This window comes from Lygodium microphyllum, chromosome 17 (assembly GCF_053477565.2).
Source record: "Lygodium microphyllum isolate KBCC chromosome 17, Lygodium_microphyllum_v1.1.10, whole genome shotgun sequence".
NCBI classification, from domain to species: domain Eukaryota; kingdom Viridiplantae; phylum Streptophyta; class Polypodiopsida; order Schizaeales; family Lygodiaceae; genus Lygodium; species Lygodium microphyllum.
The window spans coordinates 127,766,854-127,911,032 of NC_141151.1; the positions used below are offsets into that span (position 1 = coordinate 127,766,854).

Consider the following 144,179-nt stretch of genomic DNA (forward strand, 5'->3'; position numbering starts at 1 on the left):
TAAACATTGGAGGGATTTCGGAGCACTAAATATTGGAGGGATTTTGGAGCACTAATTAATGGTGCCAGGATACCATCATCGATCTAGACAAGGTGGCTCAAAAAGATCATTCGCTGTGGAGGTTGGGGCATAAACATGAGTCAACACTTGGTCACTCGGTTCTCACCAATTATTGAACTCCATTGCTAGCCCCTTTTCCTCTATACATGCTTCTTCAGCAATACATCTATAATATTTTTACTTGACAAATGTCATAGAGCATATCAGGCTCTAATACCATGAAGAAACTGTAAGCAAGAAGGGAATAGAGATGGCTCTAATACCTCACTTGACTATAGAATAGAGGGGTTTACATCCACCACTCTAAAGGTATTCTTGTTATTCAAAAATTCATGCCATCTTAGTCTTTCATCTCTTGCACTCAAGCTCTAACATACTCGTTCAAGCAATTGTTGCTTGCTAACTACAATTACTTTATCCACATCTACCACCACAATCTATTCAAAAGGAAAACCATTTGTTGGCATGAATGATAATGACAATTCACAGATAAGGCAAACATAAGCTCATGATTTACAACTTCAACAATTATGCAATCGCTCTTTTCCATTGAGTTCTTTTCATCATAATTGACCCCAATGCAAGTAATGAAAATAGTTCTCGTGTTAGAAGTAGCTCAAAGGGGTAAACAAATCCATATGAAATCCAAAAGGAGAGTAAGGGAGGGAGTACATATATGACAACCAAAAAAGCCAATTCAAGGTACATTAGTAGGCTGTGTACTCACCATCATGCTAGATGACACTTCATAGATTATCTTAAGGGACTGAGAATTAGCAAGATTAGTTGAAGAAGTTGATCTATCACTTGTGCACAAGTAACTAGCTTATTGACGAGTGGAGTGTTGTTCCCGTTGCATCGAGTAGCATTTTTCTTGCTTGGCTATAGGTTGAGGTGTACATGGCATCTCCCCTATATCATAAGTACCTACATGAGTCTCTTATCAAAGAGGGCTCTTATAAGTGGATGGGATTGGGATGTGGGTTGGTTTGAGGATAAGCTAGGTCTAGGATGGCAAGCTAGAAAATGGCCATCCCATGTCATTATGGCTCATAGCATTTTACTAAAAGAACACCTTTTCCACTCGATTACTTAGACATATTGAAGCAGATGATTACCTTATGCACTTAGGTAATATATAAGGCCAAATTTGCACGATTCTTGGACAAGAGTGCAAATACTTTCACACATTGTAGATACAAGCTTTTGTGTAAATGGCTTTTGTGAATGTACTATACTTTGAGGTCTCTTGCTAGTAATTCCTCTAAGTTTGAATGCAGCCTACATATTTTCATTGTTATATAGGACAATCAAAAATGGTAAAGATCATCCTCTTCTTGACTTTCCTCTCACAAAACCCTATTGTGCATTATAGGTAGTTGAAGCTTGTGAAATCAAATGGGACAAATATGAGGACTTTTATCTGATTTACATAGCAACCAATAGGCCCAGTTTTCAAAATTGCATGTCCACACTCTAGGTAGAGGTTGTGCATCCGTCATTTGGTTTGTAACCAACCTTATAATCCATCTCTCTCTCTCTCTCTACCCACCCGGGCCTTGTCACCCTCATGAATATGATGGGATCTAAGTAACTCTACAAAGTTCACTTCTACCACATGGGTTAAACTTTTTGATATATGGATTGCCATAAAATTTTAGCCATTAGTACCAATTGCATATCACAACAATAGCTAAAAAAGAGTACATCTAGTAGAAAAACTTAAAACATAAAATATTATTAACAAATTGCGATTTTGATTGGGGTGTTGCTTGCTATGGGAAGAAAACTCTTACTTTGACCCCTAATGTATTACAACCTCTTTGTGTAGCTCAAATGACATTGAGGCCTTCTTTGTTATTGTCTTAGCTCTTTCTCTCAATATTCTTCTTTCACTTTGTCTCCTCTTGGAGATTTTAAATTTCCAAGGCAAAAGGCTTTTGCTACCAAGAAGTCTAGTCTTCTTCTTTATAGCTTGGACAATGAAAAAAAACAAATAAAAAAATTATAAAGATTGAGAGATTGAATACTATAATAAAGGAGAAAGAAGGAGAAATTAAAGAGGATCAAAGTCCATTGCCTCCACTTTTCATTATGCTCCAAAACAAAGAAATCCTCATCGGATATTCTCATTTTATTAGGGTCATAGGATCATAGGATAATGTGCATGCACAGTAAATCAAAACAAATTTGTATATAACATCTAATATAGTCATGCTTATATAGTCATGTTAAGTAATAACACATCACAATTGATAGGCTTAACCATTAGCCATGTAGTCAATCTCAAATAAGACAATGTCAATACACACTTGTAATGGATATGTTTATACACATCCAAAATGTACATGTGCTGTAAGATACATTTGTGCATTTTGATAACTTTTAATTCTTAGTCACATAGCACAAATCGTTTACACATCCACAAATAAAATATCATTTTTAACAATATAAATATTTCCTTATCACATTAAAACAAAGAAGAATCTCAATTCAACTCAATGACATAGCTCTAAATCTTGAAATTCCCCTCAAATCCCCCTTGAAGTGTGGGATATACCTAGCATCCATACAAGCACAAATGGTTATCAAAAGTTATTTGAGCCCCTTACAAACTAGATGAGTTTAGAAGGAGAAAGAAATGGAAGCCCCTCTCTTTCAACAGCTCCTTTCTAGATTTAAGGGAAGGATTCAACCTATAGCTAAAGGATGCTTGGAAACAAACCAACAATCCAATGGATAATCCAATGTAGAACTAGATGAGATCCATAGATACCATCATTGAGATTATCAATATGTATGGCAAAAATCAGGATTGACTTTAAAGAGGGTTGCATGTTAGTAGTTAGCAATGTAGGGAGCATATTATTACGACTCTTACTAAGTGTTCTAGTAATGGGATGTTTTATCAACTTCTCAAAGACGTGGAGCATTACATGGAGGATTTGCAAAAACATAAAGGTGAAGTTGCCAAAACTTAGTCTAAGGGAAATGGTATCTTATGGGGTTGGTGCTTCAACTAATTGATTTTATAAATTGATGAAATAAAAGAAGCAACAAGAGTTCATCACTATGATAGATGATCAAGGAGGAATCGTGGAATTTTTGTGGATGTTTCAATCTCTTTAGAATGTATTTGTAAATGGTCTATGCTTAGGTCCATTTGAGGTAAAGAGGTCGATGTGAAAGGGTGTCTCATTGCCCCATTACTCTTTGCCACCATAATCACCAACCATTAAGAAAACACTTGGTCTCCCAATTCTTTGCCAATAATAACTAACCAATATTGTGAAAGTAGAGAAGCAACTAGTAGATGTAGTTGATGAAAGTGTATGAAAGTTTTCTAGAGCTATCTAGGGTTGTAACTAATGTGAGCAAAATCAAGTTTATTTACCTAGGATTGAATGAGTTAGCAAAGTTGCTAAGGGAGCCAGGCTTCCAAGTAGCATAATTGAAGCTGTAGTTGCTTGATTCTAAATAATTTGGGTGAGGGCAGGTGTGCATCTAGATGACTTTACATTACTATCTTTTCTATCTGCTTGCAGCCGTGCTGGTCTTGTTGTTGAAGGGCAAGGGGATTTGAGAGGCTTTGCTCCTCTAAAAGGATGAAAGAATTAATGAGGAAGCTACTTAGGTTCATGGATAAATATATTTATCCAAATGAACCATTTTTTACTTCTCATGCTCAGGCAAAAAATGGGCTGGACAGTGCATTCGTTAGAAGAGAAACTTCAATACTTGGCCAAAGGGGAAGGCTTATGGAACTTATGGATTCCTATCAATAGTGCAGCACTAGCATCAAAAATATTTTCTGGTAGTGTCTGTTCTCATGCAGAGAACGACAGACTACTTGGAGCTGGCTTGAGTAATCTGGAGTATGCACATCTTTGTGAAATAATGGGCCGCTCTTTATTTGCGCCTCAAATTTCAACTGTAATGCTCTAGAAATTGTTATTGGTAAAAAGGGGCTTTTTGAATGCATAAAAGCTACAAAAACTGAGAATAGTAAGATAAACACAGATAGAAAACAATGGTAAAAGGCTAAGAAAAGGGGGAAGAAAAAGCAACGAATGAGAAAAACAGGGGAAGAGGTTCGAATGTTGGAGGGAGAACTGCAAATTAGATGCAACGAGCGGAAGTTGTAGAGGAGACAGAAGGAATCGAAGAGGTGATACAATGGAGGTAGGGAGGGGACGAAGAGGAAGCTGTGAAGTCGAAGAACGCGGCAGCCTTTTAAGGATCATCGAGTGCTGCTTTGAGTGACGTCCAGGTTCATGCTTCTTTGTTGCCAGACTGATCTACAATTCAGTGATGATTACCAACTTTTCTCGGCAGTGTTAAACTAGATTTTCGTGTGATCAGCTGATCATCATCGCGTTGATGACTGCGTGTGGTAGCATCTCTCTTCCTGTGGGTCGCCCACTTCGCAATCATAGTAGACTGCTGGTGCTTCTGTATCAGCATGTTGGCCTTTGCCCCTTGCGCTGTGGATCTGCACTTTTGCTTCGCGCTGCACACTGTAAGACGGGGGAAACACAGACTCAGACATGGATCCGCTGAGGAAGCACCACAAAGTTTGAAGCAGAAGTGATTGACATTCCTCCAACTCCGAGTCATGGTGAAGGAAAGTATGCTGCCTTTCCCTTCTCGAACATTGGGGTTTTGCTCCTTAACAAGTACCTGTTGAGCATCTATGACTACAAGTACCCCATATTTTTTACCATGCTTCACATGTGCGTATGTGCTGTATACAGTTATGTTGCAATAGCATGGCTAGAGATTGTGCCAATGCAGTATATCTTGTCAAAGTAGCAGCTTTTGAAGATTATTGCTCTTAGTGTCATCTTTTCATTTTCTGTAGTGTGTGGCAACACATCCCTGAGGTACTTGCCGGTATCTTTTAACGAGGTCAGGTTTACCAGGTTTGGAAAATAGGTTCAGCTTTCTGAGGGAGAGATTAGGCAGCTTTGCCAGTATTCCAGAGACATCTTTCAAAAACCAAGTTGTTGAGTCCTGTGATACAAGAAGTTTCTTTTGGAGCTGCTTTTGTAGAGCTCTTGGAAGTCTTCAAATGAACAGTTAGATTTGTTTTTCGGGAAAGTAGATATTGCATATTCAATTTGTGGAGTCCTATATTAATGATGCAATACAGTTCTGTTTGTTGGTCATGGATGGTGATGCACAATCAGATCATTATTTGGAGTCCTCTGAAAAATTCTTCAGCTAGCTGCTATTTAGAATCACTTCCAGAGTGGGCTTTCTTGCTTCTTGGAGTTTCATCCAAGCAATGCTTTTGGGTCCTACATCCAAGCAGATACGATCCAAAGCAGGAATGTGCCCCAGCTCTCTTTACAACGATTTTCACTACAGTTGCATTTATATTGGGAGCTTTGACGTCCATAGTGTCGGGATTTTTGGGCATGATGATCGCAACATATGCGAATTCTCGCACAACTTTGGAAGCCAGAAAAGGGATAGGCAAAGTATTCAAAATCGCCTTCCAATCAGGTTCGGTGATGGGTTTCTTACTTGCTGCTAATGGCCTCATAGTTTTATACATCACTATAAAACTGTTCCAGCTTTATTACAAGAATGATTGGGAGGGCCTTTTTGAGGCCATCACTGGCTATGGGCTTGGATGCTCATCCGTGGCTCTATTTGAAAGGGTTGGAGGTGGAATCTATACCAAAACTGCGGATTCTTACTTGTGGTAATACTTGGCATGAAGCCCATGATGCAGGGATTCTTACTCTGAGCTTTGGAGTTGTGGCCCTCATGGGTGCTAACATTAATGCCATTCAAATTCCCCTTTTGGAATTTGGTGGTAGAGACTGTCTTGTATATATATATGATGTTTGCAGCTATTGTGACTTGTACATTCATAGTCTGTCATTCCTTTGTCAACATGGTGGTCATTTAAATCACTTTCAAAGTCCATGTTTTGGAGGTAGATATATTTTTTTTCTTATGCTATTGAAGAGTTTGTCTTATAGAGTACTTCTTTGAGCACGCTTGATTTTTGAATTTAGGTACTTACCTATAGATCAGTGGTGTTTTGCAACATAGAGGCAACAACAATGGGATCAAGAGTACACATTATCATCAAGAAATGGCTTCTCGTGGCATAGTTTATGATATGGATATTGATCCATACAACAAGATAGCAGTAACTGTTGGACAGGTTGGAAGTTCTTTTCATGGAAGGTTACCACAAGTTTTATATTGAAACATGATTGGCTAATATGTTAAGTTATTTGTCTTGTATGGTTTCAGGATAAGAAGCTGAATATGCTCAATCTTGCTAGTGGGAAGTCCGTAAGATGCTTCAAACCAGAAGGAGAAGTTGGTGAGCCCATAAAAGTATGAACAATGAATTCCTTGTTTTCACCTGCTCAATTTACTGTCAGATGGTGTAAAGAATAGGGAAAAAAAGGTATGTGTGTTTTGATGTTTTACGAATGGTGCATAAGATCAAATTGATGTTGTTTTTACAAGGATTTCTACTCTCTTCAAATAAGAAAGCTCAATATAATAAGGATTGAACCTTGTTCTTCTTAAGGTTGACCACTTGAAGATAATTGGCAAAGCCACATCTCTTTATATCTCACTTTTTCTGTCTGTAGATTTGCTACTTTTGATCTTTAAGACATTGGGTTTGTGTACAATATTTGTCATCATAGTTTCCGATGTCTTTTGCCCCTTTCTGTGGTAGGTTCGCATTGATCCTAGTGGGTCATAAGTAGTTTGATCACATTCTTATAAGAGCATGCACATGTATGACATATCAAATTCTTTTGAATCAATATGGGAGGCCAAAGTTTGTAGTGCAACATGTTTTTGAAATACTAACATCAACATATACGTTAATAGGAATAAATATGGAAACTCCAGCTGAATTTTTATGATGCCTTTGGTGCCCAAGAAAACATCTTGCTTCAATATGATGGTTTAGTTTGCCTCTAGGATTTCCATATGATGGTTTAGTTTGCCTCTGGGATTTCAAGTCTGCAGCATTGATAGCCAAAGTCAGAGCAACAACTATATCCATGCCGAAAGTGGGATTCATGTTGCTTCAGATGGAAGTTTTTTTGTTACAGCAGGTGCTAATCACTTGAAACATTGGACTATCAGGTCAAATGCAGGACATCAATGATCTGGAATAGGCTCAGGTCTTGTCCTAGATGGGAGAAATGTTAATCTTGGTAGTCTGTGTGAAAATTCTTTTGCGGTAGTAACATCTTGAGAAGATTCATGAGATGGAGATGTCCAACCGGTTTATGCCTTGACCTGCACAGGCATGCCCAAGTAGGCTTTAACGAACTTTTTCTATTTGGCACTGTTCTCAATTCTGCTACTAATTTAGTATAATTAGTGAATTGAGGATTGTGGTTGACACATATGATGTTCAACAAGAATAGTATGCCTTCTACATTGTGAACTTGCATTGAAAAAATGGGTTAATCTTAAGGTATCCTCTGATATGCAAGCAAGGATCTCTCTGTGGTTGCCTATCTGCAAACATAAACAATAGTTTCAGCTACTTGTTGCAGGTTCGACAAGGCCATGGTTTAGCCATTTCAAGTTTGCACATTGCTTTTGCATGCAGTGATGGTATTGTGCAGATTTTCATGCTTGAGTCTCTTGCATTTACTGCAACTTTTCCTTGACCAGCGCCATTTGGATTCCATGACTTGACAGATACAAACACATGCTCCTGAGTCCTACCTTGCCACACATAATGTAAATGGGATCTCATATCCTGATGCTGTTGCTTGTCAACTTGCAACATCGCACAAGCTTGGTAAGTTTTATTTTGAGATAGCATTAGTGAGTCCTTACATTGAGAAGAAACTTAAAGCTGCTAGGTGTAAAGTGCTTCATTTTTTGTAATACATTAGTCAGGTTTCTCTTCAATCACTATTTTTACATCAAATATTTTGGCTCTTCCAGTTGTTGTATATGTTGATCATAGTTTCTTTGTTTGGGATATTGAGAACTTTTCAAAGGTCAGGACCTCTATTCCGTATTGTTCAGGCCTATGCTTCTTAGAAGTTGTTAAGTTCTCTATTGAGTGGAAGATTAATGGTATCTGTAGCCTCTTTAACACTGTCTCTTTTGTGACCTTGGGAGGGTTTGTAGTGCTATTAAAGAACTTGTAAGTAACAACTTAAAAATGCTTGGGACATCAGAGGACATATTTGAATGCATTGCATGTATCCTCTTTGTCATAGGTTAGATCTGGCATGATACATAGCATGTATCACTTCTCTATTGCTGAAGTATTTTTGAAAAAGGCCATGGTAGTTATGCATCGTAGTTCAAAAGAATCATACTCTATCCTCTGATATGGTCATGTGGGGAATCTCCCCTAGCATACTCTACCCCCCTCCCTTGTTGCTTATAAGCACATATCCCACTCATGTGTTGATGAGTCACCTCCTTCCTTGAAGGAAACAGGGAGTGGAAAGGAATCACCTCATATTTAGACCTAGTCCCACCCTCCCGATTGATCAATGCCAAGTTTGGATTAGTTTTGGGTTGCATGAAAGTGTATCTTCCATGTTGGGTTGTTTTTCACCCATTTTGGGTTGTTTGGGGGCAGATCTGAAGGATAACTTAGTTGTGAGTAAGGGATAGGTGCTGAAGCTCTAGGATAGCAGGGCAACTTGATGTTGAGTAGATTCTAGGGCTGCAAATGACAGGATGCCCTAAAAACGAGGTTATTGACAAGTGTTGGTGCAGAAATTAGGGTTTCAGACAATAGAACCCTAATAACCAGCAAGTGACCTTATTTTTTATCTTTGAAACAACAGAGGTTGCTGTTACAACACTTTCTTGGTAGCATATTGAATTTCTCTCTCTCCTCTACTATGTTCTGCCTCTTCTTAGCAAATTTGAAGATATTCAACATTGTTTTGCTGAAATCAAGCCTTATTACTGCTGTAATTAGGGTTTTTTGTTGTCTCAAGAAGTGCACCATTGAATATTGGCCATTCTCAATTTTGCTCACCTGTTTGAAGGTGGACAACTCTTATATGCTCTTGGAGGTTTGGCAACAATGATGGGTTAGTGGCTTCTTTTGCTTGGCTGGCAAGCATTGGAGAAATATAATCTTCAAGTTGCACTTAGTGTATAGTGGCTCATGGTGCAAAAACAAGTTATAATAAAAGATAGTCATTGGAAGATTAAGCCTAGATAATGTTCATGTAGTAGAATAGGGACAATTTGGATTTCACATTATAGTTTGCTACTTAATTGGCAAAAATTCTATTATTCACTTTTACTTTATTAAAATCACTTTTTAAATAAAGTATTTTTCTAGTATTATTTATATAAAAAATATTAAAATGGCATTCTATGAGATTTGATTATGTCATTATATGCCTCCTATATGCTAAGTTTATATAATAAAGTTACTACATAAATGTGATATGTTATAATTTCTTATATGGTAACTTTTTCGATGAAGTTACTATATAGATAATGTCTATTTCTGAAGTTACTATATAGTAATTTTTTAAATAAAGTTACTATATAGATAGTTATGATAATAAACTTCCTATATAGTAAGTTAACCAAAAAAAGCTTTCTATATGGTAAGTTAACTAGAAAAATGTTTCTATATTGGAAACTATGTTTCTAGATTGGCAATCTAGTAAAGTTTGATTTTTCCTATATTAGACTCTTTCTAGTTATGTGGAAATCTAACTAGCAAATTCTCTTTTTTTTCCTATATAGTAAGTGGTTTAGAGTTTCTTGTGCTTCTCGTCGCCATCTCCGACTGGAGTAGCAACAGCAATAATACCAAAGGCCAGACATGCTTCGCCTTCTCAGCTCCTAGCAAAAACGCCAAGGAACCTGCCAGACTCACCATCCTTGGCAACATCCTATTGCAAGGTTTTCGATTCCTCTTTGACGGGGCCAACTCCCGGGTTGGCTTTATGACGGAACAGCAGTGCTAGGCTCCAGCCTCAACTGTCTTTAGTTTCTGTTTTGTTTTTCCTTTACGAGTCTCTTTCCTTTTGTCCGTCCTCCCTGGTTCCTACCAGATACACAAACCTTCACCTTCAATTTTTGGAGAGAATTTTGAATCAATTTACAAATACTTGTCATTTTTATGACTAAAAGTTTGGTAGAGTTTATAACTTTAATTTTTTAAAATATATTTTTAAAAGTCTATTTTTGAATTGGTTGGAGTCCATTTTACTTTTGGTTTTTTCATGAATGTTGATTCATAGATAGGGCCATAGACTTTATGGGCCATAATCATTCGCTTTTAGAAGATTACATGTTTGAAGAGTTTGTTCTATAATAAAATGATTTATTGATTAAACAAAGTTGTGCATCGCACCTTAATATTGCCATTCCGTCATTTTGGTACGGAAGATGTTGTAGAGTGGGTTTGTTATGGGATAGCAAGACGAGTGTCACTTATAAAATGAAACTGTAAAACTTGTCCATGTTTTTTAATTACATTTCTTGAAGCACAAGGGGAGTTCAAAAACCCAACTCAACATATATTCCTCGATATATTCATAACAAAACATTCTCTAAATTTAGTCTAAGCTTGCAAATGATATTCAAAGACTTCTATTTGTGATTGAAGGAGCAGTTAGAATTTGATTGGTATTAATAGTTTAGACCCATCCTACGAAATAAAGGATTGTAAGGTAAACATTATTCTTCATGATATTTCTACTAATTTTGATCTTAGGGATAAGAAATATAAATACATAGAGAAAATGCCTACTTTGTGATTCTCATGATATGCATGAAAAGCTAAATATAATCTACCTATTTCAAGTACGAAGGTTTTATATTTATGCTTCTATTTGTGCTCACGACAACATGATATGTGCATGTTGTCGTGCCGCTACACAAACACATTTTGAAAAACCTTGGAGTGCATCATCATCTAGCTTTCTTATTAATCTAGAGAGTCAATGTTCTATTAATCATTAGTATTAGTGTCCATAGTATGGATGGTTCAGAATTATGAGATTTTTTGACAATTTTAGTTTATTTTTTATATTTTGAATATTATGTCTCCTAAATGTCCTAAAAAAGTATTGTAAGCTTCTAGACAAGAATATCATACATAAAGTACGTTGCTTTTCAGTCAGTTTTGGAGATCTCGTGCAAAAAGAAGGGCTCCTAAACTCATGTCACATGCGATCGTAGTTTGAAGGCTCTAAACAACACTCCAGACGGGAAGAAAGAAGTGATGTGGGAGAGTTTTGAGCAAGTGTCTTATGGTTTTACGCCCCTTTCAGAGCCAAGGAAACCATGAGATTTACCATCTGAGTAGTAGATTAGAAGTTGATATTTGGTCCAAGTTTTTGGATATAAAAGGGTGAATCATGAAAGGTGAAGGGGAGACTCATTGTAAACAACTTTTCTTAATCAAGGATTGGTTTTGGGATACTTTGAGCCTTCAACCTCTTGCATGTATGTTGTTTCATCTCTCATTGATCTCTACTCTATATAATGTATATCATCATCTCCGCTCTTACACAAGAATCTACTTATCTCTTACTATTGTTAATCCTCACTTAAGAATCACTCTAACATCATATACATCTATCTATCCATTACTACTCTTATTCGCTCCCACAACTAGTGACTCGATGTCTTCCTAGTATATGCAAAAATTATCTTGACATCTTCTTGGTAAACCTTTTAATATGAAACAATTGGGGTGGGAGTTCAAAGCTATGACGAGTCTAGCTATTGGTGAAGGTGTTATGCGGCAAGAAGCAAATTGTAGATGTTTAGGGAGTTTGCAATGTATATGTGACAACAACAAAGCATGGAGAGGATGGAAGAATCTATAACAAAGGCACTTCAATAGGTGGTAAACAAGGTAGATCAATTTGAAGGTTGTGATGTGTCTAAGTATCTTAAGACATATGCAAAGGAGATGGAGTTGAATAGGATTTGAGAGCAACAAATCATTAGCAAGTTTTGAGTGGGTTGTTGTTATGGAGATAACAACAAGGATTGGAGAGACACAATAGGCACATGCTAACAATTGGGACAATTTCAAGAAGGTGTTTAAGGAGAAATACTTTACAAAATATCTAGAGTAGGTAACTAAGAGAACTTTCTTGGAGTCAATTACTAAACCCAATAAAGGACTACCGCCTATACTATAGAATTGCTATGAGAGTTTGAATGTAAATACTCTCAATTATCAAACAGGGAATGACAAACTCTTGAGGTTAAAAGGACTAAACTTTTCTTATAGACTATTGACCCTTCACTTCAAAGAAGTCTTCAAGTACTTTTCAAAGATAAGGATGCTGAACAGGGATCAAAAACTGATTGGAAAGAGATTGAAGATGTTGTTTCTTTGCTTAGAAAGAGACAAAAATGAAGGGATAAGATGGTTGAGACTAGTACTATTCTAGCTTCTACTTCAATGGAGCAAGTAACCAAGTCAATAATTTTAAATCCCAAAGTTGATGACTCAATTTTGGATGAGTTAGTGAAAGGTATATGATAGTTGCAATTGAAGTTTTCAAGATTTGAAGAAAAATGGTAACCCTTTGCAAAGACCTCAAACTCATGGAGGTTGTGCTTCGAGATGCATATGGTATGATAGTATTGATCACTTTCGAAAGGATTGTGATTGATTCAAAGATGCTTTACATAAAGGTGTTGTCTTATTTAAATATGGTAAAATTCATTTGTAGGTTATGGAGATAACAACAAGCATTGGAGAGACACAATAGGCACATGCTAACAATTGGGAAATTTTCAAGAAGGTGTTTAAGGAGGAATACTTTAAAAAAGATCTAGAGTAGGTAACTAAGAGAACTTTCTTGGAGTCAATTACTAAACCCAATAAAGGGCTACCGCCTATACTACATAAATGCTATAAGAGTTTGCGTGTAAATACTCTCAATTATCAAACAAGGAATGACAAACTCTTGAGGTTAAAAGAACTAAACTTTTCTTATAGACTATTAACCCTTCACTTCAAAGAAGTCTTGAAGTACTTTTTGAAGATAAGGATGCTGAATAGGGGTCAAAAATTGATTGGAAAGAGATGGAAGACGTTGTTTCTTTGCTTGCAAAGAGACAAAAATGAAGGGCAAGATGCTTGTGACTAGTACTATTCTAGCTTCTACTTCAATGGAGCAAGTAACCAAGCCAATAATTGTAAATCCCAAATTTGATGAACCAATTTTGGATGAGTTAGTGAAAGGTATACGATAGTTGCAATTGAAGTTTTCAAGATTTGAAGAAAATTGGTAACCCTTTGACCAAAGACCTCAAACTCATGGAGGTTCTACTTCGAGATGCATATGGTATGATAGTATTGATCACTTTCGAAAGGATTGTGATTCATTCAAAGTTGCTTTACATAAAGGTGTTGCCTTCTTTAAATATGGTAAAATTCATTTGTAGGAGACAGGTTTACCTCTTAGTACCAACTTTAGAAAAGGTAGTATGAGAAGACTTGGGGATGATATGTCAACTAGACATGCTTTTGCCATTATGGAAAGCTACTACATATGGTTTGCAACTGAAACGTTTATCAAAGAAAGAGGCTAAAATGAACGAGAAGTCTAAATAGGTTAATGAGCTTTGGCCTTATGCAGTAAAGACGATAGAAAGAGGGAAGGTTGTTAGGGATGCTTTACATCAAGTTAGTGATTGTATTCAACAAACAACATGTGGGATGATCATGTAGACTCTTTGTTAGTGTATGCATATATTGCTAGGAGCCAAGAAAACAAAGCTATTGTTGAAGAAAAGTGTAAATGAGAAGAAGGCAATGAAGGTACACCAAAGAGGACAACAAGGGGAAGTTGAAGAAAGGAGACAGAGTTACCTTGTGATGTAACTCCACATTATGTTCCTCCACTCAAAGTACCTATGGACAATGCACCAAGGGAGAAAAAGCATGAACAAAACAAAGGTAAATTTTAAACTTCAGCTCACAAATTGCAATGTGACATTGAATTGGATATAAATGTGAAGAAAGTGTTTAAATAAATAATTCTCAATAGTAAGGTGGATTTTACTTTGGGAGAGATACTTGGAGTTACTATTTAACGTGAGTTTCATGAGGAGATAATTGATAGCATCAAGAAGAAGTGACAAGTTTTGGGAGATCCTACCAATCCTCGCTCACAAATAGATGGAGAGATCTTAAAGTCCCAAGGAATATAAGGTATACAGAAGGTACACGAGGCACATACACCTGAAGATGAAGATGCAAGAAGCATGGTGGATTGTAATCATTTTTTGAGATAGATAAAGCAAGTTGGATTTGAGTATGATTAGGAATCTACAATCTTTCACAAAAGCCATTATTCAAGGAATCATTAGGCCAAGGCTATGATAATGACTCTAGTTAAGGTTGATGATCTTGATGATCCATGTGTTGCACTCATCGATCATGGATCAGAAATTAATCTTATGGCAAAGAGTCTCTCCTCCAAAGAAAGTTTATCAATTGACACAGATCATGGGTGGAGAATTTGGGCTGTGAATAACTCATCGAGGGATTTATACGGTGCTTGTCCTAATGAGAAAGTGACTATTGGAGATGTTCGAGTGAAGATCTAACAAATCAAGTGGAAGGTCAAGCGTTGAGAACAAAGGCTACAAGTGCAATATGTAAATTTCTTTGGAAGATGTTATTTGCCACTATGGTTGTGTTGGAAAGGTAACTATAGATTGAGAAGATTTGGATGCAAAAGAAGCTAGGGAATTCTTCTTGAGGTTGGTTATAAAGCTTTCTCTCACTTCAATATACAATAGTGAAGGCAATGGCAAAAGGGGACATTGACACTTGCCTACTATCATCAAAGCTTTAGCCAAGACATGCAAAGGTAAGATTGGATGTTAGTCTGTGACAATATTCTTAACACTCAACATAATACGCTCAAAAAGTCTCCTAAGAGATGGTTTCGTCCCTATATTGTGAAGCATGTACATGATAACGTGACATATTCTTTCTGTGAGGTAAATGGCACAAATTTAAAGGTTCCTATTGCAGGAAAGAGGATCAATATTTTTAAACAAATGTAAGTGAACCAATTGAAGAGAGAGTGGAGAAATGAAGCTGACTTAGAGAAGTCAATCTAGCTCTTCTTTGACTAGGTTAGCCATGTGTAGATTCATTTGATACTACTACATGAAAAGTGGAATGACATCTAGTTTGAGTGGAATATAGTGTTGATAGAACCAAGGATCCAATCCTTTCATGTCAACATAATCCCATGCAAAGACATTGAACTCTATCAGGAGAGCAATAAGTTACTCCCAAAATTTATTCTACAAGGTAGATGGTAAAGAGAGCATCCTCCATGACCCAAGTCACTTTTTGCTTAATTTCTTATTTTCCTTTGACACAATGACTATGGGAGACATCCATTCTTCCTATTGGTAAACACAATCCAATGATACCACTTCTCCTACCAAATCTAGGCTAAACAACAGAGCTGATACTATAAATCATAGCCGCTGAAAATATATAAAATATATCACCCCTTTTGGGTGCATTCAAGATTGGCACTTTTGCCAATTCCTACTTCACATCCTCGAGGGATAGTTAACACAAATCACTCCAAACAAATAGATAGTTAAGGGACAATAAATTCATCAATGGCAATGTCCTCTCAGCCAGTGCATTAATAAATTGTCGATAATATCCAATTGACAATAGGAACATGTACAAGATAAAGAAGAGGTTTATGTTGACTTGGATGATTAAGAGGACGATGAAGATGCAATGATGGATGATGAATATATTGATCCAGATGAAGATTAACCATGTGACACATACCAGAGGATGTGTAGGTTCAGAGGGGATGGATGTCAGGGGATGGATGTCGTGCCACTACATGGACAAAGTGTTAAAAACCCTCAAGTGCATCATCATCCGACTTTATTATTAATCTAGTGAGTCAATGTCATATTAGTCATTAGTGTTAGTGTCCATAGTCCGGATGGTTTAAAAGAGGTTCAAAATTATAGGATTTTTGGACAATTTTAGCCTATCTTTGATATTTTTGGACATTACTTCTTGTAAATATCCTCAAAAAGTGTAGTAAAATTCTAGAATAGGGTGTCATGCATAAAGCAAGTTGCTTTTTAGCCAATTTTGGAGATCTCATGCAAAAATAAGGGCTCTAAAATTTGTGTCATGTGCAATCGTAGTTTGAAGGCTAAAAACATCATTCCGAAGGACGAGAAGAGGGAAGGAGAGATCTCAGATCATTTTGACCACATGTCCTAGGGTTTTACCTCCCTTTCAAAGCCAACGAAACCATCATATTTTCTGTTTGAGCAGAAGAGTAGAAGCTAGTATTTGATGCGATTTTTTGGGTATAAAAGGGTGAAATAGGACATAGTGAAGGGCAAACTTATTGTAAACAAGTTTTCTTAATCAAGAATTTATTTTGGGATACTTTGAGCCTTTGATCTCTTGCATATATGTTGTTTAATCTTTGGTTGATCTCTACTCTATGCAATCTCTATCATCATCTCTACTCTCATACAAGAATGTGCCTAATCTCTTACTATTGTTAATCCTTGCTTAAGAATCTCTCTAACACCATATACATCTATCTATCCATTACGACTCTTATTCACTCTCATAACAAGAGACCCAGTGTCTTCTTGGTATACACATAGGTTATCTTGACAACGCATAGTATTGCAATCAATAGTGATGTGCATAACATCATGAGGATTAATACAGCCTATATATCATTGCTTCTGACCAAAAGAGTGCATGAACTTATTTGTTTGACTAAACATTGACATGTGCTTCCAACCAAAGAGTGCATGAACTTGTTTGTTTGACTAAACATTGTGACCAGTAGTAAACACTTATCATTGTAAACACTCCCTAGCATAAACCTACTTGATGATGTAACAATTATAGCTAGCACTTTAATAGCAAAAGTAGTGCCTATGGCCACAATATAGTTTTGCTATTTAGGAAATCTTTTGAGGAATTTTCTATAGAAAAACTAAAATACATGTGCTATTAATTGTTGTATTAACTGTGCAAGCAACTCTACTGGTACATGGGCAAGCACATCTCCAAATTAAGACTTGAAACTTGTAACAAAACCTATAAAGATGTGGATGCCTTAATCTCAATATCTTGTTAATTTTGACATATTGTTGGTTGCTATATCACTATCTCTTAGTCTCCAAGTAAATTTGGAATTTGAAATTTGATCCCCATTACTACAAATAAAATGTTATGTTCTATCACCTTGAACCATACTACATGTTCTATTATTGATCTTGTATTTGTGCTACTTAAATATTATTATCTTGAGCTAGCATTGCTAAGAAGAGTTAATCACAAGGATATCTACTAATGGGATCTAAATATCCACTTGCTAGATTACTATCTCAGGATTTCTAACATAGCACTGTAATATTCCCATTTGAAAAATATTACTAGACCGACTTTCCACACCCCGCGTGAAACTCATGCAAAGGTTATTTTCGGCATTGGAGTTACCGGCAGTGCAACCTATAAACCGTACGCGAGGAATCAAGACCTTCGCATTGGCAAACCATGACTGGGGTTCAAAACCACAGGAGAACTCCCTCTTGGGAGGAGGTTAAGAGGATAATGTTAAAATAAATTTTAAATTTTTTTTACTTATCTTCCCCAGCCGATGTGTGGCTGAGGGAAGGGGATGGGCTAGTAGGGGCTCCATGAGGAAAGGGGGGGGAGAGAGCCATGCACAGTACCATGTGGGGAGAGGTTCCCTCTCCCCCCTGGACTATAAAAACCCCCCTTTGGGGGGGGGGGGGGGGGTAAAGAAGGTGTTGAAGAAGGGAGAGGTTGCGACAGGCTGCATAAGGCTGTGAGCTGAGGACAGTCGTGAAGGAGGTAGAGGAAGCTTTTTAATGAAGCTTCTAAGAAGCTTCTGGATTGCGTGGAAGGGGGGCAGATGATAATGTCGTGAGAAGAGGGAGGGTGGTACTTCACGACTCGTGGTGGCTGTCAGCCACCACGTGTCAGCCACCACAAGCGGCAGCGTACTCCATTGGTGGCTCCCTCTGACTCGTGGAAGCCTCCCTCGCTTTGGTCAAGGCGCAGCAGACTCATGCAACCCCTCTTCCCCACGCAACCTCATCTCTTGCAGCCTAAAATTTGTCTAAAATTGCGACATGAGATTTAATCTTACAGTGCATAATCAAAGGTGTACTACAATAATTTCGACTTTGTAATGGTAGTCATTAGTTCTTCTAGATTCGTTACTTTGCAAAGCACAAAGGAAACTTGCTAAAAATTCTTAGACACCTTATGTTCTTTTTCGTTCATTCCTTTGAAAGTACAAATGACCAATCTTCAATCGTGAGTTACTTCTAGTAAATTTAAAATAGCCAATTTATTTCAATCGCATCTAACTAGTTGGATTTGACAAGCATAAGTGCATCCTAATTCCATGAAATAACAATGCATAACTACAATACTTCTATGTAAATCGAAAATAGGAAGAAAATTTGGACTTGTGGGCTTGGTGAGATATCCACATGAATATTGGGATATGATCCTCCTGCAGGTGCGGCTTGTGACTTTTTAGGGGCCATCGTGATTTTGGCTTCTGGTTTTCCTTCGTGGATCCGAACTACTTGCCTTGGTTCACAACCTTATGATCTTTGGCCATCTCCCTTGTATGCGGAGATTCCCTTGGAAGTAGGGATCTTTGACAAAAGTACAAACTTGCGAAATTCGGCTTGTGGAAGTGTTGTAGCGAGCGAAGGACCTCTAGGCCCTTAGTTGTTATAGCCTTCCTACCCTTCAATACATCCTAGAAGGAAAAACTAGTGGTAAGACCCAAATTGATTTATTACATCTTACACAGAACTCAGAAGTAAACCCTTAAGAGTACTTTTAATTTATCTTAGCACTACTTAGAGCTGTAAAATCTGTGTCAAAAAGGCGCCTCAAGCAGTCCTAGAGCAAGAGTTCTAGCTTTGTAAGAGAAGCTTCCTTGATTTTGAAATGTCTCAACAAAGTTCTTAGCTAATTGCTCTATTCTACACAAAGCTTAAATTATCCAAGTCACAAAAGTCATTCTTCTTTATTCTTAGAGTTCTATCTCTTGCATCAAAAGTCTATAAAGATAGCTTGCCACCACCAAAACCCAATCCCCACCCCAACCCAAAACAAAAAAAAATCTCTTTAAGTGCTCACTTTTGAATGAAATTCACCTTGCCTTTCAAAGCACTTGCAAAGGCATGTCATGCTCCTATTGCCAAGTTCTCCACTAATGAGTCAATCACCTTCAATCCCTACAACAAAAGAAAACTAACCATCAAGTCAACTTCGTACTGGTTAGAAGTGAAAGAAACTTACATAACACAAAATGAAATGTATACGTGGTCAAAAGGAAAATCTTGACCAGCTCCTTCAAGCTTTTCCAATGCAGCTTTTCACAACTCATCTTGGGGAGATTGTGATCATGTAATTTTTGCAGGTTCATTAGCAGTCTTGTCTTCTATGATACCATCTTTTGTATCAAGCTTGAGTGACTCCTGTCATGCTCTACTGTAATTCAGCTACTCCTTTTGCTGCATCTTTAGTAGTTATAAGTGCCTGATGTTCAAGGCAATCCCTTAAAATATTGCAACTTAATAACAATAGTAGACAATTGAGAAGACCATGTCAGACATAATGGCAATGTTCTATAGCAGCTCACAAGGCTATCATTTATCAGGAAACTTCAACAATTGTTTTTCATTTATAAAAAAAAAAGTTCAAATCACTACTTGAGTTGGACTTGGTGCTGTTAATGGACCCGCAATTGTTGCTTCTATTACATGACCATTTGACCTTGCCATTGATATACTGATTCCACAAGTTGTTCCATAAGTGTCTCCTTTATCAATCAAAAGGAAAGATCTAGAAATACCTATACTAACCTAGCTGCCATTAGCATTTAAGCAATTCCACCTCATAGAGTTGATGTAGAGAGTTGAAAGAGCTAGACTTGATATATGGATTGTCCTTCTCAAATATAGCACCAACCATTCTAGATCTAGCTTTCTTCTCTTTTCCATGATTTATGGCTGCCTTATATTCAGATATGTAGCTATGTTCTAATATCTATTGTGTTCACCAATAGTTCCTTGTCAAACTTCGTGCTAGCATGCAGTAACTATACCACTCATTCACAACAATGATGTCCTAGCATAGGTTAAATAGTTGCACTAACCCTTCATGACTGATAGTGCAACCATGTCGTGCATTCTTTCCATGAACAGCTCTTTCATCTCACTAATATTCTTCATTCTCTTGTAGCATTCCATCTACTTCATTCAATAAATTCATATCTTCAACTATAGACTAGCCTAGTGCACTTCTTTCAAAAGACCATGGCTTGATATGATTTTGATATTATTGTGTAGCTCCCACATGCAACAAATTCTACTACCTTGAAGCCTACCTTTCCTAAAAAATCCCTATCCTAGGAGAACCTTTGTCGTGAAGCCTACTTTGCTACCCTCAAGCCTACCTTTGCTGCAAAAGCCTTATCTAGGTTAAACTTTGTCCCATGCCCACCATGGCTATGGTGGATGTTGACTATGTTCCAATGATCAACAAAGATTATGAACAAGAATCTAACCACGTCTCTGCACCTGCCAATCTCTTTGCCCCATCAAAGGGAGCCAACAATGAGATAGATACCGATACAGATGAAGATGCAGTTGATCCTATAGCCAACCTTGCTGGCCCAATGCATGGCGGAGAAGAAAAGGATGCAACTGCAAATCCTATTGATGAGGATGAAGCAGTCCTTCTTGCTACTATTACCCATGGCACAAATCTATGCCTTATTGCTATTGTTCTATTACCAAATGACAGTCAAGATAATTCTATCTATCCATCTTTGTCAAAATCTGGGTAGACTTCTCAGTAATGTGTGAAGTGTGATAGTCAAGAATAGGGGCATGTCCATTACCAATCTGACCAAGATGACTAATTATTATCATTTCTTTGCAATTTTCTTCATGACACCCATGATGGTAGGATTTTAGTTTATCCCATTAAGCATCAAGTATGTTGCCTATTTTCATTCACCGAGCTTCCATAATACCAGAGTACAAGGTAAAAATGTTATAAACTCTATGACAACTATCCATAAACCTCAATTTATTTTTGCCCCCTTATCTTTTGCTAGATGAATACACACATAAGCCTAAATTCAAGTCCTTAACCCTTTTCCCAATTTGTTTCATGCCATAGCAATTATCACTAAGCCGATGTTTTACCATCCTACACAATCAATGCCCATCTATAGCAAGCACAATATTATGACACACAATCCTTATAGCAAGCACAATATTATGACATACTTGTTAGTAGAATCTCCTGCTTCCTCCATATAGTAGGCCTATAATCCAATTTTCCCAAATACTAGCCTCAATACATGCCTTTGGACCTATTGTAATCATCACTAAGCCAGTGTTTTACCATCCTACACAATAAGTGCCCATCTATTCAACCATAAAACACACGATCCTTATAAGAAGCAGAATATTATGACACATTTGTTAGTAGAATCTCCATTTTTTATGATCCATGAATATATAGATGCTCACCAAACAGTCCCAAGGAAAGCGTACAATTGACCTACAACAAAGGCTTCTTTCCACTCAACGTATAAGTCATATCCTAGGAAGACAATTGCTATGCAATCGAGGATTGATTCCATGTCATGCATCATATATATTTCATATATCCTAGTGCACAAACAATATTTATCAAATCAACATTTTGTGATATGGAAAAAATAGCCCTTTCATGATTTTCACTAAATATATGCTTCGATGTATGGAGACTAGCACCGATTTCTCATACTACTAGCCCCTTAAAATAAATTATCGCAATTCTAAATAGAGTTCACAATCAAATGCTTCAAAAATTCAAACACTCTCAGCCCTGTTTATCTCTTAACCTCACCTTTTTCCTCTAACGTTTAGGTTATACTACATTGCATAGGTGTAGGGTATTATTTTGTATATATTTTTCACATAAAACATAAAAAACATGAACTATAACACATAAAAAAGGTAAATTAAAGTCAAAATTCATGCCTCAACTTTTTATATAGCCACAACCACGAATCATAATTTTTTAGATTTTTATAATGCGAAAATTCTATTTTTTTCCATTTTTAGCTATTTTTCTCTATTTATTTGTGTATAAAAATAGATTATTTTTCAATTTATGATTAGTAACTGATCATGAAAGTTGATAGTTGTTTTGCATCAGAATTTTATCCCATGCGTATCTCTTTTTTCCACTATACGAAACTAGTAAAACCTTCATTTTTACTCTAAAAATGCACTTTTAGGGCCATGATAATTTAATTATTACGACTATTTATCATTACGGGTTTGCAATCTTTCTTTACACAGCCCCAATCATAGTGCAAACAAGATCCAAATAAATTTTTGTTCTATATGAACAAGAAGCAAATTTCCTTTGTAAAAATGAGGCATAACGCTTATTTGTGTGTTGTGGATTTTGTACACTACAAGATATAGACCTTATAGCGACGTTTAAAGCGATGAAAATACAAACAACAAAATTTTCCCCCGTCGTCGCAAAAAGCGTCGTTATTAACGATGCCATAGAATCGTCGTTATTGACGACGCCATAGAATTGTCGCTATATAGCGACGCATATAGCGACGGTTACAGAGAATTTGCGACGCTCATACCGACGCCAATAGCGGGCGAGCAGTAAATTTGCGATGCAAATAGCGACGGTAACAGAGAATTTTTTTTTTTGGCTAAATTTGCGACGCAAATAGCGACGGTAACAGAGAAAAAAAAATTGCTACATACAAAGCATTTGCAAACAAAAAGAATGTATACTGAAATCATAAAACTGATACATGAAATAAATACATGATCGCATAAAATGCGATTGGTACAATCATGAAACGATATCACTAATACATAGAAAATGTCTACATAGATCATGCGACTAAAAACTAAAGGTGTGTGAGCTCTAAGGATCCAAGGGCGAGCTACAAATCCTCGTCCCCCGAAAGCTCATCCCGCTGCAAAGGAGCATCAAACGGATTCTGCAGAAAAAGAAACAACATATCAATCCACCATACAATAATGCATTCAAATATCTCATGGTAACTATGGACAAGAAATATGAGTGACTTACAGGGCCGCTGCGTCTATACAATCGGTCGATAAATGCCCTGAGACCGTGCCTCTCTGCATATCGAGTCTCAAGGCCTTGCGGATCACGATTTGTAACGGAGTGCTGCAAAGAAAATAAAATGCTAACTGTTAGAAACATGATTGTCAGTACAAAGAATATCTCAAAAAAACAAATAAGCAAAACAAAAGAGAAACTTACAAAGTCCTCCAAATATGTCCTATGGCTGCCACTCCCAAGATGATGCACCGATCCGGCCTCGATTCGTGCCCTCGCCACCTCCTGCTCTGCTAACTCCAACGTCCTGGCGAATTTGTAGCCTCCTCCCTCAGTCGGCGCCAGTCGTCTGCATCTAACCACTCAGGCTTTGGAGCCCCACTCTTGATTGCCTTGCGTGCGTCGGATCGTCTATGTGACATGTATGCATGCATGCAATCCATCATCTAGCCCGTAGAGAATCTATCTACTGCGGCTGGCACCGGGAACTTCTCGTGCAAGGATGCTACTATGTAGTCCTTGCTCCCCTCCAGTGTGTTCCTCCAATGATCCAGGACGTTGTGCCGAAAAACTTGTTGGTACAACTCCCTCATGTGAGCCATCACCCTCCTCCCCTCATCATTCATGATGATGGCTCTTGACCTACTATCCACTAGGTATCTATAACCCCTAGGAGTCTGCCTAAGATGGGCCCTCTCCCATCTCCGTCCACGCTCCTGGGCATATCCAGGAGACCCCTATACATCTGGTGTACCGATGGGGGTACCCTCTCCCGAAGTGCCACTCAAAGGAGTGCCACCAAAGGGGGTGCCACCAAAAGGAGTGCCATTAAAAGGCGTGCCATCTGCCGACGGCTACGCAAAAGCCAGAGTAATTGGAGTGGACGTCCCCACAGGTGTGACAAATCTTGGAGGTGACGCAGCTCCAGCTGAATGACGAGATGGAGACACCACATCCGTGTCTCCACAGCAGCACCCCCCTGATCCTTCTGCAATCGCAGTTCCTCCCTCTGGCCCAAGTCGCGAGCGTCGAGATCGTCTGCTCGAAGCTGAAGCATCTGATCGCGCTAAAGCTGATCTAGCAGAGCGCCCTGACGAAGAACGAGACAGCTCCTGGTCTGCCATCTCTCTGAATCTTGCGAGCTGATCTAGAGACATGCGTGCCATCATGTCCTGAAACTCCTCATCGCTCATCCCTCGACTCATCCTGAAAATGTCGATACCTGCACATATAAAAAATGATGTTAGAATAATCAATTTAAACTATACAAAGCACATTAATATAAATCATTTTTGAAAAATCTCTCTTAAAATGCATATCTTATCTACCTTTATGGAAGATCTAAACAATGAATTGAGTAATACAATTCTCCAAGAATGAAGTATTCTATGGTCCCATGTTAATCCCCTCCCTCTCCCTCTCCCTCTCTTTCTCTTTTTCTCCCTCTCCCTCTCTATCCCTCTTTCTCTCTCATTTCCTAAACAAGCAAAAAATAAAGTGATTTAAACATCCTCCAAGCAAAAGGGAGAGGGAGAGATACAATGCACTCTCCCTCTCTTTCTCTTTCTATCCCTCTCTCATTTCCTTCCCCTCCCTCTCCCTATCGCTCTCTTTCTCTCTCATTTCCTCTCCTAAACAAGCAAAAAATAAAGTGATTTAAACATTAAACAAGCAAAAGGGAGAGGGAGAGAGAGAATGCACTCTCCCTCCTTCTCCCTCTCTTTCTCTTTCTCTCCCTCTCTCATTTCCTCCCCCTCCCTCTCCCTCTCCCTCTCTTTCTCTTTCTCTTTCTCTTTCTCTTTCTCTCCCTCTCCCTCTCCCTCTCTTTCTCTCTTACTCTCTCGTTTCCTCTCCTAAACAAGCAAAAAAGAAAGTAATTTAAACATTAAACAAGCAAAAGGGAGAGAGAGAGAGAGAGAATGCACTCTCCCTCTCTTTCTCTCCCTCTCCCTCTCCCTCTCCCTCTCTTTCTCTCCCTCTCTCTCCCTCTCCCTCTCCTTCTCTTTCATTTCCTCTCCTAAACAAGCAAAAGAGAACGATTTAAACCTTCAACAAGCAAAAGAAAGAGAGAGGGAGACTCACCAATGAGATATGGCGAGCGTGGGGCGGCTTCTCTTTGCAATGAGGCTCCTCCTCTCCTTCGCGAACAACGGCAGTGGCGGCGGTGGCGGCGGCGGAAGCAAGTCTTCTTTCTCTTCTTCTCTCACAAAGCCTTCGCTCTCTCCCTCGCTCTCGCTCTCAAAAGTCGAAGCAAAAGAAATGAAAACGACGCTCGGGTTTCGGCCGTGTTTTTTTTCCTGCGGCATCGCTATTTGCGTCGCTATTGGTGTCGCAAATGCGACGCCAATAGCGACGCAAATAGCGACACCAATAGCGACTCCGATATCCGCCGTCGCTAATCGGCGTCGCTAATTGCCCGATTCCTTGTAGTGGTAATTAATTTTTTCGGGTTGCCAATGGATTGACCAGCAGCAAATCTTCAATACTAAACATCTCCTCTCATCCTCCTCTTGATCTTGGAGCAATCCGGTTCATGCCAAGCAAGCATCCTTCAATTGGTCTTCCTTCTTCTTCATGGGCATGAACTATCCCTTAAGGGGAGAGACAAGGAGGAGAGAAAAAGACTAGTTTTCATTATCTAAGCATAGTACATAATTTTTGAATCAGATTTCTGTGATGGATGGTGAAGATTAGATGCAATGCAAGCCTAGGAGGATTCTCTCTCTCTCTCTCTGTTAGATCCAAAATGGCCAATCATTGGCAAAATGAGGGCGCCGAAAAAAACGCCCCCCACCCCCCACCCCACGTCGTTTCATTTCATGGGCTTAAGCCCAAGCTTAAGCTTTAAAACATAAATTATCTAGTTCATGGCTTGTGCTTTCACACTTTCATTAAGTGGATTTTTTAGTTTTGAGGGGGCAAATTGTCTCGAAATCAAAATCCGTTTGGACAAGCGTCTTCGTGGCATCAGAATTCATCAACTTGGCCTTCGTCACTCTCTTCTCGACTTTCAGATCCAATAGCCGCTTCACAACCCCGAACCTTGTGGGGATTAAATGGGGGGTCAAATGGGCTCGGATCAACAAACTAAGACTTGCATTGGATTCTTGACGTCAAAATGCATCTAGGAAAACTCTAGCTGGACCATCCAGCATCGTTGAATTTTCCATGCAAACTTGCTCTTTGATGCCTCCCAACCACTTTGTTGCTTTAAAAAGGGCTTCAAATACTTCAAGGAGGACACAAAGTCATCTCCTTAAATGTAGCTCTCGTTGGTGACCATGGGATAGGGCGACTTAGCCCATCGAATCCCACGAACAAATCTGCACATACATAGAACCACAAAGAGCATCAAGTTGATACAAAATAGAAACAGAAGAAAACACATCACAACTCTCATCCTACCCCTTGACAAAACCAAGGCATGAAATCCACAAAGAGTAGGCTTAGCAGAATTTGACACAAAGCCTAAAGCTAGTCACTAATCAATTGTTCCAACACAACCAAGCTAAAAAGAACAACCAAAGAGGTCATCCTAAGTGGTGGTCTGAACTACCTACCTTACTAAGGACAACTCAACTAGGAACTCCTATGAGGCGAGGGCTCCTATAGCCCGATCAATAAATGGTGTCTTGTAGCACATTTTCCTTGTATCTTCTAATTGTCCATATGTGGGCATGTAAAAAGGAGGGAGTTAAGCGTAGTGACCCAAGGAGAATAGGGCATCGGTCCTAGGTCATATCTTGGTACCCAAGAACCTACCAGGCCCTCGCAATGCTTAAAGATTTTTCTTTCTTCTCTATTTTTATAGGGGTTAGAACCCCTTTTTACACACCTCCGTATATTCATATATTTTCTTTCGGATATTTAGGGGTTTTTTTCATTTTATAATATCATTTTGATCTGGCAGGCTTTTCTAATTGCCTCACACTAACAGGACCTCCTAGACAATGCCTTTACAGGAGGCAATGACTACTTAGACCTCCCCCCAAGCATACATAACCTAAATTTGGGACTTCATGCCTTAATTGACGGTCCCCAACAAACAGAAAGAAAGCACCCTTACATACACATGTGTCATTATTTGCCTAAGGAAAAAAAACTCGGAAAGGGGATGAAACCTCCTGGAATGGCCACAAGAAGCTTCTTCGCAACAAAGGCTCCCGCCCGAACGACTTCGTCAACCTATATGATGCAATCACTAAAATAGCAAACCCTTAAACGTATCTACACAAAATAGACATGGGGCCCTCTTGGCCTAAAGAAATAGCACATTTCACTGCAAACTAACTGGCCCTCTTGGCCTAAATAAATAGCACATAAAACTACAAAATTGAATGGCTCTCTTAGCCTAATGAAATCAAACAAAACAGCACATATAGATCCCTCCTCGGAAGAAGGTAGATATAAGAAAATACACTATATTCTAGGGGAAAAAATAGGGCTCTTAGCCCTAGACTAAATGCATCAAGTTGTGACCCATCCCTCTTACATACATAGCAAGAGGCATATGCATAACATCGTCGTGTGATCAACCTATGGGTCCAAGTTAGTAGTGGTAGATGGGTCTCGGTTACTCTTCGCATTACCCGTATCAACCATTGCTTGCCATATAACGCGTGGTCTGATAAAACTCCTCACAAGTGACCATGTCCTATCTCATTATCAATAACAACATCCGGACTAGGACCATAGTTGAAGAAGAGGTTCTCCTCATAAGAAAAATTTTCTAAGGAATCCACAAACTAATTCGAATAACGTGGAACCAACTGAAGAGAGACACTCTCAAATTCATCAAGTAGGGTTATAGTAGTTTGATGATACATATGAAGGATGGGATTCTTGTTTATATATGTCTCATTGAGTTGATTTAAGATCAATTAGGAATCGCATTTTACTAATAACCTCCAAATACCACCTTTCTTGGAAATATTTAGTCCCATAATCAAGGCTTTATACTCTACCATGTTGTTAAGGAATCCTTCCCCAAGATAAATAACTAGTTTCATTGTAATTCTGCATCCGAGATATTCGATAACTACTCCAACACTCCCTTTTTTATTAGGGCCCCTAGACGTTGTTGTATTGCTGTGCATCCAAGGTGTGGAATCCACCAAAAAGTTTATGTGTGTGACATTTGTTACTTTGTACATACTTAGACGTTGTGCTTTGCTCTGCCTGAACATTTTGCCTTCAGTTGGTTCATGTTTAATTTCACAGAAGTGACAAGTGTTGTTTGGGAGTGAATCTGGTATTTGTTACAAACAATTTAGAAGGAGAATGGGCTCTGTGAGGAAGCTCTAAATTGCTGGGAAGAGATGCATTTAGGTGGACTATTATCCAATGTTGTCACGTTTATTTGCATTTAGAAAACATGCATTGTTGGAAAAACTCTTCTTGCCAAAACATTAGCAAAATTAGTGAATGTTCCTTTTGTCATTGCAGATGCTATCACTCTTACACAGGCTGGATATGTGGGTGAAGACGAGAAGTCTATTTTATACAAACTTTTAATGGCTGTTGAATTCAATGTCCCTGTAGCACAACAAGGGATTGTGTATATTGATGAAGTGGACAAAATAAGTTGCTGTGTACAATCATTAAAAATGTATCTACTGCGACTCATTGCAAAGAACAAAGTTCCAGTCTACTAAGACAGATGATTCAGCAGGTTTTCTTTTCTGATGATGATGAACAAGGAGACTTTGTGGAGCTTGAGAAGAGCAATGTTCTTCTGATTGGCCCCACAAAATCTGGAAACGAACTTCCAGCCACCTTATTTTACTCACTGGACCCAGGGACAGAGATTTATCAAGAGAAGCTATTGTGGAGGGGCCGCTTTTCTGTAGGAGAAAGTGGCGTGTTGTAGGCCGCCTAGGGGAGAAAAAGCAGGAACTACGAGAGTAGAGGGGAGTCTGCTTCAGGGGTACTCCTGGTTTCAAGCCTAAGGTCTGGATGAAATATCACAGGCTGTAGATGCCGTGCAGCAGTGTGTGATTGATCTTATACAATTTGGGAAGGTTGTGAAACTTATGGCCTTCAAACCTTTTAGCTCAGCGCTGAATGCCCTGGAATAGTGCAATGCTGTATATGAAGGAACTATCCTTTTGGAGTGGCCGCTCTGGTGTTTCTCGACGTGCAGATTACAGAGTAATTGTATCCAAATTGCCATCATCAGCTTCCTGGCAAGATCTAAGTAATAGCAATCACAACAGTTGTGTTAGATTTCATGGAAGCAAGAAGGAGAGCAACACAGAGTGAAGCAACATGCTTCCTCTCTCTATTCTTCTTATTATTCATTTAGCACACACATAGTGCATATACAACCTGAGGTCATAAAGACCATTCACACTAGAAGTAACACCGACTTATTTAATACACCTAACTGATCTAGCCAGACTAGTTGTGTCCAGCTCATGTCTGTCAAACACACATATACGAGCTTGATATTCTAACACTCCCCTCAAGCTCAAGACAGCATATGTACTCCAAGCAGCTGTCTAAAACCATAGAACTTATCTTTACCCAAGGACTTGGTAAAGATATCCGCTACCTGTTCATCAGTCTTCACATGCATAAGATCAACTCTTCCTGCAAGAACCATCTCTCTAATGAAATGGTAGTGTACCTCTATGTGTTTCGTCCTGGCATGATAGACTGGATTCATAGCCAGGAGTACACTACTCAGATTGTCACATAGTAACTTCACTGGAGCATCTACATGTATGTTGAAATCAACCATAAGCTTGAGCAGCCATGAAATCTCACATGCTGCTAATGCAGCACCCCTGTACTCTGCCTCAGTACTTGACAAAGCAATCGTAGGCTGCTTCTTGCTGCTCCAGATAATCATGCCGCTACCAAATCCAAATGCATATCCACTCGTAGATCTACGATCATATGAGCAACCTGCCCAATCTGCATCCGTGTATCCAGTCAACATCAAGGGCAGAACAGCCCATACTCTATAGTGGACTTAACATATCTCATAATGCGTCTAACTGCATCCAAGTGCGGCTTTCTAGGCTTCTGCATAAACTGGCTTATGAGCCCTACAGCATAGCTCAAGTCAGGCCTAGTGATGGTCAAGTAAATCAAGCTGCCAACCATCTGCCTGTATATAGTCACATCCTCTACTTCAGCCCCAGTGTTCATGTCTAGCTTGACATTCTAATCAAGAGGTGTATCCAGGGGTTTGCATTCAGCCATGCCATACTTCTTCAGCATCTCTATGGCATAGTGCTTCTGCATCAACCATAACCCATTGTCAGCTAGAATTACCTCAATGCCTAAGAAATACTTCAGTTCTCCCAGGTCTTTCATGTCAAATTCAGATTTCAGCATCTTCGTTGCATGCTGTATGCCCAAGTCATCATCACTAGTGATTATCAAATCATCAACATATATGACTAGCACTACTAAACCTCTGTCAGTCTTCTTTGTAAATAGGCTATGATCAGCCCTACCAACAGCAAAACCCAATCTCTACAAGAAGTTACTGATCCTAGCATGCCAAGCTCTCGGAGCCTGTTTCAGCCCGTACAATGTCTTTTTCAGCTTGCATAAATAATGCTGAAAATCAAGGTGAACATATCCTTCCGACTGAACCATATAGACATCCTCTGCTAGGTCACCATTAAGAAATGCATTCTTAACATCCATATGCTGCAATTTCTAGCCTTTAGCAGCAGCCAAGGCAATCATAGTGCGTATAGTTGCCATCTTGGCAACAGGGCTGAATGTTTCCTCATAATCAAGTCCATACTGTTGGGCATACCCCTTTGCGACCAGCCTAGCTTTGTATCTGTCCACACTGCCATCTAACTTGCATTTGATTTTGTAGACCCATTTGCAACCAATGGTCTTTTTCCCTTCAGGCAGTGGTACTAAATCTCATGTTTTATTTTCAACCAAGGCATTCATTTCTTCATCCATGGCTGCACACCAATTCTCATCTTTCACTGCTTCAGCATATGTACTTGGTTCTTTGACCTCCATCACTTTTGTCATGTACGCATAATGCTTTGCAGAGTAGCCACTGTATATCAACCTGTCAACAGGGTATCTGACCCTCTGCGAGCGTCTAAGCTGTGGTGCACTACTCGATTCCCCTCTCTCATGAGGCGGAATATACCTGCTCTGCCTTGTGCCGGGCGTATAGAGAGTCAGAAAACCAAGTTCACTATCGAAAGTATCACTAGACTGTTAGATATGATCAATGCCCCACCCTCATTAGGTGTTACCAATGATCCATGGTGCTCAAAGTTGTAAGGCCCCCATTATGAGGAGAAGCCATATGTGAGCCCAGACATTGGTTGAGTCCTGACTTGTATATCAGATGAGGTCTATGTGACCGGATGGCAAAAAGGTGACTGTTGTGGATCTAATCTTTGGGTTAGACAGAGTAGTTAAGCTGGTAGCAAATCGAGACACATTGCATCAAGTTGCGGGGTAAGAGAGTTATCAGGGGCCCTAGCCAATGGTAAAGGGAATATTCCCTAGAATATTCCCTAGCCAACTAGTGGAGGTGCACATGGAAGGTCAATAGACACATGGGCACATGGAAGGTCAACAGACACATGTGCATATGAAAGGTCAACAGACACATGTGCATATGGAAGGTCAATAGACACATGTGCACATGGAAGGTCAACAGACACATGGGCACATGGAAGGTCAACAGACACAAGTGCATATGGAAGGTCATCCATCATGACCCCCTTCACAAGATATAAAAAGCTAAACCCCTTCATAGCTATCGATCACTCATCTTTCACCCAGTCAGAGTTGTTGTTCCGGCTAGCCTTAAGCTCTTCACCTATCTTCTGTCTAGATCGCCATCTAAGCTTCACATTGTGGAAGCGCACGGGTGGACAAAGCCATCTTTGTATCAATTGTTTGGAGTTAAAGAATTTACTGATTCTCCTCTTATCTGTTGTGTACTCTCTCTTTCTCTTTCTCAGATTCTGTTCGCTGCGCCGTGTAATATTTTACATGGTATCAGAGCCCAGGGGGCTCTAGGGATCGGAGAGCATGCAAGAGGCAAAGGCTTCAATAGCAAAGAGAAACTATGTCACCTTCCGGAAGCGGTGCAAGAGGTGGTGTTGCTGTACCGGCTATTCAAACACTGAGGATTCGTTCACCAACCTTCAGCGAAGGCAAGTTAGATGGTACAAACTACACCTTGTGGAAGTTCAAAATTACAACTATCCTTGATTCTTATGAGCTTCTGGAGACTGTGCTGGGGACTGACGCAAAACCATAGCCTACCCCCGACCCATCAAATCCTAGTGTGATGATTCCTCCGAATGCAGATCTTCTACAAGCTTGGAAACGAAGGAATGTAGATGCATTGTGCGCCTTCGTTACAAGCTGTTCTGATAGTGTTTTGACTCTGATTCAGTATACAACCAAAGCGTCAGAGACTTGGAATGTACTAAGCAGTCAGTATGAAACACGAAACCAAACAAGGATTCAAAACTTGGAGAATCAACTAGCAGCGGAGAAGTTTGCTGAAGGAGAGACGGTTGAAGCATTCATCACTCGGATTAAGAATCTGCGCGACCAGATGGTTGGCGCTGGGATACAAAAGACTAGCGAAGAGCTAGCTCTGAGGTGTCTTCGGATTTGTCCACAAAAGTTTGATGGACTAGTAACTGCCCTTAATACTCAGGTGAGACCTCAAGCTTTGACTTTTGAGGAGTTTTGTGCATTATTAATGGAGGAGGAGTTGAGGCTGAAAGCCCGAGAAGGAAGCAACAATGCAGATGCTGCATTCTCTGCCAATGCAAAAGGCAAAGGTGTTTCCTCCACCAAAAATGATGGTGACAAAGAGAAGAAGGGCGACAAAAAGAAGTTTCAAGGAGAGTGCTTCTACTGTAAGAAGAAAGGACATGCAATTGCAGATTGCCGTGTCAAGAAGGCAGATGAAAAGAATGGTACCCTTAAAAGTAAAGGGAAAGAGAGCCAATACGGCTGAAGCAGAGTTGGAATTATTCATGGCAACCATTGAGGAAGTGTGCTCCTCGGCGCAAGAAGAATCTACCACTGACTCATGGGTGTTGGATAGTGGGGCCTCCCGTCACATGACCAACAAGAAAGGTCTATACAGTTCTATGCAGCCTCTACAAGAATCCATCAATGTGATGGTTGGAAATGATGCTAAATGCCCTACTGCGGGCATATGTACTATTTCTTTTGTTGCTGCAAATGGTGAAGTCAAAAAGCTTTCAAATGTGTTGTATGTTCCCGAAATCAGGGGAAATCTCTTATCAGTTGCTGCCATAACTGATCTTGGTCATGAAGTGAGGTTCAAGAAGACAGGTGCACAAATTATTGATAGTGCTAGCACAATTGTTGGCAAAGGAGAAAGAAGGAACAACCTTTATGAGCTAAGTGCTCTTACAGCCACCGCTGGAGTGGGCACAAGTAAGCTTTGGCATGAAAGATTTGGACACATCGGATTTGCAGTATTGAAGGAGATGCAAAAGCCAGGTATGGTTTCTCACCTACCTACAATAACTAAATTGAAGGAACCATGTGAAGCTTGTATGATGGGCAAGCAACACAGAAAGGCATTTCCACAAGAAAGCAAGAATAGAGCACAGGCTCCTCTAGAGTTGGTGCATGCTAACTTGTGTGGTAAGATGCCTACACAGGCCTTGGGGGGATCTTCTTATTTTATGTTGATTGTGGACGACTACAGTAGGAAGATGTGGGTGTACTTCCTTTGTGATAAGGCTCAAGCTTTTGGTAAATTTAAAGAATGGCTAATACTTGTTGAGAATGAAACATGGAAAAGTGTGAAGAAATTTAGAACAGATGGTGGTGGTGAGTTCAACTCAAAGGAATTTGAAGGCTTTTGCAAGAGCAAAGGGATCAAGCGTCAATTGACGACGCCTCACACACCTCAGCAGAACGGTGTTGTGGAATGCAGGAATCGCACCATTGTGGAGATGGCAAGATGCATGCTAAAGGGCAAGGGATTGCCTAACCATTTTTGGGCTGAAGCTATTAATACTGCAGTCTACATTCTAAATCGGAGCTATACAAAGGTTCTCAAGGGAAAAACACCTCATGTGGCTTACACTGGTAAGAAACCATCTGTCTCACATTTCAGAATTTTTGGATGTGAATGTTATGCACATGTTCCAGATGAGAAGAGAAACAAGTTACAACCAAAAAGCAGAAAATGTATCTTCTTCGGTTATAGTGATGAGCAGAAGGCTTACAAATTATATGATCAAGAGGCAAAGAAGATCATCGCGAGCCGTGATGTGGTTTTCAAGGAGGAGCTGCATACAGTGGAGGAGGAGAAGGCAAGTTCTTCCACTTTATCATCAAGCGAAGAAGTAGTCCACTATGAACCTATCCCGAGAGCTATCCCTATTCTTAAGGAGGAGGAAGCATCATCTTCAGATGATGAGGAAAAAGTTCACCAACCTGACATCACCCCACCGGAAAAGCCATTTCCGCGCTGGGTGAAGCAGCTCTATGACCACAATAATCCTATGCCTGCATTTGTTGAGAAGAAGGCAGACAGACCAAGGAGGTCTCAGAGAATAGAGGAGCAATGGAGGGCTTCTACTCACATAGTCAATATGGCCTTGATGGTTGAGATTATGAGAGAAGTAAAGGAGCCAACTGATTTAGAAGAAGCACTTGCAGATCCATCATGGAAGGCTGCTATGCAGGTGGAGTATGACTGCATAATGAAGAATGACACTTGGGAGCTAGTGGATCGACCAGCAAAGCGGAAGGTTATTGGCACCAAGTGGATCTAGAAGGTAAAGTACAAGGCTGATGGTCCCTTAGAAAAGTACAAAGATAGACTGGTTGCCCAAGGATTTTCACAAGTTGAAGGGTTTGATTTTCAAGAGTCATTTTTCCCAACTGCCAGAATGACCACTATTCGCACGGTACTTGCAGTGGCTGCCCACATAAAGTGGCCAGTGTACTAGATGGATGTTAAGTCAGCGTTCTTAAATGGTGATCTCAAGGAGGAGGTGTACGTGGCTCAGCCACCAGGGTTTGAGGCCCACCATTCTAAGATCAAAGTGTGTAAACTGAAGAAGGCATTGTATGGGCTGAAACAAGCCCCCAAAGCATGGTACGAGCGGATAGATAGGTTCTTTTTAAACCTAAACTTCAAAAGATGTGCCTCAGATACTAACTTGTATGTTTACAGGGATGGTAAAAAGTCTGTAGTGATTGTCCTATATGTGGACGACCTTCTTATTACATGTGACTATGAAGATATGATCAACCAAACTCGAAAGGCTTTGAATTCTGAGTTTGAAATGACAGACTTGGGCTTGCTGCACTATTGTTCGGGGATTGAAGTCTGGCAAGAGCCAGGAAAGATCTTCATCTCTCAGAAGAAGTATGCATGGGAGATCTTGAAGGCATTTGGCATGACCGAGTGCAAGGAGATAGCTACACCTATGGAGGTGAATGCAAAGTTATCGGTCGAGGATACATCAGCACTAGCAGACATTGGGAGGTATAGGAGGTTGGTCGGCAGCCTGATCTACTTGTGTAACACTAGACCAGATATCAGTTTTGCTGTTGGTGTTTTGAGCAAGTTCTCAAACAAACCTCATGAGAGTCATTGGAAGGCTGGGATGCGGGTGCTCAGATACTTGAAGAAAACTCTTGACTATGGTATCACATACAGTTTCAAAACTTCTCTTGTGGGGAACTGTGACTCAGATTGGGTAGGAGACATTGATTCTAGGAAGTCAGTTTCTGGTTATTGTTTCTCTTTGGGTTCAGGAATTTTCTCTTGGATTAGTAAGAAGCAACCAACAGTGGCATTGTCTTCTACCAAAGCAGAGTACAAAGTAGCTTGTTTTGCTGCATGTGAGGCCGTATGGCTGAGAAGGATTCTATGGCATATGGGAGTGCAGGATGAAGAACCAACTGTGCTGAGATGTGACAATCATAGTTGCATCGCCATTGCCAAAAATCCAGTGTTTCATGCACGCACCAAACATATAGAGATCCAGTATCACTATGTGCGTGATTTGATGGAGGATAGGATAGTGGAATTGGTCTCCTGTCCAACAGAGGAGAATGGAGCAAATATCTTCACCAAAGCACTTACGAAGGATCTGCTTCAAGTTCATCTTCAGAGACTCGGCATTGGGCCGAGGAGATAGTTCACCTATGGGTGGACATTGAGAGGGGGTGTTAGATATGATCAATGCCCCACCCTCATTAGGTGCTACCAATGATCCATGGTGCTCAAAGTTGTAAGGCCCCCATTATGAAGAGAAGCCATATGTGAGCCCAGACATTGGTTGAGTCCTGACTTGTATATCAGATGAGGTCTATGTGACCGGATGGCAAAAAGGTGACTGTTGTGGATCTAATCTTTGGGTTAGACAGAGTAGTTAAGTTGGTAGCAAATCGAGACACATTGCATCGAGTTGCGGGGTAAGAGAGTTATCAGGGGCCCTAGCCAATGGTAAAGGGAATATTCCCTAGAATATTCCCTAGCCAACTAGTGGAGGTGCACATGGAAGGTCAATAGACACATGGGCACATAGAAGGTCAACAGACACATGTGCATATGAAAGGTCAACAAACACATGTGCATATGGAAGGTCAATAGACACATGTGCACATGGAAGGTCAACAGACACATGGGCACATGGAAGGTCAACAGACACAAGTGCATATGGAAGGTCATCCATCATGACCCCCTTCACAAGCTATAAAAAGCTAAACCCCTTCATAGCTATCGATCACTCATCTTTCACCCAGTCAGAGTTGTTGTTCCAGCTAGCCTTAAGCTCTTCACCTATCTTCTGTCTAGATCGCCATCTAAGCTTCACACTGTGGAAGCGCACGGGTGGACAAAGCCATCTTTGTATCAATTGTTTGGAGTTAAAGAATTTACTGATTCTCCTCTTATCTGTTGTGTACTCTCTCTATCTCTTTCTCAGATTTTGTTCGCTGCGCTGTGTAATATTTTACATAGACTCATTGCACGAAGTCATTCTGCCAGGTGTCATCATACCAGATGCATCCTCAATAACTTTCTCTTTTCCTTTGGTGTCCAAGACATCATGTCTCCCCCTCACTAACATAGTGGTGTCAGTGGACGGCGAGCTCCTCAACCTCCCTGTCCATGGGGATACTGTCTGACTACGAGGTTGTGTCATAACAGTACTCTGCTGTAAATCAATTGTAGAGGCATGAGTGGAAAAAGTATCCGCTGGCACTGCAACTGGTGATACATACCAAGAACCCATCTCATCAAAGATAACATCCGTGCTTACCAAAGTCTCCCTGGTAGAGGGATCATAGCATTTGTCTCTTCTCCTTCCCTCCAGAATATGGTTTCTTGTTTATGAATTTTTTTGAAGTAACACTCATTACTATTTACAACACTCTCTACCCTACTACAATAAATCACATGAGTGGTTTTGATACCATTTTCTAAAATCAAACAATCTCTAGCTACAACACTCTCTACCCTGCTACAAGCAATCTCCCTCTTCAATACTGTGCTATAAGATATCTTCCTCTTCAACACTCTATACTACAAGCAATCAATTGATAATGGATGTATCTTTATTTTTTTAATCTCTGCGATGTTATTATTCTTTATAGTTGTTGTTTGATCCTTTAAAAGTGTCAATTCATAGAGAAAAGAAAGAAAGTTATATTAACGTCTTCTAAAGACCAAAACTGGCCTATGAGACAAACTGTGATACAACTGATGAGGTCCAGCTATCCAAAATAAAAGTGCTGAATGAAAAGCTAAAAACTGGAAACTGAAAATACGATGCTGTGAGTGTGATAAGTGTCGTATATGTGTATGTGCGTATGTAGCTCTGGTACTCCAGATAATGGCTACAAAAGGGGAACAAATGTCAACTGTGATAGGGGAACAACTATCGGCTGTGATAAAGTGGTGCGATGTGTATATGTAACAGATGTAGGGAGATGTACTATCCTGGGATGTAGTAGCAGTCGTCGAAGTCGCTAATAGTAGGTGATCCCTCTTGGATGCAGGATGTGGTACATCGCCGGTGGAGAAAGAGCAAACTGGAGATCTGAGATCCAATGTGTCGAGTGTCGTCAGATCTCACTCTACTCTTGATGTAGATCAAGAATCCTCCGGATCTCCTGTCGGTGTGGCTGTGGGGTTTGAAACCCCCGGATCCTCGTGCAGCGTCGGGTACGCTGGTCCTCAGCCTGCTGTAGTGTGAGCCCAGAGGTCTGGCTGGAGGTTGGTATAGTAGCTCTCACTCTGTCTGTCTGAAAGAACTGTGTAATAGTTGTCTGGGTGGGCCCCTCTCTGACTGGGACCCGCTGTGTGCTCTGCTCTCTCATGTGCCATGCCTCTCCCAGAAAACGGCCAAATGATCTCTGATCCATATCAGTCATACATCCCTGAAGTGAGCTGCTCAATGTGTATCTAGATCTCAACTCTAAGTATGCCGGGCATCTGAGAACAAAATGCTCCTCACTCTCCACCTCTGATCTACAAAGGGGGCATATCCTCTCCTCCCGTGGGATGCCACTGGCTCTGCCACTCTCAATCATAAGTTGATGTGATGATACCCTGAGCTGTCCAATAAGAACTCTCAATCGATGTGGCATATAGATCTGCATATATCTCGGAATCTCTATGAATCCCTGCTCTGATATGCTCAAGAACTGTGTATAATAATGTGCCATCTTCGATGGCAGTGGCTGTGCAGGGCTGACCCATGTCCTCTGTATATAAATATGCCATATCTTTTGTTTGATGACTCTGTTTCTCTCAGAGAGAGAGAGGGTGTAAGTGGGAGCCTGACTATCATATAGAAGAGGTGGGAGTCTATCAATGTCCAGCCCATGTCTGTCAAACCAAGCTCTAGTTTGTGCATACCATGATGTGGTATCCCCCGCTCGAGCCATCTCCTGAGATGCCATATATGCTCTATATGCAATGTGATCTCTGTCCATATCCTGAAATCTATGTAGGAAGCAGACTGTCTGAAATAATGCCTCGACTAGCATGGGCGGTGTGGCAAGCTCTGCTCGCACACTGTCATGTGGGACTAAGGCCTTGCTGCGAATCAATCTAGATATCATGATCACTTGAGGTCTCTCCATCAATGTCCATACATAATCGGCAAGGCCTGGCCCCCATATAGCTGCTCCATACATCAGTGCTGGAGTGACTAGAGTATCAAAGAGCCACCTCTTGGTGCGGGGCTCCTGGAAATGTGCCTGATAACACTGTCGCTCCATAAGAGCCAATGCTGAGTATCCTCTAGTGAGGCGGTCACGAGCTGCCTGTGTCATCGAGAAAGTCCCTGAAGCTGCTGTAAAGGTGACTCCCAAATATACATATGATCCAGTGACCTCAATACTCCCTCCTGCTGCCATGAAAATACTCTGTCTGCGTATCTGAGCTGATGTATGGAATATAAGAACCTTGGTTTTACCAAGGTTCACTGTCATGCGAGAGAGAGAGAGAGGAAGAAGGGGGGAAAAGAGAGGGGACTGTGTGAGATGAACTAAGAAAATAAGTGATAGAGTGATAGAGAGTAAATTAGGGTAGAATATAAGATTATGTTATTGTTCTCCACTAGCCAAGCTTCTGTATAAATGTGTTTAAATATCTTTGATCAATTCTCCTTGAGAGAGAGAGAGAGAGAGAGAGGGAGGGAGAAGGGGGGGAAGAGAGGGGACTGTGTGAGATGAACTAAGAAAATAAGTGATAGAGTGATAGAGAGTAAATTAGGGTAGAATATAAGATTATGTTATTGTTCTCCACTAGCCAAGCTTCTGTATAAATGTGTTTAAATATATTTGATCAATTCTCCGAGAGAGAGAGAGAGAGAGAGATAATATTTTGGATAGAATAGCAAACAAGATTGGATGCTCATTAGAGGTAGATTAAAAGCTAAGATTACATATAGATTGGGGGTTGATTAGGGTCTATTGTGATTGAAATCAAGAGAAAGAGACAAGATCCAACTGGGTAAAAAAAGAACACAGACATAGTGAATACAAGGGGTGTAATTTTGTGATTTGAATGTTAATCCAAGAAAATATTGGCATATGTTTTTCTTTATAGGATGCACGTGTAGGATGTATGAAGAGAAAAAGAGATATTCGCTTTTAATTGGAGGATGAATATGCACCAATGTTCAAAATAACTGTCGAAAGGGATGATGCAATAAAATATAGGATGCAACAAGAAAGAAATACAAGGAAAAAAAATGTGGACCTTTGGGTTGATGGGTGCATTTATCCACCTGATCTAGTCACTCAAAGGCCACCAAAATTTGAAGGGCTTACATCATTTATAAAGTTCGTTTGTGAAGGCAATGAAGGATTGTATGGATACACATGTAGACTTGACACACAAGCATTAGCAAGTGTTCATCAAGCCTTGACAAATATGCAGACAAGATTTTAAGGAAATATGCAATCTTTGATGGAAAAGGATAGATTATTGGCTAAGAAGGATAGGGAGAACCAGAGCCGACAACAAGCAATGTCTGTCATTGAAGATGCTACGCAGGCTACACGTGCAAAATATGGAGTTACAATCTAAAGTTATGGACCTAGAGAAGGAGAATCAAAACATAAAGAGGAAGCTCACATAAGCTTTGGAGATTGGGCCCACTTTAAAAACCAAAGAAGCACGTTGGGCGCATCTGATTAGTTAAACCAATTCACCAATTAATCGAAGAAAGTTGACAATATCATAGACTAATGTATGCTCAATCTGCTACAATGAGAAATATGTTCCCTCATGTAGAGAATGATACTATTGCCAAAATCCTAAGCAAGGATATGGTGAGCTTAGTTTTGGTTTATCTTTCTGGTAGACCTTCAAGTATTTGATAGCAATGATTTACAAAATGGAGCTAAATTTTGCCTAGCTCTAGTTGTACTTGGTGCGATGCACTATCTATCGTGTATTTCAGGGTCTCACAAGCTTGTAACATGCCACACCCTTGACCATGTCTTAAAATCGCGATCAAGGCTGGGTCTATAGTACATGGGCACCACATTTCTTACTTTTTCATATGAGATATATGTGTTGTATAATCATCATCCTTGATAGACTCTTCAATATAGTGAACTAGGGCATCACTAGGTGGATGAATTATGATTGGGCATAAAGGCCATGGGATGCTAGATGGATTAGTGTTAGCTAAAAAAGTTTTAGATCTTTGATCTAGGAGAGAAGGAAGAGCCATTTTCCATGGTCTTGGATATGGCAGCCCCCATGATTTGCATTAGGTGTAGTGAAAGCTTTCTAAGGTCTCTACATGTAGATGCCTTGTGACGAAACTGTCCATAAAAGTGATCAATACCACAATGTATGCACTCCACATTTTGCCAGTATGTTCGAGTCTGCTTAAAAGCATCAATATTTTCAAGAACTCTTATTGTTGTCTTATCATATCAATAATGAGATTTTGAGTTTGGGTATTTTCTATCTCAAGTTTTACTCTACGAGGCTATAATTTAGATTCTAGGCCTTTTTCTTTCTTGTCTCGATTTCTCTCCTTGTATAGGTCATCAATTCAAATTACTTCATCTAATACCACATTGAGATGTTCAATCTAGCACTAAGTTACTAGCTATTTCCTCATAAACCTTTTCATAATTGATGCTAGAGGTATATTCCACGGCGTCGTGATGTTATGAGGACATAAGTATGGAATGCATCATCATCCGACTTCTTTATTGATCTAGAGAGTCAATGTGATCTGAGCCATTAGTACTAGTGTGGGTTGCATGGATTATCTAAAAATACTAGATTTTTGGATAATTTTAGCCTATTTTTTATATTATTTATTCTAAAAATCTGAAAAAGTTAGAAAAAAACTTCTAGATTATGATGGCATGCGAAAAGCTAGTTGTTTTGTCAGCCAATTAGGAGATTTTCAGAAGAAGGACAGATTGATGAAATCATGCGTGTCACGATCGCTGTAAACAGGCAAAAAACTATAGATTGAACTGAAAGAAGAAGAAGGAGTAATCTGGGAGATCCGTGAGCAGGTGTCCTGCGGTTTTACCCCCCTTTTGGAGCCAATAGAGCCATCAAATTTGGGTTCCAAGCTGTAGAGAAGGAGCTATAATTTTTATGCACGTTTTGTTCTATGAAGAAGCTCTAGGAGATCTAATGCTTGGAGATTGCTTCTGAGTAGTGTGAAGATTCTAGTTTCTTTCAATACATATTGATTCAATTCATTGTGATTTGTCTTTGTAGTGTTTACCACATGGTTATTATCTATCTTCTCTTCCATCTCCTATCTCTACTTCCTTCTACTTCTGATCCTCGGTGGATTTGACCTTTCAACAAAAACCCTCCGACATTGGTGAACGTGATGTGAAAGGTCGTCAGAAGAAGGAAAGACAAGATTGGAGAATCTTCAAATACATTCTCTAGTGATGTTTTGCAAAAGTTGGTGTAAAATATGAATATGATTATGCAGATACAACAACAACAACAGGTGATACAAGATTTAGCTCAAACAAACAGTGTTATGATAAATGCTTTGCAAGCAGTTGAGTGTGAGGTGAAGTTATTCAATGGCAGGAATGTATCTATATATGTATATACCTATGCTCAGAAGATGGAATTCTTTGGGGTGGCTCAATCTGCATGGAGCCACTATTTTTTACATGTTACTATTCATAAACTGAAAGCATGGATTACTGAATTATACTTGTAGGATGCAGAGACTGGGTAGCCTTCAAGAAGACACTCAGTAAAGAATTTTACATTGAGGACACCGGTTTGATTATGCGCAAGACTTTTCAAGAGTGGGTTTTACAACCCAATAAGGGTCTTACGAAATTGTTATGAGAATTTGAAAGTCGATTTGAGCAGTTGGATCTTGCAGAACATCAATCTCTTGTAAGTCTAAAAATTGAATTGTTTCTATAGGCAGTTGATCCTGAGCTTCAAGATAAGCTTGATGATTTGCTGGAGGATCAGACTATAGAGACAGGTTTGAAAACAGAGTGAAGAAATGTCAAGGAAGCTATTACTGCACGTGTGAAGAAGCATAGAAGAAGAGAAAGATTGCATGTCTCTAGCTTGCCCACTGTTACGGGCAAGACAGTTGATGTATCTAGTAAGCCACCTACTTTTGTGGCTAATCCTATGGATGTACCTGCTACTGTTCCCTTTGTTAGAGAAGATGTCTTAGATGAATTGGTCAAAGGCATGCACGATCTTCAATTGAAGGTTGCAAAATTGGATGAAAAAGGAAAAGAGGAAAGGGGACAGGCAACAACCCCTAAGCCTGGAAAAATATGTACATAGTGTGACAGTTTGCAACACAAGAGAAAGGATTGTGCTGCCTATCAGGAGGCCTTGGCATGATAGCTTATATTTTGGAAAGATGGCAAGATTCATGCATAAGAAATGGGATTGCCTCTTGCTTTGAATTTTGGAAAGGGAGGTATGCTGAAGTTGTTGGAAGAGTTGGCTGTCCGAAATGCTTATGCGACGGTACATGCTTCTACTTTTAGTCTACAATTGGATAGAATGCATGGCCAAGTGATGGTTGGTCCAAAGGCTGAAATATCGACACATGCTTTACATGCAACTGAAAAGAGAAAGGTCACTAATAGTGAAATGTCTCATGCAGGGCAAGACATTTGTGGCATAACTGGTTGGGAATCACCGGTAGATGCATATTCAGTGTATGCATATTTAGCAAAGGTACAAAACACGGATGTAATTGTGGAAGAAAAACAAAAAAGAGATGAAGATATTGTAGGGACATCTAAAAGAATTACAAGAAGAAGTGTGGATCAGCCTCAAGTTGCAAATCAGCCACCTCCTAAGCATGTTATGAAAGAGGTCAGCCAGGAGCAAAAACAGAATAACAAACAAGAGGGTAAAAAGAAGGGCAAGCATCCAGGATATAAGTTGCAATCTTACATTGAGGAAGCCACAAATCTTAAGAAGGTTCTTGAAGAATGGAACTTAAATGGTCGGGTGGAATTTACCTTGGGAGTGGTGCTTGGCATTGCCAAGTGAGAATTTCATGATGAGATCATTGACATAATTAAAAGAAAGCATCAGTTTCTTGGTGATACCACTAGTTCATTGCTGCAATTTGAAGACAAAACTGGTTTGTTGGGTATTCGCACTGAATATGAGCATGAAGTAAGTACAAGATTGTCTGGGCAGAATGCTACTAATCAATGGATAGCATGTGGAAAAGAGAAGAAAGTGGCTGAAAATGCATTGTCTTGTAGCAATATGCATGGTGGAGTAAGGCAAATGCAACAATATGGAGAAGAGACTCTAGGATTTATTCCTCGAAGTCACTACACAAGAAATCATTGGGCTAGAGCTACCACTAAAATGGTAGTGAAAATAGGGGAACATGAAACTCCTTGTGTTGCTTTACTTGACCATGGGTCTGAGATAAATGTCATTGAGCGGGGATTGTATGAAAGTGGTGCATGGCCTGTAGACATTGATCATGGTTGGCAAATGAGGGCTGCAAATAATTCTTTAGGGGAGCTCTATGCTGCATATCCTAATGTAAAAGTGATGATTGGTGATGTACAGGAAGAGCAACATTTCTTTGTGCAAGATAATTCCTCATATGCAGTGATTTTGGGACTGCCCTATATTACAGGTGTGCATATGGAAACAAAGGTGCTTGATGATGGTTCTGCTTATACAAGAGTCAAAAGCAAGGATGGGAGAAAAGTAGTCCAATTTCTTACTGTTTGTGTTAATCATCCTAGAAATTGGGATATGCTTCGAGAGTCTCCTTTGGCTCCAAATGCAAGTGAATTCAAAGACCTGGATTTTCATTTAAGCACTGCTGTACTGCCGGGCTACAGTAGTGGTGTTTAGTGGGTGTACTCGCCTCTTGATGAAATGAAGCATGTATTTACTATTAGTAATTCTCAGTTTATAGCAAACAGTTCATGTTGGTTTAAGCCTATGGAAGCTATGTGTAGGGTTGAACGCATATCTATGAAATGGGCTACTAAGAAACTGAGAGCATTGGGGTTATTAGCTGAAAATGATGGCATTTCAGGCATCTTTTATAGGCTGAATATTATTGACACTATGGCTAAAATTTTAGCAACTATACATGCAGAAAATGAGACTGAAAACAGAGTATCGTCAGTATGTTCTTTGGATATGTATGATGTTATAGCATTGCTTGCTGAGAAGGAAGGATTACAATCGGCTGAAGCACTTGTGGAGACAAAGTATAAGATAGTTGAAAAAATGTGAAACCAATTTCTTTGCCACTTTCACCAAAGAGTGAGGGTATGTATGAAAAAGTGTCAAGGCAGCCAAGCTTACGGAATCCTAAAGATATAGGTCATCAGTTTACATCTAAAACATTACAAGAATTGAAAGTTGGTGCAGAAGGGTTTCTTTTGCCTGCTGAGAGAGACTGTTTTATGCAGATGTTAGCTAGACATGGGAAGGCATTTGCATTTCAACCAAGTGAAATCGGTTGTGTGGATCCAAATGTTGTCTCTCCTATGGTCATATTTACTGTGCCACATGTACCATGGAACTTGAGGCCTATTCCAGTGCCTAAAGCTTACTTGCCAAAGTTGATGGATTTGCTAAATGAAAAGATTTGCATGAAGATCTTGAAGCCTTCTTCAGCCCCGTACTCAAATTGTTGGTTTACTGTGCCCAAAAAGAATGGGGCTTTGAGATTTATTCAAGACATGCAACTAGTCAATAAAGTGACCATAAGAAATGTGGGTGTAGGTCCTGTGGTTGATGAATTTTTAGAGGCTTTTACAGGCAGAGTGATCTATTCTTTGGGTGATCTTTACTTGGGTTATGATCAGTTTCATCTTGCAATTGAAAGCAGGGATATCACAACCATGAAGACTCCTTTGGGGTTAGTACGAATGTGTACTCTCCCACACGATGCAACAAACTCAGTGGCACACATGACAAATGCTATGAATAGGGTACTTAGGGATTTTATACCACAATTCACTAGGCCCTTCTTGGATGATGTTCCAATCAAAGGGTGTGCAGTGGATGAAAAGAATGAAGAGATGGATGCTCATGGATGCAGACAGTTTGTTGCAGACCATATTATGGATTGTGAGAGGATTTTGGCACGTCTAGAAGAGATGCATTTAACTCTTTCTGGACAAAAGTCTATCTTTGGAGTTGAAGAGTTTTTGATTGTTGGGCATATGTGTGGGCCTTATAGGTGAAGGCCATCACCAGCAAAAATATATGGAATTGATAGAATGCAAGATGTATGCACGAATGTATCAGAGGTGTGTAGATTCTTGGGTGCATGTGTGTTCTATTTGATATGGATTCCTCACTTTGCACATGTAGTCGATGCTCTTTATTAGCTTCTAAGAAAAGGTCAAAAATTTCATTGGGAAAGGAAGCATTAGAAAGCAATGAAGAAATTGAAGAAACTCTTGAAATCTGCTCCTACATTGAGAAAGGTTGACTATTCACATGGAAAGCCTATCATTATTACTGTTGATACAACCCCAATCAGGATTGGATGGGAAATTGGGCAAGATGATGAGGAAGGATAAATATATGCAATTCTCTTTGGTGCTAAAGTATTGACTAAACGACATAGAAGATATCCACATGTTAAAAGAGAATTATGGGAAATTGTGACAACCCTAAAATGTGATAAGGAGTATCTTATGGGTGCTCATGTAGTCATTGAGACCGATTATTCTCTGGTATTGGGTATGATTACTAGTTGTGCTACTCCGGATATTGCTATGCTCCAGTGGATTGCATACATCGAATCTTTGAACCCTCAATTTCAACATATTGTAGGAAGAGATAACCTAGTGGTAGACATGTTATCTCGAGTACGTTATGAGAATGAAGATGGGATGATGGATGTAGAGGAAGTAGATGAATTTCTTATGGCTAAAAATGATGTTGCAAGAGTGAATTTAGCAATGCAAGGTGTTGCTACAACATTAACAAAATCTTGGACAACAAAGAGAAGACACTTTAGATGTTTTGTATCTTGTGTAGAAGTGTTTCTGGAAGACAAATATACAGGAGAGTGGCTGGGAATTGGTCAATGCCTTAGTACATTAACAAAGAGAGATGAATGGTTAGATGAGGAGTTTAAAAAAATCAACAGGAAAGTGTATGGGTTTTTTTAAAAAGATGAATACTTATGGAAACATGCTAAGAAGAAATAGGGTATGCCATTGCCAGTTTTGGGTGACAGAGCTTCACAAGTAAAAGTAATGCAAGGATTTCATGAAAGCTTGTGGGCTGGTCATATATGTGTTTGGGGTACTTTTACAAAGATAAAAGAAAGATATTGGTGGTAGGGTATGTATAAGGACGTTGCTCACTTTGTGAAAACATGTACGTCATGTTAAATGTATTCATATGTGAGATATCGGGATGGATTGCAACCCACATATCCATTGTCTCTTCATTTTAAGTGGATGGTGGATTTGATCACAATGCCTACAGGTCATTGGCAAATGAGGTATCCTGTGCTTGCTCGAAGACTTGACTAATCAAGTGGAAGGGAAAGCTTTACGTACTAGGAAAAAAAATTGTGTGTATTTTTCTCTTAGAAAAGATCTTTTGTCGGTATGGCTGTGTGGGAAAATTTACAGCAGATAGGAGTGAGTTGGATGCAGATGAAGCTCATGATTTCTTTTCATGGTTGGGGATAAAGCTTGCTTTAACTTCAGCCTATAACCATGAAGGAAATGGAAAAAGTAAAAGAGGTCACCCACCTATTGTGAAGGCATTGGCAAAAGCATAAGGAGAGAAGGTAAAAGAGTGGCCACGATTGCTTCGTCATGCTTTGTGGGCCGATATAACAACTCATAGTGCTGTTACAGGATACATGCCTACAAAATTGATGTATGGTCAAAAACCTATCATGCCGATAAAAGATATGACAGTCACATGGAGTGTGTTACTTGGGAAGAGGAGTTGAATCAAGAGGAGTTGTTGGCCTTACGCATTAGACAGTTCGAAAGAAAGTCAGAAGACATAGAGGCAGCAACTGCAAAGTTAAGGGCAACAAGGATACAAAACAATAAACGATTTGACAAAAGACATAGACTAAGACCAAGAACCGTACAAGATGGGGATTGGGTATTGGTTTATGATAGCAGTTTAGATAACCAACATAGTGCCATCGTAAAGTTTCCAAAAGATGGTTTGGACCCTATGTGGTAAGACATGTGTTTTGATAATGTTACTTATGCATTAAATGAGTTGGATGGGACAGCCATCAAACTTTTTGTAGCATGGAAAAGAATTAAATTATTCAAAAGGTGGGAACCTACTACCTATGAGTTGCCAGAATTGGAAAAAAATAGTGGTCCCGATACAGGGGCTAGCCAGGAAGATATGGAAGATGAAGAAGTAAAGGATATGGTTGCTGAGGATGAGGAGGACTTAAAATTTGGTGACAACTAGGATTTTGGCACATATTGGAGGATGTGCAGGTTCAGAGGGGGTGGATTTCGTGATGTTATGAGGACATAGTGTGAAAAATTATGGAATGCATCATCATTCAACTTCTTTATTGATCTAGAGAGTCAATGTAATCTGAGCCATTAGTACTAGTGTGAGTTGCATGGATACTAGATTTTTGGATAATTTTAGCTTATTTTTTATATTATTTATTGTAAAAATCCTAATAAGTTAGAAAAGAGCTTCTAGATTAGGATGGCATGCAAAAACCTAGTTGCTTTTTCAGTCAATTAGGGGATTTTCACAAGAAGGACAGATTGACGAAATTGCGCGCGTTGTGATCACTGTAAACAGGCTGAAAACTGCAGATTGATTTGAAAGAAGAAAAATGAGTGATCTGGGAGATCCGTGATCACATATCCTACGGTTTTACCCCCCTTTTGGAGCCAACGGAGCCATCAAATTTGGGTTTCGAACAACAGAGAAGGAGTTGTAATTTTTATGTACGTTTTGTTCTACGAAGAAGATCCAGGAGATCTAATACTTGGAGATTGCTTCTGAGTAGTGCGAAGATTCCATGTTCTTTCAATACATATTGATTTGATTCATTGTAATTTGTTTTTATAGTGTTTACAACTTGGGTATTCTCTATCTTCTCTTCCATCTCCTATCTCTACTTTCTTCTACTTCTGATCCCCGATGGATTCGACCTTTCGATAAAAACCCCTTCGGCAACGGTGGATTCCGTGAGACCATGGTGGATTTCGTGATTTTTTTATTCCACTATGGATTTTGTGAGGTTTTGCACTAGATTCTGTAAAAGCTATATTTATTTGCTAGGGCTCGTACACAAGCTGGATTCCTTGTGTGAGAAGTTGACAGGGATGCCTGTCCTTTTCGGGCGTCATGCTAATTTAATGTGCACATGGGTGACACCCTAGTAGGTGATTTCACAAAATATATATTTAAATTAATGGATGTTTATGAGTTTAGAGTGCACTCGTATTAGATTAAGGTTAGGATAGAGTTGCAACCTATTTATTTAGTTTGTAACTGAATACTACTAGGTATTCACTATTGTTTTTTTATTTTATTTAAAAACAATTGTGAATGCTTCAGTTGATGTGTAGAGCAAGCCAGCGGTGGCTTTGGGTAGCACTGGGTGTTCGTAAGTCTAAGTGTAAATTTCATTATTAAAATTATTACTTAATTTGTAAGTTATAAGTTTAAACTTCTTTAGTAATAGTTAGATCATTGTCCTTAGTACTATGAATTTATTTGTTTTTTAATATAGATTATTTTAGAATATGAGATTTAAGATATGCTTTTATTGAAATAACCTTTCTTTATGGAATCTTAATGTGGTTAAGTCTAGAAGGGTTTTCTAGCTTTCTTTATAAAAGCAACATGATCGCGTGCAAAACATGGTGAAAACTTAGTTTTTTCGTTTCTCCCTCATCTAGAATCGGAATTCAGAGCTTCAAGAGTCGTTTTGGTAGTTTTGGCATGCTTCGAATGCGATGGTGATTTCAAAATATCAAGATTCAGAGCACAAAGTTTTCTACAGCAACTGCAACATGTTATATGATACCTCTTGACTCTTAAAACTCTGTATTTCAATTGATATTTGTACTTTCTTTGTAATTATTTGTAAGATATGTATGAAAATATCCATGTAAAACTATAACATATAATTATGAATGGCAAACCATGGCTTTTGCCATGGGGGAGGTTGGGCTCAATTATGCATTTTTCTCTTGTCTTTTTGAATCTATTGAGTTATTCAAATTCTCTTATGTATTATAATGTTGTTTGTATTTAATAGTTGAGATGTTTGATTTATTAGATTTTCCACTAAATTCTTTGTTTATGATTCAGATTTGATTTGCTAGATTTGCCACGTGTTGCGGTTCACAGCAATCATATATACCCTTGATGAAAGACTTTATAACTACTTTGATAGTTGGTTTTTCTACTAGTGGGATTTTCTTATATAGTCCTCTTAGTCTAGTCACATAGTCTGATATGCTCGTTTCACCCTATTACTCTATGTTCATGAGTTGGATAATTAAATTATCCCTATAGCATATTTTTACAAGTATCCTAATTGTCCCTATAGCCCCAAATTGTATCAAATAGTCTAGATGTTGTCCATCTTGAAGGTTGAATCCTGGGATCAAAAATGCCAAGGGAAAGAGGAAGATCAGTTGAATCAATGCCCACGAGTAGTAGGGAGTGGCCAGGCAGCAGTGGAGGAGTGGCAAGAGGGCTGGGGAGGGGCAGGGTAGCCATTGCAAAATGCACCAAAAATTACAGGGCTGTCTTGCAGGCCTTCTCGGCAGCAACTCCTCCCAGTCCACTACTTGATCAGTAGCTTGGGGGATCAATGAAGGGGTCTCGGGGCTGGTGGATGTTGGGGAGCATCCTCAAGTCAGATCTTGGGGTTTCTTTGGGCTGGCAGCCATGGCAGCTTGTAGGAGAAGAGAGAGAGAGAGGGCTGGGGCAAAAAGTGACTAAGGTTTTCTCCTCTTTCAACTCCTGGGACTCTAAACTTGGCATGGAACCCTTAAAATTTGCATGAAAAGAAGTGACGACCTGCTATTTTAACCGTTTTATCTCCAGATATGTCCGAGTCTCCAGCCATAGCTCCCGCTTGCTCTAAAAAGCTGAAGTTAACTACAGTCCTTCTTGCTGTACCTGTACTTGTAAGCTGAGTAACTAGGGTTTTTGGGATTTGAAAAGGGAGAAAGGGAAAAGAGGAAAATGACCAAAGCTTGAAGCTCTTATACCACTTGTAATGAAAGAAGTTGAGAGGGGAGAGAAGAAGAGCTGAGGAGAGAGAAAGAGAGCAAGAAGAAGAAGGAAGAAGACTAGAAGAAGAGAGAGAAAGAGAGAAGGGAGGAGGAAGCCATGGAAGTTGGAGATGAAGGTGAAGAGTATGATCTTGATAACAACTGGTTGCCCTAATATGGGGCTCTTACACCTTAGATACCCCGGTCAGCGTGATGGGGTATCTAAACCCTAGTCGGTGTGTATCACGCTTGTTACAATCCATCCCCAATCGAAAGGTTTTGACCCTAAAAAATAAGGAGAAATAGAGGGGAGGGATGGGTGGGCTCAGGGAGGGTTGTTGAGTACTACTCAGAGCCCTTTGACAATGAAGATTAAGTGTGGAGAGAGTAGGGACAGCATACATGGTCTTCTGAAGTAAACTGGTCATAACTTTTGATATGCTGCTCCAAATAGGGCGCACCATATGTCAAAATGGAGCTTATGACAAGTACTTTCAGCCTATGTAGAATGCACATGCATGTGATTTGAGTAAGTACAAAACTATTCTAAAATAGTGTGCAGTCTACGGGTAGAGGGTGGGCAATTTGGGGCATGACCGGCTAGTCTTCTAGTCGTTCGGATTCATGAAGGTAGGAAAATTCATTGAGGATGGTTGCTGGGTGCCAAGAGGCTTCTTCCAAGGGTAGACCTTGCCATTTGATGAGGTATTCTTTGATGGATCGGGATCGTAAGTGCTTATCTCGCGGCCCAATGATTGCTTCAGGGATACATTGAGTGATGCCATCTTCATCTATCTATGGGTGGAAGTTCTTCCACATAGTCCATTGAGGAGGCTACAAAGGGTTTTAACTGAGGAGCCTACAAAGGGAAAGTTCTTCCACATAGTCCACTAAGGAGCCTACAAAGGGTTTCAGCTGAGTGACATGAAACACATTGTGGATTTTGGTGGTAGGGGGGAGTTCTAAGTGGTAGGCCAAGTCGCCAACTCTCTTGAGGATTTGGTATGGGCCATAGAAGCGATAGGATAGCTTGTTATTGCTGCCCTCTTTGAGATTTGAGTAGCGAGACTTCGGCACTTTCGAAAGGACCAATTCCCCCTCTTGGAATTCCAAGTGCCTTCGTTTTTCATCAGCATAGATTTTCATGTGTGTTTGGGCCTTTTGAAGATTCATCAGCATATATTTGCATTGTTGAAGACAAAGCTTGCATGCGATCTAATTCAGCTTGACTCTGAGGGTTGATCTTATTAGTAAACAAGACTATAGGAAGGGGAACCTTATACCTGTATAAGGCCTCAAAAGGGAAAACTGCAATGCTAGAGTGTGTGGAGTTATTATATGTAAACTCAGCCAAGTGAAGCCACGCATTCCAACTATGCTATACATCATGGCAAAAGTGCCTCAAATATGTCTCAAGCCATTTGTTCACTCTCTCAGTTTGGCCAATAGTCAGAGGGTGGTACATAGTGGATGGAGCAAGCTTGGTCCCCATGGAGGTGAAAAATGTCTGCGAGAAGTTGCTCATAAACTTTGCATCCCAATCATGTACTATGACTTGTGGTAAGCCATGCAACTTGAAGACATTTTTCATAAACTGAGTGGCCACGTGAGAGGTAGTATATTAGATCTTAGTCAAGATAAAGTGGGTAGCTTTGGTGAGGCGATCAACTACCACATAGATACTGTTCCACCCTTTCTTAGTCGTAGGAAGGCCAATGATAAAGTCCATTATGATGTGAGTTCATTTCCCTTCAGGGATAGGGAGAGGCTGCAAGAGGCCAACGGGCCTGAGTGTACTATCCTTGGAATGGAACACATTTGGTCACAAAGTCCTTGACATCCCTCCATAAGCCTTTCCAATGAAAGCTCTTAGCAATCTTGTCATACGTTTTGAAAACACCCAAGTGACTGGGAGTGGGGCAAGAATGCATTTCTTCCATGATCTTCTACGTGAAGGGGGAAATATGCGGGATGACAATCTTGCCATGGGACCAAATAAGGCCATGCTTGAGCTGATATTGGGAGTTTTCAGCCATAACCCCATGTTGTAATTTCTAAAATGTGTGGTTGAAATGATCATCTAACAAGTAAGCCTCTTGGAGCTCTTCAATCCAATCACTATGCAATTTTGAGATAGAGGACACTTTGCATGCCCACATTTGAGAGAGAGAATCAACCACAATATTATCCTTGCTCCGCATGTATGAAATGTCAAAGTCATAGTTCTGTAAGGTTGCCACCCATCGTCTTTGCTTCGGATTCAAAGTAGACTCAGTCAAGAAGTATTGGAGGACTCGGTGATCACTTTTCACTTGGAAGTAGCTGCAATACAAATAGTGGTGCCATTTCTTGATGGCATGGAGGATGGCCAACATTTCTTGGTCATATACATTCATTTGTATCTCCTTCTCATCAAGCTTGCGGCTTTCAAATGCAATCACACCATGCTCTTGCAACAATACTACACTAATACCCTGGCCACTTGCATCACAATGAATGGTAAATAGCTTAGAGAAGTCCATACAAATAAGGATGGGGGTTGAAGTAAGCGCGTCTTTTAACTGTTTGAGGCTATGATCCGCAATGGCATCCCAAAAGAATGACTCTTTTTTTAAGTGATCAGTCAAAGGTGCTACAATGGTGGCATAGTGCTTAATGAAGCGTTTGTAAAATGAAGAGAGACCAAGGAAACCACACAAAGAAATGGTGGTGGAAGGAGTGGGCCAATTTTTAGCACATTGCACCTTTTTCAGGTCAGCCTGTATACCATTTTCACTCACAATGTGTCCCAAGTACTCCACAGATGTCTGCATGAATATGCATTTTCTCTCCTTAGCAAAGAGTCAATGCTCTCTCAATATGTCAAACACCCTCCGAATGTGTGTCAAGTGCTCCATAGATGACTTGTTGTAAATGAGGATGTCATCAAAGAAAACAAGCATGAACTTGAACAGAAATGGCTGTAGGATTTTGTTCATGAGGCTTTGAAAGGTGGTAGGGGCATTAGTCAACCCAAAAGGCATCACAAGAAAATGGTAAAGTCCACGATCAATCCTGAAGGCCGTTTTGACCTCATCTCCTGTCCACATAAGAATCTCATGGTACCTAGAGCACAAGTTAATCTTAGTGAAAAAGCATGCCCCTTTTAACTCATCCAGCAAATCATCAATCCGTGGTATGGGGTAGCGGTTCTTTACTGTAATTTTGTTCAAATCTTTGTAGTCAATACACATGTGAAAGGAGCCATCTTTCTTTTTGACTAAGAGGACAAGGAATGCATAGGGGGAAGAAGCTGGTTCAATGAAACCCATCTCCAACAACTCCTTGATTTGCTTTGCAACCTCTTCACGCTGACACTTGGAGAGTCTATAGGGGGGTTTGTTCACTGGCTTGAAATGGGGCTCTAGGTCAAGTGGGGGGTCCACTTGTCTCTTGGGAGGGAGGGATGTAGGCATCTGAAATAAGTCATTGTATTCCTCAAGTAAGGCTTCCAAGGAAGAGTCATGAGATACTGCGGAGGGCTAATCAGAAGTGTCCTTATTTAATTGCAAAACAAAGATTTGTGACCATTTCTTAAACTCCCATTTGAGTTGCTTTGCTATAATGAGCTGAAAATCAGCATGATCTCGAACTCCCTCTAGGTGGATAGGCTTTCCATGCATCATAAACTCCATGTAAAGCTAAGAGAAGTCCATAGAAATTTTCCCCAATTGTTTCAGCCAATCACAACCCAAGACAACTTCAATGGGGCCCATATCTAGGGCAATCAGATCAACCAGTGCCACATAATTTTCAGCCAGGCATAAGGGAACTGGGGGACATACATGTGTGCTGATTTCTTCTTTTCCATTTAATACTTGGACCTTCAAGGGGTGGTGTAATGCCATAGGGATACATTTCAACCGATCAACTTCCACTATCCCCAAGGATAAAAACATGCTTTCCATTGATACTGCCTTGAATGGAAAGGGTACTAGGGCTGGGGGAACCCATCCAAGCATCCAAGGAGATGGAGAAAAGGGAAGTGGGATGTAACAACATCGTAGTAGAAATACCCATTCTGCATATGAATTCCCTATTGGAAAGGGGTCATAAGGATAATCATAGGGATACTATTTTTTTCGAATTAGATAATGGCAAAAATCATTTTTTGATTTTCCCTTATCCCCCCCAGCCAGCTGTTGTGCTGGAGGGGGAGGGGAATAGAAGGAATGACTAAAGCTCCTTAGCGGAGCTCGCATGAGACAAATGGCCATGGCCGCTGCCACGCAGGGGAGGGAGGATCCCCCCTCCCCTTACCTATATAAATTGGGGGGGGGGGGTGCAAGTGGAATGAGGACAGAGGCGCTGCCGTGAAGCCTTAAGGGTACGCCGTCATCTTTTCAGAGAGGGAGAGAGTGAGGCTCTGTGAGAGAGGGAGAGATTGAAGACACCCTCACTGTTGAGAAGCAGCTACTCACGCCGCACAGTCCCAACAACTGTCGTCAGCCTGCCATTCGACACGTCGCCGCTCCCATCACAGAGTCAAGGCCCCCCCACGTGATATCCAGAAGCTTCTAAAGCTTCTAAGGGGGGGCTTTATAAGCCCCCTTTTCACCCCTTAAGAAAGCTTTATCTTAAAAGGGCCTTGACACGACCCTTAAGCCTTCCTCCCACCCCTTTAAAAATTCTTCCTAAGGGCGCCCTTAGGCCCTTTTCCCCTCTACTTTTTCTGTGAGGGACCCTCATATGGACCCTTAAGTTTTTGCTCTACCCTAGCAATAATTCCCTCCTAAGGGCTCCCTAAGGACCCTCTTATACCCTTTTGTTTTACCCCCGTACAAAAGAAAAGAGGGTGTTAAGGGTATTTTGACACCTTCTTTCCCCATACAAAAGCCCTTGTAAGGATTTTTACACCTTTTATTCCCCTTTCTTGTGAGTCTTTAAAAGGCCATTAAGCCTTTTCCATGGCTTTAATGGGCCTTATTCGCGGAGAATTTTGATACACCCCCTTCCCGGTTTTGAACCCTTTCCGTGGTTTCTTCCCTCCTCCACAAGTATCCCTTCAAAGAGCTTTTACGAAAGGAAATAACAGAAGACTCATAAAGGACGGTGGTATTTCAAAAAGGGAGTTCGCAAAGCTGCATCCATGACGGAAAGGCTGCATTCGCGATGCCTCCTAAGAAAACCCAAGGCACAGCCGCCGCAAGAGGATTGTCTCCTAGCATCCTCATGGAAATCTCACCACAAGTCCAGGTTTTTCTTCCAAATTTTATTTTACATCGTTATAATTCAATTAGGCGTAGATGATTTTTGGAAATAGGATGCATTTTTTGTCTTAATGCTTTAATAAAATAATTCACGACAGAGGAATTCAGTCATTAGTATTTCTAATAAAATGAACAAACTAAAGTGAGCAAAAGATTGATATGCATTCCTAGCAAGTAGTTTTTGTGCATTCAATGAACTGAACTTAGATTATTGTCCATATTTACAAAATGAAATTAAGATAATGCAATCCGTTTAAGCATGGAAGTATAAAATCATGTCGCATTATTAGGCCATATCTTCTTCGCAATGAGTCATCATGGGAAGTGCTAAGAATCCATAGGAAAGTGCAAGGCATGAAATGATTCCTAAGTTGCATAAATTGATCAATTATTGTTTTTCAACTGCATAATTATTAGTAAAAAGTTACTTGTTTAGCGTGAATCTTGTTCGCAAGTTATAGGATGATTAATTGGAATTATGTTATAACCTAACCTATGCTTGATCTTAAATCGATAATTTAGGGTTGAAAATCAAATTACGCGTAGACAATGAGTCATGTGTTATGGAAATGATAGTGTAATTATCATCAAGAATTAAACTTTACACAAGAAAGGGCCGAATCGCCAGTTCTCGGTGATTCAGACACCGTCAGACTACCAAGGTAAATGTTTCAAAACCTTGATTGATTGTGGCAGTACACATTCCTTTATCTCACCAGCATGTGCAAAAAGATTAGGAATAGCTACAGTAGAAGCACCTACCCTACTTGTGGAATTGGCAAACGGTCGTGAGGTAACTTGTACCAGGCAAACTGCTAAGGAAGAATTCTTTCTGGGAGGAAAGAAAAACTCTGAAAGGGAGTTTGTCACAACTCAAGGTGAGGCAGGAGTGCCAAGAATCCAATTAGCCAAAGTATCGCGGATCATAAAAGGAGTCAGAAAAGGATTACCCGTTTACCTGATCAAACTCAACAAGTTAGATCAAAAGCAAGAGTCTCATGAAGGACCTTCTTGGCTAAAGGAATACGCTGACGTATTCCCTGAGGAATTGATTGAACTTCCGCCTCCAAAAGAAGTAGATCATGAATCTAGGCTAGTGCCTGGAGCTGCACCAATTGCGAAGAGGCCTTATAGAATGTCCATACCTGAAGCAATTGAGTTGAAGGAACAACTCAAACAACTGTTGGATCAGGGTTACATCCAGCCTAGTAACTCACCATGGGGAGCTCCAGTACTATTCCAGAAAAAGAAAGATGGGACACTTCGACTATGTATTGATTACCGAGGGTTGAATCAATCAACAGTCAAGAACAAGTATCCTATTCCTAGAATAGATGAGATTCTTGATCGTCTTCAAGGTGCAAAGATCTTCTCCAAGATTGATCTCAGGTCAGGTTACTATCAAATAAGGATCAAGGAAGAAGATATTCCAAAAACGGCCTTCAATACAAGATATGGGCACTTTGAGTTCTTGGTTATGTCATTCAAGCTTACAAATGCACCTGCCACCTTCAATAGATTAATGTAGGATATTTTTAGACCATATCTTGATGATTTCGTGCTTGTCTTCTTCGATGACACTTTAGTCTATTCTAAACAGGAAGAAGTTCATGAACCTCAACTTCGGATTGTCCTTGAGACAATGAGGTCCCATAAGCTGTATGCAAAAATGAAGAAGTGTGCATTCTTCAAGCGTCAGATTGAATATCTAAGATTCATAGTATCATCAGAAGGAATATCAGTAGACCCAGCCAAAGTCAAAGATGTGCTTGAATGGCCAATACTAGTATCCGTCAAAGAAATACGTAGCTTTCTTGGCTTGACAGGATGGTATAGGGTATTTATAAAAAACTATGCTTTGATTGCAGCACCTCTTACAGACTTACTAAAGAAGCAGACTTCTATTACATTGTCAACTCCCAAACAAAATAGCTTCGACAAATTGAAGCAAAGTTTGGTATCAGCACGTATTCTAAAACTTCCTGACCTCAATAAGGAGTTCGAGGTAGTAACTGATGCCAGCATTCTTGCCTTGGGGTGTGTACTTATGCACGAAGGTCATCCAATAGCATACTCTTCAAGGAAATTGAAGAGTCATGAAAAGAATTATGCCACGCATGATCTGGAATTTTTAGCTGTCATCCATGCTCTAAAGCTTTGGAGACACTACTTGTTGGGTAACAAGTTTACTCTAGTAACCGATCATAAGAGTCTCAAATGGATTTTTACCCAGAACGAGCTCAACATGAGGCAACGTCGGTGGATTGAAGTATTGGAGGAATATGATTTTGAAATCAAGTACCGACCAGGGAAGGAGAATGTAGTTGCTGATGCACTCAGTTGCAAGGCATTCTTAAATTCCCTAATCTTGCAAAATCCATCAACGGCCAGTTCTCTGGCTACAAAGGTATCTATGCCAAACAACCCAATACTTGAACTAGCTAGAGAGGAAGCATGCCATGATTTGGTCTGCCAAACAATGATAAAGGAAATATCTACCAAGGAGCAGAATTAGAAGTTGCAAGCTAAGTATCAAGAATTTTCCATTGATAATGGACTTGTCTACTATAGAACAAGGCTGTGTATACCAGCAAGCCAGTCACTTAAGCAGAAGATATTATGGGAAGCTCATGATTCTCCTTTCGCAGGACATCCTGGCTACACTAAGACTCTTAATGCAGTTAGGAAGAGCTACCATTGGAAGAGGCTTAAAGGTGACGTTCTTAAGTATGTCAGTGAGTGTTTGTCTTGCCAATGTATCAAGGCCGAACATGTCATTAAGCCAGGGGAACTGCAACCGCTTGACATTCCCCAAATGAAATGGGAATTCATCAGTATGGATTTTGTTGTGGGCTTACCCCAAGTCCAAGGAGGATACAATTCCATTTTGGTTGTGGTTGACATGCTTACCAAGGTTGCACACCTGATTCCAGTAAAGACAAACTATAAAGCCTCCGACATTGCAAGATTGTTTATCAAGGAGATATTCAAGCTACATGGGTTACCTAAAAGAATCATTAGTGATCGAGATTCTCTCTTCACATCACACTTCTGGAGAGCTATCTTTGAAGCCATTGGGACTCAACTCTGTTTTAGCACTGCCTACCATCCCCAAACAGATGGCCAAACAGAGCGAGTAAATCAAATCATTGAGGATATTCTTAGGGCATACTGCTATCGAGAGCCGAAGAGGTGGATTCAATACTTGCCATTAGTTGAATTTTCCTACAATGCTTCTTACCAGCAGAGCATTCAAATGACCCCTTTCCAGGCATTGTATGGTCATGATTGTCGAAGTCCCCTAAACTTTTCTAATCCAACCCTAAGAGTTAAAGCTTCAAGACAAATGTTGGAGGACATGGATGATCAAATAAGATCAATAAGACAAGACATACAAGCAGCCAAGGATAGACAAAAGGCATATGCAGATTTGAAACGTCAAGAAAGAGTCTTCGAAGAAGGAGACATGGCCTTCATTCGGGTACGCCCTAAAAAGAGTTCTCTATCCCTAGGAGAATGCAAGAAGCTAAGTCCAAGGTATTGTGGGCCGTATAAAATCCTCAAATGCCTAGGACCCAATGCTTATATATTGCAACTCCCTGAGAACCTAAAGATTCACAATGTATTCCATATCAGCCTTTTGGAAAAATATGTACCCAATCCTAATCATGTACTTGATGACCAACAAATTGTAATGCCTAGTCAAGGAGTCCTTGAATGAAGGCCAGAAAGGATCTTAGATGTTAGGGAGAGATAGTTAAGATCTAGAACCTTGAAAGAATGCCTTGTCCAGTGGAAAGATTATCCCGAAGAGGATGCCACTTGGATAGATGAAAGCTCTCACAACCATCAATATCCCGAGTTTATCTCGAGATGAGGACATTTCGATTCCTCCAAGGGGGAGAGAATATAATATCCCACGTTAATAAAAATGAATTAGTTAATGGAAATTTTTTTATTCCCCCCTTATCCCTCCAGCCGACTGACGAGCTAGAGGGGGAGGGGAATAGAAGGAGCTACTAAGCTCCTTGGTGGAGCCTTTGGAGGGAGGGAGAACATGCGTGTCTACACGCAAGGAGGGAAGATCCCCCTCCCCTCCATTATTTAATAGAGGGGGGCGTAGGCTGAAAGGAGGACGGTCTGTTGTTGTTGCGTAGGAGAGAGGCCGCCATAGAACGAGAGGAATATACAAACGCTACCGTGAGAGCTTGAAGGAGGACCAGCTGCCATGAAGGGGGGCGACGTCGCTGAGCAAGGGGAGAGGAAAGGCTCTGTGAGAGGGAAGAAAAAGCTGAGGACGAAGAGGCTGTGTGGGAGTAGAAGGATCTAAGAGGCTGCCTCTTAGCGAGTAATTGCAGCCGCGCTGCATGAAGGGCCGCCGCCTGTCGAGGAGGGAACCAAATTCTCCGCCAGCTTGCCGATGCACCTGCACCACGGCCATTTCTCCCTGCCATGTCATCAGCCATTGTTTTAAGCTCCTCCCCAATCATTTACCTTACGAAGGTTCTTAGAATCTTCTTTTAAGAAGCTTCTAAGGGGCTTCTATAAGCCCCATTCACACAAACCATCTATAAGTCCTTTCCCACTAGCCACCCCAAGTTGTTAAGGGAACCCATTTTGGTGGAAGATTTCTTGCGCATGGGGGAGGGAAAACTCCCATCTTCCTTAAGCCCTATTTCCTTGTGGCCACCCCGAGGTTTTAAAAGAAGCTCATAAAGCCTCCATTCTCGCAAGCTCCATTTGTAAGATCCCTTTCCGCAAAACACCTCGTAAGGCCTCAATTTCCGAAACTCCATTCGTAAAAGCCCCCATTCCCAAGAGCTTTTGTAGGAGCCCATTTCCACAAACCAAGCTCCAACTCCCACGTGCCTTTGTGAGGCTTCCAGAAGGCTTGGAAGCTTCCAAGGGGGTTTCCTAAGCCCCCTTTTCACACCTTGTTTCCCCCCCCTCCCGGGTTTTAATTCCCCCCTAAGCCCTTGTTCTTTTTCCCCCCCCTCTTAGCTCTTTAGACTATTCAAGTCACACCCATAGGCCTACTTTGTCCTTAGGCTACCTTGCGGACTTTCGTTCTCTTGCATTAATTCCTTCACTCACTTTTTAGATATTTTTGTGCAAGTGCTCTCTTAGTTGAGCTTTTTGTTCTTAGTTTTATCAAACAAGCCGGTGTCCACACACTCCCATGTCCTAAAAATCCAATTCATCATCATGGCCTCGTATGGTATCCCGTAAGGAAGAAATAGCCGTGAGATAAAAGATAGGGAGTGAAAAGAGGGAGTGAAGGAGGAAGAGTGGGAAAAACGTAAAAGAAAAGGAAGGAGAAGATGGTGGAATTCCAAGAAGAAAAAGGAGAAGGCTATCTCACATTTGAACTACGATGCCGCCGAAGAAAGTCCAAGATGTAGCTGCAGGAGGGTCATCTCCCGGTATCCATGTGGATATCTCACCTCAAAGCCAGGTTTTTTTTTTTCTTGGTGTTAATTTGGTTTTAAGTCGATCATGCAAAGAAAAATTGTTAAGGATAGGATATATTTGTTCGAGTTATTTTTAACGAAGGAGTTAGCTTATGAATGACAATGTATATAACTTAGCTTTCTTCAAATTGCATCAAGCATTATAAAATTACAAGCAAGATTAACCATTTACGATAGTAATATATTCCTAAAGTGTAGAAATTATATCTTGCACCATTAGTCTTATTCCTTTCGCAACGATTCATGGTAAATAGCTAAATTCAAGAAAGGTTTCTTTCGATGATCAAATTACTAGGGAGTTATCTTTGCTAGTTGCACATCTTAGCAAGGAAATTGTTGTTATTTGGCATGAGTTCATCTTTAAAGAAAACGGAAGTTAAATGTTAGGAATTAACAAGTATAAAAATTAGATATACGAATTCATTTGGAAAGAAAATGTAAAAGGGGATTGCTGGATGACACTCTACTAACACTTTTCCCTTGCTATTTGGGGACTTGGGACTAATAAAGTGTGTATACTCCAATTTCACAGCTAGGCCTTTTTGTTCCAAGAAGTATTTTCGCTCTTTGTATCACCTTGGCACTATGCTATATGCCAAATTAAACTGTATTGATTGGGAAAGTAAATTGTCACAAGGATAGTAAAACCGTGACAAGACGATTCATATTGCCCTCCAAAAGATAACCGAACCAATCTAAACATAGAAACATTCATACCCTAAACACTTGACTACTTTCCTTGTCGTAGGGACAATAAATTGATAAAGATAAGAAACTAGGGTTTGTCCCTAAGGTTCCTAAATGAAGAAATCCTAGGCCTGACATACATCACCTTAAAGAATCTAAAGAGATTATTCTATCCCAGGACTTGCGCAACATGTATGAAATCATTTTGTGATTGATTCAAAGGAGAAAAGGGAAAAACCCTCATCAAGGACAACAGATCCTTACGCAAGTTATCTTGTAAAAAGATGTATTTTTGTATATCCTTCTAAATAAAGAGAGTTGTAAACTAGAAACTAGCACATCTAAGGCACTTTAGGGATTAACCAAATTTGGTATGCCCTACACCGGAGTGTAAGAGATCTTTCCAAGTTACAATACACCTTGGGAACGAGTGCTGATACACTCAAAAAGGAAAGAACACTTCCTTAGCAGTTTGCCATACAATTGGGTTGATTAATGGAAATGCTTGTGCTTGCTAGAGATTTTAGGGCTCTATTTGAATTATGAATTACAAATTAAATAAGTACCTATACTTTAGGTTAAAGGCTTGAAGGGAGAGGCAGCTTCAGCTACCCCCGACTGCCTGCCTGACCCTAACCAAGGGGGTTGTTGACCGCGTCGGGAACGTGGACCGAACCCCCCGCGAGAGGTCTTTCCGTTAAGCTCTACTTGGAGTAGGAGGACGCTTGGGTGCCAGGGGGGCTCTGGCCATAAATCCCGTGCCTTCCGGGTTCTGCACAAGAGGCTAACGTGACTCGGGATTGGATCTCGAGGCTCGCATACTAGTTGACGGACGGAAGCTTGGAATAGTGATCCTTGGAGATTACTGGATAGCCCTCAGGCGGATTATGGACAAGCCTACAGGCGGAACTCCTTGTATTTCAAAGATAAAATGATGAAATGTTAAAAGAAATTGCTTGATGTTATTTTTCTATGTCTCGTGATAAGATTACGTGAAGGAACCAGTGCTTAACAAGGTTAATTAAAAAAGCTGATTGTTATATGTCAAATTAATGTGTTAGATAATTACATAACTAAAACAAACGGAGGAAAGTGCGGAGGATGGGCCATGGGTCCGTCCTACGGTTGGGTGGTCCCGGTTAGCCGAGAACTTTTCTCAAAAATCTCGAAGAACAGCGGAATGATCATCATCATCAAAAAGAATAACGAGAACGATGACCTAGAGTTACGTCTTACTCGATTTACGCTGTTTTACGAGAACGGAATGGGACTATGCCTTATGGCAGAGAGGTTGAGCTTTGCATCCCTCTCGTTTTCAATTCTCCTTGAACCAAGTGCAGCGTGAATCCGCTTCAGACCTGGCGTTTCTGCATAAAGTAGTTCGCTCGGGTCTGATGCTAGTTGCTGTTAGCTAATGACCCATTAGAGAAACCCTAATTCCGGTCGATCCTAAGTGGGAACGGCCAGGATACTTCCGCTACGTGGCAGACGCGGGAAGAACTAGATCGCAAAACCCGTAACATTCCATGGGAGTGCCGGGCGGAGCTTTCTAGACATCCTTTTCGATGGACTGCTAAGACGTGTCCTGGATGATACTAGGGGACACGTTACACAGAGGGTGTGATTAAGAAGGGTATACGGGTCCATTTCAGGCATTTTCTCCTGTATGTCACCATGGTAATATTGCGCTGAGCTTGGTTCCTCATTCATGGAGGTCCGGGAGTCTCTAATCTCCCTATAGAGTTCCTCTTGGGCCTTTCTTTTGCCTTTCTGGCCAACCATCTGGATGTAGTCCACAGGACCTGCTATCAGTAAAAGGGGCGTAAATCTTTGTAGGAAAATCAGATTGATGAGGTTTTGGGCTCAAGTCGGAGGGGACAACGGCATCTTTGAGATGAGCTATTAAAATTTATGACAAAATATGATCAAAATTTTCTGTAAGGGGTTTACAGTGCCTGCTGGAGTGGTCCGCATCCTGTCCATAGTGACCCTAGTGCACAAAAATGGGCATAACTTTCACACCGTAGCTCCAACTGGGGAGGTTTTTGATTCAAACAGGAGGGGACGAAGCCCTCTTTGAGGTGAGCTAGGATTCACCCCTAGATTTAGGACAAATTTTTTTGCAATGGGATCTTTGTGACAGTCCTGCAGGATTGTGACCAAAAACACTACATGCCCCTTAGTATGAATGTCTTACATGGATAGAGCATAGTTCAAGGGTCCTGATCTACCACATCAATAGCATCTTGAGCATACTGAACATGATCCCTAGCATCATTACATACCCATCAACTCTGCCATTAATGCATAAGTACATTCATTGTCATACATCTCCTTTGACTGCATGTACTTCAAGTGTCATACATGGGTGCCATTAGCATTGTGGGGTATCCAAGAAGGATCATTGGGGCAGGGGAGTGGAGCTCATGGAAGTACCTACACCTGCATACAAGTGTTGGGCTCCAGATCACTGAGAGGTGGGAAAAGTTTCCCTTGGGCTGGGTTGTGCACCCCTTTAGGGTCTTAAGTGGTAAGGGATAGCATTTGTCATTTGTGCCACTGATTTTTTTGCTCCCTTTGGGAGAGTACACATCCGTACTAACCCCAAGGGAGTCTTCATGGTTGTGATATCCCTACTTTCAATTGCAAGTTAAAACTGATCATAACTCGAGTAAAGATCACCCAAAGAATAGATCTCTCTACCTGCCAAAGCCCTTGCAAATTCATCAACGAGAGGACCTGCACCCACATTTCTTATGGTTACTTTATTGACCGGTTGCATGTCTTGAATGAATCTCAAAGCCTTATTCTTTTTGGGCACAATAAACCAATGATTTGAGTATGGGGCTGAAGAAGGCTCCAAGATCTTCATGTGAATCTTTTCATTTAGCAAATTCATCAGCTTTGGTAAGTAAGCTTTAGGCACTAGTATAGGCCTCAAGTTCCATGGTACATGTGGCACTGTAAATATGACCATAGGAGAGACAACATTTGGATCCACACAACCTATTTCACTTGGTTGAAATGCAAATTCCTTTCCATGTCTAGCCAACATTTGCATAAAACAGTCTCTTTCAATAGGCAAAAGAAACCCTTATGCACCAACTTTCAATTCTTGTAATGTTTCAAATGTAAATTGATGACCTATATCATTGGGATCCCATAAGCTTGGTTGTCTTGATACTTTTTCATACATACCCTAACTCTCTGGTGGAAGTGTCAAAGCAATTGGTTTCATCTTTTTGTCAACTATCTTATACTTTGTCTCCACAAGTGCTTCAATCCATTGTAATCCTTCATGTTGAGAAAACAATGCTATAACATCATACATGTTCAAAGAACATACTGACAACACTCTGTTTTCAGCCTCATTTTCTGCATGTATAGTTGCTGAAATTTCAGCCATAGTGTCATTAATATTCAGCCCATAAAACACGCCTCAAATGCCTTCATTTTCAGCTAACAGTCCCAGTACTCTTAGTTCCTTAGTAGCCCATTTCATAGATATGCATTCAGCCCTGCATATAGCTTCCATAGGATTAAACCATAAACTATTTGCTGTAAACTGAGAATTACCAATAGTAAATACATGCTTCGTTTCATCAAGAGGTGAGTACACCCGCTGAACATCACTACTGTAGCCCTGCATTACAATAGTGCTTAATGAAAATCCAGGTCTTTGAATTCCCTTGCATTTGGAACCAAAGGAGACTCTCAAAGCATATCTCAATTTCTAGGATGATTAACACAAACAGTAAGAGATTGGACTACTTTTCTCCCATCCTTGCTTTTGACTCTTGCATAAACAAAACCATCATCAAGCACCTTTGTTTCCATACACACACCTGTAATATAAGGCCATCCCAAAATCACTCCATATGAGGAATTATCTTGCACAAAGAAGTGTTGCTCTTCATGTACATCACCAATCATCACTTTTACATTAGGACATATAGCATAGAGCTCCCCTGAAGAATTATTTGCAGCCCTGATTCGCCAACCATGATCAGCATCTACAGGCCATGTACCATTTTCATACAATCCATGCTCAATGACATTTATCTCAGACCCATGGTCAAGTAAAGAAACACAAGGAGTTTCACGCTCCCCTATTTTCACTACCGTTGTAGTGGTAGCTCTAGCCCAATGATTTCTTGTATAGTGACTTCGAGGAATAAATCCTAGAGTCTTTTCTCCATATTGTTACATTTGCCTTACTCCAACATGCAAATTGCTACAAGATAATGCATTTTCAGCCACTTTCATATCTTTTCCACATGCTGTCCACTGATTAGTAGCATCCTGCATAGATAATCTTGTACCTACTTCATGCTCATATTCAGCCCGAATACCCAACAAACTAGTTTCCTCTTCAAATTGCAGCAATGTACTAGTGGTATCACCAAGAAACTGACACTTTCTTTTAAATATGTCAATGATCTCATCATGAAATTCTCGCTCGGCAATGCCAAGCAACTCTCCCAAGGTAAATTCCACCCGACTGTTTAAGATCCGTTCTTCAAGAACCTTCTTAAGATCTGTGGCTTTCTCAATGCCAGATTGCAACTTATATCATGGCTACTTGCCCTTCTTTTTTCCCTCTTGTTTGTTATCCTGTTTTTGCTCCTCAGACTGACCTCTTCCATAACATACTCGGGAGGTGGCTGATTTGTAGCTTTAGAGTGATCCACACTTCTTCTTGTCATTCTTTTAGATGTCCCTGCAATATCTTCATCTCTTTTTCATTTTTCTTCCACAAGTACATCCGTGTTTTGAACCTTTGCTAAATATGCATACACTGAATATGCATCTACCGGTGATTCCCAACCAGTTATGCTACGAATGTCTTGCCCTGCATGAGACATTTCACTATCAGTGACCTTTATCTTTTCAGATGCATTAAAGCATGTGTCCATATTTCAGCCTTTGGACCACCAACCATCTCTTGGCCATGCATTCTATCAAACTGTAGACCAAAAGTAGAAGCATATACCATCGCATAAGCATTTCAGACAACCAAGTCTTTCAACAACTTTTGCATACCTCCCTTTTCAAAATTCAAAGCAAGAGGCAATCCCATTTCTTATGCATGGATCTTGCCATCTTTCCAAAAGATAAGCTGTGATGCCAAGGCCTCCTGATAGGTAGCACAATCCTTTCTCTCATGTTGCAAACTATCACACCACATACATCTTTTTCCAGGCTTAGGGGCTACTGCCTGTCCCCTTTCCTCTTGTCCTTTTTTGTCCAATTTTGCAACCTTCAATTGAAGATCCCACATGCCTTTGACCAATTCATCTAAGACATATTCCCTAATAGAGGGAACAATAGTAGGTACAGCCATAGGGTTAGCCATAGAAGTAGGTGGCTTACTGGATACATCAACTGTCTTGCCCGTAACAGTGGACAAGCTAGAGACATGCAATCTTTCTTTTATTTTATGCTTCTTCATAAGTGCAGTGACAGCTTCCTTGACATGTCTCCACTCTGTTTTCAAACATGTCTTGGTAGTCTGATCCTCCAGCAAATCATCAAGCTTCTCTTGCAGCTCAGGTTCAACTGCCTATAGAAACAATTCAATTTTTTGACTTGCAAGAGCTTGCTGTTCTGCAAGATCCAACTGCTCAAATCGACTTTCAAATTCTCTTAAAATTTTTGTAGCCACAAGACCCTTATTGGGTTGTAAAACCCACTCTTGAAAAGTCTTGCGTGTAATCAGACTGGTGTCCTCAATGTAAAATTATTATGTGAGTGTCTTCTTGAAGGCTACCTAGTCTGCATCCTGCAAGTATAATTCACTAATCCATGCTTTCAGTTCAAGAACAATAACACATACAAAATACCAGCTCCATGCAAATTGAGCCACCCCAAAGAATTCCATCTTCTGAGCATAGATATGTACATATGCAAATACATTCATGCAATTGAATAACTTCACTTCATGGCCAATTGCTTGCAAACATTCATCACAACAGTTTCTTTGTTTGAGCTGAAGCTTGCATCACTTGTTGTTGTTATTGTACCTACATAAGCATATTCATAATTTGCATCAAATGTTGCAAAACATCACTGGAGAATGTATTTTAAGATTCTCCCATCTTGTCTTTCCTTCTTCTGATGACCTTTCACGTCGGGTTTACCAATGTCGGAGGGGTTTTTGTCGAAAGGTCGAATCCACCAGGGATCAGAAGTAGAAGGAAGTAGAGATAGGAGATGGAAGAGAAGATAGAGAATACACGTAGTAAACACTACAAAGACAAAGCATAATGAATTGAATCAATATGTATTGAAAGAACGTGGAATCTTCGCACTACTCATAAGCAATCTCTAGGCGTTAGATCTCCTCAAGCTTCTTCATGGAACAAAACGTGCATCAAAATTATAGCTCCTTCTCTGCTGCTTGGAACCCAAATCTGATGGCTTTGTTGGCTCCGAAAGGGGGTAAAACCACAGGACACCTAGTCACGGATCTCCCAGATCACTCCTTCTTCTTTCAGTTAAATTTTTAGTTTTCAGCCTATTTACAGCGATCGCGATGCGTGCGATTTCGTCAATCTGTCCCTCTTGTGAAAATCCCATAATTGACTAAAAAAGCAACTAGCTTTTTGCATGCCATCCTAATCTAGAAGCTTTTCTAACTTTTTCATATTTTTACAATAAATAATGTTTCTATTTTTTATAATAATACTATGTTTCCATTGGTAGCAGAGTTGACCTTCGTGTAGTTGATGCACACTCTAATGTTTCCATTTTTCTTCAATATGATCGCTATGGGTGAGACCCAGTTCGTGTGCTCAATCTCGTAAAGGAATCCTGCTCTCAATAGTTTATCGATTTCTTCTTTGATGGCATGAATGTGCTTGGGATTCATATAGGATGTGATCATACCGGCATTGCATCAGGGGTCATGGGTATATTATGAGTCACTACACTCGGATCTACCCCTTTTAGCTCATCGAGGAACTAAACAAAGACATCTACATACTCCCGTAAGAGAGGAATGAGATTCGATTTCTCCTCCTCGATCAAGTAATCGGCCATAAAGATAGGTTGAGGTGTCTCCCCTTCCTTAGCTAGATTAACCTCCTTGACTTTGGTTGGCCCTTCTATTGGTTCACTCACTTGCCCTTGTTGTTTGGCTCCTAACAAGATCGCTACCGTATCTCCTTTCTTAAACTTTGTGAATTGTTTTGATAGGTCTTGCATCTTTCTTTACTCCTCAGCTTGCGGTTCCTTCGGTTGTCCCCTTCATTCCTCCTTCAACCTTCGACGCCTTAGGTGGACTAGTAGGTGCCCCTTGGTATGTATGGTCTTAGGCAGTTAAGGTATCTAAGGATCATTGTCTCAACTTACTTATGACTCAGAATAATAAAACTCCCCATCTTTGCTAGAAGAGGAGGTCTCTCCTGGTGATCATGGCTCATAGGGTGAATCTGGTCCTAAATGATGGTGCGGCACTCATGTGGACTAGGTCTGTTGGCTTATAGTCAATTTCTCCTATATGCTCTAATCACGTGCGATCACAATCCATGCGCATAAATGATCTCTCGATTCTAAAATTATTCTTCTTTTGAGGCTTGGAGTCTACCTGCATTTTCCCAATTACATGTCCCTCAGTGTCATATTCTATCGTGTCAATTTTCCTTTCAGTTTCCTTGCTAGTAGAACAATAGTCTTTGTACTCATCATCCAAACTGTTTTCCTCAGATTGCTCATCATCTCCTAGGTTCTCATCTCTAGCCTCACTCTCCACAGTTTCTAGGGCCCAATTATACATCAATCTTAGGTCGTTGATGGGACCTAAAATGGGCCGGCATTGGCTACAGCACTAGCTGGACCTCATGCACAAAACAAACAACCCCACCACATGGCCTCACGGACCAGGAGTGTCTGTAATACACCGATGAACACTAGATATAATTAATTATGGATTTTTATGTAAAATTCCGTGTGGAAAAAAATAAATCGGACTTTTGAAAAAAAAATTATTCCCCCCCCCCCCTTATCCCTCTAGCCGACTGATGAGCTTGAGGGGGAGGGGAATAGAAGGAGCTACTAAGCTCCTTGGTGGAGCCTTAGAGGGAGGGGGGGACATGCGTGTCGACACGCAAGAAGCAAAGATCCCCCTCCCTCCACTATTTAAACGAGGGGAGGGGGCCACTATACAGAGAAGGCTGGGGGCCGTGAGAAGAACCGAATGCTGCCATAGCTCCGAGCTGAAGAAAGGGAGACGAATCGCCACTGCCACGTCGACCATCTGCCCTCCATCACGTCGCCATCGACTGCTGCAGTCCATCCAGTCCCGCCGTTTTGGCTGAATTAGCTTTTCTCCCCCCCCCCCCCCACGTGGCCCTTCCAGAAGCTCCTTAGAAGGTTCCAAGGTGGGCTTCTTATGCCCTTGTTCTTCCCCCCCCTCCCGGGGTTTTAAATCCCCCCCCTAAGCCCCTTGTTCCCTGCCCCCTCCCGGGGTTTTAAATCCCCCCCCTAAGGCCCTTGTTCTCCCCCCTCCCGAGTTCTTAAACCCCCCGTAAGGCATTGTTTCCCCCCCTCCCGGTATAATCCCCCCCCCTAAGCCTTGTTTTTCCCCTCCGGTTTTTAATCTCTCCAAAGCATTTATTACCCCCCCGAGTTTAAATTTCCCCCCCCCTAAGCCCCCTTGTTTCCCCTCCCGGTTTTAATTTTCCCCCCCTAATCCCTTGCCCTTTTCCCCTTCGGATTTTTCTTTAAACTATTCAAGTCACACCCTTAAGCCTACTTTGTCCTTAGGCTACCTTGCAGACTTCCATTTTTCTTGCATAAATTCCTTCACTGACTTTTTAAATCTTTTTGTGCAAGTGCTCTCGTAGCTGAGCTTTGTGTTCTTAGTCTTATCAAACAAGCCGATGTCCACACACTCCCATGTCCTAAAAATCCAAGTCATCATCATGACCTCATATGGTATCCCGTAAGGAAGAATATAGCCGTGAGATAAAAGATAGGGAGGGAAGCAGAGGGAGTGAAAAGAGGGAGTGAAGGAGGAAGAGTGGGAAAAAAGGTAAAAGAAAAGGAAAGAGAAGACGGTGAAATTCCAAGAAGAAAAAGGAGAAGGCTATCTCACATTCGAACTACGATGCCGCCGAAGAAAGTCCAAGGTGTAGCTGCGAGAGGGTCATCTCCTGGTATCCATGTGGATATCTCACCTCAAAGCCAGGTTTTTCTTCTTGGTGTTAATTCAGTTTTAAGTCAATCATGCAAAGGAAAATTGTTAAGAAAAGATATATTTGTTCGAGTTATTTTTAACGAAGGATTTAGCTTATGAATGACAATATATACAAATTAGCTTTCTTCAAATTGCATCAAGCATTATAAAATTATAGGCAAGATTAACCATTTACTATAGTAAAATATTCCTAAAGTGTAGAAATTATATCTTGCACCATTAGTCTTATTCCTTTCGCAACGAATCATGGTAAATAGCTAAATTCATGAACGGTTTCTTTCGATGCTCAAATTACTAGGGAGTTATCTTTGCTAATTGCACATCTTAGCTAGGCAACTGTTGTTATTTGGCAGGAGTTCATCTTTAAAGAAAACGGAAGTTAAATGTTAGGAATTAACAAGTATAAAAATTAGATATACGAATTCATTTGGAAAGAAAATGTAAAAGGGGACTGCTGGATGACACTCTATTAACACTTTTCCCCTGCTATTTGAGGACTTGGGACTAATAAAGTGTGTATACACCAATTTCTCAGCTAGGCCTTTTTGTCCCAAGGAGTATTGTCGCTCTTTGTATCACCTTGGCATTATGCTATATGCCAAATTAAACTTTATTGATTGGGAAAGTTAATTGTCACAAGGATAGTAAAACCGTGACAAGACGATTAATATTACCTGCCAAAAGATAACCGAACCAATCTAAACATAGAAACATTCATACCCTAAACACTTGACTACTTCCCTTACCATAGGGACAATAAATTCATAAAGATAAGAAACTAGGGTTTGTCCCTAAGCTTCTTAAATGAAGAAACCCTAGGCCTGACATAGATCAGCTTAAAGAATCTAAACAGATTATTCCATCGTAGGACTTGCGCAACATGTATGAAATCGTTTTGTGATTGATTCAGAAGGAGAAAAGGAAAAAAAAAACCCCTCAAGGACGGCAGATCCTTACGCAAGTTATCTTGCAAAAAGACGTATTTTTGGATATCCTTCTAAATAAGGAAAGTTGTAAAATAGAAACTAGCATATCTAAGGTACCTTAGGGTTAACCAAGTTGGGTATGCCCTACACCGGAATATAAGAGATCTTGCCAAGTTACAAGACACCTTGGGAACGAGTGCTGATACACTCAAAAAGGAAAGAACACTTCCTTAGCAGTTTTCCATACAATTGGGTTGATTAATGGAAATGTTTGTGCTTGCTAGAGATTTTAGGGCTCTGTTTGAATTATGAAATACAAATTAAATAAGTACCTATACTTCAGGTTAAAAGCCTGAAGGGAGAGGCAGCTTCAGTTGCCCCCGACTGCCTGCCTGACCCTAACCAAGGGGGTTGCTGACCGTGCTCGGAATGTGGACCGAACCCATCGCAAGAGGTCTTTCCGTTAAGCTCTACTTGGAATAGGAGGACGCTTGGGTGCCAGGGGGGGCTCTGGATGTAAACCCCTCGCCTTCCGGATCCTGCACAAGAGGCTAACGTGACTCTGGATTGGATGTCAAGGCCCGCATACTAGTTGACGGGCGGAAGCTTGGAATAGTGATCCCTGGAGATTACTGGTTAGCCTTCGGGAAGATTATGGACAAGCCTACAGGCGGAACTTCTTGTAATTCACAGATAAAATGATGAGATGTTAAAAGAACTTGCTTGATATTGTTTTTATATGTCACGTGATAAGATTACGTGAAGGAAACCGTGCTTAACAAGATTAATTAAAGAAGCTGATTGTTATAAGTCAAATTAATGTGTTAGATAATTACATAACTAAAACAAACTGAGGAAAGTGCGGAGGATGGGCCATGGGTCCGTCCTACAGTTGGGTGGTCCCGGTTAGACGGGAACTTTTCTCAAAAATCTCGAAGAACAGCGGAATGATCATCATCATCAAAAAGAATAACGAGAACAATGACCTAGAGTTACGTCTTACCCGATTTACGTTGTTTTAGGGGAACGGAATGGGACTATGCCTTATGGCAGAGAGGTTGAGCTTTGCATCCCTCTCGTTTCCCATTCTCCTTGAACCAAGTGCAGCGTGAATCCGCTTCGGACCTGGCAAATCTGCGTAAAGTAGTTCGCTCGGGTCTGACGCTAGTTGCTGTTAGCTAGTGACCCATTAGGAAAACCCTAATTCCGGTCGATCCTAAGTGGGAACGGCCAGGATACTTCCACTACGTGGCACATGCGGGAAGAGCTAGATCGCAAAACCCATAACATTCCATGGGAGTGCCGGGATTTTCAATGCCGCCTTGCAGAACTATGAAGCGTGGAACAAGTTTTTGGTGTTTTGGGTCATTTATGACTACAGTGCATTCTCTGATTTATAGACAAAGAATTGGGATGATGAACATCCTAGAGCAGATTTATAATCCATCACCTTTATACATTGAACGAAGATGGACGGGGTCTTCAGGAATCTACTACATAGCTGCCCACCGGTTCGCTTATCTACAGACCAACCTAAAGAGGATCAAGTGGTTGGAAGACTTGAAAGTCGTAAAGCTGTTCATTTTTGTGGAAGCTCACGTAAATTCGACTTTACATATTCAAGGTCGGAGGGTTGAAATGAACTCATATGTATATGAGGAAGTAACCCGTGTAATCCCAGCCGACAGGATTAAAGTATTGGGCCACCATGAGAAGTATGGATTCCAACGAAAAGGGTATCCCGAACTTCCAATGAATTATCGATTCCTAAAGATCCATGACCCAAAACCCTACTATTACACAGTCCCTGTAGACAAATGCAATACAACGTTGTTCTCCCCAAACTGAATGTAATGATTGGATTATCATCACACGAGACGTTGTATAAGGTTGCGCCCATGTAAATAAAAATAAAGATTTCTTTTATCAATATTTGGCTGTGCATCAGAGTTGTTAAAAAGTTAATTAGCTTCATTATTTACAAGATAGCTGAACTAAAGATAAGCTAACGTCAATTATCATATAATAATGTTAAGAAAACTTTTATCTAGACACAACCCCAGGTACAGGTTCCAAATTCGCCCCCTACATCAAGTACTATTGTGACCCAGGAGAAGAAGTTCCTCCTCAAGCAGATAAAGCCACCCGAGTTTGACGGGAGAGGCGGGTTCGTCCAATCTGATGCTGAAATTTGGATTGAATCTATGGAGGATTACTTTGAAGCAGCTGGTACTGCACCTACCAATCAGGCCATGCTCGCCAAGTTAAAACTCACCGGCGAAGCTAGACTATGGTGGAAACAATGGTGCAGGGGTCAAGGGACTTCAGAGGGGTCCGTTACCTGGGAGAAGTTAAAGAAAGCCGTGAAGGGGAGATATTTGCCACCTGCATATCGTACACAGAAAATGAATGAGTTCTACAAGCTAAAACAGCTAGGACTCACCCTTGACGCATACTACTCTAAATTTGTCTCACTCTTAAAGTATGCGCCACAAATGGACATGACGCAGCATGTGTCCAAATTTTGCATGGGCTTAAATCCACCCGTAAATACCCGTCTTGAATCTATGCGTCCATCAGATCTTCAGGATGCACTCATTCGAGCGGCGCCTCTAATTCAGGAGGTGCAAGCTAGACCAAGAGGTAACAAAACTTGGTCCTATAGTGACCCGAACAGAGGAGCATTCAGACCTCAAGTGAAGAGAGTTCAAGGTCACAATCAGGGACAAAGGAAGAAAGCAAGGACAAATAACGTCAACAACTTTTTTCCTACTCAAAGTAATGGCCGAAACCTCCAATGTTTCCACTGCAACGAACCCGGTGACTTCAAGAGGCAATGTCCCAAGCTTAGCGGGGAACATCGTCAAACGCCTTTCCAAGGTGCAGGCCGCGGTCAAGGAGCCACCACCCGTGGAAGAGGAAGAACTGCCTGCATTACCAATAGGCAAACATGCGAAGCAAAAGAAGAGTAAGATCCGACTATGGAAGCAGAATTCGAAAGAGTAACAGTCCATGCCGCTTTACACAAGAAAGGGCCGAATTGCCAATTCTCAGTGATTCAAACACCGTCCGACTATCAAGGTAAAGGTTTCAAAACCTTGATTGATTGTGGCAGTACACATTCCTTTATCTCACCAGCATGTGCAAAAAGATTAGGAATAGCTACAGTAGAAGCACCTACCCTACTTGTGGAATTGGCAAACGGTCGTGAGGTAACTTGTACCAGGCAAACTGCTAAGGAAGAATTCTTTCTGGGAGGAAAGAAAACCTCAGTCAAATTCAGAGTCATGAATTTAGGTATCCATGAGTGTCTACTCGGGATGGATTGGCTTAAGCCTAATGACGCCCACATCCACTGTGGAAAGGGTCAAGTTTCCTTTCGAAACTCTGAAAGGGAGTTTGTCACAACTCAAGGTGAGGCAGGAGTGCCAAGAATCCAATTAGCCAAAGTATCGCGGATCATAAAAGGAGTCAGAAAAGGATTACCCGTTTACCTGATCAAACTCAACAAGTTAGATCAAAAGCAAGAGTCTCATGAAGGACCTTCTTGGCTAAAGGAATATGCTGACGTATTCCTTGAGGAATTGATTGAACTTCCGCCTCCAAAAGAAGTAGATCATGAAATTAGGCTAGTGCCTGGAGCTGCACCAATTGCGAAGAGGCCTTATAGAATGTCCATACCTGAAGCAATTGAGTTGAAGGAACAACTCAAACAACTATTGGATCAGGGTTACATCCGGCCTAGTAACTCACCATGGGGAGCTCTAGTACTATTCCAGAAAAAGAAAGATGGGACACTTCGACTATGTATTGATTACCAAGGGTTGAATCAATCAACAGTCAAGAACAAGTATCCTATTCCTAGAATAGATGAGCTTCTTGATCGTCTTCAAGGTGCAAAGATCTTCTCCAAGATTGATCTCAGGTCAAGTTACTATCAAATAAGGATCAAAGAAGAAGATATTCCAAAAACGGCCTTCAATACAAGATATGGGCACTTTGAGTTCTTGGTTATGTCATTCGGGCTTACAAATGCACCTGCCACCTTCAATAGATTAATGCATGATATTTTTAGACCATATCTTGATGATTTTGTACTTGTCTTCTTCGATTAGACTTTAGTCTATTCTAAATAGGAAGAAGATCATGAACCTCAACTTCGGATTGTCCTTGAGACAATGAGGTTTCATAAGCTGTATGCAAAAATGAAGAAGTGTGCATTCTTCAAACGTCAGATTGAATATCTGGGATTCATAGTATCATCAGAGGGAATATCAGTAGACCCAGCCAAAGTCAGAGATGTACTTGAATGGCCAATACCAGTATCCGTCAAAGAAATACGAAGCTTTCTTGGCTTGAAAGGATGGTATAGGGTCTTTATAAAAAACTATGCTTTGATTGCAGCACCTCTTACAGACTTACTAAAGAAGCAGACTTCTATCACATGGTCAACTCCCGAACAAAATAGCTTTGACAAATTGAAGCAAAGTTTGGTATCAGCACCTATTCTAAAACTTCCTGACCTCAATAAAGAGTTCGAGGTAGTAACTGATGCCAGCATTCTTGCCTTGGGGTGTGTACTTATGCACGAAGGTCATCCAGTAGCATACTCTTCAAGGAAATTGAAGAGTCATGAAAAGAATTATGCCATGCATGATCTAGAATTATTAGCTGTCATCCATGCTCTAAAGCTTTGGAGACACTACCTGTTGGGTAACAAGTTTACTCTAGTAACCAATCATAAGAGTCTCAAATGGATTTTTACCCAGAATGAGGTCAACATGAGGCAACGTCGGTGGATAGAAGTATTGGAGGAATATGATTTTGAAATCAAGTACCGACCAGGGAAAGAGAATGTAGTTGCGGATGCACTCAGTCGCAAGGCATTCCTAAATTCCCTAATCTTGCAGAATCCATCAACGGCTAGATCTCTGGCTACAAAGGTATCTATGCCAAACAACCCTATACTTGAACTAGCTAGAGAGGAAGCATGCCATGATTTGACCTACCAAACAATGATAAAGGAAATATCTACCAAGGAGCAGAATCAGAAATTGCAAGCTAAGTATCAGGAATTTTCCATTGATAATGGACTTGTCTACTACAGAACAAGGCTGTGTATACCAGCAAGCCAGTCACTTAAGCAAAAGATATTATGGGAAGCTCATGATTCTCCCTTCGCAGGATATCCTGGCTATGCAAAAACTCTTAATGCAGTTAGGAAAAGCTACCATTGGGAGAGGCTCAAAGGTGACGTTCTCAAGTATGTCACTGAATGTTTGTCTTGCCAATGTATCAAGGTCGAACATGTCATGATGCCAGGGAAACTGCAACCGCTTGACATTCCCCAAATGAAATGGGAGTTCATCAGTATGGATTTTGTTGTGGGCTTACCCCAAGTCCAAGGAGGATACAATTCCATTATGGTTGTGGTTGACATGCTTACCAAGATTGCACACCTGATTCCAGTAAAGACAAACTATAAAGCCTCCAACATTGCAAGATTGTTTATCAAGGAGATATTCAAGCTACATGGGTTACCTAAAAGAATCATTAGTGATCAAGATTCTCTCTTCACATCACACTTCTGGAGAGCTATCTTTGAAGCTATTGGGACTCAACTCTGTTTTAGCACCGCCTACCATCCCCAAACGGATGGACAAACAGAGCGAGTGAATCAAATCATTGAGGATATGCTTAGGGCATACTGCTGTCGAGAGCCGAAGAGGTGGATTCAATACTTGCCATTAGTTGAATTTGCCTACAATGCTTCTTACCAACAAAGCATTCAAATGACCCCTTTCCAAGCATTGTATGGTCATGATTGTCGAAGTCCCCTAAACTTTTCTGATCCAACCCTCAGAGTTGAAGCTTCAAGACAAATGTTGGAGGACATGGATGATCAAATAAGGTCAATAAGACAAGACATACAAGCAGTCAAGGATAGACAAAAGGCATATGCAGATTTGAAACGTCAAGAAAGAGTCTTCAAAGAAGGAGACATGGTCTTCATTCGAGTACGCCCTAAAAAGAGTTCTCTATCCCTAGGAGAATGCAGGAAGCTAAGTCCAAGGTATTGTGGGCCGTATAAAATCCTCAAATGCCTAGCACCCAATGCTTATAGATTGCAACTCCCTGAGAACCTAAAGATTCACAATGTATTCCATATCAGCCTATTGAAAAAATATGTACCCAATCCTAATCATATACTTAATGACCAACAAATTGTAATGCCTAGTCAAGGAGTCCTTGAACTAAGGCTAGAAAGGATCTTAGATGTTAGGAAAAGACAGTTAAGATCTAGAACCTTGAAAGAATGCCTTCTCCAGTGGAAAGATTATCCCGAAGAGGATGCCACTTGGGTAGATGAAGGCACTCTCAACCATCAATATCCCCAGTTTATCTTGAGATGAGGACATCTCGATTCCTCCAAGGGGGAGAGAATGTAAAATTCCGCGTGGAAAAAAATAAATCAGACTTTTGAAAAAAAAATTATTCCCCCCCCCCTTATCCCTCCAGCCGACTGACGAGCTGGAGGGGGAGGGGAATAGAAGGAGCTACTAAGCTCCTTGGTGGAGCCTTGGAGGGAGGGGGGACATGCGTGTTGACACGCAAGAAGCAAAGATCCCCCTCCCTCCACTATTTAAATGAGGGGAGGGGGCCACTGTACAGAGAAGGCTGGGGGCCATGAGAAGAACCAAATGCCGCCATAGCTCCGAGCTGAAGAAAGGGAGACGAATCGCCACTGCCACGCCAACCATCTGCCCTCCATCACATCACCATCGACTGCTGCAGTCTGTCCAGTCCCGCCGTTTTGGCTGAATTAGCTTTTCTCCCCCCCCCCTCCCCCCCCAGGTGGCCCTTCCAGAAGCTCCTTGGAAGGTTCCAAGGTGGGCTTCTTAAGCCCTTGTTCTTCCCCCCCCTCCCAGGGTTTTAAATCCCCCCCCCTAAGCCCCTTGTTCCCCCCCCTCCCGGGGTTTTAAATCCCCCCCTAAGCCCCTTGTTCTCCCCCCCGGGTTTTTAAACCCCCCGTAAGGCATTGTTCCCCCCCCTCCCGGTATAATCCCCCCCCTAAGCCTTGTTTTTTCCCCTCCGGATTTTAATCTCTCCAAAGCCCTTATTACCCCCCCCCCCCCCCCCCCCCCCCCCCCCCGAGTTTAAATTTTCCCCCCCTAAGCCCCCTTGTTTCCCCTCCCAGTTTTATTTTCCCCCCCCCAAGCCCTTGCCCTTTTCCCCTCCGGATTTTTCTTTAAACTATTCAAGTCACACCCCTAAGCCTACTATGTCCTTAGGCTACCTTGCAGACTTCCATTTTTCTTGCATAAATTCCTTCACTCACTTTTTAAATCTTTTTGTGCAAGTGCTCTCGTAGCTGAGCTTTGTGTTCTTAGTCTTATCAAACAAGCCAGTGTCCACACACTCCCATGTCCTAAAAATCCAAGTCATCATCATGACCTCGTATGGTATCCCGTAAGGAAGAATATAGCCATGAGATAAAAGATAGGGAGGGAAGCAGAGGGAGTGAAAAGAGGGAGTGAAGGAGGAAGAGTGGGAAAAAAGGTAAAAGAAAAGGAAGGAGAAGACGGTGGAATTCCAAGAAGAAAAAGGAGAAGGCTATCTCACATTCGAACTACGATGTCGTCGAAGAAAGTCCAAGGTGTAGCTGTGGGAGGGTCATCTCCTGGTATCCATGTGGATATCTCACCTCAAAGCCAGGTTTTTCTTCTTGGTGTTAATTCGGTTTTAAGTCAATCATGCAAAGGAAAATTGTTAAGAAAAGATATATTTGTTCGAGTTATTTTTAACGAAGGATTTAGCTTATGAATGACAATGTATACAAATTAGCTTTCTTCAAATTGCATCAAGCATTATAAAATTATAGGCAAGATTAACCATTTACTATAGCAATATATTCCTAAAGTGTAGAAATTATATCTTGCACCATTAGTCTTATTCCTTTCGCAACGAATCATGGTAAAATGGCTAAATTCATGAAAGGTTTCTTTCGATGCTCAAATTACTAGGGAGTTATCTTTGCTAATTGCACATCTTAGCAAGGCAACTGTTGTTATTTGGCATGAGTTCATCTTTAAAGAAAATGGAAGTTAAATGTTAGGAATTAACAAGTATAAAAATTAGATATACGAATTCATTTGGAAAGAAAATGTAAAAGGGGACTGCTGGATGACACTCTATTAACACTTTTCCCCTACTATTTGAGGACTTGGGACTAATAAAGTGTGTATACACCAATTTCTCAGCTAGCCCTTTTTGTCCCAAGGAGTATTGTCGCTCTTTGTATCACCTTGGCATTATGCTATATGCCAAATTAAATTGTATTGATTGGGAAAGTTAATTGTCACAAGGATAGTAAAACCGTGACAAGACGATCAAGATTACCTTCCAAAAGATAACCGAACCAATCTAAACATAGAAACATTCATACCCTAAACACTTGACTACTTCCCTTACCGTAGGGACAATAAATTCATAAAGATAAGAAACTAGGGTTTGTCCCTAAGCATCTTAAATGAAGAAACCCTAGGCCTGACATAGTCAGCTTAAAGAATCTAAACAGATTATTCCATCGCAGGACTTGCGCAACATGTATGAAATTGTTTTGTGATTGATTCAGAAGGAGAAAAGGAAAAAAAAAACCCTCAAGGACGGTAGATCCTTACGCAAGTTATCTTGCAAAAAGACGTATTTTTGGATATCCTTCTAAATAAGGAAAGTTGTAAAATAGACACTAGCATATCTAAGGTACCTTAGGGTTAACCAAGTTGGGTATACCCTACACCGGAATATAAGAGATCTTGCCAAGTTACAAGACACCTTGGGAACGAGTGCTGATACACTCAAAAAGGAAAGAACACTTCCTTAGCAGTTTGCCATACAACTGGGTTGATTAATGGAAATGTTTGTGCTTGCTAGAGATTTTAGGGCTCTGTTTAAATTATGAATTACAAATTAAATAAGTACCTATACTTCAGGTTAAAAGCCTGAAGGGAGAGGCAGCTTCAGTTACCCCCGACTGCCTGCCTGACCCTAACCAAGGGGGTTGTTGACCGCGCCAGGAACGTGGACCGAACCCGCCGCGAGAGGTCTTTCCGTTAAGCTCTACTTGGAGTAGGAGGACGCTTGGGTGCCAGGGGGGGCTCTGGCCATAAACCCCTTGCCTTCCGGGTCCTGCACAAGAGGCTAACGTGACTCGGGATTGGATCTCGAGGCGTGCATACTAGTTGACGGGCGGAAGCTTGGAATAGTGATCCCTGGAGATTACTGGTTAGCCTTCGGGCAGATTATGGACAAGCCTACAGGTGGAACTTCTTGTAATTCACAGATAAAATGATGAGATGTTAAAAGAACTTGCTTGATATTGTTTTTATATGTCACGTGATAAGATTACGTGAAGAAAACCGTGCTTAACAAGATTAATTAAAGAAGTTGATTGTTATATGTCAAATTAATGTGTTAGATAATTACATAACTAAAACAAACCGAGGAAAGTGCGGAGGATGGGCCATGGGTCCGTCCTATGGTTGGGTGGTCCCGGTTAGCCGGGAACTTTTCTCAAAAATCTCGAAGAACAGCGGAATGATCATCATCATCAAAAAGAATAACAAGAACGATGACCTAGAGTTATGTCTTACCCGATTTACGTTGTTTTAGGGGAAAGGAATGGGACTATGCCTTATGGCAGAGAGGTTGAGCTTTGCATCCCTCTCGTTTCCCATTATCCTTTAACAAAGTGCAGCGTGAATCCGCTTCAGACCTGGTGTTTTTGTGTAAAGTAGTTCGCTCGGGTCTGACGCTAGTTGCTATTAGCTAGTGACCCATTAGGAAAACCCTAATTCCGGTCGATCCTAAGTGGGAACGGCCAAGATACTTCCGCTACATGGCAGACGCGGGAAGAGCTAGATCACAAAACCCGTAACATTCCATGGGAGTGCCGGGCAGAGCTTTCTAGACATCCTTTCCGATGGACTGCTAAGACGTGTCCTGGATGATACTAGGGGACACGTTACATTGTAGCTGATATGTAGTCCAATGTTTACCTTCCCTTCTCCTCAGAGGGAGATCCAATAACATGTAGGCATAGTGCCTCATCACACAAACATCAGGAAGCTCCCCTCGAGACTGATTGACGTGGCTCCACTACATCTCTCCTATACCTTGGGGATTAGCCCCAAGATGTATCGCTCCAACATATAAGACATAACGTACAAAATCCACTCTTTTCTTGGTTTTTTATGACCTAGGAATATGTAAATACTCACCAAAAAATCCCAAGGAAAGCATACAACTGACCTATAGCAAAGGCTCCTTTCCACTCAGCGTGTAAGTCATGTCCTAGGAAGACAATTCATATGAAATCCAAGACTGATACCATGTCATGTGTCATGCATAGTGCATATAATCCTAGTGCACAAATAGTATTTATCAAATCATAATTTTTTGATATGGGAATAACAGCCCTTTCATGATTTTCACTAAACGTATGCTTCGATGAATGGAGACTGCACCAATTTCTCATACTACTAGCACCTTAGACTCAATTATTGCAATTATAAATGAAATGTGCAATCAGATGTTTCAAAAATTCAAACCCTCTCAGCCCTCTTTATCCCTTAACCTCACCCTTTCCCTTTAACATTTAGGTTATACTGCGTTGCCATAGGTGTAAGGGTATTATTTTGTATGTATTTTTCGCATAAAACAAGAAAAACATGAACTATAACACATAAAAAAAGCCAAACTGAAGTCAAACTTCATGCCTCACCTTTGTTATACAACAACATTCATGAATCATAATTTTCTAGATTTTTATAACGTGAAAATATTTATTTTTCTCATTTTAAATTTTTTCTCTATTTATTTGTACATAAAAATAGGTTATTTTTTTATTTATGGTTAGTGAGTGATTATGACAGTTGAAAGATGTTTTGTCTCAAAATTTTATCCCATGCGTATCTTTTTTCCCTAATAAAACCTTCATTTTTACACTAAAAATGTACTTTTCGAGCTATAATTTAATTATTATGACTATTTATCATTATGGATTTGTAATTTTTTAATGCACAACCCTCAATCATAATGAAAAAAAAATTGAAACAAATTTTGTTCCATATGAATTCCATTTCAACCATCAAACATAAAAAAGAAGCAAATTTCGTTTGTAAAAATGAGACATATCACTTATTTACAGGTTGCGGTTTTTGTAATTAATTTTTTCAAGTTGACAATGGACCGACCAACAAAAAATCTTCAATGCTAAACATCTCCCCTTAGACTTCTCTTGATCTTGGAGCGATCCGGTTCATGCCTAGCAAGCATCCTTCAATCGGTCTTCATTCTTCTTCATGGGCATGAACTGCCCCTTAAGGGGAGAGAGAGGGAGGTGACAGAAAGAATGGTTTTGCACCTCGTCATCTGGGCAGCCATTTCAGAGGCCGAAGGCAGTGATAGGGAGCATAGAGAAGATGAAGATCATATATGTAATCTGTTGGGGAGGTGCTTTGAGGTGAAAGAAGACTTGTAGCCCCCCCAACCCCCATTTTGTGCCTGCGCAACCACCATCTCCATCTTCTTCTTTTTTTCGTGAAGAAAAATGCTCCCTCCCCCCCCTCAATCATCAAATTTGGGAGCCCAAGGGGCCTACGAAGGGTCACACCCCTTCCATTCTCAAATGGTTGGACATATTTTGGCACTCCTCCCGTGTCTAGCATTCGAATCAACTTCCAAAAATTCTTGGGCATCCGTCTCAAAGTCCCCCACTACCGGGCATCTCCCAGAGTATCATCTCACATGCCGATAAATTATGAAAATTCCCCAGCCATCGCTCGGTGGGTCTTTAAAGCACTTTTGAGGCTTTATCGCTTAAAATTATACTGATTGCAGCTGCCGCCTTCAACGAAGTCTATTTTTCCTTGGAAATTCAGATTTTTTAGCTATTTTTAAGCACTTCTCAGTGTCAAACATCATCTATCATTGGTGACCATGGGATAGGCCGACTCAACCCATCAAAGCCCACGAACAGATCTGCACATAAACACAACCACAAAGAGCATCAAGCTGACACAAAATAAATACACAATAAAACACATCACAGCTCTCACCTTACCCTCGGACAAAACCAAGGCATGAAATCCATGAGGAGTAGGCCTAGCATAATCTAACAAAAAGCCCAAAGTGAGTCACTAACCAACTGCTCCAACACGGCCAAGATAAAAATAACAATTAGAGAGGTAATCCTAAGTGATGGTCTGAACTACCTATCTAACTAAGGTCAACACAACGAGGAGCTCCAACTAGGTGAGGAATCCTATAGCCTGATCAATAAATGGTGTTTTGTAGCACATTTTCCTTTTAGCTTCTGATTGTCCATACACGAGCGTGTAAAAAGGAGATTGTTGAGCATAGTGACCCAAGGAGAACAAGGCATCGACCTCAAGTGCTGTCTTCGTACCCAAGAACCTACCAAGCCCATGCAAGGCGACACTTAATCCTTTTCTAATGCTCACTTTTATTTTTTCTCCAACCTTCTTTTATTTACTTTCTTTTTCCAGCTAGTTGGCACCCCTAGGAAGACAAGGCATCGACACTGGGCCTTGTCTCATCCCCAGGAACCTACCAGGCCGTCACAAGGCAATGAACAACTACTCAAAGATTGTTCTTTCTGCTCTATTTGTATAGGGGTTAGAACCCCTTTTTACACACCTTCATATATTCATATATTTTCCTTCAGATATTTAGGGTTTTTTCCTTTTGGTTATTTTTAGTAGGCTTCTCTAACTTCCCCACACTAACAAGACCTCCTAGAACAACTACCTAGTAAGTCAGTTGAACAGGGTCATTAGAACTCCTGTCTAAAATAGGTCTTTCAGTGCTGCGTGACAATGCCAGTATATAGGAGGCAATGACTACTCAGACCTCCCCCTAGACATACAGAACCTAAACCTAGGACTTCATGCCTTAATTGATGGTCCCCAACAAACAAAAAGAAAGCACCCTTACATATACATGTATCATTATTTGCTTAAGGGAAAAAAGACTCGGAAAGGGGATGAAACCACCTGGAATGGCCACAAGAAGCTTCTTCGCAGCAAAGGCTCCCTCCAGTGACTTCATCAACCTGTATGATGCAATAACTAAAACAATAAACCATTAAACATACCTATACCAAATAGACATAGGGCCCTCTTGGCTTGAAGAAATAACACATTCTACTATAAATTAATTGGCTTTTTTGGCCTTAAAAAATCAAACATTAAAACTTGGAAGCAACTGACCCTCTTGGCTTGAAGAAATCAAGCAAACCAGCTCATATAGATCCCTCTTTGAAAGAAGGCACATATATGAAAATACGCTCTATTCCAAGGGGAGAAATAGGGCTTTCTACCCTAGACTAAATGCATCAAGTTGTGACCCATCACTCCTGCATATATAGCAAGAGGCGTACGCATAACATGTCATTTGATCAACCTATGGGTCCAAGATAGTAGTGATAGATGGGTCTCGGCTACTCTTCGCATCATCCATAGCAACCATTGCCTGCTATATAACGCATGATCTGATAAAACTCCCCACAAGCGACCAGATCCTATCTCATTATTAATGAAAGCATTCGGACTAGGACCAAAGTTGAAGAAGAGGTTCTCCTCATAAGAAAAATTGGCTAATGAATCTGCAAACTGATTCCAATAACGTGGAATCAGTTGAAGAGAGATGCTCTCAAATTCATAAAGTAGGGTTATAGCAGCTCGATGATACATACGAAGGATGGGATTCTAGACTATATATGTCTCATTTAGCTGATTTAAGATCAACTGTGAATCCCCTTTTACTAACAACCACCTTTCTTGACAATATTTAGTCCCATAATCAAAGCCTTATACTCTATCATGTTGTTAGTGAATCCTACCCCAAGATAAACTGCTAGTTTCATTGTAACTCTGCGTCGGGATCTCAGATAACTACTCCAACACTCCCTTTTTTATGAGGGCCCCAGGATGATCCATCAAAGTATAACATGTACGTCCACAATGGGTTTACATAGTTAGCCATCAAGAACTCCCCCTATTTGTAATAATGATAATCAAAATTCAACATATTTAGAGGGTGAACTGATGGCTCCAAACTCAATAGGGATGTTTGTCAGGATTTGTAAATAGTGATGGTAAAAAACTTTAATCTCCCACACAAAGGTACTGTCCTCTTGCTCAATCATGTTGTACCCTTTGCTCTACTAGATAAGCTTCCCCTGATGATATCTCTACTCTAAATATGGGTGCTTCAAATAAGGGAATAACCACCCCATCAACTAGTTTTAGATCTCCTGCAGGTCTCAAATCAACCCTAGCATGGACCTGCAATTCATTTAGCGTGTTAGCATACTAAAAAATAATAAGGTTTAATATTATTAAGATTAACGTTATTTTTAAATTCCACTCCCTGTAGATCAGTTAATAAAGGCTTGGACTTATTTTTACCTATCCTAGCTATCTTATAAGGGCCATCCCATCTAGGTTCCAACTTTCCTGAAAATAGCTCCCTATGCGCATCGTAGTATAAAACTAATTGTCATTTCTTAAAGAATGTATATTTCTTTGCTTTTAGATCATGCAGCCACTTCATCCGATGCTAAGCCACTTCCTAGTGCAACAAACTCTCCAATTTAAGCTCATCCAAGTGGCCTATAGTCGTAAATCACTCGAATAAGGCATCTTCAACACCCAAAGAATAATTGATTGTGAATCTTATGGTCAGCAACTAAATTTCCAAGGGCAAGACACACTCCTCCCCATAAACTGATTTAAATGGGGTGTGGCTAGTGGCTTGTTTAAACATAGTGTTATATGCCCAAACTGCCACATATAATTTTGTATCCTAGTCTCGTTTCTTTTCGGAGACTATCTTGGATAGGATAACCATAAGCTGCTTATTGGTAATTTCAACTTGTGCATCGGCTTGCGGATTATAGGGAGTTTTCTTGTTATGCTTAATTTTCCAAGTTTTAGTCAAGCTTTTAATCACCTCATTCAAAAAGTGAGGTTCACGTTCTGATACTATTTCCTTTGGTGGACCAAAATGGCAGATGATCTGCTCAAGTAGGAAACTAGTAGTTTCTTTTGCATTGTCCTGCCTCGTTGCCCATGCTTCAAACCAACAAAGTTGATACCCCACTTCTCAAATGGAAGGATAGCCATAATAGGCGTAAGTGGTCACTTCGTATTCTCTCGATTGTCATGTCTTTGACATGTATTGCATCTCTTAACATACTCAAATGAATCTTGGAAGATGGATGGCCACCAATATCCAACTCTTAGAGCCTTCTATGCCATCAACCGGCCAGCAAAGTGCCCTCTAGAAGCATAGTCATGGCACTCCTCCAAGATAAATAGAACCTCGTCAGGCATCACACACCAGCGATAGATATCATCAACACCCGATATAGTGTTTCTGCAATCAAGGAAAATTTCAATGCTTGCTGTTTAATTTTCCTCTTCTTGGATTTGGATAAAGTAGCTCCAGTCTCTCCCGTAGATAAATAGTGCGTTATAGCAACATACCAAGAGGGAATAGATACTATATCAATCTTGAACAATGTTTCTATGTCACTTCCTTCAGCCACGACCTCTTTGGACTCTCCAAAATCTACAAGACATTCTACAATGCCATGTAGCCTCGGTGGCTTGCTCTTGAGCTCGTAATCAAACTCCCGCAATGTGATTAACCACATTGCTAAATGATTCGGCGACTGTAACTTATTAAAAAAAAATCGAAGCCGTTGCGCCTTCATGTAAAAAACCACCGTCATATAAAAATTGAAGCCCTTTCGCCTTCATATAAAAAACCACCTTCTCATAAAGAATCTAGTGCCTAAACTTTTTGGTCGCAAATACCATTGCAAGGCATAGCTTCTCCATGTAGGTGTAGTTATTCTTCGATATGCCAAACTTGCAACTAGCAAAAGCTATCAGATGATACCACTTGTCCTCTAAATTTTGGGATAAATAGCAGAAGTTGATACTATGCATAGTGGCTATTGAAAATATATAGAAAATTTCGCCCCTTGTAGGTGCGTTTAAAACATGTGCTTTGGCAAGCTCCTGGTTCACATCTTCAAAAGATACTTTGCGAGCATCACTCCATGTAAACTGAAAATTGAAGGACAATAGGTTTGTCAGTGGCAACAATCTTTCTACCAAGGCATTGATAAACCTCCGATAATACCCTACCGATGACAGAAAGCTATGTACCTCCTTTGAAGTACGTGGCAGACTCATGCCGATTATAACCTTGATCTTTTCAGGGTTAGTCGCAATCCCTACTGAATTGACCACATTGCCTAACAATAGCCCATAAGGCACTCCAAAGACACACTTCTGTGGATTAAGAGCAATGCAAAATTGTTTGCAATGCTCAAAATACTTCCGCAAAATAATCAACTGCCTTTCTCTTGTGGTGGCTGCCCCCAGGTCATCAATGAATACTTTCAACTCCTCTAGGGAGATGTCATCAAAGCTCAACCAAAGGTCTTGTTGGGTATTCTTTGCCACGAACCAAGTGCATTACATAAACCAAATACCATCACATGGTACGTAAAGCTACCCAAGATAGTAATAAATGTCATTTTAAGCTTGTTTTGCATAGCAATCGCCATTTGATTGTACCCTACAAAGCAATCCATGAACGAATATACTTCCCTACTCGCTAATTGATCCAAAATTTTGTAAATAAAGGGTAATGGGTAGTAGTCCTTGACTGTTTGCTTATTTAGCTCTCTAAAATCTACACAAAGCTAGATTTGATTATTCTTCTTCTTTCTAATCACAACTGGTGTACACCATTCAATATGCTAAATAGGGAAGATCAAACTTGCTTTTTGCAATTTCTATAGCTCCTCAAACAACCCCTTCCTTAGTTCAAAAGGCATGCGCCTTACTTTTTGACGTACAGCGGGTTTCTTCCTTTACAGGAATAGTATGCATAGCCGGATTGGGGGGGGATGCCCCTAAGTTTATCATAGCTCCAAGCAAAGATGTCGAAAAACTCCTGAATTAGGGACACATAGTCCTCTCTCTCTTCCAAAATAAGCATGGAACCTAATTTAATTGGCCGCGAATCATGAGGCGTACCAAGGTCCAACTCAATAACGTCCGCGTCTCGTATTCGATCTTGAGGATCTATCGGCTCATTCAATGTTATATGATAAATGTCCTCTATAGTGGACCCTTCTTTAGATCCATCGCTCAATGACATCTCACTGGGAGATGGATCTTGTACTGTTTCTAGTTTGGTAGAGGATAAAGGAGCCCTCTCACTCTGAGGCAAGTGAGGGTAAGCATCCACTATTACATGATTGGCACCTCTACCTAGAATCACTCGGCCAACAAATATATTAACTTGGCAGTCTATTCATAAGATCCATGGCCAATCTAGCAAAACTCCATAGCTAGGATGTCCTGCAAATGCAACCTTCTGGTTATCTTAGACTGTCATCCGCCATCCTAAGAGGTGTAGAGTTGTATTTTTGAATTTCGAGATCTACCCTCTCCATCAAGTCTGAACTCATGATATTGACAGAGGATCCAGTGTCCACAATAGCATGCTCTACTAATATTCCATCCATGTATGCTGGAACCCTCTAGCAATGCTTTTCAACATGATCGAACCCCACTCTAGATATGCCCAAAGGTTCTATAATATACCCAATATGCAGGATTTTCTTGAATTCCTTGCGTACTCTTAGAGAAATTTTAATCAGTTGCAAGAGGTTCACATCTGGTTTAACTTTGCAAAGAGAACTTGCTAGGTCAAAATTGTGGTAGTTAGCCAAAGTTCTCTTCTCGTGACAAACCATTCTCTCCTTTGGTCTTTAGACCAGCTTTAGTGCCTCTTTTTTAACTTTTGCCTTCTTTCTTGGCAATCCCTCATCGTTCTCAGACTAACAACAAGCCTTAAAGGTCCACCTTCCATATCAAGATTCAGAACTTGCTTTCCCCTAGCCTCTTGCTTAGGTTTTCCCTCAACATGTTTTACAGCTCCTTTGTCACTCTCTTTAATCTTTTGACCTCTTGTTACGGTTCGTAGATTAGAAGTTTCAGCGTCATTGACACATACAACCTCAATAAGGCTGACTCCACTGCCATGAGGCAACTCCCCTACAAAAGCCTTTCCTCCTTGCAGTATTTTTCTTGGTGCCTCATCTTGTTGGAGATTATTCCCTTGTGCAGGATGGTTAATTGGAGCGCGCAGTTTACTCCCTTGTTTGAGAGAACTAATATTACTCCAACAACAGGTAGCAGCTAACTTTTGGATGTCTTTCATCTGGAAACCTCTCATGCTGTTTGGGAGTATCTTATCTCAATGTTTGAGAAGAAATCGGTCACCGAAATTTTATATCTCCAAACTTGTTTGAAGAATCTTCAATATAAGGTTGGTACTTCTATGCACTCTCATATCGAGGCTTTTAAAGACATTATCAATCAGCTTGGTGCCACCAGCTCTCCTGTTGCTAAAAATCAAATTGTTACTCAACTTCTTCATACCATCAAAGATCCTTTATATGACAATATCATCAATATTTTGTCTAACAAGGATGATATCCACTTTAACAAAGCATGTATATCTCTTATTGAATATTCTCAACATCATGAGCATCATTTGGAAAAATCTGATACGATTTTGGTCACTCGCAAATAAAGGGATTTTGATGCTGCTTTTGTTGCTCGCAACCATCTCGCTTCATGTTTTCAGCAGGGTGGATACCCTAATATATTCATGTGCCCAAGGACACTTGACATAAGTTGGATCCTCCAGGTTTGAAGGTTATTTTTCTTGGTTATTCAGATCATTCCAAAGGTTACAAATTTTATGATCCTTCTACTCAAAAGGTTATCATTAGTCGTGATGCTATATTTGATGAGAAGACTATGGGTGGCACATGGTCATCAGATGTTTCAGATGATACACAATCTTTGCCTAGTGCATTTTCTTACTTGCTTTGTGAGTCTACTAATTCTGATGATCATAAACCTCCTTCACCTCCAAAAAAGATTGATGAAAATTTGGAGATATATGTCGATCTTCCTATTGAGATAGAGCATGGATTCTATTCTATTGAATATGATGTCTTTGATTATGCTATGTCTGTCCAAGAAGATCCAATATCGTATATGAAAGCTATCAATTCGTCTCAAAGGGATCAATGGCAAGAAGCGCAGATATGATGAAGAACATTCTCGAGCTTATATTGTTCAACAAACTACAATTGATGATGATCATACTCATCAGGAGCTCAATTTCGTCCATCACTTCATGTTCATGATGGTTCTCTATTCATCGTTGATTCAAGTGCCACTAGAAACATGACATATCAATGGCAATGGCTTCACAATTATCATTCTCTTCATGTCAAGAAGTTTGTTTACCTTGTGGATGATACGACTTGTCAAGTCAAAGGAGTGGGTGGTTTATATTTGGGGACTGTTTCATCCACTAGAATATTAATAGGAGTTACAATTATATATATATCATCTCTCACTTGACTTGGGTCTCACCTATATATACTAACTCTACATCAATATGAATCATTCTTTGGGAGCATGTCTTGTGTATCTCTCTTGTACTCTCTCTCTCTCTCTCAACACTAAGTGGCCAAACTTTCTGCAAATATTTGATGCTGCCGGGAGGCATATTCCACAGTGGATTCCATGAGGTTTTGCGGTGGATTTCGTAAAATTTTATTATTATCGGGGCTCATACACAAAGTGGATTCTTTGTGTGAGAAGTCGATGGGGACGCCTATCCTTTCCGGGCGTTTTGTTAATTTTATGTATACATGGGTGATTCCATAGCGGGTGATTCTGTAAAATACATATTTAAATTAATAAATGTTTTTGAGTTTAGAGTGCGCACTCGTAATAAATTAAGGTTAGGATTGATTTCTAACCAATTTGTTTATGTAGCTGAAGACTGTTAGGTATTCACTTTTGTTGGTTTAATTGTATTATTTTTCTAACAATTGTGAATGCTTCAGTTGATGTGTAGAGCAAGTAGCGGTGGGAGTGGAAAGCATTGGAGGATAGCATGTATTCAAGTTATCGTCAATATTTTTGATGGGCACGTATCTTAGGCATGGTGCCTATATTTTGTCGTGCTTATTTATCAAAGCACTTGATATTTATTTATTACTTTTGTATGCGCATGGGCGCACGATTTAAATATTTGTATTGGACATTGTATTTGGGTACCGCCTGACTTCTTGGGCGCCCATTAGCTTTAATTCTTTATTGGCACAAAAGTAAACTCAAAAGCTAAAGCGTGCTATTTTGTAATTTGGGCTATTATTTGAGCTTGAAGATAAATAATATATGAAATACATGCTTTGTGGAGCGCTCACACAAGGCATGGAAGGAGATTGCACCCAATTGGTCTCTTGTTCATGTCGTGCAAGCTTTCTTCATTGATTTGTGTGCAAAAAGTAGAGTTCTTTTGTTCTTGGGGACCTTCTAACGCTCACTACGCGCGCATATGGCGACCGATCTGTGCACCAGTGGTATCAGAGCGAAGCTAAGATCGAGAGCTTCCAATCGCTTACCATCTTGCGTGAAGGAAAAGCTCCTGGAAGGATCAAGCTCTACAGTCAGTTTCATCGTGAACGGTCGATACCAATGTATTCCTGGTGGTCAAGAACCCCCTTCTACACCCTCTAATCGTGAAAGACCAGCCTCTGTATAGGCAAAGGACCGGCGGCAAATTTCCTTCAACAAGTCATGATACACAAATAAGAAAACTTTCCCTCCATAGCCCAAAGCTGCAAAGCTTTAATACAAAGCTTAATAAGCTTAATAATAAGCTTATTAAAAATCTTATTTCATTGAATTAATTTGTCTGCGGGGCGGGAGTATCTTTTCGCTATCGCCGATTCTGTCGCCAACATCCTGACGTCCGTGAAAATCGAATTGGTTCCTTAAGCTCTTAAGTTTAAGCTTTCTTACTTCTGAAAGTCACCAAAGTCACAAGGTCACTAAAGACTTACTCAACAACTATCATAGAGATAGTTCATGTTACAACTATATATATCATCTCTCACTTGACTTGGGTCTCACCTATATATACTAACTCTACATCAATATGAATCATTTTTTGGGAGCATGTCTTATGTATCTCTCTCGTACTCTCTCTCTCTCTCAACATGGTATCAGAGCTATGGATGTGTAGCAACAACAAGGAAGATAAGTTGTTTCATTGTTTATACTTGATTGAATTCTTTGCACAAGTGATGATTTGATACATGAACTTGTTCAAATTAGAAGTATTAGTTAATTTTGTCTTTTTAAAAAAAACTAGGTCCAGGTGCGTAGGTCTCGTCGTGCTCTCGAATCCTGTCAAAACCGCTTGTCAATCGGAGTTCCGGATCAAAAGTTATGACAGTTCAGGATTCAAGATAGAAATTCTGCTCGAATCTGCGATTCTTTATTTAAAACTGTATTTCTAATTACAGTTCGTTAATCCCCAATTAGAGTTTATTAATCACTCGTCTTCATTAATGATGTTGATTACGACAAGCAAACATCTTGCTATTTTTAGCGATGTTTTATTATCGTTCACGTTCTTTGCTCGGCCGAAATAGCACTTTTCTTATATGCATCTTCTCGTCTTGCACGTTACGCCTCTCTATTTCGGGCTTTCTTTTTAGTCACTCAATACTTTTCATCGTTCTTACGTGCATATACCTATTTTGATTGTCATGCATCTCAACTACGCTCGTCTTGATCATGGTTTGCAGATTCTGCGATCTCATCTTATTTGTTTTCTCTCGACATACAGGCATGGCCAATTGCGTAATTGTTAACGGATATCCGTCTGGCCAACGTTCGGTTCCCTTCTTCCAAGGACAAGGCTTTCCTGGGTGAAAAGCAAAGATGATGCTAATTCTTGAAGGTGACGAATTATTTGATATTGTTTTGGGCGACCTGTCTTGCCCAGTTCAACCTATTGATGTGATGAATAACAATTTTGTGATTACTAATGGTCCATTATTTGAACAATGGAAAATTGATCATACTGATTGGATTCGTCGTGACAAAGCGACTCGTCATTATATATTGTCTGCACTTCTTGACTCACTTATGTTTGATGTCTTTCATCTGGAACCCTCTCATGCTATTTGGGAGTATCTTATCTCAACGTTTGAGAAGAAATCGGTCACCGAAATTTTATATCTCCAAACCTGTTTGAAGAATCTTCAATATAAGGTTGGTACCTCTATGCACTCTCATATTGAGCCTTTTAAAGACATTATCAATCAGCTTGGTGCTGTCGGCGCTCCTGTTGCTAAAAATCAGATTGTTACTCAACTTCTTCATACCATCAAAGATCCTTTATATGACAATATCATCACTATTTTGTCTAACAAGGATGATATCCACTTTGACAAAGCATGTATATCTCTTATTGAATATTCTCAACGTCATGAGCATCATTTGGAAAAATCTGATGCTGTTTTGGTCACTCGGGAACAAAGGGATTTTGATGCTGCTTTTGTTGCTCGCAAGCGTCCTGCTTCACGTTTTCAGCAGGGTGGACGCCCTAATTCAGGTAGTAAATCTTCTCGTCTTGCTTATCCTAACAAACATTGTTCTTATTGTGATAAGAAAGGTCATGTGGCTTCTGATTGCTGGGCACGTCAATATGATGAGGAGCATGGAGTTACTACAAAGCAACCTCGCTCGTCCAAAAGTTTTTCTCCTTGTGATTATTGTGCACATACAGATCATCCATCTCGTCGTTGTTATAAACGCAGATATGATGAAGAACGTTCTCGAGCTTATATTGTTCAACAAACTACAACTGATGATGATAATACTCATCAGGAGCTCAATTTCGTCCATTATGATATCTCTCCAGAAAAGGTACTTCATGTTCATGATGGTTCTCTATTCATCGTTGATTCAGGTGCCACTGGAAACATGACATACCAATCGTAGTGGCTTCACAATTATCATTCTCTTCCTATCAAGAAGTTTGTTTACCTTGCGGATGATACGACTTGTCAAGTCAAAGGAGTGGGTGATTTATATCTGGGGATTGTTTCATCCACTAGAATATTAAGAGGAGTTCTTCATGTTCCAGATTTGCAAAGAAATCTTCTTTCTGTTGCTCGTCTATTTGATCTTGGTTTGTTTGTTGGCTTTGATCATAATCAATGTCATATAGAGAAAGACGGGCATACTATAGCAGTGGCTCCTGGACATGGTAATCTATTTGAGCTATCATTGAATGATACAGTTGCAAATGTTGTTACTGCCCTTGGAGATGCAGATTGCAAATTATGGCATCAACGATTTGCACACTCCGATTTTGCCAAAATTCTTGATCTTCATCGTCATGGTCTTGTGCAAGGTATGGATCTTAGATCTCATCCACGTATGGGAGAGTACTCTGCACTTGGAAAACACCATCGTTCGCCTTTCCACACTTCCACTTCATCACATTCGTGTGCTCTCTTGGATTTGGTTCATACCGATATTCGTGGTCCTTTTCCTGCCTCAAAGTCTCAATATCGATATTTTATAACTTTCATTGATGATTTCTCACGGTACACACATGTCTATCTTCTTCGACATAAGTCTGAGGCTTTATCTATATTTAAACAATACAAGATAAGTGTGGAGCTTCAAACTGGATTCTCTATAAAGACGCTTTGCAGTGACAACGGTGGTGAATATGTATCCAATCTATTTGATGACTTCTGTAAGGATCAAGGTATTCATCATGAGTTTACAGTTCCTTATTCTCCTCAACAAAATGGTGTTGCTAAGCGCAAAAAATCGCACGATTCTTAATGCTATACGTTGCATGCTTATACACTATGGTTTGTCTCGAAAGTTTTGGACTGAAGCACTTCTAACAAGTGTTTTTATTCAAAATCATCTTTCAACTATTGCACTTGCTGGTAAAATTCCTATAACAATTTGGACAGGGAAGACACCTTCAATCTCTCACTTTCGCACATTTGGCTGCATTGCTTATATTCATGTGCCCAAGGACACTCAATGGATCCTCCAGGTTTGAAGGTTATTTTTCTTGGTTATTCAGATCATTACAAAGGTTACAAATTTTATGATCCTTCTTCTCAAAAGGTTATCATTAGTCGTGATGCTATATTTGATGAGAAGACTATGGGTGGCACATGGTCGTCAGATGTTTCAGATGATACACAATCTTTGCTTAGTGCATTTCCCTACTTGCTTTGTGATTCTACTAATTCTGATGATCATAAACCTCCTTCACCTCCAAATAAGATTGATGAAAATTTGGAGATCTATGTTGATCTTCCTATTGAGATAGAGCATGGATTCTATTCTATTGAATATGATGTCTTTGATGATGCTATGTTTGTCCAAGAGGATCCAATATCGTATATGGAAGCTATCAATTCGTCTCAAAGGGATCAATGGCAAGAAGCTATGCAAGCTGAGTACGATTCTTTAATCTCCAAAGGTACATGGATTCTTACTGAACTCCCCCCAAATCGTGTTCCTATCAAATGTAAATGGGTTTATAAAACCAAGACCAAAGCTGATGGATCGTTTGATAAGTTCAAAGCACGACTTGTTGCAAAAGGTTACTCACAGATTGCAAGAGTAGATTATCAAGAAACATTTTCTCCCGTTGTGCGCTCCACAGCTATTCGTATGATTTTGGCTTTTGCAACACTATTTGATCTAGAAATTCACCAAATGGATGTTAAAACGGCTTTTCTCAATGGAGATCTTGAAGAAGAAATCTATATGGAGCAACCTGAAGGTTTTATGATTGCAGGAAAGGAGCATCTTGTATGTCAGCTTCATCGTGCATTATATGGATTGAAGCAAGCCTCTCGTGCTTGGTATATTAAGATTGATCAGTTCCTCACATCTAAAGGTTTTGTTGCATGTTTTGCTGACCCAAATCTTTACATCAAAAGGGAGGAAAAATATTTTATTATTCTTGCTCTATATGTTGATGATACTATTCTTGTGTCAAATAATATTGCTTTCTTGGATGCTATGAAGAAGCTTTTATTGACTGCATTTGAAATGGTGGATCTTGGTGAGATACATTCTTGTTTGGGTATTCAAGTTCAATGACACTGACAACAAGGCATTCTTCTTCTTTGCCAAACAAAGTTTATTAATGATATTGTTAAGAAGTTTGGGTTGACAAATGTGCACTTTGCTAACACTCCCATTCTTTCAAGCTCTACCAAGGGTACATCTACAACACGCAATGAAGAATCAGCCATTCATCAACCTTTTGCTAATCTTGTTGGTTGTCTTCAATTTATTGGTTTAAACACAAGACCAGATATTTTATTTGCAGCTAACTTTTTGGGACAGTATCTTTCTTCTCCTTCCACTATTCATTGGAGTGCTGCAAAACGTATTCTTAAGTACCTCAAGGGTACTAAGGAATTTGGTCTTATTTATCGTGGTCGAGAGGATTCTTCTTTATCTTCTTTAACTTCTCTTGACCTTATTGGATATACAGAGACTGATTGGGAAAGTTCACACTTATCCATGCGATCTACAAGTGGGAATTGTTTCTTTGTAAATGGATGTTTGGTTTCTTGGTCCAGCAAGAAACAACGATGTGTTGCGGTTTCTACAACTGAAGCCGAATATGTTGCTGCATCATTAGCAACTCGCGAGCTAGTTTGGCTTCGACAACTACTTGCAGATTTGGGACATCCTTCATCATCTAGTACACCTCTTCGATGCGATAACCAAAGTGCTATTAGTCTTACCAAAGACTATATACAACATAGTAAATCAAAGCATATTGCTATTCATTATCATTATGTTTGACATGAAGTCAAGAAAGGTTCCATTATGGTGGAGCATTGTCCCAGTGATCAAATGGTTGCAGACATCTTTACAAAAGCTCTTAGTGAAGCTCGCTTTAGCTCATTAAGACATGAACTTGGTATTGTTCCAAGTTCTTGTCTCACTGATTGAGGCATGTATCATTGTATTCAAGAAAACTTTATAGTAAATCATTTTTGTATCGTAGGTATGTGTAGGGGCTCGGGTTTTTCCCTTGTTCTCCCCAAGGGTTTTTTCACTCGCAGCCAGAGACCTTTGTTTGAGTGGGGATGTTACAACTATATATATCATCTCTCACTTGACTTGGGTCTCACCTATATATACTAACTCTACATCAATATGAATCATTATTTGGGAGCATGTCTTGTGTATCTCTCTCATACTCTCTCTCTCTCTCAACAGTTCACACGTAGAAGCACACAAACTAGTCTATTACTCTCTGGTAGACCCTGTTCACACTTGCATACTTGCTGAATCAGTTTCAGCAAGAATAGAAGTTCATACGCAGTTTCTACGCAACACTATTCTTTTGGAAGACGGTTGTGACAATGAATACCGCAAACGCAAAGGAGAAAGACTACAAAAGCCAAACAAAATATGCAAGCCTTGTAAACCTACCTTTGAGCTACACTCATCCCGCTAATAATATTTTGAGATCTTATGGCTGAAGGTGATTTACCCGAACCAACGATGGAGCAAAAGTTGGATTTGATTATGATGCAGCTCGAAGAAGAACAAAGAGCCTGACAAGCTTTGCAAGCTCAATTGGCCAAATTGCAACGATCTACCACCGACCAAGATGGATCGCAACGTGAAGATCTTATTTGACGTACCATCGATGCGACACTTGAAGCCCAATCTATTTGCAAAGAAACAAAGATAAGTAAAAGAAACTTCAAATTTCGTACTTTCAATGAATCACGCGATGGAAAGACTGTACTTGCTTTTATCAGTCAATTTGATGATTACTTCCATGAAAAAACATATGCTAAGAAAGACAAAATTAAATCTGTCACTAACCATTTAGTTGACCGAGCATCCTTATGGTGGACTGTGGTCCGCAAGAGCGTTGATTGCCCCACTACCTGGGAGACTTTCCAAAAGAAATTTTTGCAGAATTTCCTTCCTCCTCAATTCCATGAAAAATCCATCAAGCAATGGGATCTTCTACAACAAAGAGATCGCGAACCTATTTCCCAATACACTGAACATTTTTGGAATGCTCTACTGCAACTACGTATGCTTGAAGATGTACCTGAACCAACTCATAAACGCAAGTTTATGTCTGGCCTACTTGGACATTACTATGCGGAAGTCAATATGTTCAAGCCAACAACCCTTGAAGATGCAATTTCCTTGGCCCATGACACTGAAGACAAGATTCGCGGAAGAGACAAGCGACCACAACAATTTCCAACTAATGGTCACTTTGGTTCCAAACAATTCAATTCAAATTTTTGAAGATTCAATCAAAGTCATTTTCTTCCATCTTCATTCCATAAATCTTGGACACGACCACTTGCCTTGCCATCAAACACCAATCCAAACCCTAAGCCATCCTCATAGTCAAATCCCAACATTCCTAAACTTCCTGCCATTACCAATAATGTATCTAAAGCAAAACCCATAGTTTGTTACAAATGCCATCAACTTGGACATTTAGCAGCCAATTGCCAAACCAAAAAGCCACCTGTCCATATCAATTATCTGGGCACAATAGAATAAGAATAATGTGAGGAAATGCCAGACTTTACGGAAGATGATGACGACATTGGTACTACTTCGGATACTTTGCCAGGTATGCCAACTCCCCATTCTTTGTTAACAATGAAATGTTTTGTGCATGGTAAAGAAAATACTATTTTATATGATGATGGGAGCACACATGACTTTATTTCTGCAAAGTTAGTCAAAGAATTAAATTTACAAACTGTTTCTGCACATTATCGCATTAAGGCTGCATTCCTAGGAACAAGATATAATGGAACACAAGAGGTGCATAATTTAGAAATTAAAATTGGTGAATATACTGAACGAAGAAGTTTTCTAGTTGTACCTTTGCAGTCTAGTGACATTATCCTAGGAATGCCTTGGCGTCATCAATACAATCCTGACATAGATTATTCTATGCATTCAATTAAAATTTATTTTCAAGAAAAAAAAATCACATTGCATGGTATGCACGCTTCCAATAATTTTCCACTACTTACTCATACTTAGGCTAAACATGCATTACGTAAAAGCAGTAAATCTTATTTAATATGGGTAAATGAACTTCAAGCTAAAGAAACACAGATGCATCCTAGGCATACACAATTTCTTGCCCAATTTCAAGATTGTTTTGTTGCTGATTTACCACCTGTACTACCACCTTCACGTCTTGAAGATCATAAAATAGATTTAATTCCTGGAACACAACCCATAATGAGCTTACCTTGATGCCCCAAATGAGTAGCCTCCTCTCTCAAGCAACCTAGTAGCTTCATGATTCATGATGCAAGCTCAATCATCCTCAAGCCTCCACCTTCAAGCTCCATCCTCCATATCTACGTGCAAGACAAGATAAAACAAGAAGAGAGAAGATGATGGAGAGTTTCTTCTCCTTGATCTCTCACCCTCATACACTCACTCCCTCACACTTTCACACTCTGTGTCTCAACCATACACAAGCAAGCAAGAAGGAGAGAAGAAGAGAAGAAGAAGAGAAGAAGAGAAGAAGAAGAGTCCACTTTAGCTACACACCAAAGAATGAGCTTCTCATTCACTTGTTGAGTTTATATACAAAACCAAAATCCTTTTGGGCGGTCATTTCATTTTTTACATGGTCATTTGTGGCCTATGCCCTCTTTTCTATTGTACTCCTATCTTACTAGTTTCATTCCTGCCACCCCCCTCTACCCTTACAATTTTCACATGAGGGAGCTGGGTGCTCTTTTACAAGGATTTTGGTTGCACCTTTACATTCAAAGGTGTGCCTTCTCTTTTTTAGTAGTTTCTGGACTCCGGTGGTTGTGCCTTGGACTTCTTATGGCCATGCCTATGCTTTTGGGTTATTCTAGGCCCAATTTCCTTCTAACCCACCTCTTTTAGCTCCCGACTTGCAACTTTTCACTTTTTTCACTTTTTTTTGTACTAAGGTTAATAGACCTAGATAATGATATCATAAGTTTGATCCCTTTATGGTTTTAGAGGGTCATTATCATACTTACATGGATTTGTGTCTTTATAGAAAGAAGACATGTATTGACTCTTAGGAATACTCATGATGAGTTGAATGCTTTAAAGACTTGGCTCAAGAAGATATTTCAGATGAAGGATATGGGATATATCTCTCACATACTTAGTATGCACATTATGTGCAATCACTCTAAGGATCTCATTTACTTTTGAAAGAAGACACTTGCACGGTGCCATATCTAGGGTGGTAAGCCTATTGGTTGCCCATTATATTCTCATGTGAAGATCGGTTGAGAATATTGTCGCCATTTAGATGTTGAGAAGGTCAAGATAGCCAAAATCTTGTACGTATCCATGGTGCTTAGCTTGATGCATAACATGATAGCCACTAGAACTTACATAGTATTTTCAATGTGTGTTGTAGCTCATTATATTAAGAGACTTGGTAGATACCATTGAGATGCCATGGAGGATATTATGAGATAGCTTAAGAACACTATAGATATGTGCATTTGTTGTGATGGCTAGGATACTGGGGTCATGGGCTACACATACTCTAATTCTGCACAACATGTAGATAGTAGGAAGGCCACCTCTCGCTATGTCTTCACTTTTACTAGATGTATTGTTTCTTCGATGTCTAGCATGTACAAATGCATGGCCTTCTCTACTATAGAGACTAAGTACTTACAACCACCAAGGCTTGCAAGGAGGCCCTATAGTTAGGCCAATGACCTTGATATGACTATGACTCATATATTGCATTTGGATATTATGAGTGCCATTCAGTTGGCATGTAAAGACCAAGCACTTTGATATTTGTTATTACTTTATTAGAGAGTTGATTGAGGATAAGCCGATAGAGCTTGTCAAGATTTTGATTGAAGAGAATCTTGTAGATCTTATCAAGAAAAGTCTTCAAGTGGAATATTATGCATTTGTTAGGAAGATGATGGGCATAGGGCAAGATGGATTGTGCATTTTTTACATTGTCACTTTTTTCTTATTTTTTTCACACTGAAGTGCGGTACATTCATGGCCGAACCTACTAGGATTGACCTGAAACTTGAGTCCCTAGGGGTCAAGGTCTTCTGACAATATTCTAGCGTCAGATTTTGGACATCCTACTTTACATAGAGATACCCTATCCAAAGCAGATCCATGCCTTACTTGGTTCAAGGAGAATGGGAAACGAGAGGGATGCGTCACTCAATCTCTCTACCCGTAGGGCATAGTCCCATCCCGTTCCCCTAAAATGGTATGAATCAGGCTCCACCCTAACCATATCTAAGGGTCCGTGAATCGAGCGCGGCACATAATCTGCTCTAATAGGAAACTGACAATCTCTTTTTCATATTCCTTCCTTGTCACTCGTGCTTTTGACCACTTTGTGAAGTAATCAGTGGCTACAATAATGTATCTCTTTTGAGTAGTAGATGACAGTGTAATATGACCCACAAAGTTGATGCCCCACTTCTCAAATGGAAGGGTAGCCATAATCGGAGTAAGTGGGTGCTTCCTATTCTCTCTATTGTCATGTCTTTGGCATATATCGCAACACTTAACATACTCGAATGCATCTTGGAAGATGGACGACCAAGAATATCCAGCTCTTAAGGCCTTCTATGCCATCAACCATCCAACAAAGTGCCCTCCACAAGCGGAGTCATGGCACTCTTCCAAAATAAATGCAAACCTCATTAGGCATCACACATCGGCGATAGATATCATCAACACCATGTTGATATAGTGTTCCTCGGATTAACACATATTTTAAAGCTTGCTGTTTAATTTTCCTCTTCTCAAATTTTGATAGAGTATCTCTAGTCTCTCTTGTAGATAGATAATTCTTTATATCAGTATACCAGGAGGGAAAAGATGCCATATCAATCTTAAACAATGTTTCCACATCACTACTTTTGGGCAAGACTTCTTTTGGCTCTTCGAAATCCACAAGACATTCTATAATGCCCTGTAGCCTGTGTGGCTTGCTCTTAATCTTGTAATTACACTCTTGCAAAGTGATTAACCACTTTGCTAAATGATCAGGTGGCTGTAACTTGTTCAGAAATAATCGAAGCCCTTCCGCCTTCGTATAAAAAAACACCTTCTCACAGAGAATATAATGCCTGAACTTTTTGGTCACAAATACCATCACAAGGCACAACTTCTCCATATAGATGTAGTTAATTTCCGATATGCCCAAATTTTGACTAGCAAAGGCTATCGGATGGTACCATGTTTCCTCCCAAATTTGAGATAAGTAGTAGTTGATACTATACATGGTGGGCATTGTTGAAAATATATAGAATATTTCACCTCTCTTAGGTGTTTTTAAAATAGGTTCTTTTACTAGATCCTGCTTCACATCGTCAAAATATACTTTACAGGCATCACTCCATGCAAACTGACTGTTTAAGGACAATATGTTTGTTAGTGGAAATGTTTTTTCTACCAAGGCATTGATAAATTGCTGATAATATCATATTGAGGACAAAAATTTATGCGCCTCCTTTGGAGTACGAGGTGGACTCATGGTGACTATGACCTTGATCTTTTCAGGGTTATTTGTAATCCCTATGGAACTGACCACATGGCCCAGAAATAGCCTATAAGGCACTCCAAAGATGCACTTCCATGGGTTAAGAGCTATGAAAAATTGTCTACAACACTCAAAACACTTTGGCACGATGATCAACTATCTATCCCTTATAGTTGCTCCCAAATCATCGATAAATACCTTCAACTCCTCTGAGAAAATGTCACCAAAGATCTTATTGGTTGTTCTTTGCCACAAACCAGGTGTGTTACATAAACCAAATGCCATCACATGGTACAAAAAGGTACCAAAGACACTAATAAACATCATTTTAAGCTTGTCGTCTTCTCCAACTGCCATTTGGTTATAACCCACAAAACAATCCACGAATGAATACATTTCCCTACATACTAGTTGATCCAAATTTTGGTCACTAAAGGGCAATGAGTAGTAGTCCTTGAATATTTTCTTATTTATCTCTCTAAAATCCACATAAAGCCAGATTTGATTACTTTTCTTCTTCCTGACCACAACTAGTGAACACCATTTAGTATGTTGAACAAGGAAGATCAAACCCACTTTTTACAACTTCTATAACTCCTCAAATAGCCCGTCCCTTAATTCAAAAGGAACACACCTTACTTTTTGACGTACGGGCCGACTTTTGTAATATATTAAAAATATAAAAGAATTTTTATTCGCCCACGGCGGCGCATCGAGTTGGCATGTGTGTGAGGGGGATGGAGGAGCCAGCAAGCTCCTCAATCACTGGAGCTTGCTTGGCTCCCACGCCATGCAGCCTGACAGGTAAGGGGGGGAAGGATTCCCTCCCCTCCCCTATATAAGGAGGAAGGGCCGTAGTTGCAAGGGATGAGGGGAGGAGGGACGAATCTGATACTACTGGCGTCGACATGCTGTGAAAGGAGAGAGGGTAGGCTAAGGGTATAGTGCAGAGGGTCACCGTTGAATGAGAGGGGAGGGAATCCTGAGACTGCCTTGAAGGGGTGATGTCACCCAGTGCACCAAGCTTGAGGGAGAGGTTGGATATGAAAGGGAGGAGCCGCCTCCACCACAGCCAGTACCACAGCCCTTAGTCTCTCGCAGGCCCTGGTCACCTCCCAGGATATGCCAGTTCGCGGATGCCATCACCGCGCCAAATCCTTCCCCCTTGCAACGTAGAAGCCGTGGAAGCTTCTAAAAAGAAGCTTCTAAGGGGGGGCTAGCTAAACCCCTTTCACCCCTTGTGTTCCCTTTTTGTCTTTCCCCCCCGGATTTTAAGAACCCCCTAAGCCCTTTTCGCCCCCCTTATATCCCTTTTAAACTTTTTCACCCCCCCCTCATAACTCTTTTTTACACAACCCCCTAAGCTTTTTTTTTAATCCCTCGTGTCCCCATTACTTCTTTCTTTCCCCCCCTGGACCCCAAATCCAATCCATCATCATGGGCCCGGATGTTGTCCCGTGAGGAAGAAGTAGCCCGTGAGGAAGAGTAAAAGAGGGAAAGTAGAGGGAGTGAAAAAGAAGGAGTGGAGTAAAAGAGGAAGAGTAGGGAAAAGATAAAGAAAAGAAGGGGTGGAGTGAAGGAGGAGGAGTGGGGAAAATATAAAAGATAAGGAAGGGAAGTAGAGAGGAGTGAAGGAGAAAGGAGTAGTGTGAAAGAAGTAGAGGGTGAGGAAAAGATAAAGAAGAGTAAGAAAGGAGTAAAAGAGGAAGAGTAGAGAAGGAATAGAGGGAGGTAGAGGGGTAAAAAGGGAGGAAAAAAAAGAGGAGTGAAGGAGGAGGAGTAGGGAAGGAGAAGGAAAAAGTAGAGGAGGTGCAAGGAAAGAGAATAATTTCCTTCTATACCTTTTACCCCAAGCCAAAGTTCTACAAGGGTTCTTGTGGTTGCAAAACCATACTCACCCATAAACTTTTTGCCAAGTATAGACCCTATAGGACCTTCTTAGGCTTTGTAAATCTTTTCCTCTCCAAAGAATCTAAGAATCTAAAGGTCCTATCATTCTTTCTCGTGATCAACCATTTTAACGACACCTTGCCTCGAAAGAGAGACGGTGGAATTCCAGAAGAAAGAGTAAAAGCTACCTTCACATTCGAACTACGATGCCGCCTAAGAAAGTCCAAGAAGTAGCTGCGGGAGGTTCATCTCCCAGTATCCATGTGGATATCTCACCCAAAAACCAGGTTTTTCTTATTGGCTTTAATTCGGTTTTAAGTCAATCATGCAAAGAGAAATTGTTAGGGATAGAATATATTTGTCCGAGTTATTTGTAATGAAGGAGTTTAGCTTATTTGAATGAATGATAATGTATAGAACATAGTTTCCTTCGAATAGCATCATGCATTATAAATTACGAGCAAGATTATCTATTTATTATAGTAGTATATTTCAGTTAAATCCTGAAGGTATAGAAATTGTATCTTGCACCATTAGTCCTATTCCTTTTTGCAATGAATAATTGTAAATGATTAAATTCATGAAAGGTTTCTTTTGTTGCTCAAATTACTATGAAGTTATCATTGCTAATTGCACATCTTAGCAAGGGAAATGATTGTTATTTGGCATGAGTTCGTCTGCAAGGAAAAATGAAGATTAAATTGAATTGTATTGACTGGAAAGTCAATTGTCACAAGGATAGCAAAACCGTGACAAGGAGATCAATATTACCTTCCAAAAGATAACCAAACCAATCTAAACTTAGAAATACCATACTGAGGAGAAAAATATGCCTTGGAAATGATTTAAAGACCAAAGAAACGTTTATACCTTAAGCACTTGACTACTTTCCTTATTGTAGGGTCAATAAATTCGTAAAGATAAGGAACTAGGGTTTGTCCCTGAGGTTCTTAAAAAGAAACCCTAGGTTCAACATACGTCAGCTTAAAGAAACTTAAACGGATTATTTCAACGCAGGACTTGCGCAGCAAGTATGAAGTCATGTAGTTTTGTGACTGGTTCACAAGATGAAAGGGTAAATAACCTCAATAAGAATGGCAGATCCTTACGCAAGTTATCTTGCAAAAGGAAGTATTCGTGAATATACTTCTAAATAAGGGAAGTTATAAACCAGAAACTAAAGTATCTAATGAACTTTAGGGTTGACCAAGTTGGGTTAATAAGGTACACCCTAACCCGGACTATAAAGGATCCCACCAAGTTACAAGACACCTTGGGAACGAGTGCTAATACACTCAAAAGGAAAGAATAATTCCTTAACAGTTTGCCAGACAACACAGTCAATTTTAATGGAAATGTTTGTGCTTGCTAGAGATTTTTTTGAGCACTGTTTGAATTATGAATTACAAATTAAATGAATACCTATACTTCAAGTTGAAGGCTTGAAGGGAGAGGCAGTTTCAGTTACCCCTGACTGCCTGCCTAACCCTAACCAAGGGGGTTGTTGACCGCGCCAGGAATGTGGACCGAACCCGCTGCGAGAGGTCTCTCCATTGAGCTCTACTTGGAGCAGGAGGATGCTTGGGTGCGGGGGGGGGCTCTGGCCGTAAATCCCTCGCCTTCCGAGTCTTGCACAAGAGGCTAACGTGACTCGGGATTGGATCTCGAGGCCCGCATACTAGTTTACGGGCGGAAGCTTGGAATAGTGATCCCTACGGATTACTAGATAGCCTTCGGGCGGATTATGGACAAGCCTACGTGTGGAACTCATTGTATTTCAAAGATAAAATGATGAAATGGTAATAAAGAAATTGCTTGATATTGTTTTTCTATGTCACATGATAAGTTTACGTGAAGGAACTAGTGCTTAATGGTTTAATTAAAGAAGCTGATTGTTATATGTCAAATCAATGTGTTAGATAATTACATAATTAAAAACAAACTGAGGGTGGAGGATGGGCCATGGGTCCGTCCTATGGTTGGGTGGTCCCGGTTAGCCGGGAACTTTTCTAAAAAATCTCGAAGAGCAGCAGGATGATCATCAAAATGAATAATGAAAGAGATGACCTAAAGTTATGTCTTACCCGATTTACGCTGTTTTAGGGGAACGGAATGGGACTATGCCTTATGGCAGAGAGGTTGAGCTTTTCATCCCTCTCGTTTCCCATTCTCCTTGAACCAAGTGCAGCATGAATTCGCTTCGGACCTGGCGTTGTTGCGTAAAGTAGTTCGCTCGGGTCCAACACTAGTTGTTGTTAGTTAATGACCAATCAGGAAAACCCTAATTCCGATCGATCCTAAGTGGGAACGGCCAAGATACTTCCGCTACGTGGCAGACGCGGGAAGACCTAGATCGCAAATCCCGTAACATTCCATGGGAGTGCTAGGCAGAGCTTTCTAGACATCCTTTCCGATGGACTGCTAAGACGTGTCCTGGATGACACTAAGAGGACACGTTACAACTTTCTTCCTATAAAGGAATGGTGTGCATAGCTAGGCTGGGATGAATTCCTCTAAGTTTATCATAGCTCCAAGAAAAAATATCACAGAATTCGTGAATCAAGGACACATAGTCCTCTCATTCTTCTAAACTAAGCATGGATCCTAGTTTGATTGGCTGCAAATCATTAGCCGTACCAAGGTCCAGCTCAATAATATTTGTGTCCTCTTATTCAGTCTTGAGGCTCTATCGACTCATTCAATGTTATCTGATAGATGTCTTCTATAGTGGATCTGTCTTTGGATTCATCACTCAAAGATGTCTCACTAACATATACATCTTCTAATGTTTCTAATTCCATAGAGGATAGAGGAGCTCTCTCGCTTTGATGGGATTCAAGATAAGCATCAATTACCACGCGTCGAGCACCTTTACCAAATATCAATCGACCGGCTAGTATATCTACTTGACAGTCTGCTTGCAAGATCCAGGGTCTACCTATAGCTAGCAACACTTGATAGCTAGGACGCCCTATGAATCTAATTACCCTAAAGTCTAGAAGACACTCTAGGTTTGCAAAAATGACATGAACCTTAGTTATGCAACCTTGAGGGTGCCTTTAGACTATCATCAGCCATTCTAAGAATCGTAGAGGTGTCCTTTTGAGCTGCAAGACCTAGCCTCTCCATCAAATTAGAGCTCATGATGTTTACTGAGGACCCCGTATCTATAATAGTGTGGTCCACTAGTATTCCATCAATGTACGCTACAACCCTTGGGCAGTGCTTTTCTACATGTTCAAATCAATCATCTCCTACTTGTGCTATACCCAAGGGTTCCACAATATACCCATTATGCGGGATCTTTTTGAACTCTTTGCATACTCTAGGAGACAACTAGATTCACATCTGATCTTACTTCACACAAAGAGAGCTCACCGAATCATACTCATGGTAATTCGCTAGAGCTCGCTTCTCATGCCAAACCATTCTCTCCTCTTAGCTTTTCCTTCCTCCTTGGCAACTCTTTATCCTTCTTGGTGTGAGCTTTACTTTCTACGAGCTAAAGAGGTCTGCCCTCCTTATCAAGATTAAGGACTTGTGTCCCTTTATCATCTTTCTTAGGGTTTCCATCGACAAGCTTTACATTGTCCTTGTCAAATTTTCTACCCTTTTGTCCTCTTGTAATAGCTCATAGACTAGAGGCTTCTGTTTCATTGACTAGCACAACCTCAATAAGGCTGACTCCACTACCACTAGAGAGCTCCTCTACAGTAGCTTTGCCTCTTTGGAGGATTTTCTTTGGCCCATCATCTCACTCAAGATTATTCCCTTGCACGCAGCAATGGTTAACAGGGCATGGCTATCTACTACCTTGTTGGAGAGAACTAATGTTACTCCAATAGGTGGTTGGGTCAATTCTGAGGATAATGTTGGCCACCACATCATTTACAACTAAATCTCGATGGGCTACCCTCTTCAGTGCATGGACTCCCTATCAGATTCTATTGCCTTTTCAGAAAATTAACATCGACGGCTATTTGTCTTTATTGTTAAGAAATCATATCGGTGTAGTGCTTAACTTCACCAAGGACATTAGAGACACTCGACTCATAGTCGTGATCATCTATTCGTCGATCCATGGTTCTCACGATTTTATTGGGAACTTGTTGGTGCTGATTCATAGGAGTAATGTTAGGGTTTGGTACTTGGCCTCCAACATTCAGTGGATTCATCTGACTAGCCATCGGCGTAGTTACACTATGAGGGGCTGGTAATAAAGGCACACTTTGAACCATGCTTCCTTGCATAATAGGGCTAGTTGTAGCTATCCCCATGATTTCCATTGCCATTGTCCAATGCCACATTATTTCCCAAAACTAGACCCACATTTTCCTGAAACTAGACCCACATTAAGATTATTTTGAGAAGCATAAGCCGCTTGTAGTTAGGATTCTACTTCTTGTGCTCGTCTAATGGTAGTGTCTATATCCATCAAAGTGACACTACTTAACTCCACATGAATATTGAAATTTAGACCATGCAAGAAATATTACAATTGGGCAACTGTTGGAATAGGAATAGAGGCTTGCAATTTACGAAATACCTCTTTTATCTTCGTAACATATGCTCGAATATCCTCATGTGGCTCTTGGCTTGTTATGTTTAATACATGGAGTCAATATTGACCACCCCTCTTACGGGCTAACTCCCTTCAAAAAGCTTCAAAAAATAGATCAATGGTGGTTATGGTTTCGGCTTCTAGGCCGTGGTACCATATAGCCACTCTTCCTTTGAGGGTCATATTAACGAACATCATTACATGGCCTTCATCCTAAATGCGACAGTTGAACATCAACTTTTGGAGCTCATTAATGTGCAATTCTGCATCCTCCTCCACTAACCCATTGAAGATGGGTAGGGGGAAACCTAGAGCTGGCAAATCCACCATTCCAATAGGTATGGAAATGGGTTGTGCCACCATGGTAACAATTGGATTTGTTGCTACTACTGGGATTCGAATGACCGGGACTAAATGTCCACTTGAAGTGGAGGGACTGATCGAAGGGAAGGAACAACTAGAGCTTGCTCCCCCCAATGGATTATGTGCCAAGCTAGGATTATTGAAACCCCCCCTTGTAAAGCTATTGGGCTGCTCCATTATGGAGAGTACCTTCGATTTATCTGAGCTCGCCGTCTAGCTCGTTTAGCCCTCTCTTTCCTTTGGAGCTCTGCTTGACGGTCTTGTGAGTCTAGCTCACTTATCTTTGTCATGCACTAGGGTATAGGTCCCAATCGACCAAGGTATGGAAACCACCACTTGCAGGCACCAGATCTCGGCAAACACACCACTAATGGGACCTAAAATGGGCCGGTACTTGCTACGACACTAGTCGGGCCTCATGCATACAACAAAAAAACCCCACCATGATCGTGTGGAGTAGGAGTGTCTATAATACACTATTGTATACTAAATAGACTCAATTATGCATTTGTAGCTGATATATGGTCCAACAAACCTTTCCCCAAACTCCAAAAAAGGGAGTATCCCATACATATTGGTAATAAATACCACGAGAAACATACATAGGAGGCACCCCACCAGCTGATTGACGAGCCCCACTACGACTCTCCTACGCCTCGGGGATTGGCCATGATGCATCAGTCTAACATAAAGTATATATGATACCAACTCCACTCTTTCATTTTAAACATATTCTAAGAGATAGCATATGTCATTACCAAAAAATTCCCCAAGAAAATGATCGACTACCCTACAGCTTAGGTCATCTCACACACTCAAGCGTAGGTCATCATAACAGAAAACAAGTGCTATGCATCCAGTTCTTTGTATTTTGATACCATGATTGATATGCACATGCAAAAGTGGAGGATCCTAAAGTTCTTGAACATAATTTTCAATCACAAATGTGTCGTGCACAATCAGGCTTTCCAATGCTCATTTACTAACTCATTACGGCGATGTAAGGATAGCATCGAGACAATTCTCATGCTACTATCCTCTTAATTAAATATAAGAATCCTATACCATGATATGCATTAGCAAAATTAGCAATGAATAGCACCCAAATCGTATCATGCAAAAACCCCATCCCCTACTTTTAGATATAGCTTTTGTTGCATAGGTATAGGGGTTCATTTTGTCATTTTTGATACATGAAAAGCGATAAATCACAAACTTTGACAAAGAGATAGGGAAAACTGAGGCTATAAACCTCATGCTTTGCTACTACCATACATTCACAAACACTCATTATATTTTTTTCTTGTTTTTATGAAGCATATTTCTATTTTTTCCTTATTTTTCCTTCTTTTTTAGCATTTATTTATCAATAATCACTTTTATTTTCTGATTTCTTTATACCAATCATTTCAATAGAATGAAACTCAATTTTATTTTCCATTTTTCTCCATAGGAACACATTTTACCCACCCAAAACAATAAAACTATCATTTTACCCTTAAAAATCACATTTTGGGTTTTGGGGGTTTTAAATAGCACATGTAAATCATTACAAAATCATATTTTTCTCATAAACAAGAATTAAACATGATGCAACCAACACTCAAACAAATTTTCATCGAATAAGAACATCATTTCTATCATAAAATATCAAAAAACCTTCATTTCCTTCATAAAAAATAGTCATACCGTGTTTTCTACAAAAGCTGAGACACATTGAATGACTGCGTAACTAGCAGAAAAAGCCTCCATCGCTCTCAATTCCATCCTACACATTGATCTTTAGTATCTCCATTAATCTCCATCATCATTTTTCTTCAATCTCCTTTTAGATTCCTCCTTCAAGGTAATGCATATGAACAACCCATAGGGAGGAGAGAGAAAGACTAGAACAACAACTCAGCAAGCTGAGTAGCCATTGGAGAAGTGGAGAGAGGAGATGGAAGGCAAAGACATCACGCATCAGGCTGGTAAGATCAAATGATATGGGTATATTGAGGTGGCCTAGCCCCCTCCCTCGCAAAAATAAATTCGGCGCCTTGTAAGATGTCACCGTTTTCTCCATGCCATGAAAAAAAAACGCCCCCCCCCCCATTCGTCAAATTTTTGGTGGCTAGGAGAGCCGAAGGATCACCCCCCTTCATACCTAAGTCCTTTTACACTTTCCCTCTTTTGGTCCTCCACTTTTGGCACCCCCATTCTTGCGTCCGGCGTCCATTTGATGAGCTGAAAATTTTTAACTGATTGCCTCGGGGTCCCACACTGTGTGGCACTTCCACAAGTCTCATCCGACATCTTAAGAGATTTGAAAATTTTCCAACCATTGCTCGGTGGGTCTTTAAAGTAGTTTTGGCACTCGTGGGCTACTTGCTGCTTAAAATCGACTCGATTGCCTATGTTGCCTTCGTCAAAGTTTATTTTTCCCTTGAAATTTTTATTTTTTGACTATATTTAAGCACCTTTCGAAGGAAAAATTCCATTGTGCTCAGTATATCAAGATGTGAGATAAGGAGATTTAGGGTGCCAGATATGAGATAAAGGAGATTCGAGGCCCCTTGAGAACAAGGCTCTCCATTATCGTAGCAACATCCACTTCATTCTTCCGTACGTCCTCCTTCAACTTCAGTAAAGATATCTTCCATATAAGCTTTGTCTCACCATCTTCCCCTTCGGTTACATCACGGCCACTTTCTTCTTCGTTGTCTCTGCTGCAGCCACAATCTCGTCCTTCGGCTTCTCTATCGCTATAACGTCTATCCTTCGAGCTCCCTCCTTCTGTTCGCCATTATAGTCGACTTTGTGTTTAATGTTTTTGCTTCTGTCATCTTCTGTGGTAGCAACATTCTCGTCTTTGTCTTTATTCCGAGCTCCTCTGTCATTAATGCCGTCGTCTTCCTTCAACTTCAGAAAGGCTTGCCTCTTTTGCTGCTTTTAGCTTCATCTCGCTCCTTTATTTAACAACTTGTCATCTTCTTTGTCCGATTCTTCTTTTTATCATCTTCACTGCAGCCTCGTCCTTCTTCATCTATGTGTGTGTCTCCGTTGTCGTGATTTTATGAGGATACAGTGTGAAAAATTATGGAATGCATCATCATCTGACTTCTCTATTGATCTAGAGAGTCAATGTGATCTGAGCCATTAGTACTAGTGTGAGTTGCATGGATTATCCAAAAATACTAGATTTTTGGATAATTTTAGTCTATTTTTTATATTATTTATTGTAAAAATTTGAAAATTTTAGAAAAAGCTTCTAGATTAGGATGGCATGCAAAAAGCTAGTTGCTTTTTCAACCAATTAGGAGATTTCTCATAAAAAAGATAGATGGACGAAATCGTTCACGTCACGATCACTGTAAACAGGCTAAAAATTACAGATTAAACTGAAAGAAGAAGGAGTGATCTGGGAGATCCGTGATCAGGGTTCCTAGGGTTTTACCCCCCTTTCGGAGCAAGCGAAGCCATCAGAATTGGGTTCCGGGCAGCAGAGAAAGAGCTGATTTTTCTTATCCACGTTTTTGGGCGACGAAGGAGCTCAGGAGAACTAATGCTTGGAGATTGCTTCTAAATAGTGCAAAGATTCCAGGTTCTTTCAATACATATTGGTTTAATTCATTGTGATTTGTCTTTTTGGTGTTTACCACTTGGGTATTCTCTATCGTCTCTTCCATCTCCTATCTCTACTTCCTTCTACTTCAGATCCTCGGTGGATTCGACCTTTCGACAAAATCCCCTCCCACATTGGTGAACCCGACGTGAAAGGTCATCATAGAAGAATGAAAGATAATATGGGAGAACCTTCGAATACAATCTCCAGTGATGTTTTGCAATAGTTGGTGCAAAATATGAATATGCTTATGTAGGTACAACAACAACAATAAGTGATGCAAGCTTCAGTTCAAATAGAAACTGTTGTGATGAATGCTTTGCAAGCAATTGAGCATGAGGTGAAGTTATTCAATGGCAAGAATGTATTTGCATATGTACATACCTATGCTCATGTAATGTGTCCACTTCTTATCTTCAGGACACGTCTTAGCAGTCCATCGGAAAGGATGTCTAGAAAGCTCCACCCGGCACTCCCATGGAATGTTATGGGATTTGCGATCTAGGACTTTTCGCATCTGCCACGTAGCGGAAGTATTCCAGCCATTCCCACTTAGGATCGACTTGAATTAGGGTTTTCCCTATTGGTCATTTCCTAACGCCAACTAGCGTCGAACGTGAGCGAACTACTTTACCCAAAAACGCTAGGTCCAAAGCAGATTCACACTGCACTTGGTTCAAGGAGAGTGGGAAATGAGACGGATGCAAGGCTCGACCTCTCTACTATAGGGCATAGTGCCATTCAATTCCCCTAAAACAGCGTAAATCGGTATCATTTATAACTTACACTCTAGGTCAGCGCCCTTTTTCTATTCATATCCTTTGAAACGATCTTCTCACTGTCCATCATGATTGAGAAAAGTTCCCGGCCAATCGGGACCACCCATCCGTAGGACAGACCCATGGCCACATCCACCACACTTTCCTCAAGTTGTTTTAGTTATTTAATTACCTAACACATTTAGTTGGACATGTATTAATCATCTTCCTTAATCAGCCCATTAGGCACTGGTTCCTTAACGTAATCATAGCACTTAACAAGTTCCTTTTCAACAGGTTATCATATTTATCTTTGAAATACATAAAGTCTAGCCCGTAGGCTTATCCATAATCCACCCGAAGGCTACCGAGCAATCCACACGGATTACTAATCCAAGATTCTGCCTGTAGACTAGTATGCGGGCCTCAAGATCCAATCCTGAGTCACTTTGGCCTCTTGTGCATGACCCGAAAGGTGAGGGATTTACAGCCAGAGCCCCCTCTGGTACCCAAGCGCCCTCCTCCTCCAAGTAGTACTCAAGGGAGAGACCTCTTGCGGTGGGTTCGGTCCACCTTCCTGGCACGGTTTACAACCCCCTTGGTTAGGGTCAACCAGGCAGTCGGGGGTCATTGAAGCTGCCTCTCCCTTCAGGCCTTCAACCTGAAGCATTAGATATCCATTTATCCCTTAATTCTTTGAGCAAACAAAGAAAACTAGTGCTCTTAAAACTATTACAAGCACAATCATTACAATTGGTCGTTATCTGGCCAACTGCTAAGGAGTGAATCCTTCTTTCCGAATGCATCCAGCACTCGATCAGGGATCAATTGCGACTTGGCATGATCCCCAAGGGTTTGTTTGTTAATCCTATATCCTTGGGTTAGCGTCGTACCCTATTAACCCGACTTAATCAAAATCTTAAGTTCTATTAGCAGTGAATATGTTATTCCAATTCACTGATTGGTCTTTTACTTCAACCAAATATCTAATCCCCATATCTTGGTCATTTTACCCAAGAAAGGTACTATATCAGGATAATTATTCATCCTCTTGCAATATAAACTTGCGTAAGAATCAGCCAATCTCATTCTGAGGAATTGGCCATTCCCTTGTGATCAAATCACAAGATCATGCGACTCTGAAACTTGTTGCACAAGTGTCGCATCAAACTTTTGGACTATTCTACCCATCAACGGTGTCTTCTAATCACGTTATCATGATTAGATATAACAATCCATTCCTGGTTGCATTAGGCTGACATTGTCGGTCCTAGGGTTTCGAGTTTCATCTTTTTAGCGAGAGATCCTTAGGAAAAAAAACCCTAGAACTTTTCTCGCAAGTATGTCCTATTGTCCCTACATTCCATGAATGTGGGCAAGTCTTTAGGGTATAGGAGTTTCAGCTTTGGCAATACGAGCGACTAGGTAAATGTCCTCGACATGCTAACCCTAGTTAGCTCTTTGAGATATGTTGCATTGAATTAACCCTTCCTAAACGAGTACCTCGCGGTTTTAGGTGTTTAGGTTTAAACCAATTTAACTAGTCTATTCTTGAAGATAATTGCACTACCATTTCCGTAACCACATGATTCATTGTCTACATGTAAGTTGATTTATAAACCCTAACTTTTTGGTTTAAGGTCAAAGCATAGGTTAAGTTATAGCCTAATTCCAATTGATCATCCTATAACATGCAAACAAGATTCATGCTAAAACATGGAGCCTTTTTCTACTTTCATTTCCGAATGAATTTGTGGTATCCTGAACTTACACACTCTTGCATTGATTTAAGTTTTTAGGCCACTTGCCTAGAGTTAAATCTTTTCCATGCAGCCCTAGCAATTTCCAACGGTCTCTAGCAACTTTCTATAATGAATCATTTCAAAGAAAATATGTTCAATAATGTGATATGTGGTTTATTCCTTCCATGCTGAAGTGTACTATCATAATTCCGTTTTGTAAAAATGGATATTAATTAATCTAATTTCATTTCTTTGCAATGCATAAAAACCACTTGCTAGAAATGCATCTATGCTCACTTTATTTTGTTCGTTTTATTGAAAAATACTAATGACCGAATCCCCCAATTGTGATCAATTAGCCAAAGTATTTTCAAACGAAAAAAACATGCATCCTTATTCCTCAAATGATCCATGCATAACGCTTAATCAAATTTAGGAAGAAGAACCTAGGCTTGTGGTGAAATGTCCACATGGATGTTAGGAGATGATCCTCCAGCGGTTGCACCTTGTGCTTTCTTAGGAGCCATTGCGAATTCGGCCTTTCTGCCTTGGATGCAGATTTATGATGTTTGGCCGACTCCTTTGCACACGAAACTCCCTTTGTGATTCCAACGTCCTTCAGAATCGAACCTTAGAAATGGAACTTATTAATTTCTCTTTCCTTCCTAGAAGCTCTGGGGTGGAAATTGTCTACACGGGAAGGGGTTTAGCACTTGGGCTAATTGGGAGATTGTAGGAAATCCAAGAGGGGAAAAGGCTTGACGATGCTTTTTAAAGGCCTCGGATAGGACTCCATGAGAATGGGGGTGCTAAATGGAATTTAGCGGATTGGGAAAAGGGGGAAAAGGGTGAAAAAGACCTTAGGAGAAGAATTTTTGCGGAGGGGGGAAAACCACGGAAATGGGGTTTAAATCTTGGGGAGGGGGGGTTTATCAAACCCACTTTGAAAATGCATTTTAAAGACCCATAGGAAAGTGGGGGAAAGGGTGTAAAAGACCCTTAAGAGGAGATTTTGTGTGGGGGGAAAAGGGTGTAAAAGACCCTTAGGAGGAGATTTTGTGTGGAGGGAAAAGGGTATAAAAGACCCTTAGGAGGGAATTTTGTGTTGGGGGGGGGAAAGGGGCTTAAAGAATCCTCCCCCTTAGAAACATCTAAGAAGATTTAGAAGCTTCTAATGGTTTGTGGCCCAACACGTGGCCAGACTAAGGATGGTGGCTAGTACGGGCACGCGTTGGCGTATGATGCGGCTGATGGAAGGCAGCGGCACTTGGCCCTCAGGCGGCATTTTATGGCTCCTCCCTTCACTCTCGGCGGCGGCAGCGTGAGCAGAGTCAGCTCCTCTTCCATGGCAACGATTAGGCAGTCTACTCTTCCTCCTTTCCCACACGAGGTTTATATGGGAGAGGGAGAGGTACCTCCCTCTCTCCACATGCCATTACATATGGCCTCTGCCCCCTTGCGAGCTCCAGCAACAAGGAGCTTAGTTGGCCTTACTATTCCCTTCTCCTCCATCATGACAGTCAGCTGGAGGAGAGAGGGAAAATTAATTAAAAAAATTTACCCTTATTCAATTGTTTATCCTCATGACCTCCTATTAAGAGGAGGTTCATGCAAAGAATGCGTTTATTTAGAAAATGGAGTTATTACATTCTCTCCCCCTTGGAGGAATCGAGATGTCCTCATCTCGAGATAAACTGGGGATATTGATGGTTGAGAGTGCTTTCATCTATCCAAGTGGCATCCTGTGTCAGGCCTTAGTTCAAGCACTCCTTGACTAGGCATTACAACTTGTTGGTCATCGAGTACATGGTTAGGATTAGATACATACTTCTTCAATAGGCTCATATGAAATACATTATGAACCTTTAGGTTCTCAGGGAGTTGCACTCTATAAGCATTAGGTCCTAGGCACTTAAGGATCTTGTACATTGGTGATGTTGTTTTGCTGATTAAGAAGCCAAAGTTGATGACGGAAGCGGCGTGAGGACTCAAATTGCTGTAACGACAGACGCCATGGAGTTTTCCTTGACTGGCTGAAGCAGCTGTAATAAAGTCATCAAATTGAAGAGTTTGTGAACTCCGAAAGGCCCTGCTGGTCTAAGCTTGTGAACTGTAGAGAGAGAGAGATAGAATTGGCATCTTCTTCATTGTGTATGAAGCTTCCACTAGTTGCTTTTGTGGAGTTGAATGAACCTTGCTCAGACTAAAGCAGAATTGCCAATTTGGGATCGCTCTCCTCCACACTCAGGATAATTGTGTTTTTTTTTTTCCCCCCATACAATTTTTGACAGAGAACTGGAGTCGTAGAAGACAGAGAACCAGCACAGATTTCTACACCTCTTTCTGGAATCTGAAGACACAATTTTTCTCTTGTGAATGATATCATGACAAGAGAAAATGAGAGATTTTAATTGATGATTATTTCTCAGAAACAGTCCAGAATTTCTATTAAGTGCCCTTGTAACTTCTCTTTAAGCCCATCAAGAGTGCCATTGAAGAATTAATATAAAAAACAACACTTTGAGACTTCATTTCTTGTATAAACAGAGGCCATTGATTTCAGTCACATTAAAATACGATTCTTAAAAGGATCTGAATGTATTGAAACAAACAAATGCTACAACATGGACAATACATTTATCTGAGCATGTCTGCAAGGTTGTAAATGTCACGCTTGATTAATCTTTTATCCTGAAATTTATCAAGAACTTCTGAAGTTGCGACATTACTTTCAAAACCCTTCGACAACGGACAGAAACATAGAAATGAGGGTAAACCGAGGCCAACCTCGTGCTCTACCTTGATTATACATTGCACAAACACACATGTAATTTTTTGGAATTTTTCTTTTATCGTTTCTTAATTTTCTCCCATTTAAAACCTATTTTTCAATATTTTTTGGTATTTTTTCTCTATTTTCTTCAATAAAAAATGACTAGAAATTCAGATTGATTGTGGGCTGTGGCCCTTAGGTTTTTTAACAGCAAAATTTCAGGTTTTATTGATGTTATGTCTCATATTTTCCCTTTATTTTGCAAAAAATCCCATTTTTACCCCTTAAACGCATATTTTACGGGTTTTATGACACTAATTTCAGCCATATCACTTATGATTTTTTGATTTTCTGAGCATAGACTGATCAAACTCATAGCAAACAACATTATGATGCATAATCAGCCCATGGGAACAATATTTCATCAACCAAATAACATAAAAACTCATTTTTTCTTTATAAAAATTGAATTACCGCTAAGGCTTTGAGTCTCGGGATCTCGGTTTTAGTACGGGACTACATGTCAGACCTCATTCAATATCAAGCATCTTCAAGATCAGCAATCTTCATGTCTACATTGATCCGGAAGCAATTCGGTCTCATCCGGACAAGCTTTCCTTCACTATTCTTCATTTTCCTCTTGCACACAAGAACAACCCCTTAAGGGAGAGAGAGGGAGGAGAGAGAAAGACTAGAATTGGCTCTCTTCATTCAGGCCACCATTGGATGGGCGAAGAGAGGCGATAAGACTGGTAAAGAGGGAGAAGATCGGGGGTATAATCTATTAGGTGGGTTATTTGCAGGCTGCAATCATGATCTCCATCTCCACATGGCGCATTTTTCGGCGTGAAGATGGTGCCTTCTTCCCGCATTCTCTCTCCACATTTTTTGATGGCTCCCAAAACTCAAAATGAAGGGGGGTTAAAATTCCCCCAAACGGCACCCCTTTTGGCCCTCTCAAATGTCCACCTTTACATATCTTGCCCCTTTTGTGACCATTTCCCCGTCCTGGCTCCGATTCGAGTGCTGTAAATTTCTACGTGTTCGGCTTGACATCCTGCATTGGCTGGAAACTCCTAACAACCCGCATGGCAGTCTAAAAATTTACCAAAAATACACAAGTGTCGCTCGGGCACCTTTTAAAAGTCGTATTTCACTTGGTGCTTAAAATCGTCCTAGCTGGAGCCGCCGCCTTCGATGTTAAAAATTTTTTCCCTAAATTTCGGATTTTTTGGCAAATTTTAGGCACATCCCGGGCTCAAAACTCCGCTCTCATCTTTCCTCCCAGAAAGAATTCCACCTTAGTAGTTTACCTGGTACAAGTAACCTCAGGACCATTTGCCAATTCCACAAGCAAGGTAGGTGCTTCTACTGTGGCTATTCCTAATCTTTTTGCACAAACTGGTGAGATAAAGGAATGTGTACTGCCACAATCAATCAAGGTCTTGAAACCTTTACCTTGACAGTCTGATGGTGTCTGAATCACCGAGAACTGGCAATTCGGCCCTTTCTTGTGAAGAGCGGCATGGACAATTACCCTTTCAAACTCTACTTCCATGGTCGGATCTTCTTCTTCTTCGCACATTTGCCTATTGGCAATACAGGAGGTTCTTCCTCTGCCTCGGGTAGCGGCTCCTTGACCACGACCAGTTCCTTGGAACGCTGCTTGGTGATCTCCTCCTCCAAGCTTGGGACATTGCCTCTTGAAATGATCGGGCTCGTTGCAGTGGAAACAACAGAGGTTTCGACCATTACTTTGAGTAGGAACAAGGTTGTTGATATTGTTAGTCCTTGCTTTCTTTCTTTGTCCCTGATTCTGACCTTGAGCTCTCTTCATTTGAGGACTAAATGCTCCTCTGTTCGGATCATTATAAGACCAAGTTTTGTTACCACTTGGTCTAGCATGCACCTCCTGAATTATAGGGGCAGCTCGAATGAGTGCATCCTAAAGATCTGATGGGCGCATTGATTCGAGATGGGTATTTATTAGTGGGTTTAAACCAGCACAAAATTTTGACACCTGCTGTGTCATGTCCATCTATGGTGCATACTTAAGAAATGAAACAAATTTAGAGTAGTATGCGTCAAGAGTGAGTCCTAGTTGTTTCAGCTCATAGAACTCATTCATTTTCTGCGTGCATATGTAGGTGGTAAGTATCTTCCCTGCATGGCTTTCTTCAGCTTCTCCTAGGTAATGGATCCTTCTGTGATCCCTTGATCTCTGCACCATTGCTTCCACCAAAGCCTGGCTTTGCCCGTGAGCTTCAGTTTAGCGAGCATAGCCTGGTTGGCGGGTGCATTACCAGCTGCTTCAAAGTAATCCTCCATGGATTCAATCCAAATTTCAGCATCTGCTTGGACGAACCTACCTCTCCCATCAAATTCGGGTGGCTTAATCTGATTGAGAAGAAACTTCTTCTCCTGGATTACAGTAGTACTTGATGTAGGAGGCGAACTAGGATTATGTACCTGGGGTTGTGCCTGGATAAAGGTTTCTTAACGTTATTACTCGTTAATCGTTATGATTTATATTTCATCTCCATTTCAGCTATCAATGAAGCAGTCTAACCACTTAACTTCTTATCAATTCTCATACATAAACATACATTGATAAAAAGAAGCCTTATTGTATTTATATGGGCATAGCCCTTTCAGAATACAACATTTCTTGCGATGATAGGGCATCTGTTTACATTTAATTTGGGGAGAATAATGTTGTATTACATTTATCTACAGGAACTGGATAGTAGTATGGTTTCGGATCATGGATCTTCAGGAATCCATAAGTCATTGGAAGATCAGGGTATCCTTTCCTTTGGAACCCATTCTTCTCATGGCGCCCCAACACTTTAGTCGTGTCTCGGCGGGGATTACACGGGTTACTTCCTCATATAAATATGAGTTCAGCTCAACCCTCCGACCTCGAATATGTAAAGTTGAGTTTACGTGAGTCTCCATAAAAATGAACAGCTTCACGACTTTCGGGTCCTCCAACCACTTGATCCTCTTTAAGTTGGTCTGAAGGTATGCAAACCGGTGGGCAGCTATATAGTAGATTCCTGAGGCACCCGTTCATCTTCGTTTCATGTACAAAGGAGATAGATTATAGATACGCTCTAGGATGTTCATCATGTCAACCCTTTGTCGATAATCTGGGGAATGCATCGCAGTTATAAACATGACTCTGAACACTAAGAACTTGTTCCATGCTTCGTAATTCTGCAAGACAGCATTGAAAGTAAGGAAATGTTTGGAACAACAACATTTGCTTTACTTCATCTTATTAAGATTTCATTAAAAAAAAAATCCTTTGTTGGTTCGCTATGATACCAACTGTAACGTGTCCACCTGTAATCTTCAGGACACGTCTTAGTAGTCCATCGTAAAGGATGTCTAGAAAGCCCGCCCGGCACTCCCATGGAATGTTAAGGGCTTTGCGATCTAGGACTTTCCACGTCTGCCACGTAGCAGAAGTATTCCAGTCGTTCCCACTTAGGATCGACCTGAATTAGGGTTTTTCCTATTGGTCATTTCCTAATGGCAACTAGCGTCAAACCCGAGTGAACTACTTTACGTAGAAACGTTAGGTCCGAAGCAGATTCACGCTGCACTTGGTTCAAGGAGAATGGGAAATGGGAGGGATGCAAGGCTGGACCTCTCTACCATAGGGCATAGTCCCATTCCATTCCCCTAAAACTGTAACATGTCCACTTGTATCTTCAAGACACGTCTTAGCAGTCCATCAGAAAGGATGTCTAGAAAGCTCTGTCCGGCACTTCCATGGAATGTTACGGGGTTTGTGATCTAGGGCTTTCCACGTCTGCCACGTAGCGGAAGTATTCCAGCCCTTCCCACTTAGGATCGACCTGAATTAGGGATTTATTGGTCATTTCCTAATGGCAACTAGTGTCGGACCCAAGCGAACTACTTTACGTTGAAATGCCACATCGGAAGCGAAATCACGCTGCACTTGGTTCAAGGAGAATGGGAAATGAGAGGGATGCAAAGCTCAATCTCTCTGCCATAAGGCATAGTCCCATGTCGTTTCCCTAAAATAGCGTAAATCGGGTTCAATCATAACTCTAGGTCAACACTTTTGTTGTTCGTGTTCTTTGACGATCATCCTGCTGTTCCTCCTGATTTGAGAAAAGTTCTTAGCCAACTGGGACCACCCATCCATAGGACGGACCTATGTCCCATCCTCCACACTTTTCTCGGGTTGTTCTAGTTATTTAATTACCTAACATATTAGTTGGACATGTAGCAATCAGCTTCTTTAATTAACCCGTTAGGCACTGGTTCCTTCACGTAATCTTATCACTTGACATAGAAAAACAATATTAGACAAGTTCCTTATTAACAGGTTATCATATTTATCTTCAAAATACAAAGAGTCCAGCCCATAGGCTTATCTACAATCCACCCGAAGGCTATCCAGCAATCCACAGGGATCACTAATCAAAGTTTCCACCCGTAAACTAGTATGCGGGCCTTGAGATCGAATCCCGAGTCACGTTAGCCTCTTGTGTAGGGCTCGGAAGGTGAGAGATTTACAATCAGACCCCCTTGGCACCTAAGCATCCTCTTGCTCCAAGTAGCGCTCAATGGAGAGACCTCTCGCGGCGGGTTCGGTCCACTTGCCCGGTACGGTTAACAACCCCCTTGGTTAGGGTTAGGCATGCAATCGGGGGTAACTGAAGCTGCCTCTCCCTTTAGGCCTTCAACTTGAAGTATAGATATCCATTTATCTTTTAATTTATTGATAAAACAAAGCCAAACAGTGCTCTAAAATCTGTAGTAAGCACAAACATTTCCATTGATCGTTTTTGTTGGCAAATTGCTAAGGAATGAATCCTTCCTTTCGAATGCATCCAACACTCGATCCGGGATGACTTGCAACTTGGCAAGATTCCCTATATCCTGGGTTAGGGCGTACCCTATTAACCCGACTTGGCCAAACCTTAAGTTCATTGGTTATTTCAGTTTATCGGCTGGTCTTTAGCTTCCAATCAATCTTCTTTACTCAAGAAAGATACTAAATTAGGATGATTATTCATCCTCTTGCAAGATAACTTGCGTAAGGACCTGCCAACCTCATTGCAAGAATTTGGCCATTCCCTTGTGATCCAATCACAAGATCCTATGACTTCGCACTTGCTGCGCAAGTGTCGCATCGAACCATGAGACTTATTCTACTCATTGAACGGAGTCATGAAACAATCTGTTCCTGATTACATTAGGCTAACATCATGAGTCCTAGAGTTCCAATTGTTGAGATATCGAGCTCCACTCGTGATATGCCAGGGTGACCGTTGTGCATTTATGTCACCGACTTGTCAGTTGCAGATGCGGTTGGTACACCACCCATGAATAATAGCTAGATGACAGCTATCCTTATCTACTCTAGTTCGTGGCTCAGTTAGTATGCCACCTTAGTTAGTTGAGTTTGGTTTGAGACCCATTTATAGGGTTCTTCTATTTCTATGTACTAGAGTTATTTTTGGCTTACACAACTAAGAAGAGGAAAACTGTTTTCAGCCTCCACCTTTGTGTGTATTCCCCCATTGTGCAAGCAAGAAAGCTACAAGTGAGACTCCTTCCTTCTCTCCCATAATCTTAACATGGTATCAGAGCCTTATTCGTGGTAAGGAGATCAAGAAAGCAAACCAAGTTCGCGGTGTTCTGGTAAGAGGACCAGTGTTGCTTTCATTTTTCTATTTTGGAAGCAAGTCTTTGTAAGTAGCACAGTCAGAAAGTGCAAGAGTGCATTGTCCCAGATTGAGACGCCCTTCGCGGTGTAGCAAGAGGGCACTATATGCTGCAGGCAAGGGCTTTAGCCCTTGGTTGCTCTATTTTTTTTATTTGAGGCCATTTCGGGGCCTGTTTTGGAGGCGGAAGTTTTCTGCACGCACTTAGGAAGAGGCCCAGTTTTATGCTGTGCGACCATTGTTCTACAGGTCAGTGAAAAGTTACTGTAGAAATTGCATCGTATGCCTGTGCGGAGAGACATTGGAAGTTACAGAATCATCCTTGTTGCTTGTTGACGCAAAATCGTCACTAGGAAGTGACTGTGTGGTCAAATACCACTTTCGTCAGTTTTGCAGATTTGCCCTCGTGAGGCTAAAGCTGTGTTCTTTGCACTGACATAATTTTTTGCAGTGTTCTGTAATGGCATCTGATTCTCTTTCACAAATTGTCACTAAAAAGCTTGACAAGAACAACTTCCAAGCATGGAAGTTTAGAATGACGAATTTCCTTATGGGAAAAGAATATTGGAAATTTGTTGTAGGAAATGAAGAAGAACTAGTTATTTCTGATGTTCCCAATCAATAGCAAATGCAGGCATTTAAAGGATGGCATGAGAGAGCCAGAAAAGTTATATACTGGCTGTCTATCAGTATTTTAGACTCTATGATTGTGCATATTCAGGATGCAAGTACGCCAAAGGAGGCATGGAATACTTTGTCAAAAATGTATAGCACAAATACGCAAGCCATGAAAATGTAGCTCAAGCAAGAGTTGCACAATGTGCAAAGAGAAAGTATGAGCATCAATGACTACCACATGAAGGTGAAGAAGATTGCAGATGCACTTGCTTCCATTGGGTCGCCAGTGGAAGATGATGATTTAGTTTCTGTGACCTTGAATGGTCTAGGAAAGGATTATGCACAGTTCCGAACATTCATTTCCGTTCGTGAAAGATTTCCTGATTTTGAGGAGTTGATTGCTCTTCTAATTTTTGAGGAGCAGAGAAATGGTGGTGCATCTTCTTCAGGAGGAACTTCAAAAGAAGCTGTCTTCTACTCAAATGCTGGAAGAGGTAGAGGCAGAGGTAGAGGAGGCCGATCTAGAGGCGGTGGTAGAAATCAAAATATGCAGCAAACTCAAGAAAACCAGTCCTATGGAGGAGGATGTGGTAACTCTAGAGACAGGGGGAGCCAAAGAGGTCGTGGTGGATAGCAAAGAGGCCAAAATGCAAACAGCAATGTTGAATGCTATTACTGTGGTAAAATGGATCATATGGCTAAAGACTGCTATAAAAAGCAAAATGACATAATGAATGGAAAATTGCAACAAGGGAATTATGCATCTTCTAGTAGACAGGGTGATGACAGAAATGAGCATTTGTTTATGGTGTAGCACATGATCAATTCTGTGACAAGTGCAGAAGAAAGCAAGGATGTGTGGTATGTTGACTCAAGTACATCAAACCACATGACAAGTCATGCAGAATGGATGCAAGATGCAAGGAGAATGGAAAAACCAGGATTTGTGGAGACTGGTGATGATACTGCACATCCTATTGTGCAGATTGGAAAATTTCCTTTGTCTATGCAGGATGGGAAAAAGAAATACCTGTCGGATGTATTTCATGTCCCGAATATCACCAATAACCTAGTTTCTGTCGGTCAAATGGTTGACCAGGGCTTGCAGGTCAGATTTAATTCTCATGGATGCTTTGTTGAGGATATGAAAAATAAAGGTCGCTTGATAGCAAAAGTGAGAGGGAGTGAGTTAAGTGGAGAAGCACGTGGAGAAGAAGGCATGCAATCATGCCACAGGGGTGGCTATTCTCCCCCCCCTTAGCCTATATGAACCCCCTTGGGCCACGAGGGGAGAAACAGGAGGATGATTGCTGCTGCTTCTGTGTCGTGCTGCCCAGGCCATCGCCATTCCGCCATGCAGTCCGCCTGCAGCTGCGCTACTACCGCCACTCTATCGCCATCATCATCACCTTCATAATTAGCATCTTCGTTGTCAATCTCCTCTCCTCGAATCATCCCCCCCCACGTCATTCTGCTTAGAAGCAAAAGCTTCTTGGAAGCTTCTTTAGAAGCTTCTAACAAGGCTTTCATAAGCCTTGTACACGTGTTCTTTCCCAGAAATTAAAATTCAAGCCTCCAAGGCCCCTGATCCTGCGTAGGAGAGGAAGTTCTCGGACTGTGAGTCTTCAGGATGTGCGAGTAACCCAAGGGAAGCTGCTACAACAGAAAAATACGCTACATAAATGGCCTCAAAACAAAAGATGCAAGGCGCACACGCAGAAGTCTCCAACCCAAGTCTACGCATGGATATTCCTACGAGTTCTCATGTCTAGGTTCTATGAGCTTAATTCTGCATAAAAGAAATGCATTAAGCACGTTTAACTTCATGGGAAGAATGCATTTACGCTTGTCTCTAATTCACGTAGTAAAGTTAAAATACATTTGGGAAATTATCTCCTTGGACGATTTACAAAAGTTAGTGCATGTCGTGCATTTGTGATGCTTGCATTTCCAAGTTGCAAATCCTAAGCGCATATTGCTTGGGTTTAAAAAATATGAAATTGTTTAAATGCATCTTTGATTGGCCGTGGAGAAGAAAAGCGCATAAGGCATTTAGGTAGTAATTTTCTACTTGTAGATTCATATGACGTAATCATTGCCGCTATTGTCCAAGTAGTTGCATTGCATGGAAATGAAAGCATGAACTTGCCTATTACATGCGAAGATGCCTGCATTTTAAGTCGAATTAATTGCCGTAGAATGGATTATGTCAACATTAGTCTTATGATATTCGTCATGCATGAACTTTATTTATCAAAGTTGTATCTAGAAAAGGTTGCATGTCACATATTCATCATGCATGAACTTCATTTATCGAAGTTGCATCTAGAAAAGGTTGCATGTCATATTAAAGCCTGAAATTCAATTGCATTAAACGAAAGGTTGTAGGCAAAGCTCTTGATGTAAATCTATGTAGGTTTTATGCAAGTTATTTCCCAAATTGTCAATCATCATGATTTTAGTAAGGAAAAGAAATGGTATTTGCAAACCTTATAGCTGCATAGAAGTAATGAATCGCATATTTGCACGTAATGTGATGTCTTGCAACTATTTACGCCTTTAGAACAAATTTAGCATCTCTAAGAAAAGATCGTTTCTTATCGCAAGACAAGTAGACCGATTTAGCTAAATCACTTGTAATAACATAACCCACATGGGATTCTTAAAAGCATAAGTAGTTAGTACAACAAACACCTCAAAGTGCTAACTAGGGTTTAGCATATTAGAAATTCTACCTAGTATCGCACTTGCATGCCAAGTCGAGACTTTCGAACCCAAAGATCCTACCCACATTCATGGAATGATTGGGTTAAATGGAATGCCCATACAATAATGATCTAGGGTTTTACCCTAAGGATCGAATGACCTAATACTAGACTTCTGATTGAGTTTAGAAGCCCTAAGCCAAGTGTTGTGACCTAGTAAGGTTAGGGTTGGGTTGGGTAAGAAGGACTCCCAAACCCTACTTCTTAACCGAGAAACACTGTCTGATGGGAGAAATGATCCCACGAGTTAGGTGCGACACTTGTGCAACAAGTTGCAACATTGCATGGCCTTGAGATAGATTTTTCACTCCTTGGAGTAAGGTTGGCAGGTTCTAGTGCAAGTCTAATGAGCAAGAGGATGAGTAGACATCCTGCTACATCGCCCTTCCTTGGGCTGATTTGCCAGGATAGGGTAACTATGAATTGCCTAGCAAGAAATTGACAAATCAAGTTAGAGCGACAAGGTCCCCAGGATTTACTATCTTAGTTTAAGGAACCTAACATGTTGGTTAATTTCGGTTAACAGGGTATAACCCAAACCCAAGAATACAAGGATATACAAACAATAAAACCCTTGGGGATCTTGCCAAGTCACAATTGATCCCGAATCCGATACTCGACGCATTCAGAGAGAAGGATTCACTCCTTAGCACTTGGCAAATAAACGACCACTGGATTGATTGTGTTTGTATAGTTTACGAGCACTGTTTGTATTGCTTTGCTGAATAAACTAAAGATGGAAAGATAATTAATGCTTCAGGTTGAAGGCCTAGAGGGAGAGGCAGCATTAGTTACCCTCGATTGTCTGCCTGATCCTAACAAAGGGGGTTGTTAGGTGCGCCGGGAACGTGGACCAAATCCGCTGCGAGAGGTCTCTCCATTGGGCGCTACTTGGAGCAGGAGGACGCTTGGGTTCCATGGGGGCTCTGGCCGTAAATCCCTTGCCTTTCGGGTTCTGCACAAGAGGACAATGTGACTCAGGATTGGATCTTGAGGCCCGCATACTAGTTTATGGGTAGAAACTTGGATTAGTAATCCCTGAGGATTGCTGGATTGCCTTCGGGCAGATTATGGATAGCCTTCGAGCGGATTATGGATTAGCCTTCAGGCTGGATTATATGATGTATTCCAAAGATAAATAAAGATCAGTTGTTGTAAAAGAACTTGTTTGGCATTGTTTTTCTATGTGAGTGATAAGATTACGTGAAGGAACGAGTGACTAAAAGGGCTAATTAAGGAAGCTGTTTTTGTGTGTCAAACTAAATGTGATAGGTAATTAGATAACTAAAACAACCCTGAGTAAAGTGCGGTGGATGTGGCCATGGGTCCGCTCTACGGATGGGTAGTCCCGGTTGGCCGAGAACTTTTCTCAACAAAATTGACAGCAAGGAATGATGACTTAGAATCTAGAAAGCTAGAGTCCAGATTTGTGCTATTTTAGGGGAACGAAATGGGACTATGCCTTATGGGCAGAGAGAACGAGCCTTGCATCCCTCTCGTTTCCCATTCTCCTTGAATTAAGTGTAGTATAAATCCGCTTCAACCGTGACATTTCTGCGTAAAGTAGTTTTCCTTGGGTTCGATGCTAGCTGGCCTTCTAGAAATTTGACGAATAGGAAAACCTTGATTCAAGTCGGTCCTTAGTGGGAATGGATGGAATTCTTCCGCTTCGTTGGCAGACTCGGAAAGACCTAGATCGCAAACCCCGTGACATTTCGTGGGAGTGTCGGGCGACGCTTTCTGAACTCTCTTCTCTATGGGATGCTAAGACATATCCTACGAGAGAATAGGTGGACAAATTACAGTTGATATTAGAGCGAATCAATGAAGGATTTGTCTTTTACAAGGAATCTTAATGAGGAGAAGTAGAGAAAATGTTGCTGTTAAGAACATTTCCTTACTTATCGATGCTGTCTTGTAGAGTCACGAAGCATGGAACAGATTCTTGGTGTTCCAGGTTATGTTTATGACCGTGATGCGTACTTTGGACTATCGACAAAGGATTGATATGATGAATATCCTAGACTGCATCTACAATCCTTCGCCCCTGTACGTGGAACGCAGATGAACGGGTGATTTAGGGATCTATTACATAGCTGCCCATGAATTTGCGTATCTTGAAACCAACCTAAAGAGAATCAAGTGCTTGGAGGACCTAAAGATCGTGAAGTTGTTTATCTTTGTTGAGGCTCATGCAAATGCAACCCTACATGTCGAAGGTCGGAAGGTCAAGAAGAACACGTATGTGTACGCGGAAGTGACTCAAATAATCCGTGCCGATAGGATCAAGGTGTTGGGATGTTACGAGAAGAACGGGTACAAAAGGAAAGGATACCCTTATCTTCCAATGACCTATCGATTCCTGAAAACCCACGACCCCAATCCATACTATTACTCAGTTCCCGTAGCTGAATGTAACACAATCTTATTCTCCCCGAATTAATGTATCAGCTTGTTCCATCTCCCCAAGAATAATTGTACTCTGAAAGCATTATGCCCATATGAATGAAATAAGACTCTTTTTATCAATGATTGTCTTGATTGTGTGTATTGATAAAAAAGTCAAGTGATTAGGTCTCTTGGCTGAAAGCTGAATTAGGCATGAAATGTAATGTAAGAAACGTTTAGTGGGTTGTTAACCTTAAGAATCTCAATGCCCAAGCACAACCTCAGGTGCAAATTCCTAGTCCGACCCCTACACCAAGTACGGCCATGATTCAGGAGAAGAAGTTTTTTCTCAAGCAAATCAAGCCACCAAAATTTGATAGCAAGGGAAGGACTGTCCAAACTGATGCCGAGATCTAGATCGAGTCCATGGAGGATTACTTTGAAGCGGCCCATACTGCACCCGCTAACCAAGCAATGCTTGCCAAGCTGAAGCTTACTGACGAAGCAAGACTTTGGTGGACGCAATGGTGCAAAGACCAAGGGATCTTGGAAGGGTCAGTTACTTGGGAAAAGCTTAAAAGAGCTATACGTGGAATATATCTACCACTTGCCTATCACATGTAGAAGATGAACGAGTTCTATGAACTGAAGCAGCTTGGTTTATCTCTTTACGCATATTACTCAAAGTTCATCTCTCTTCTGAAGTATGCACCACAAATGGATATGACACAGCAAGTGTCAAAGTTTTGTGCCGGATTAAACCCACCCGTAAACACTCACCTCGAGTCAATGCGCCCAACAGACCTTCAGGATGCACTCATTCGAGCTGCACCCATAATACAGGAGGTGCAAATGAGGCCGAGAAGTAACAAGAATTGGTATTATAAGGATCAGAACAAAGGAGTGTATAGGTCCTAGACAAAGAGAGTTTAAGGTCAAAACCAGGGACAAAGGAAGAAGGCTAGAACCAACAATGTCAACAATTTTGTTCCTACCCAATGTAATGGCCGCAATCTCTATTGCTTCCATTGCAACAAGCCTGGTCATTTCAAAAGGCAATGTCCCAAGCTTGGCAGAGGACAAGATCAAGGACCATTCTAAGGAACTGGCCGTGGCCAAGGAGCCGTCACTCGGGGCAGAAGCAGAACCACCTGTGTTGCCAAGAAGGAGATGTGCGATGAAGAAGACCCGACCGTGGAAGCAAGCTTTGAGAGGGTAACAGTCCATGCCGCCCTTCACAAGAAAGGCTCGAATCGCCATTTTTCGGTGATTCAGACACCATCGGACTATCAAGGTAAAGGCTTCAAAACCTTGATTGATTGTGGCAATACACATTCCTTTATCTCACCAGTTTGTGCAAGAAGACTAGGAATAGCCACAATAGATGCACCTACCTTACTTGTGGAATAAGCAAATGGTTGTGAGGTCCCTTGTACCAGGCAAACTACTAAGGTGGAATTCCTACTAGGAGGAAAATCGACTTCGGTCAGATTCAGGGTTATGAACCTAGGTATCCATGAGTGTTTGCCCGGAATGGATTGGCTTAAACCTAATGATGCCCACATTCATTGTGGAAAGGGCCAAGTTTCCTTTCCAAATTCTAAAGGGGAATTGGTCACAACTCAAGGAGAAGCTCGAAAGCCAAAAATTCAATTGGCCAAATCATCTCAGATAATAAAGGGAGTTAGAAAGGGACTACCTGTCTATTTGATTAAGCTTAATAAGCTAGATCAGAATCAGGAGTCTAGTGAAGAATCTTCATGGCTAAAGGAGTACACATACATATTTCCTGAAGAGCTGACAGAACTTCCGCCTAAAAGGGAAGTTGATCATGAAATCAAGCTAGTGCCAAGAGCTGCACCAATTACAAAGAGGCCATATAGAATGTCCATCCTGGAAGCAATTGAGTTGAAGGAGCAACTCAAGCAATTGTTAGACCAGGACTACATCCGCCGTCCTAGCATTTCGCCATGGGGATCTCCAGTGCTATTCCAGAAGAAGAAAGATGGAATTCTTCGGTTATGTATTGAATACAGAGGGTTGAATCAATCAACCATTAAGAATAAATATCCCATTCCAAGGATAGATGAACTTCTTGACTGTCTTCAAGGTGCGAAGATATTCTCTAAGATCAATCTCAGGTCTAGATATTACTAGATAAGAATCCATTCCGGGCAAGATATGGGCATTTTGAGTTCCTGGTCATGTCATTTGGGCTTATGAATGCACCTACCACCTCCAATAGGTTAATGAAAGATATCTTTAGACCATATCTTGATGACTTCGTACTCGTCTTCTTCGATGATACCTTAGTCTACTCCAAACAAGAAGAAGATCATGAACCCTAGCTTCGCATTGTCCTAGAGACAATGAGGGCACACAAGCTTTATGCCAAAAAGAAGAAGTGTGCGTTCTTCAAGCGACATATTGAATATCTAGGATTCATCGTATCGGTGGAAGGAATCTCAGTGGATCCGGCACATTCTGGAGTGGCCAACACCAACTACTATCAAAGAAATACGCAGTTTTCTTGGATTGACAGGATGGTACAGGATCTTAATCAAAACTATGCTTTGATTGCAATGCCACTGACCGATCTACTGAAGAAGCAAACATCAATTGTATGGTCAACTACTGAACAATCTAGCTTTGATAAACTAAAGCAAAGTTTGGTATCAGCACCTTGTCAAGATTGTGGGAGAGAAGGAAGGAGTCTCACTTGTAGCTTTCTTGCTTGCACAATGAGGGAATACACACAAAAAGGTGGAGGCTGAAAAATTGTTTTCCTCTTCTTAGTTGTGTAAGCCAAAAGAACTCACATACAAAGAAATAGAAGAACCCTATATATGGGTCTCAAACCAAACTCAACTAACTAAGGTGGCATACTAACCAAGCCACGAACTAGAGTAGATAAGGATAGCTGTCATCTAGCTATTATTCATGGGCGGTTTACTAACCGCGTCTACAACTGACAAGTCGGTGACATAAATACACAACGGTCACCTTGGCGTATCACGAGTGGAGCTCGATATCTCAACACTCCCCCTCGAGCTCAATCCCAATTCCTGCACACCAAGCAGGTCTCTGAACTTGAGCAGCTTCTCTGCGCCCAATGCCTTCGTAAATACGTCAGCTACCTGATCCTCTGTGCTGACATAAACTAGATCAATAAGACCTAGTAAAACCCTTTCCCGCACATAGTGATAATGCACCTCAATGTGCTTTGTTCTAGCATGATAGACTAGGTTATTTGCCAAGTGTATACTACTCATGTTGTCACAATAAATGACAACTGGCCCATCTGTAGACTGATGCATATCATAAAGTAGCTTATGCAACCAAGCTACCTCACATGCAGCCATTGCTGCACCCCTGTACTCAGCCTTTGTGCTCGACAAGGCAACTGTAGGCTGTTTCTTGCTGCTCCAAGTTACTGCAGCACTCCCAAAAGAGAACACATATCCACTGGTAGATCGTCTATCAGAAATACTACCAGCCCAATCAACATCAGTGTATCCATGCAGCTGTATCTGAACCCCAGTCTCATAAAATAGTCCATACTGCAATGTGGACTTCACATACCTGAGTATGCGTCTACCCGCATCCAAATGTGGTTTCCTTGGAGCCTGCATAAACTGACTTACCAATCCAACATCATAGCTCAAATCTGGCGTGGTAATAGTCATATAAATCAAACTTCCTACTATGCGTCTGTACATAGTAGGGTCTCCCATAAGCTCACCTGCATCTACCCTCAGCTTCACATTCTGCTCCAAAGGAACTGAAATAGGCTTATAGCCTGTCATCCCATATTTGGACAGCATGTCCAGTCCATACTGCCTCTGCAAGAGATGTATCCCACTTGGTGATCTAATCACCTCAATGCCCAAGAAATAACGCAGCTCTCCCAAATCCTTCATCTCAAACTTTTGCTTCAATAGCATTTTCACATGAAGGATATCTTCATCACTGTCACTTGTCATAATCAAATCATCAACATAAATGACAAGTAGCATAATACCTTTCTCTGTTTTTCTTACATAAAGTGAGAAATCTGCCTTGGAAATCTGAAAGCCAATAGTGACAAGATACTGTCCTATCTTGTTAGACCATGCTCTAGGTGCTTGCTTCAAGCCATACAAGGCTTTCTTCAACCTGCAAACAAACTCAGGATGAACAACATGCACATAACCTGGTGGCTGCTCCATATATACCTCTTCTTGTAAATCACCATGCAAGAAGGCATTCTTTAGATCCATCTGATGTAAAGACCATCCCTTTGATGCAGCCATAGCAATGACTGCTCTTACGGTTGCCATCCTTGCAACCGGACTGAATGTTTCTTCATAGTCAATGACATATGTTTGTGCATACCCCTTGACTACTAATCTTGCCTTGTATCTGTTCACAGAACCATCTGCATTGTGCTTCACCTTATAAACCCACTTACAACCAATTGCATTCTTACCTTTAGGCAAAGGTACCAATTCCCATGTAGCATTTGCTTCCAAGGCATCCATTTCTTCATTTTACAGGCTTTCTCCCATTTTTCTTTTCCCATGGCTTGCTCAAAAGAAGTGGGTTCTGGTTCCTGTATCACTTTGACCATATATGCATAGTGAATGGTTGTAAATCCATCATATTTCAGCCTATCCACAGGATACCTGGCTCTCGTAGACCTGCGCAAAGTAGGTTCACTCCCAAGTGCTCTCAAAACATCCCTGGTCTTCCTTACTCCAGGTGTAACAATAGAAGGAATACCCAATTCATCATCAATGCTCTGTTCTGAGCCACTGGATTCACCATCCACATAAGAGTGACCTGCATTCACATCAAACATGGGCTGATCTACCTTTTCTTTTCCTTTTCGTGATACCTGCATACCACTATCTGCATTGCTTTGAGAAGATTCTCCTGATCTCAATCTGCCTGTCCATGGCGAAGAATGTGAACCACTGCTAGAGGACGCTCCAGGTCCACTAATATTTTGTGACTGCTGCTGTGAATTCTGTGCAGCATTACCATCTTGTGCATCTACATCATCAATCACATTTACTGGTTTATACCAGCTACTCATCTCATAAAAAACAACATCTCTGCTCACTGTAAACTTACGAGTAGAAGGGTTATAGCATCTATACCCTTTCTACTGCAGAGAGTAACCAATAAAGATGCACTTCTCAGCTTTTGGATCCAACTTGGATCTCAACTCATCTGGCACATGTACATAGGCAATGCAACCAAAAATTTTCAAATGAGAAAAATCTAGTTTCCTACCAGTATACCTCTCCTCTAGAGTCATTCCATGTATTGCTGCAGTGGGAGTCCTGTTCATTATGTAGACTGTTGTAGCAACTGCTTTAGCCCAATAAAAATCAGGCAAGTCTTTTTCATTGAGCATGGCACGAGATACCTCTCCAATATGTCTGTTTTTTCTTTCTGCAATTCCATTTTGCTGTGGGGTATGACTGCATGAATATTGCTGCTTTATGCCATGCTCCTGCAAGAACCTTGCAAACTCATTTGAGAGGTACTCTCCCCTTCCATCTGACCTTAGGCATTTTATTTGCAGGCCTGTTTCTTTTTCAACCATAGCTTTAAGAGTTTTGAAATGCCCAAAAGCTTCACTTTTCTTTTTCATAAAATACACCCAAACTTTTCTGCTATAGTCATCAATAAAAGTAACAAAATAATGACAGCCTCCAAGAGATGCAGCTTTAGTAGTCCACACATCAGAGTGGATTAATTCTAATGGCTTCTTACTCTCTTGAACATGTCTCGGAAATGGTTTCCTTGCCTGTTTTCCAAACTGACAGGCTTTACATACCTTATGCATTTCTGTAACCTTGAATCTAGGCAATCCTGCAACAATATTTTGGGCCTGCATTGATTTAAGTCGTACATTAACATGACCAATGCGTTTATGCCAGATATCAATATCTGCAACTACACCGGTCCCATGTGCAAACATCGCTGCACTCAATTCAGACATGTCTGCATCCAATGTAAACATTCTGCCCTTCTTCTTTCCTTTTGCTATCAAGCGACCTTTATTTTTCATATCCTCAACAAAGCATCCATGAGGATTAAATCTAACCTGCAAGCCCTGTTCAACCATTTGACCAATAGAAACCAGATTCTTGGTGATATTCGGGACATGAAATACATCGGGCAGGTATTTCTTTTTCCCATCCTGCATAGACAAAGGAACTTTTCCAATCTGCACAATAGGATGTGTAGTATCATCACCAGTCTCCACAAATCCTGGTTTTTCCATTTTCCTTGCATCCTCCATCCATTCTGCATGACCTGTCATGTGGTTTGATGCACCTGAGTCAACATACCATACATCATTGCTTTCTTCTGCACTTGTCACAGAATTGTTCATGTGCTGCACCATAAATAAATGCTCATTTCTGTCATCACCCTGTCTACTGGAAGATGCATAATTTCCTTGTTGCAGTTTTCCATTCATGATGTCATTTTGCTTTTTATAGCAGTCTTTAGCCATATGACCCATTTTACCACAGTAGTAGTATTCAACATTACTGTTTGCATTTTGGCCTCTTTGCCATCCACCACGACCTCTTTGGCTCCCCCTGCCTCTAGAGTTACCACATCCTCCTCCATAGGACTGGTTTTCTTGAGTTTGCTGCATATTCTGATTTCTACCACGGCCTCCAAATCGGCCTCCTCTACCTCTGCCTCTACCTCTTCCAGCATTTGAGTAGAAGACAGTTTCTTTTGAAGTTCCTCCTGAAGAAGATGCACCACCATTTCTCTGCTCCTCAGAGATTAGAAGAGCAATCAACTCCTCAAAATCAGGAAATCTTTCACGAACTGAAATGGATGTCCGAAACTGTGCATAATTCTTTCCTAGACCATTCAAGGTCACATAAACTAAATCATCATCTTCCACTGGCGACCCAATGGAAGCAAGTGCATCTGCAATCTTCTTCACCTTCATGTGGTAGTCATTGATGCTCATATTTTCTCTTTGCACATTGTGCAACTCTTGCTTGAGCTGCATTTTCCTGGCTTGAGTATTTGTGCTGTACATTTTTGACAAAGTATCCCATGCCTCCTTTGGCGTACTTGCATCCTGAATATGCACAATCATAGAGTCTGAAATACTGATAGACAGCCAGTACATAACTTTCCTGGCTCTCTCATGCCATGCTTTGAATGCCTGCATTTGCTGTTGATTGGGAACATCAGGAAGAACTGGTTCTTCTTCATTTCCTGCAACAAATTCCCAATATCCTTTTCCCATAAGGAAATTCGTCATTCTAAACTTCAATGCCTGGAAGTTGTTCTTGTCAAGCTTTTCAGTGACAATTTGTGAAAGAGAATCAGATGCCATTACAGAACACTGCAAAAAATTCTGTCAGTGCAAAGAACACAGCTTCAGCCTCACAAGGGCAAATCTGCAAAACTGACGAAAGTGGTATTTGACCACACAGTCACTTCCTAGTGACGATTTTGCGTCAACAAGCAACAAGGATGATTCTGTAACTTCCAATGTCTCTCCGCACAGCCATACGATGCAATTTCTACAGTAACTTTTCACTGACCTGTAGAACAGTGGCTGCATAGCATAAAACTGAGCCTTTTCCTAAGTGCGTGCAGAAAACTTCCGTCTGCAAAACAGGCCCCGAAATGGCCTCAAATAAAAAAAACAAGGTCGCCGAGGGCTAGAGCCCTCGCCCGCAGCATATACTGCCCTCTTGCTTCACTGCGAAGGGCATCTCAACCTGAGACAATGCACTCTTGCAATTTTCGGTTGTGCTACCTGCAGAGATCTGCTCCCAAAACAGAAAATAAAAGCAACACTGCTCCTCTTACCAGAACACCACGAGCTTGGCTTGCTTTCTTGAGCTCCTTACCACGAACAAGGCTCTGATACCATGTCAAGATTGTGGGAGAGAAGGAAGGAGTCTCACTTGTAGCTTTCTTGCTTGCACAATGAGGGAATACACACAAAAAGGTGGAGGCTGAAAAACTATTTTCCTCTTCTTAGTTGTGTAAGCCAAAAGAACTCACATACAAAGAAATAGAAGAACCCTATATATGGGTCTCAAACCAAACTCAACTAACTAAGGTGGCATACTAACCAAGCCACGAACTAGAGTAGATAAGGATAGCTGTCATCTAGCTATTATTCATGGGCGGTGTACCAACCGCGTCTACAACTGACAAGTCGGTGACATAAATACACAACGGTCACCCTGGCGTATCACGAGTGGAGCTCGATATCTCAACACACCTATCCTGAAACTTCCGGACCTTAGTAAGGAGTTCAAAGTAATAATTGATGCTAGCACATTTGCCTTAGGATGTGTGCTTATGCAAGAAGGTCATCCTGTAGCATACTCTTCAAGGAAATTGAAGAGCCATGAGAGGAACTATGCTACCCACGATCTGGAGCTGTTAGGTGTCATCCATGCTCTCAAGCTTTGGAGACACTACCTGCTGGGTGACAAGTTTACCCTAGTAATGGATCATAAAAGTCTTAAGTGGATCTTTACCCAAAATGAGCTTAACATGAGGAAAGTCGATGGATTGAAGTGCTGGAGGAATATGATTTAGAAATCAAATACCAGCCTGGAAAGGAGAATGTAGTTGCTGATGCACTTAGTCGCAAGGCATTTCTATATTCTCTAATCTTGCAAGATCCATCAACAGCTAGATCTCCAGCCACAAAGGTATCCATGCCAAATAACCCAATACTTGAGCTAGCTAGAGAAGAGGCATGCCATGATCCAACCTATCAGAAGTTGCTAAGGGAGAACCCCATCAAGGATCAAGAGCGAAAGCTACATGCTAAGTATCTAGAATTCTCTATCAATAGTGGACTTGTCTACTATAGAATGAGATTATGTATACTAGCAAGCCAGTCACTCAAGCACAAAATACTTTGGGAAGCTCATGATCCCCTTTTTCAAGACATCCTGGATATGCCAAGACCCTCAATGTAGTCAGAAAGAGCTATTATTAGGAAAGGCTTAAAGGCGATGTTCTCAAATATGTCACTGAATGTTTGTCTTGTCAACATATTAAGGCCAAACATGTCAAAATGCTAAGGAAGTTGCAACCACTTGACATTTCCCAAATGAAATGGGAATTCATCAGTATGGACTTTGTTGTTGGCCTGCCCCAAGTTCTGCCCCAAGTTCAGGGAGGTTACAACTCCATTATGGTTGTGGTTGATATGCTAACCAAGGTTGCACATCTTATCCATGTTAAGACAAAGTATAAAGCCTCAGACACTGCAAGGTTATTTATCAAGGAGATATTCAAATTGCATAGATTACCCAGAAGAATCATTAGTGATCGTGACTCTCTCTTCACATCACATTTCTAGAGGGCTATCTTCGAAGCCATTGGGACTCGACTCTGTTTCAGTACAGCTTACCATCCCCAAACTGATGGTCAAATAGAGTGAGTCAACCAATTCATTGAGGATATGCTAAGGGCACACCGCTGTTGCGAACCCAAAAAGTGGATTCAATATTTTCCACTGGTTGAGTTTGCCTACAATGCTTCTTATCAACAAAGCATTCAGATGACCACTTTTCAAGCATTGTATGGGCACAATTATCGAAGTCCCTTAAACTTTTCGGATTCAACCTTGAGAGTTCAAGCTTCAAAGCAAATGATGGAAGATATGGATGACCAAATGAAGTCAATAAGGCAGGACATCCAAGCTGCCAAGGATAGTCAGAAGGTATATGCGGATTTGAAACGTCAAGATAGATCCTTCGTTGAAGGAGATATGGTCTTCATTCGCGTACGCCCAAAGAAGAGTTCCCTATCCTTAGGTGAATGCAAGAAGCTAAGTCCAAGGTATTGTGGACCCTACAAGATTCTCAAGTTCCTAGGACCTAATGCTTACAGACTTCAACTCCTTGAGAGCCTAAAGGTTCATAATGTATTCCATATCAGCCTACTGAAGAAGTATATACCTAACCCTAGTCATGTGCTTGATGATCAACAAGTTGTAATGCCTAGCCAAGGAGCCCTTGAGCTATAGCTTGACAAGATCTTAGATGTTAGGGAGAGACATTTGAGATCTAGAACCTTGAGAGAATACCTCGTCCAGTGGAAAGATTATCCCGAAGAGGATGCCACTTGGATGGATGATAGTACTCTCAACCAACAATACCCCCAGTTCTTCTCGAGATGAGGACATCTCGATTCCTTTAAGATGGAGAGAATGTAATATTCTTGCCGTAAATATTAATCAAACTTTAAAAAAAACCTCGCACATCTTGCACAAAAACTAGTGCAAAATAATCTCTTGCATCGATTAATGTCCATGGCTAAGTATTCCCTCCGTGCACAATGTTAAATTCTGGCTCCGTGTTTTGGAAAAGAGGACGGGGCTTGAAGACTGCAAGCCGCACCACAACACCCCTTATGGAAAGGCAAATGGATAAATGATTAAAGTAGTGTAATTTTTTTTATTAATTACCCCTCCCCTGAGCTGATGCATGGCAGGGGGAGAGGGAGTGAGTTAAGTGGAGAAGTATGTGGAGGAGAAGGCATGCAATCATGCCATGGGGGTGGCTATTCTTCCCCCCCTTAGCCTATATGACCCCCCTTGGGGCACGAGGGGAGAAAAAGGAGGAGGATTGCTGTTGCTACAGTGCAGTGCTGCCCAGGCCGTCGCCATTCTGCCACACACTCCGCCTGCAGCCGCGCTGCTGTCGCCTCTCCATCACCATCATCATTGCCTTCATAATCAATATCTTCGTCATCAATCTCCTCTCCTCAAATCATTATCCCCCTCCCCCCACGTCATTCTGCTCAAAAGAAAAAGCTTCTTGGAAGCTTCTTTAGAAGCTTCTAACAAGGCTTTCGTAAGCCTTGTACATGTGTGCTTCCCCAGAAATTAAAATCCAAGCCTCCAAGGCCCCTAATCCTGCACAGGAGAGGAAGTTCGTGGACTGTGAGTCTTCAGGACGTGCGAGTAACCCAAGGGAAGCTGCTGCAACAGAAAAATACACTACATAAATGGCCCCAAAACAAAAGATGCAAGGTGCACACGCTGTCGTATTGCTGCGCATTCGAGGTGTGAAAACCACCCAAAAGTTGTGTGTGTGATTTGATACTTTGTACATACTTAGTCGTTATGTATGCTCTTTTATTTTATGTGAGTAATATAGTGAAGAGGGGTTTGAAGCAAGAGGAAGAAATAAGTCGTGATGAGTAGACATACACGATTGCCTTTCAAGCCTGTGGTGCAATTGAAGATAAGAGATCAGCTACTCTAGCCATGTCTAAAGAAATTGGTCAGGCATTGCAGGTAGATGCCTGGAGCAAGGGCTTTACTTCAGATGCCTTTCTTGGTGATACACTCCTGAATGTCTATAGCAACTGTGGAGCAATTGCAGAAGCTGAGTGTGTATTTTTCAGCTTAATTTCTTACAATGTTGTTTCATGGACAACACTGCTTTCAACATATGTCAAGCAGGGTCAAGTTGAGAAGGCCTTGCTGTTGTATAGACAGATGCAGGAATTTGGTGTTGATCCAGACAGGCAGGCATTTGTAATAGCCCTTCAGGCATGCATAGTAGTAACAGAGAAGATGACATCACTAGAAATTGGCCAAGCAAAGGTGACATGAAAGGGAATTCACTACCAAAGAGGATTTCCTAGAACCTTGAGAATATATGATTTGTAGGTTCAAAGCTAAGGCTTCAATGGACCATCAACCCATTGAAGGGAATAATAAAATGAATGTTCTAGAAACAAGGAATTCAGCAGCAGCAGAGATTTTGGAAGGAGCCTTTATTCTCAGATTAGTGCTTGCAAGATGGCTGCTAACCTTAAAAGTCAGTGTCACATGAGCAGTTCTTAGAGGTCCTACTCATTAATCATTCAATACATCAGCTCATCTCATCCATATGGGCCCAGGCAATGGTTAAATTATGCTTATTTGTTTGCCGAGTTCTTCGAGTGTATTGGTTATGTTTTCAGCCGAGGTAGACTTGATCGTGGTATAATCGGGCACTCTGTTATAGTGGGGAATGTTTTCAGAATTATAAAAAAACAGGAACCTGTGGAACAAGAGCTAAAAAAGGAGACAGAGATATATGTCGACTTTTTTATGTGAGATGGGAGGAGAATCACAAAGGGGGCACAGGGAATTTTGGAATTGGGAGGCTAATTAGCTGATTCAAGAGCTATTTATGACCACGAATTGGAACGCCATTGGAGGTTTTTTTCGACAGGTGAAGCCTTTTACAACACAGAGGGAACATGTTGATGGTCGACTGGTCATCACCCTGGTAGGCGGCTTCCCTGGCTCTCGGGAGCTCCATCATCGCACCTTCCATGCCCTTGGCCTTCGCAAATCTTACCGCACTGTCATCTGCGACAACACCTCCACCATCCGTGGAATGATCAATCAGGTTTAAAA

General features: G+C 40.7%; 1 long non-coding RNA gene across 1 annotated transcript; it reads left to right on the top strand.

Moving 5' to 3' along the window:
- Nucleotides 1–4,554: 4,554 nt before the first annotated feature.
- On the top strand, nucleotides 4,555–6,372 carry LOC148022338 (uncharacterized). The gene is made up of 3 exons (XR_015694324.1): nucleotides 4,555–4,688; nucleotides 6,090–6,241; nucleotides 6,334–6,372. It is a non-coding gene; the product is annotated as an uncharacterized LOC148022338 (long non-coding RNA).
- Nucleotides 6,373–144,179: the final 137,807 nt, after the last annotated feature.